The sequence below is a fragment of the Cricetulus griseus genome, chromosome 8, assembly GCF_003668045.3.
Source record: "Cricetulus griseus strain 17A/GY chromosome 8, alternate assembly CriGri-PICRH-1.0, whole genome shotgun sequence".
Lineage (NCBI taxonomy): Eukaryota > Metazoa > Chordata > Mammalia > Rodentia > Cricetidae > Cricetulus > Cricetulus griseus.
Genome location: NC_048601.1, coordinates 86,397,658 through 86,541,836, shown reverse-complemented (window position 1 = coordinate 86,541,836; position 144,179 = coordinate 86,397,658). Strand labels below are relative to the sequence as shown.

At 41.5% G+C, this 144,179-nt stretch overlaps 1 protein-coding gene across 1 annotated transcript; it reads left to right on the top strand.

Moving 5' to 3' along the window:
* The first annotated feature begins 43,213 nt into the window (after positions 1–43,213).
* On the top strand, positions 43,214–116,093 carry Znrf2 (zinc and ring finger 2). The gene is given in 7 exon segments (XM_027429672.2): positions 43,214–43,758; positions 43,761–43,921; positions 43,923–44,152; positions 84,737–84,832; positions 98,494–98,599; positions 106,709–106,788; positions 110,101–116,093. Coding segments are annotated over 6 exon segments (954 nt in total). The 5' UTR covers positions 43,214–43,455; the 3' UTR covers positions 106,767–106,788; positions 110,101–116,093.
* Positions 116,094–144,179: the final 28,086 nt, after the last annotated feature.

The window sequence follows — 144,179 nt, the reverse complement described above, 5'->3', positions numbered from 1 at the left end:
TTAAGGTTCTGAGTTGGAACCCAGAAACAAAGCAAATTAGTCTTGTGATGGGGCCACCTTGCTCCTTGTTCTTTTGAGGAGAGTTTCCCTTCATGACAATCTGTCCCCTACTGACCATTTTCTGAATTCCTGGTATGAGTTGTCTAAGTAGTCAAAAGAGAGAAGTATTGACGGCTGGACCTAGACTCTAGACAAGATCTCATTTTCTCAGGAGTGTCCCAGGCAGGAAGCAGATCTTCCATGCTCCCATTGCTCTTGGCCTTGGGGGAGGCTGGCCCAGGCCATCCCACCTGGTGTGACAGGGTCCTCTCAGCAGTCCTACTCCACCCTCCCACTGAGTGACGTCCTCCAATATCACCTTTATCCCTAATAAAAGATGTTTTGGGAACCATCTGCTGGATCTCCCAACTTATTTCTCATTAAGTTTGAAACTTATTTAGGACAGAGGAAATTTGTTCTTTGGTCCCCTAGGGAACTGAAGACTTAGGCGTCGTATACCACAAGATGGACTACAGTTCCTTAGACAAGACCTGGTGGCTGCCAATACCCATCCGTCCTCTGACAACTCAGTAGCTTCTCCAGCACTGATTCAGTGAACAAATCAGTGATTCTTCTGCAGAGTGGCTGCTGGGTGGGTCATCGGAACCAGGAAACACTACAGGAGAGGGGAAGCATTTTATTCCGGCTTGGAAAACTGAGACAGAGTCTGACCCTGCTTTCTTACCTGTAAAACATGAAGTTATCTTTGCCTCCCTTACAGGGTCCTTGGGAGTATTACACCACACGTGCAGTGCAGAGACAACTTAAAAACTATAAACGGCTCTACAAATTATTATATAATGCTCAGTTTCCAGCACGTAACTATCATTAGCAGAGGAGGTGTGATAGTTAGAATGTAATTGGCCCCTATAATCTTGTAGAGAGTGGCACTATTAAGAGGCGTGGCTTTGTTGGAGTGGGTATGGCCTTGTTGGAGGAAGTGTGTCACTGTGAGGGGTGGGTTTTGAGGTTTACCATGCTCAGGGTACCACCCAATGTTTCAGTTGACTTCCTGTTGCCTGCAAGATGTAGGACTCTCAGCTACCCTTCCAACACCCTATCTCTCTCCATGTTGCCATGCTCCCTGTCATGATGATAACGGACTAAACCTTTGAAACTATAAGTCACCACTTCAGTTAAATGTTTTCCCGTATAAAAGTCGCCATGGTCATGGTGTGTCTTCACAGCAATAGCAACCATAACTAAGACAAGAGGTGAAAGCATTTTGAAGTTGATGAATTATTTTAGCCTTTTTTGATATAAAGTGGAACTCCCCCATCATTAATGCTCACTGCCCTCAATTCAGAAACGATTACCATTAATGTCCAAAGTCCCCAATTCATCCACCATGTCATTTGTCTCTTCTTGAAACATGAACAACATGGAAAACTGCTTCTCTTTGTGCTCCTCTTAAAAGTTGTATTTCAGAAAGAATTATAGGAAAACAGACCTCATTGCCTGTGTGACATTCCTTGTTAGAGTTTTCCAGGCTGCCAATATCTACATGCAAACATCATATTTAGGAAGCAAATAGATTATGGTGTCTTGTAAATGTCTTTCTTCTCCCCATTTGGAGGGGGAGAGGGAAGTAGGAAACGTAGTGGCAATCAGATTTCTATTGTAACAAGACAATGAAGAACTTTGGATGGGTGTGTGTGTTTAAATAATCACTAAGGCAGCAGCTGGCTTCTTTCTCTCTTGGTCTAATTAGGAGCTGTTTTCTCTGCAAAGAATATTCAAATCATACCTCAATCCTACGTGTGTCAAAAGCCTGTCTGGAAGACGGCTTCTCTTTGTCCAAGAAGAAACGGCACACTTGTTTTTCTGCCTGTAGATGACACTGCTTCAGAAAAAGGCTGCTGGCTTTGAGTGGCAATCTTACTTTATCCCTAGCATGTGGGTGAATGCTGTATCTTCTAAGGACTGGAGAGAACTGTGCCAGGTGAGGCAAGAACCAGTATGGGCAGATGCGGTCAGCAAACAAAGGGTTGATGAGAAAGGAGAGAAAACATACATTAAGGCTACAGAGTTGAACTCCAGCAGTTGGGAGAAGACAGGGGCCCAGGAAATAAGACACTGATAGATAGTTTAATGATTTCAAAATGGCAATTGCCGCTGTGTGGAAGTCAGCCAACAGGGCAGGCTGTAAACTACATATACAGTCATTTGTTTGTGTTTCCACTGCAGGCAAAGTTTCAGGTGGAAAGGTGGGCTTTGGAGCAGAGCCAGAGATCTCAGCCCAGGATCCAGACTCTTGGGGACCATGGGAAAGGACCATGGCTCAGAGGGGACCCAGCTGTTCAGTTGAGCTGGTATAATTTCTTTTTCTGGAGGTGAGACTTCCCAGTACAATCAGTAAGTTGTGTTCAGCATGGTGCTGGGTATTTCAGGAATCACATCCCCAGCCCCTAACACCTGGAGGATGGATGGTATGCTTATTCACGTATAGTATTGTAAATGTTTGGCCCCCGACAATCCCAAGGACTTAAAAAAAAAGCAGAAATCATTTGTTTGAGAAAAAGTAAAATTTCATAATAACAGCAACTATGCAGGTTAAGGGTGGTGGCTCACAGCTTTGATCCCAGAATTCTGGAGACTCGGGCAAGACGATCAGGAGTTCAGGGACAGTTTGTTTATACAGTGAGTTCAAGGACTGTGCAGACCACATAGTAAGACTTTATCAGTGATTGATGGGGGAGATTGTGGGTGGTGACATCCCTGGGCATGTCACCCATGCCCAGGACATCGTGGGTTCTATAAGAAAGCAGGCTGAGTGTCATGAAGAGAAAGCCAGTAAGCAGCACCCTCCATGGCCTCTGCATCAGCTCCTGCCTCCAGGATCCTGCTCTGTTTTAGTTTTTGTCCTGACTTCCATAAGTAATCAACAGCAATATGGAAGTGTAAGCCAAATAAGCCCTCTCCTCCCCATGTTGCTTTGGTCGTGGTGTTTCATTGCAGCAATACTAACCCTAAGTAGCATAGTATCTCAAAATTAGAAACAAAGCAAACCTCCTCAAAACAAAATAACAATAATGCCTCAAATTCAATTCATTTACCAGACTTAATATCCAAATGTTGATTTTTATTTTCATAACCAACTATCTGAGAGGTACTCATAGTCTCCAATTTGCAGATGAGAAACAGGCTCAGAGAGGGCGAGTCGGTGGCCTAGATCACACCAGGAGAGCTGATGGATCCAAAGCTCCAAATCAGCTGACACTACATAGCTAGCCTGTAGCTCTCCATGTAACACAGCCTGGGTCTCTTCTGCTTAATATCTCCTCCTCTGGATGCCCCAGGGAAAGACATTCATCAAGTATTAAGGATTAAGCCAGGGAGAGCTGTAGACCCAGAGAAAGCGTTCCTTGACTCAGTGAGAATGCCATTATTTTTGGGGTAGCCCATTTGCAGAGTACTGCTCCGTCACTGGGTGAAGGGACACTAGCCCACCTGAGCTTGTGGCTCTGGCAGGCCTTGCTGTTCCACCTATTCCCTCTGCCTTGCAAAAACCGTTAGATTACATTCCTAAAGCTAGCCACCAAGGCCCATGCCCTTATTGACCAATTCCTCCTGAGACTGCTACCAAAGTCCAACAATCAAACATTAACATACCCAATTAAAATTAAACACCTCATCCTAACACGGGGCTCCCCCTTTACCTTTATCAACTGCCATTTGCCTATGTGCCAAGTCTGTCTCCTCTCTATCCAGAGTCACTCTGGAACAAATATGTCTCCCTGCCTCTTTCCCTTGTCCCCTTCCCCTTCCCCTTCCCCTCTCCCCTCATCCCTATCTCCTTTATCACAGCATCCTAACCCATTCTGACACAGACCTCCCCTTTTCCCCTCTTAAGAATGACACCTGCAAGGTCACTTGCTGCAGTTTTCTGCCTGAGTCAGAAAGCAGCCACGTTAATTTTTCTTCCCTACTTAATAAAGGATCTGTCTGTGAAGGTGCTTGGGTGTGGTTTGTGTCTAATCTGGGGTCCAGAAGGAAGCCTGTGCTGTTATGCTGTGTGTGTAGGGGGTGGGTGGGTAGAGGATCTTCTTCACTGGGGGTAAACCCATGAGCAATAAAGCCTTCTGGAGCCTGTGCCCACTGGAGCAGGCGGATGAGAAACACAGTTTAGGATATAGCGTGATATGTTATAAAGTGACAAACTCAAGGCAGAAAAGAAAACTCAGAGAATTCTAAAGGGCATGTTGTGTGACAAAAGTCTTCCTGGGGAGACACAACAAATACATCTACTCATGCCAGATAGGGAACCCATGATGGACCCAAGTACGGATAACACCAAAGTCCAACTTGGTGAAACAATGAGTTTTATTGGAGTTACTTACAGCTATATGGGTAAGGAGCTACTTACAGGAGCCAAAAGAATTCAAAGACAGCTGCATTGCCAACACCACTCCAGCATGGCTGACAACTCAAACAGCCTGCAGGCAGCTCAGCAGGTTGGAGAGTGGCCTTGCCAGGTGCCTCGGTGGTCTAATCCTCTTCTAGACAGCTCAGCTGGTCCTATCTGAGAGTCTTCTTTGCAGCTTGGCTCTGTTCTTCTGAGAGAGATCTCAGCTTTTATTGCTTACTCTTGCAGGGAGGGACCTAGTGAATCAGGTCAGCTTCAGGGACTTCCTGAAGCTGTTTTGTCTGCCTTCTGCTTAAGAAGCTTCCTGCAGGATGGCGTGTGTCAATCTAGGAGGAAACTGTTGTACTGCAGGGCATCAGCACAGTCAGGGGATACCATGTAGATATGCCACCATGCAGTGCCAGAGCCTGAACCCAGGGCTTCCTGTATGCTAGGCAAGCTCTCTACTACTAGGATACACACCGAGCCTCCAATTTGCACTTTTAAGTAGGGTGGGAAGAGAGTTTTCTGAGAAGGTGGCATCCGATACTAAAGACGAAAGGAAGGAGGGAAGTAATGATACCAACATACAGGAGGAGTGTTGCAAGTAGAGGAAACAGGCATGTCCAAATAAGGGCAAGGAAGCTGGGCATGGTGGCACATGTCGGTAATCCCAGCACTTTGGAGGCTGAAGCAGGACCTGAGTTCGAGGTTAGCTTGGGCTACATAGATAGTGCCTATCTTGGAAAACAAAGGGAAAGAAAGTAAACAAGGAAAGATGAAAGGCAGGAAGGAGGGGAGGGGAGGAAGGAGGAAGGGAGGGAGGGAGGGAGGGAGGGAGAGAGGAAGAACAGATTGAAGGAAGAAAAAGCGTTGTCACCGTCATGCTGGTGAATGAAGCTGACAGAATCAGCAGATGGTGGCAGGTCCTAGTGGCTTCCTGGACCGCTCTGAAAATTTGCCTTTAGTTAGTTGAGGTGGTGAACACTGGCAGGGGCTGTGAACCCAACAGCCCTGTTCTGATGCCTGGGGCTAGAATGATTCTGGCTGCTGTTTTGCAAAATGGACACTGAACAAACAGCCAGTGAAATGGCTCAGCAGGCTAAGGTGCTTGTGGCACAAGCCTGGTGACCTGAGTTTGAAGATTAGAATCTTTGAAAAGGCAGAAGGGGAGAAATGAACAGAAAAATATCCGCTCAGGACACCCAAGGTCAAGTTCTCAGGACAAAGGAGTTGTATTTGCCCTAGAGGGACAGAGGGCAGGGAATAAGAGACAAACCAGGAGACAGAGGATGAGGGAGAAGGGAAAGGGAGCAAGGGAGAGGGAGCAGCTATATTTGTGGTGGAGAGCCACAAATCCTGCCTCTGGGTAGAGGGGAGACAGATGTGGCCCGTAGGCAAATGGCAGTTTATAAAGTTAAAATGGGAAATCTCATAGTAGGAGGAAGTATTTAATTTTAATTGAGCCAAAGGGAGCTTTTGATTTCTGGACTTCAGAACTTTGATAGCTGGACTTTGGTAGTCAGCCTCAGGAGGAGGAAGTGGCCTTGGGAGAGTAGACCTTGATGGCTAGCTTTAGGGAGAGGGAATGGGGGAGAAAGGCAAGGCCTGCCAGAGCCTTGCTCACCATGCTTGAGCTAGCCAGAGTCCCCTTAAGAACAGATGGCACAAATTGTCCCCTGACCTGCACACACACACACATATACACACACACATACACACACACACACACACACACACATACACACACACGTGTGTGTGTGTGTGTGTGTGTGTGTGTGTGTGTATTATTTATTATCTATTAATCATATATAGTATTTCGGTGGTTTGAAAGAAAATGGCCCCCAAAGGGAGTGGCACTAATGGGATTGCGGCCTTGTTGGAGGTGTAAACTCGTTGGAGGAAGTGTGTCACTGTGGAGGGTTTCTCATATATGCTCAAGCCAGGCCCACTGAGTCAGTCTACTTCCTGTTGCCTGCATATCAAAACGTAGCAGCTCCTTCTCCAGCACCATGTCTGCCTACATATCTCCATGTCCCATCATGAAGATAATGGACTAACCCTCTGAAATTATAAGCTTCCTCCCCCATTTACATATTTTCCTTTACAAGAGTTGCCGTGGTCACGGTGTCTCTTCACAGCAATAGAAACCCTAACTAAGACAACTATATATATTAAGTTTTTAAAGAACACTAAAGAGAGAAGGATGGCGACCCGGAAGTGACTCATGTGATAGGTATTGCTGCCTGGCTGGGCATGGCAGTGTGTGTGTGGAGGAGCGGTCAGGCTCTGTGTGTATTTTGGTTACTGAGTCACACTGGACACTGACATGGTTGTTAAACCTACAAAGCCTGGTAGAAGGAAAGCTATTGTCTTCATACAGGAATGGATCCTAGGAATTTGTGAATAGTGATGTAAGATATTGACAAGAGCTGAGAGCTTACAAAGAGTCACCTTTAGACCCAATGCAACACATGGTAGAAAACAGCGCAGTTCTCAGTTTGGGGTTTGTCTTTTGCTTTAACATTATATCTGTATGCCATCTGTCTTCAGAATTTTCTTAGAAGATGAAAAGCATAAAAATAAAAGAGAGATGCAATATGAATAGTCGACTGTGTAAAAATGCACAGAAACGGATTACCACAGTATCTCAGTAGCATTACTAACAAGAAGAAAATTTATCTGGAAGTAACTTTGACCAGGAATTCTAACAAGAATTTAAAATCTCTCATAAGTTATTAGATGCTAATTCAATTGATTGTGATATTTTAAGTTTTGCATAAAGCATAGATACTAATTACAGGGATTTGGTCATAGGGTAATGTTCTGTTGGAAGTAATTTCCCCTCTCAGGGGCCCCTTCTGGTTTTCTGGCACCTTCCCTCTTTCACTTTCACATATTCAAAACCGGAAGACCCACCCTGGTAAGGGCTGCACCTTCCTGTGGCAGCTGAGGATGGAGGTGGAAGAAGAAAGGGTTTTAATCCCATCTTTTTGTTTCTTGCCTCATTGATGAACTCTGCCCAGCAACTGCCTTGCTGTTACTGCTGTATTCCTTTTGTTCAATGTTACAAACTTACTTTGAGCTTTAGTGTGGACTGAAGACCAGTGGCTTCCCAGGAAATTTCTAGGCCTTCAGCTGCTGAGACACTGAGCCCTGTGGGCTGAACAGCTATGGGATTCTGGCCCTCTCCATTGCGAGACAGTCGTTGTTAGACCACCTAGACCAACCATATTGTGTAAGCTGATCTAATAACTTCTCTCTCAGTGGATATTCTTTCTATCAGTTCTGCTCCTCTAGAGAAGCCGGACTAGTACAGATTGCATCTCTAGATACTAATTCAATAAACAAAGCGACTGAGTGGATTGGATTCTCATTCTTCTCTCACAAGAGAAAGATGAGGTGTCTAGTATGAAGAAAGCTGTCTTTGCCTTGGTGTTTTGCTGCTAACATTGATTGGCTCCTTATTTGATATTGTATCACCTGCTTGTGGGTGAGAGATAAGCATCACCCACATTTACTGCCTCCTATGCGCAAGCTCTCTGCTGTTTGCTTCCTTCACTTTTGTCTGTACAGCCTTTTAATTAAGCCCAATATTGTTCTTTCTAAAAGTGGCAACATTGTTAGTGCTGAATGGTGATGACCTTGCTCTCTGCTCAGTAGCAGCCTAAAGGTCTCACAGCAAGGGCATGCTCCTCTCCGCCAGGCTGACTATTCAAAGAGGACTCTGATACTGGATAGTGGTCTTTTTAATTTTTTTTTAAGATTTATTTATTTATTTATTATGTATACAGTGCATGCCAGAAGAGGGCACCAGATCACATTACAGATGGTTGTGAGCCACCATGTGGTTGCTGGGAATTGAACTCAGAACCTCTGGAAGAACAGTCAGTGCTCTTAACCCCTGAGCCATCTCTCCAGCCCCTTAATTTTTTTTTTTAACATTGGTCTATGTAGCCCAGACTGACTTTGAATTTTCAGTCATCTTACCTTTGCCTGTGGAATGTTGTGCCACCACCCCTGGATTGGTGCTGAATTATTTTTGCAAGGAATATGGGTTTACTTACATTTGTATCCTCTTGATTGCCTGAGTCTCTCTCTCTCTCTCTCTCTCTCTCTCTCTCTCTCTCTCTCTCTCTCTCTCTCTCTCTCTCTCTGGGTTTCTCTGTGTGTAGCCCCAGCTGTCCTGGAACTCTCCATGTGTAGACCAGGCTGGCCTCTAACTCAGAGCTCTGCCTCTGCCTCACTAGTGCTGAGACTAAAGGGGTACAACACCACACCCTGATGATTTTCTGGTTTTAAATTGTGCAGCCTACATTGGATTTCCAGTTAAGAAGGCAGATGACAAGAGCTTCCTATGAGAAAACCACCATAGACAGCTGTCAAGTGTGTTCCTTTCAAAGTATACATAGACAGTGGAGGCATGCTAATTAAATAGAATCCCTATTTCTGGACATTCTAGAAGCTAAGAGGCAAAAAAAAAAGGAAGAAAAAATAAATACCCAAAATTGTAATTATTTGCAAGAATTAAAACAAGGAGTGGAATTTCTGAGAGTCCATAGTCAGCTTTGACCACATAGACCAAACCTCCAAAGTAATAATAATAATAACTGTATTATTTTTAAAGAATTATTAGAAACAATACAGAGCCACCAGTAGAAATCATTTTCTGTGATCCCCAGTGGGCAGAACCTCAGGATTTAACTTGCTCACTAACAGCCAAACTTTGTGACACCCCACAATGAGATCAGAAGAAAAGGAAATGTTTGGGAGGCCCATGTCCAAGATTAAAACTGGCGACCTAAAACCTCTGCTTTTTTTGTTTGTTTTTTGTTTTTCTAGACAGTGTTTCTCTGTATTGCTTTGGAGCCTGTCCTGGAACTTGCTCTGTAGATCAGGCTGGCTTCGAACTTACAGACATCTGCCTGCCTCTGCTTCCTGAGTGCTGGGATTAAAGGTGTGTGCCACCAAAACCAGGCAACCTCTGCATCTTTATCCTTCTGCCACCCCAAAAAGAAGTCAGACGATATAAACCAAAGACCCAATACTGCAAGAACCTTGGGTATCTGGTCAAATTTTTCACATTTAAAGAAATTCAGGTCCGGGCGGTGGTGGCGCATGCCTTTAATCCCAGCACTCGGAAGGCAGAGGCAGGCAGATCTCTGTGAGTTCGAGACCAGCCTGGTCTACAAGAGCTAGTTCCAGGACAGCCTCCAAAGCCACAGAGAAACCCTGTCTTGAAAAAAAAAAGAAGAAGAAGAAGAAGAAGAAGAAGAAGAAGAAGAAGAGGAGGAGGAGGAGGAGGAGGAGGAGGAGGAGGAGGAGGAGGAGGAGGAGGAGGAGGAGGAAGAAGAAGAAGAAATTATATAGGGTCACATAAGACCATTTTCACCCAATTGTATAATATACTTTGATCATATCCCCCTATAGCCCATTTCTCTCTCTCTCTCTCTCTCTCTCTCTCTCTCTCTCTCTCTCTCTCTCTGTGTGTGTGTGTGTGTGTGTGTGTGTGTGTGTCTGCACTTGTGTGCATGAATGGGTATGGGTGAGTGTGCACATGGATGTATAGGTCAGAGGTCAGTTTTAGGCATCTTCTTCAATTGCTTCTTTACTTTTTTTTTTTTTTTTTGAGATAAGGTATCACTGAGCTTGAAACTCACCAATTTGGCTAAAATGGCTAGCCAGCAACTTCTGGGGATCCTGTCTCCACTTTCATAGTGCTGGGATCACACACACACACACACACACACACACACACACACACCCACCACACACCACACCACACACACACCACACACCACACACACACACACACACACACACACACACACACACACACAGAGTTTATGCTATGGAACATTTATTTAATGATGGCTAAGATGTGTTGCATTCTTTTATGTTGCATTTGTTTAACTCTGTGAAGCTGTGTCGCTTTGCCTGTCCAAAACACCTGATTGGTCTAATAAAGAGCTGAAGGGCCAATAGCGAAGCAGGAGAGAGGAAATAGACAGGCCTGCCAGGCAGAAAGAATCAACAGGAGGAGAAACCTAGGCTTGAGAGAGAAAGAGCGAGTGATGAGAAAAGGAGAAGAGGAGGACACCAGGGGTCAAACACCCAGCCACACAGCCAGCCATGGAGTAAAGAAAGACATATAGAATAACGAAAGGTAAAAAGCCCAGAGGTAAAATGTAAAGAAAGATTAGATAATTTAAATTAGAGAATCTGGCTAGAAACACGCCAAACTAAGGCCAGGCATTCATAGTAAGAATGAGTCTCTATGTATTTATTTGGGAGCTGGATGGCAGGCCCTCAAAGAGTTAAAAAAAAAATCAACTACAGCACACACCTCACATGTCATTTTTACCCTGGTTGTGGGAATTGAACATAAGTTGTCATCTTGCACAGCAACCACTTTACCCATCAGCCTCCTTTCTAGAGTCCTCATGGGTTCTCTGTCTTCCCCTGCATTACTGGTACTACTGCAACTCACACAGATTAGTGACAACATTTTCATAAGAAAACAGCCTAAGAGTTTTTCGGGGAGAGCTATGATAATAAAGGTCCTCAAAGCTTTGAGAAGCCCTTAGGGACCAGTGGATGACTGAGGTTGTGGAAGGCTGGGTTAGCAGCAGTGATGCTATGTGAGAAAATGTGCCCAAAGCATTTGAGGTCCATGACAGGTCCAATGTGGGAGTGTGGCTGAAAGAGGCAGGGATGATTGCTTCAGTTCATCCCAGAGAAAACGAGAATAATTTTTCCTTTGAATTCAAAATATCTCCCTCACAGCTTTCAGTACATGGATCTTCATAAGCATGTCTAAATGTAACAAGATTGCTTCATAGTGAGTCCCCTCTACATTGCCATGGAAACAGCACAGTGCTCATATGACAGGTGTGAGCATGTACACGCACACACAGCATGCTAATATATTCTCATGTCTTCCATGCTGTCTCCTTCTGATGGCTCTTTATACTTCTAAAAATTATACACAGGAAATAAAAAATTGCTAATTCCTATTGTACAATTGTTGTCTATAATCTCTCTTTTATTTTGACTTCACAAGTTATTGACTGTGGACTTTTCTTCAGCATAGTCATTCTGGATGCCAAATCATCTGTTGTCACTCCCTTGGGTGATTCCAATTTTTCTCCTATCCTTTAATGAACAGAGTCTCAATACCTATAGCTCAATTTTTAAAAGATTATTTATTTATTATTTATACAGTGTTCTGTCTGCATGCATGTAGGCTGCAATGTGATGATTACTGGGAATTGAACTCAGGTCTTTGGGAAGAATAAATAACCAGTGCCCCCAACCCCTGAACCATTTCTCAATTTTAAAAGGAACCAGAGGCTAGGGGTTTTAGCACAGAGGTACGGCATTTGCCAGCATGCACAAGGCCTTGGAGTCTATATCCAGCACTGCCAAAGTAAATAAATAAATTCCATTTTAGATTCCATTTTATTTCTTTGGTAAGCATAACAACATAGCTTGTATTCTTCACGTCCTTAAATATTTTTAATTTGAAATACTGTTTAAAGTGAAAAGATGTCAGTTTCTTGGGAGAGTGTTGAGACATCACAGGCTCATGAGTCTATGTAAACTTGAGAAGAGACTAAAGGAAACTCTCGAAGAGAAATCACAGATTTCAACAAATAATTCTCGGGCACCTACTATTTAACCATTGCCCTTTAGAACTGAGCTTTCCCTCCGCTGAAACTGGAGTGTAGGCTCGAACCTGTAACATATGAGCAACTTGGACCAGATGGTCTCCCTGGTCCCTTCAGCCCCAAGATGGCTGCACTCCTGCTTCATCACCAGGTTCAGCTGAAATGGATAGTGGGATTAGGTAGCCTTAGTTAAGTACCACCATCTGGGAAGTGACTCAGCCTCTTCTAAGTGTGGTTTGACAGCCCAGCAGAATCCTCACCCCTGTGTTGGCACTCAAGGTCCCTACCAAGTCCACATCTGCCTTCCTTACATTTGTCCTTGGCCACTCCTAGGCTGAGAGCAGCCAACTTGATATGTTCCTTGATTCCAAACTACCCAGGGACTGCATCTGCCAAACTCAAGACTGTTTTCTACTTAGCTCAGGGTAAGCTTCCCCACTAGTAGGTGTGTACCAACATACTCAGCTTTCAAGGTAACATTCTTGAATTGTTACATTTTTGGAGCTACCAGCCCGCCTACCTGTTTCCTACCACTCCCCTCCCTGCACTTTGTCTCTGCCTCCAGGGCAGTTCCTGGAACTCACCTGCTCAGGACAGGCTCCATCTGAGCCGATGACTTAAGATACTGCTGCTGCCAGGCAGATCTTCCCCTTATCTCAGACCTTCACCTGACCGAGTCCTCTGCTACTTGCTGTCTTTCATATCTTACCAGAAAGCATCTTGTGATTGTCTGCTGTTCATCTCCCCCAGGAGTTCATAAATCCCACAAGGACATCATACCCCAGAACATGCAGTGCCCAGCATGCAACAGAGGCTCAAGGAATTACTATTAAACTAATGAAGAGAAGCACTAAGAATGCAGACACAATATAACCAAACTTATGGGACATTTCGAAAGCAGTGCTAAGAGGAAAGTTCATAGTACTAAGTGCCCACATGAAGAAACTGGAGAAAATTCACACTAGAGAATTAACAGCACAACTGAAAGCTCTAGAACACAAAGAAGCCAAAGCACCCTGGAAGAGTAGACACCAGGAAATAATCAAATTGAGGGCTGAAATCAATAAAGTAAAAACTAGGAAAACAATGCAAAGAATCAATGTAACAAAGAGTTGGTTCTTGGAGAAAATTAACAAGATAGACAAACCTTTATTCAAACTTACCAAATGGCAGAGAGTGAACAAGAAAATTAATAAACTCAGAAATGAAAAGGAGGACATTACAACAGACACTGAGGAAATCCAGAGAATCATCAGGTCATACTTTGAAAACCTGTATTCCTCAAAATTTGAAAATCTAAAGGAAGTGGACAATTTTCTGGATAGATTTCACTTACCAAAATTAAATCAAGAACAGATAAGCAATTTAAATAGACCTATAACTCCTAATGAAATAGAAGCAGTCATCAAAAGTCTCCCAACCAAAAAAAAAAAAAACCCAGGGCCAGATGGCTTCAGTGCAGAATTCTACCAGAAATTCAAAGAAGAGCTAATACCAATTCTCCTCAAAGTATTCCACACAATAGAAGCAGAAGGGTCATCGCCAAACTTTTTACGAAGCTTCAATAACCTTGGTACCCAAAGCCTCACAAAGACACAACTAAGAAAGAGAACTACAGAACAATATCCCTCATGAACATTGGTGCAAAAATACTTAATAAAATACTGGCAAATCGAATCCAAGAACACATCAGAGAAATCATCCACCATGATCAAGTAGGTTTCATTCCAGGGATGCAAGGATGGTTCAATATATGAAAATCCATCAATGTAACCCACCATATAAACAGACGGAGGAAAAAAACCCACATGATCATCTCACAAATGCTGAAAAAGCTTTTGACAAAATCCAACACCCCTTTATAATAAAGGTCTTGGAGAAATCAGGGATAACAGGAATATACCTCAACATAATAAAAGCAATATACAGCAAGCCAACAGCCAACATCAAACTAAATGGACAGAAACTCAAAGCGATTCCTCTAAAATCAGGGACAAGACAAGGCTGTCCACTCTCTCCATACCTCTTCAATATTGTCCTTGAAGTTCTAGCTAGAGCAACAAAAGGAGTTCAAGGGGATACAATTTGGAAAGGAAGAAGTCAAACTCTCACTATTTGAAGATGATATGATAGTCTACATAAGTGACCCAAAAAACTCTACCAGGGAACTCCTACAGCTGATAAACACTTCAGCAAAGTGGCAGGATACAAGATTAACTAAAAAAAAATCAGTAGCCCTACTATATACAGATGATAAATGCACTGAGAAAGAAGTCAGAGAAGCATCACCCTTTACAATTACAAACAACATAAAATACCTTGGGGTAATGCTAACCAAAAAAAAAAAAAAGTGAAAGACCTGTATCATAAGAATTTTGAGTATTTAAAGAAAGAAATTAAAGAAGATACCAGAAAATGGAAGGATCTCCCATGCTTTTGGATAGGTAGGATCAACATGGTAAAAATGGCAATCTTGCCAAAAGCAGTCTCCAGATTCAATGCAATCCCCATCAAAATCCCACTATAATTCTTCACAGACAGTGAAAGAACAATTCTCAACTTTATATGGAAAAACAAAAGACTCAGGATGGCCAAAACAACCCTGTACAATAAAGGAACTTCCAGAGGCATCACCATCCCTGTCTTCAAGCTCTATTATAGAGCTATTGTCCTGAAAACAGCTTGGTAATGGCACAAAAATAGACAGGTAAACCAATGGAATCAAATTGAAAACCCTGATATTAACCCACATACCTACAAACGTCTGATTTTTGACAAAGAAGCTAAAATTGTACAATGGAAAAAAGAAAGCATCTTCAACAAATGGTGCTGGCATAACTGGATACTGGCGTATAGAAGACTGCAGATGGATCCATATGGACCTATAGTCCAAATGGATCAAAGACCTCATCATAAATCTAGCCACACTGAACCTCTTAGAAGAGAAGGTAGGTGGTACCCTCGAACGAATTGGTATAGGAGACCGTTTCCTGAACATAACAGTAACACAGACACTGAGATCAACAATTAGTAAATGGGACCTCCTGAAACTGAAGCTTCTGTAAGGCAAAGGACACAGTCAACAAGACAAAACGGCAGCCCACAGAATGGGAAAAGATATTCACCAACCCACATTTAACAGAGGGCTGATTTCCAAAATATACAAAGAACTGAAGAAACTAGTCTCCAAAACACCAACTAATCCAATTTAAAAGTGGGGTACAAAACCAAATAGACAATTCTAAATAGAGGAATCTAAAATGGCTGAAAGACACATAAGAAAGTGCTCAACATCCTTAGCCATCAGTGAAATGCAAATCAAAACAACCCTGAGATACCATCTTACTCCGGTCAGAATGGCTAAAATCAAAAACACCAAAGACAGTTTATGCTGGAGAGGATGTGGAGAAAGGGGATCACTCCCTTGCTGGTGGAAGTGCCAACTCGTACAGCCACTTTGGAAATCAGTATGGCAACTCCTCAGGAAAATGGGAATCAGTATACCACATCCAGCAATTCCATACTCTTAGGCATATACCCAAAAGATGCACATTCATAAGAACATTCATATTTCATTGATTCATAAGAACATCGCACCATTATTTATAATAGCCAGAACCTGGAAGCAACCTAGATGCCCCTCAACCGAAAAAATAGATAAAGAAAATATGGTACATTTACACAATGGAGTACTACTCATCAGAAAAAAACAATGTAATCTTGAAATTTGCAGGCAACTGGATGGAACTAGAAGAAACCATCCTGAGGGAGGCAACCCAGTCACAAAAAGACAAAAATGGTCTGTACTAACTCATATATGAATTTTAGATCTAGAGCAAACAAGTAGCAGCCTACAATCCACACCACCAGAAAAGCTAGGAAGCAAGGAAGACCCTAAGTGAGACGTACATGGTCCTCTGGAGAAGGGGAAAGGGACAAGATCTCCTAAGCTAATGGGGAGCATGGGGGGAGGGGAGAGGGAGTTAGAAGAAAGGAAAGGGGAGAAGAGGAGGGGAGAGGAGGACATGAGAGAGCAGGAAGATCTAGTCAGGGGAAGAATAGAGGAGAGCAAGAAAAGATACCATCATAGAGGGAGCCATTATAGGTTTAAAGAGAAATCTGATACTAGGGAAATGTCCAGAGATCTACAATGTTGACCCCAACTAACAATCTAAGCAATAGTTGAGAGGCTACCTTAAATGCCCTTCTCTGACAATGAGATTGATGACTACCTTATATGCCATCCTAGAGCCCTCATCCAGTAGCTGATGGAAGCAGAAGCAGACACCCACAGCTAAACACTGAGCTGAACTCTGGAATCCAGTTGCAGAGATGGAGGAATGATGAGAAAAGGGGTCAAGACCAGGCTGGAGAAAACCACAGAAACAGCTGAACTGAACAAGGGGGAGCTCATGGACCCCAGACTGATAGCTGGGAAAACAGCATAGAACAGATCCAGACCCCATGAACGAGGATGTCAGTTTGGAGGTCTAGGCAATCTATGGGGCCTCTGGCAGTGCATCGTATTTATCCCTAGTGTACGAATGGACTTTGGGAGCCCATTCCTCAGAGAGGAATACTCTCTCAGCCTAGACACATTGGGGAGGGTCTAGGCCCTGCTCCGAATGATATGACAGACTTTGAAGATCCCCCATGGAAGGCCTCACTCTCCCTGGGGCGTGGAAAGGGTTTGGAATGGGGGATGGAGGGGCAGGAGAGGAGGGGAGGAGAGGGAGAGGGAACTGAGATTGATATGTAAAACAAGCTTGTTTCTAATAATAATAACATATATATACATATACATATATATATATGTCCCACAATTAATTAATGGAACCATAATCTCTTGTTCTTGTGATTTTTTTTTAGCTTTTAAAATTGGTTATATTCTCTAATTTCATATTTATAGCTTTAAAAAATCACTCCAATGTGAGCTTTTACAAAAAATCGTTGGCTTAGAGATGACATATTTGGGGAAACAAAATAAAGGTGTTAAGCACTTTTGCCATCTGGATTGATGTTGGGAGGTGCTGAGTGTCCCTGCTTGTTCTGTTTGTCTTCCCTTGTGGGTAGACAGCATCTGAGCAGGTTACCCTCAAGTGTTTGAACATTGGACCCAGTTTTAAAATACACTTTCTATCCTGACTTCACCACCATGCCAAAGTATTACCATAGCTTTATCTATTGTGATAAGGAAACTGTACTGGGCTCTATGTGTCTTGAGGAATTTGGCAAAGGATGTTGAAACTCGTGACTGTCAGCATGTAAGTTCACACCCTGCCTGACCTCTGCTCACCAGAGCTTTGTGACAACCACCTTGTGGCACCCCAGAAAGGTGTCTAGAGCAAGGCACTAACTTGTGTTCTGTGCCAGAGTTGGTGTTACCTTCTGGAGCTGCCAAAGGACCAAGTCCACACTGCCCTATTATGCAGCTGATGAAGAGAATCCAGAAGAATGTGTCAAGCATGTCTCTGTGTGAACCTGCATATTACTGTTAGCTTCTTTCTTAGTATTATCTTTGGTGTTAAATTTTTAACATCTGTACAATGTGTTCATAAATAAAATTCTAAGTTCTGCTTGGAAACAGTGAGCTGAAGGACAATCCTGTGTTTTCCAGGTCTTCTGTGACCTGCTTTTGTCAGTTAATGATTAGCTTACTTTGGTTAGCAGAGATAATGCAAAACTTTGGAAATTTACCCGGCTTTTGGCAGTAGGACTCCAGCCTTGATCTAGGGCATCCATCCTGTGTGCCTACGTAAATAGATGGGGCTTCCATATCCATGGCTGCATTAAGCCCTCTTGGGAGCTGTATGATACTGGAAACATTGTGGTTATTTAACATAGCAAAAGTCAGTTGTTTAGAGAGTAAAAGTCACTGGATCAGGATCCCTAGAGGTCAACCAGCCAAGTTTGGGTTTGAATTAAGCCCCAAGCTCATGGTCCTTTAACTGTATTAGACTGGTTTTCAAACTGCAACACATGAATTTCAATGAACACTTTCTGTTGTCAGGAGAAAGCCATTTGGGGTGGCATTTTAATACTTGTTTTTAAGATAGGGCCTTGCTGTGTAGTTCAGGTTAGATTTGAATTTGTGATCCTCCTGTCTCAACCTCCTGAGTACGAGGGTTGTGGGCTTGTGTCACCATGCCCAGAGGGAGCTGGCTACTCCTAATGCTAGCAAAGAAACCCCGAGGTTTCAGAGCATGAGGTTACCCTAGTAGAGTTCTAGGTTGGGTGGGGCTTGGACCCAGACCACCTGTTCAGTTTGCAGAGTCCTAAGGGATGCTAGGGACCAAGCTGTGAGTCACATCATGTGCCCAAGTTCCTGGGTGTCACCATGGATTCTTTTGCCATGTATAGGTGTCACCCATACTGACAGGACAGGACAGACAGAACAAAAGAATCATTTGTCCCGCAGGTTATACCTAGCAAGTGACATGGTGTACAGGGATGTGTGGGGCTAGTGTTTATTTCTGTATGTCATATCTTCTTTCTGATACTAAATTCTCCTGTGAAGGTGACTAGGAAAGGTCAATGCCAGAATGTTCAAGACTTCACTAGTAGGACACAAGGGGCTGGAGAAATGGTCCAGGAGCTATCACTTACTGTTCTTGCAGAGCTGGGTTCAGAAGTCCACGTGATGGCTCACAAGCATCCATAGCTACGGTTTCAGGGGATCCCGTGGTTTCATGGACACCAAGCATGCACTTGGTGCACATTCAAACCTGCAGGCAAACCCCTCCTCTACATACAATAAATAAAGAAGTCTTTAAAAAAGCAATCCGTTCAAGAGAAGACCATGCATTTGAGCAGAATAATGAAAAAATACTGTTTGCAGATTTAAGTCAATACTAACAAATCAATAAACACTGTAGAAGGCTGGGTCAGACGTTCTGAAGTCGGGGTTATAACAAATCATCAGAGAGATTTGTACAGGCAAAAAGACCCATAACCTGCACACTGGAAAAATGTCCGCATGTAAAGTCCACATTACACGTAACAACTCCTTGCCAGATGGAAGCTTTCCCTTTATTATTTTTCTTTCCAGCCAAAAGAGGTAAGATCGTTTTTTTGAACCTGTATGCTAACAGGAAACTACACAAGCCACCAAATAGCCATTCCTTTTCATGGATGTGTTAATATAAAATGGGACAGAGAGAAAAATCCTCAGCCATGTCAGGTTTTGGACAGATCCAAGGGAAGGGGTAATAATCAAAGAATTCTAAGAGCCCCCTCTCCTGCCCTGATGCCCTTTCGAATGCTCTCTAAGGGCAAGGAGTGTGCTGCACCTTGTCAGTGTGCAAGTCATGAACCTAGACACAGCAGTCTCCAGATGCTTCTGTTTCTATCAACTGTACAAGTCAGCAGATCTTCCAAACGCTACCTGAAAAGGCCTCCCTTCCGGCTGACTGTCACGCTTCTCTAAGGGAAGGCACACCACGCGTGGGCAGAGCTGTCTATGGCTGCCTACAGACAGGAACATATTCTGGCTGAGCACCCATTGCTAAACACACTGAACATCATTCCTGATGTAACCAGAGTTGCCCCGGTGAGCTTGCCATGGAGAAACATGAAAAGCAATGGGTATGAGGGTGCTTTGGGAATGGAGAAGTGGAGCTGAGGTAGAGTGGCAGAGGGAAGAAGAGGTGCTACAGCTAAAAATGTTTACTGTGTTGTCTCCAATGGATTGGGAGAAATCCAACTAGTGTTGGTCAAGTCTCTGCCGGAGAATCACATCTGAAGGATGGTCTGTGGCCCCAGCACCCTGAGCTGGAACAGTGACGTTATCTTGGCAATGATCATGCTGTGGTTGATTACTGATGTCTGCCAACTGCTTAGGAATGGGTGTATGCGGCATGTGTGTCAGTCCTGCTCTTGTTGGTATGAGACTGTGTTTTAAATCGTGAACGTTTACTGATCTTTCCTTTTAAAAAGACAACCAACCTTTGCATTCTTCTTTTAAATGCATCCAGGTATCTGCCTGCTGCTCAGGTAAGAGACGTACCATGGTTTAAGCAGAGTCTTTCCAAGATATCTGATCTAATGAGCAGTAAATTCCACTTAGCATATGTCTCCAAACTCTATAAATAGAAATCCCTATGAATTGGCTTTCTCTTTTCCTTTGCAACAGATGTTCAACACATCAGGCCCTCCCATGCCTTAGCACCAACTGCTACTCTCAGATCCCCCAGAGCTGATCTTGGCCAGGGCAGCATCCATGACATCTGCCATGTGGCCTCTCACAGAAGGCACAGTAGGTGAATATGAATTATGACTGTGTAGGCACCAACACTTTTTGTCACAACCGTTGCCAGCTGGGTATACACAGTACAGGTAGGCCATTCACCCACTCCTTTATTGTTCCACTGCCTGGCTCTTTGTCGGTTTTATAAAATTAACATTTTCCTTAAATACTGAAAAGTTTTGTGTTCAGAGACCTTCCCTCTTAGTGTACTTCGGCTGCTCTGATGAAGTGCCCTAGATGAAGTGACTTCTCACAGTTCTGGAAGCCAAGGCAAGCTCACGGTTCCTGCTGGCCTGTTCTGGCAGGGGCTGGATTCCTAGTCTGAAGACAGTCACGGTGCTGTGTCCTCATGGTGGAGGAGATACTGCTCTTTCCTCACCTTAACAAAGATACTAGTCCCATCAAGAGCCCTACTCCGTGACCTCATCTAAACTGACCAGCTGCCCAGAGACCCACCCTCAGATAGCCTCACATTGGGGTTATAGCATCAGTAAACACATTCCTTAGCATACCCATATCTGTAAGGGGCACTTTTGAGACACTGTATTACCACATACCTCAAGCTGCCTTAAACTCAAGATCCTCCTGTCTCAGCCACCCAAGATCTGGGATTTTAGGTCTAAGACTTTGTTTGCAAACAAACTCTCTAACACTGAAGAGTTCTGATATGCCTTTTTTTTTTTTTTTCTGAGACAGGGTTTCTCTGTGTAGCTTTGGAACCTATCCTGGCACTCCCTCTAGAGACCAGGCTGGCTTCGAACTCACAGAGATCCTCCTGCCTCTGCCTCCCGAGTGCTGGGATTAAAGGCGTGCACCACCAACGGCCGGCCTGATATGCCTTTTGATCTGAGTTTGTGCTTCGAGGAGGCTACTGGTGGTACAGGGAGAACAGAACTGTAAAAACCGTGAGATGTAAAAAGGATATGGCACACATACCAGTACTCTCAGCAGTTAGGAGGCAGAGGGAGGAGGACCTTAGTTTGAGGCCAGTCTGTGCTACATAGTGAGAGCATCTCAAAAATATTTTTAAGATTTAGAAAGACAATGTTCCTTTTTTCAGGTTTGAAGAGAGCAGTGGGTGACTGAGTCACTATTACTAATGGCAGAAAAATGCCCCAGTGAACTGTGTGGGTGAACACAGGATCCAGCAGTGGGGTGGGGGTTGGACTGTTTAGGCTGTTTCCTGAGAAGTGAATTGACAATTCTGCTTGTTGAGTTGTTGATGTCATGCTGAAGCAGTAGCACCATGGCTTTGAACTAGTTATTCAGTCTTTCTAAGCCTCAGTTGTGTCTCTTCTAAAGAATGACTAATAATCATTTGCCCTGGAATAGAATATTTGTTTAATTATGTAAAGATGTATTACATCTGTTTATGTTGCAGAATAATTGTTTAACTATGTAAAGATGTGTTGCTATTTCACCTTGCCTGCCTAAGGCACTTGGTTGGTCTAACAAAGAGCTGGATGGTCAATAGCTAGGCAGGGGAGGAATAGGCAGGGTTGATGGGTAGAGAGAAAAGGGGCCAGCCAGCCAAGGGACAGACAGACGGACATGGAGGAAGCTGGATTAAGAGTCGGTAGATGAGTTAACGAGCCTCAGGGCAGCACATAGATGAATAGAAATGGATTAATTTAAGTTTTCAAAAAAAGCTAGCTTGAAACAAGCCTAAGCTATGACCCAACATGCATAATTAATAAGTCTCAATGTCATGGTTTAGGGGCTGGTGGTATAAGAGAAAGCCTGCTACAATCATTCCTTCTTTATGACGCTCACTGAGCAAGACAGCTCGTGAGAATGATTCTGTCAAGATCATGCTAAGTGCTCATGGCTTATTAATAGCATGGGACAAGGGTATAGTGCTAAGAAACAGAGTCCTCCCTCTTTGCTGAAGTCAGTTAACAATTACAGCAATCAACACTTTACTATACCAGGCCCTTGATGTGAATAAAGTTGCATCCTCCTGTGGGGTAGTACCATGGACAGCAGCAGCAGGAGCATCAACCCTAAGTTATAACTGAGGAAACAGTCACACAAAGATGAAGTAACTTGTCCAGAATCACAAAGCAAATGACCAACAGGACCAGCAGATAAACATCTGCAGTGCAGTGCATATCTTCAGAGCCAATGTGCTGAAGTTATCATAATGTTGGGCTGCATGGTTAAGACCTTGGGTGGAAGCAATGGATGGTCTCAGTAATTGACTAGGATCCCCCATGTCTGAGCTCCTTTGAATGCCCTTGATTTGAAGTTTATAGCTCTGTTGCATATTAAAAACACAGTACTACAGGACATATGGGTGTATTCAGGGACCAGAACTCAGTGGATGCACATTTGAGGCCAACTTGGGCTACACAGAGAGACTCTCCACCCCCCACCCCCCAAAATCAAAAGCCTGCAGTTACTTTCATACATTTACTCAATGCTCAAATGGTACAAGAGTCAAAAATGAAAGGTAATATTATCTCAAGTCTCTTCTTGCTCCATCATTCAACCATCCAGTTCACTCCTAGCTCTGTACAAGTAGACACTGAAGACTCGGGTAGAATTGTCAACTGCATGGCTTAGTGTTACAAATGGCCTCTGCGTGAAGACTGAAGACACTGGTTCCTGGTATGTCTAATAGTCACATGGCTACTAAGCTAGCTAAGCAGAGACTCCAGTGGCCAAACAAGAATACATGCTTTACAGAATATTTTTTTACAGGGCAGGAAATTAATAGGCAACAAATAGCAGTAATAACAAACCTGGGCAAAGTGATCACTTAATTTCCATAGTTACCACTTTATAGTCAGCTTGCTGTATCCATGGATTTTGCATATATGCGTCAGCTACATGTAGATAAAAATATTTTTATTAAGTAGAGGTAAGGTTAGAGAGCATGTATGAGACAGTAAAGTAGTGGAGGTCAGAGGTCAATCTGCAGGGGTTGGTTCTCCCTTTTCACCATGTAGGTCCCAGGAATGAAACTCAGGCCTTCAGCCTTAGTGATGAGCTCCTTTTACCCACTAAGCTACCTTTTGTCTGGGCCAGTCCCCAGACATGTTTGCTTGTTTTGCTTTTTTTTTTTAATTGTATCCATGTTGAATATGCACAGATTTTTTTTTCTTGTCAGTGTCCCCTAGACAATACAGTTTAACAATGGTTTACACAGCATTTGCATTGTACTAGGAATCATAAATAATCCAGATCTGGTTTAAAGCATCAGCGGAGATTAGAGTTGTAGCTCAGGGGTGGAGAGCCTTTTCTGCATATGTGAGGTCTTGAGTTCAATGTCTAGCAGTACAAAGAATACACATATAAAATCAAAATAAATATGAACAAGCAGAGTAGGCTCTATCCAAAGACTGGGCAATTTGTTACTGTATTTATATGTCCTTAAAGTAACCAAAAATTGGGGGGATGTGCATTGTTTGAAGGAATCAAGTTTGAGTCAAAGGTGGCCCTGATGAATATAGATAGGCTACTTAGGGGGGTTCATGGCACACAGGATTTTATAGGAAAACAATGAGATTGATTGAAAAGCTTAGTGATGGGCAGGCCCTCATCATGGGGAGTGTTTCTTTTCCTTTTCAGTGGCTGCATTACTGAAATGGACTTTGACCTCCTGCAGCTGGTTAACTAAAACCTGATAGAGGACTTCTCCACACCAAAATGGGTTAGGGATGACTGGTGGCAAAGGGCAGAGGAAGCAAAGGACAGTTCAAAAGTTCCCCAACAATAATTTTATATAAGGCAACTTCACATGGACTTTGGAATCTGAAAGCAATCCCAGAACCAACTCCCCAAGGGACAACTTGATATAATTTTAGATGTCCATGTTTCAGCCAAAAATCATAGGGCATTAAAAAAAAAAAAAGACAGGGTTGGGAAAATGGCTTAGCCCATAAAGAGCTTGCCATACAAGCAATTTCGGTGGACCTTAGTTTGTTTGAAGCCCCAGATCCACAAAAATTAAACAAACAAAGACCACCGAAATTGAGTTTAACAGTGCATATGTGATCACAGAGCTGGGAAGGTAGAGAGCATTTAGCAGCCAGTCTAGCCAATCCACAAGCTGCTGGTTCAGTAAGAGTCTCTGTCTCAAAACACAAGGTGGAGAGCAATTGAGGAAGATACCTAGTATAGACTCTTCTAGCCTCCACAAATTCATACAGAGAGAGAGACAGAGACAGAGACAGAGACAGAGACAGAGAGACAGAGAGAAGGGGAATGCTATGACAGACAGAGGAGATGGCAATTAATGAAAAATAATTGTGAGGAAGTCAAGAACTTAGGGTGGTCTTCATATACACCAATAATATGTGACTAAATAAATGGCCATTCTATGGTTCAGTCAGACTGATATACACCTTAAAAAATATTCAGTGGGCCTGGCAATGCAGGACCATAGTCCTAGCCACTCAAGAAACTGAAGCAGGAGAATCACAAGATCAAGACTGGCCTGGGCTACAGAGAAAGTTGAAGATAAGCCTTGGTAACTTAAGTGAAATTCTCTCAAAAGAGGGCTGCTGGTGCTGAGTCTAGTGGGAGAGCACTTGCCTAGCTAGGCTTGCTCAGCGCTTCAGGGTTAGGTTACCCTCAAAGGGTCCCTTATGATTCTCTGTCTTTCCTTGGTGTTTGTTGTAATGTCTCCCTTTTTATCATCATTTATCTTATTAATTTGGGTCTTCTCTTCCTGTATTTTCGTTAATTTGGATGAGGGTTTGCTTGTCTATCTTGTTAATATTCTCAAAGAAACAACTCTTTGTTTCATTGACTCTTTTGTTTGTTTGTCTCTATTTTGTTTATTTGCGTCCTGAGTTTGATTATTTCTTGTTGCTTGCTCTTTTGGTGTGGTATTTTTTTTTCTTGTTGTTCTAGAGCTTTCAGGTGTGCCTTTAAATTGCAAATATAGCCAGGTGGTGGTTGTAGAAGTACTGAGGCACACACCTTTAATCCCAGCACTAGAGAGGCAGAGGCAGAGGCAGATGGATCTCTGAGTTCAAGGCCTACAGAATTAGTTCTAGGAAAGGCTCCAAAACCACATAGAGAAACCCTGTCTTTAAAAACAAAGCAAGACAAGCAAGCAAACAAATATGATCTCTCCTGTGTGTCCTTATGTATGCATACCTGTATGTGTATATGCACGTATATGTATATATACTTGTATACGGATATGCACTTAGTACTATGAACTTGCCTCTTAGAACTGCCTTCACTGGCCCCACAGAGTTGTGTTTTCATTTTCATTCAATTCTAAAATGAAATTTAAATTTCCTTCTTGATTTCTATCTTAACCCACTTTTCATTCAGTAGTAAGTTGTTCAGTTTCCTCAAGTCTGTAAAGTTTCTTTTGTTTCTGCTGTTGTTGATAACCAGCTTTAATCCATGGTCCCAGACAGGATGCAGGGAGTTATCTAAGTTTTCTTATATCTGTTTAGACTTTCTTTGTGACTGAGTATATGGCCAATTTTGGAGAAAGTTTTATGAGCTGCTGAGAAGAAAGTATATCCTTTTTTTTTCACGTTTAGGTGAAACATTCAGATAATACTAGGTCCACTTGATTTATGATGTCATTTAACTTTAGCATTTCTCTGTTTAGCTTTGTCTGTATGGCCTGTCTATTTGGGAGACTGGGGTACTGTAGTCACCTACTGTATTGATCAGGGTTCTCTAGATAAGTTACATATTCCAGGGCCTCCATTGAGAAGTCAGATGTTGTTCTAATAAGACTACTTTTATATGTTACTTGGTATTTTCTACTTGAAGCTTTTAATATTCTTTTCTCTGTACATTTAGTGTCCTGATTATTATATGCAATGGGGAATTCCTTTTCTAGTCCTGTCTATTTGTTCTGTATGCTTTTTGTACCTTGAAAGGCACCTCCTTTTTAGGTTAGGGAAATTTTCTTCTATGGTTTTGTTAAAAATATTTCCTGTTTCTTCTCCTTCCTCTAGCCCTATTCTTCGTAGATTTAGTCTTTTCATGGTGTCCAAGATTTCCTGGATGTTTTGTGCCTTTTTTTTTTTTTTTTTAGATTAAACATTTTCTTTGACAGGTATCTGTTTCTTCTACTTTGTCTTCAACACCTGAGATTCTCTCTTTGTGTCTTTTTGATTTGTTGGTGAGGCTTGCCACTGAGGTTTTTGTTTGACATCCTAAATTTTTTACTTTCATTTTAATTTCACTTTGGGTTTTCATTTTAATTTCAGTTAGTGATTTTATGTTTTGCTAAACTCTACTTTCATTTCTTGAATTGTTTCATTATTTCATTCTATTTCTTTATGTTTTCAGTCTTTGATGGGGAATGTTCTTCTGTGTATATGTTTGTCTTATTGGTTGATGAATAAAACACCGATTGGCCAGGCTGGATGATAGGTAGGACTAGGAGATGAGGAGGATTCTGGGAAGTATAGGTAGAGAGGAGGCATCATGTGATCCCAGGAATTGATGTAGCTGGGCAGAAACTGCTACGAGCTAACCACAGAGGTCTGGAGGTCTGTAAAGATGGCAGAAGTGACATAGCTGGGCAGAATCAGAATACAAGCAGGGACTAACAGGAAATTGTTCTCTTGTCTATGGAGATGTAGCAGGCAAAGGAGTTGCAGATCCAGCATTCCTGGTAAGCCAAGACCATGTGGAAATACTTAGATTGATAGAACTGAGTTAATAATTAAGTCAGAGCTAGCCGATAAGAAACCATAGCTAATGACCAACAGCTTTATAACTAATATAGCATGCGTGTGTTTCTTTGGGGCAGAGAAGGGTGGCGGGGCATGCTGGGCCAGAAAACTCACATTACAAGTCTTGATTAAGAAATTTACTCGGCCGGGCATCGGTGGCACACACCTTTAATCCCAGCACTGGGGAGGCAGAGGCAGGCGGATCTCTGTGAGTTCGAGGCCAGCCTGGTCTCTAGAGTGAGTGCCAGGATAGGCTCCAAAGCTACACAGAGAAACCCTGTCTCAAAAAAACAAAAAAAGAAAGAAAGAAAGAAAGAAATTTACTCATGCCGGACGGTGGTGGCACACACCTTTGGTCCCAGCACTTGGGAGGCAGAGGCAGGCAGAACTCAGTGAATTCAAGACCAGCCTGGTCTACAAAGTGAGTTCCAGAACAGCCAGGACTGTTACACAGAGAAACCCCTGTCTTGAAAACAAAAACAACGCCCCCCCCAAAAAAAATTGATATCCTTTTTCAGGTCCTTAAATATATTCATAGGTGCTATTTTGAAGTCCTTGTCTTGTGCTTTGAAAAATGCAAAAAATATTGCATTTTTCAGGGCCTGCTGTAGTAGGGTTACTGGGCTCTGGTGGAGGCAATTTTGGCTGTTCATGTTTGTGTTTGGGTCTAGGCATCTGGAGTTATGATGACTGGGTGTTCTTGGGGGTTGATATCTGGTCTTGCCTTTGCTGGGTGGGTGTTCCATTCTTTGGTTGCCTTCTCTCTCTCAGGATCTTAGGCAAGTGTGATAACTGTGGGGTTCCTGGAAGGGTACTTCTGCAGGTTGATGGGTGGCAGTTAGGAACAGAGATGGGCTAGTGAGTAAAGGGTGTGAGGGGCCCTGAGAAAGAGCAAGGGGGATGTAGGCCACACTGAGAGGCAGGGTCCCCAGGCAGTGGAGACATGGTTGTAGAAGGGGCTCCTGAAGCAGGCTGCGGTAGGATAAAAAATATTTCTGGAGAGACAGAGATGGCAGGGCTGGGGTATCAAGGAGGAGTCTCCAGTGAGTGGAGTTGGGGTGGAGGAAAGGTACCTGCAAGCAGGCAAGACTGGAAGGGTTGTTGTAATGAAGGATGGGGAAAAGAGTGAAGATCGCCTACCTGAGTCCCAGTGTGGCCACTGGGCTTTCCTGGCAAAAAGTGTTTCTGATTATTGCCACCAGCTGATACAAAGGAATGGAGATGGGCTACAATGGAGGTCTGAGAGGTCCATGGAAAAGAGCTCAGCTGGGTTGGCAGCGTCCCCAGGATGTAAAATTTTTTTCTTTTCTTTCTTTTTTTAAAAACTTTTTCAAAAAAATTATTGATTTATTTATTCTTATTTGTATCTGCATGAGGGTGTTGGATATTCTGGAGTTACAGACAGTTGTGAGCTGCTATGTGGGTGCTAGGAATGGAACCCAGGTCCTCTGGAAGAGCAGCCAGAGCTCTTAACCACTGGACCATCTCTCCAGCCCCCTATTTCTTTTCTTTTCTTTTCTTTTCCTTTCTTTTCTTTTCCTTTCTTTTCTTTTCCTTTCTTTCTTTCTTTCTTTCTTTCTTCCTTCCTTCCTTCCTTCCTTCCTTCCTTCCTTCCTTCCTTTCTTTTTTTTTCATGGCAGGGTTTCCACCACATAGTCCTAGCTTTCTTAGAACTCACTTTGTAGACCAGACTAGCCTCAAACTCACAGAGGCCTACCTGTCTCTGCCTCCTGAGTGTTGGAATTAAAGGTGTGTGCCACTATGCCTGGCTGTGTAAACTTCTTTTAATTGATCTTTTAGAACATATAATAGCTACAAGAGACACAGCTTCCAACATTAATGTTCAAAAAGCATTATGTATTTGTGGTAGTTTGAATGAGTTTAGCCCCCATAGGCTCATATATTTGAATACTTAGTTCCCAGCTGGTGGGACTATTTAGGAAGGATTAGGAGGTGTGACCCTGTTTCAAAAGGTATGAATGTCACTGTGGGCCAGCTTGCTTTGAGGTTTTAAAAGCCTCATGCTGCTTCTAGCTAGTTCTCTCTGCTTCCTGTTTGTTGATCAAGATGTAGGCTCTCATCTGTTGCTTAGTGTCATGCCTTTCTTCTTGCCGCCATGCTCCCTAATATGACAATAATGGACTCCTATCCTTCTGGAACTGAAAGTCACAAATAAACTCTACCTTCTACAAATATGGTGTTTTGTCATAGCAACAGAAAAGCAATGAGTGCAAGATTCAAGTGTCTTGATTGGATACTGTTGGGTTGTGTGTGAAAGCAAATGAAGACATCCGAATTGAGGGCTTGAAAACACTCAGTATACTTGCTTCACACTGGCCCAGTAATCATGACTCTGAAAAGTGCTTCAGGTTGAGCCCTCAGAACTGTAAAAGTGAGACCTGGGGGACTTGGGGCAGATTCTACTGCCTTTAATTTTCTGACTGCATGTTTATACAGGACAAAAGTAGACAGCACACGCAAAATGGAGTAGGGAAACCGTGCATTACCATTGAGCTTTGGAGACTCCCTCCCTGTCTATTGCTGTGGCCCCCTGAAAAGATGGCCTTAATTGCCATCTCTCACGCATGCCCATGCTGCGGGCTATCTTACCTCTGCCACCTGGGGAAGGAGTGACAGATGGTCTCCTCTGCCTGGCTTTGCTGCTTGTCAGCATTTGTCATTCTGTACCCTTTGGATACTTTTGACAGAGTTGAATGAATGAACTGGTCTGCATTCCTAAAATGTCCTTCTGCTGCTGCCTTCTGGGAATGCTCCCTCGAAGCTGATCTCCTATAATGCTGACGATACCTAGTTCTTCCCTTGGTCCTCACACCAGCTACTTGCCACTTTTGGAAGTCGTCCTATACTTCTGAATGTTCTCCCTTCTCCAGGAGTGATTTCTGCACCATCTACCCAGCAGCAGCTGGCCTAATCTGTGTCTCCGATCTCCACTGGTGAGCTGCATGCCCCTAGTTCTGACACCCCCTGCCCCCAGTTCTGAGTTTCATGCTTGTGGTTATACCTGCCTACTGTTACCAGCATGGATATTTAGTAGTATCTCTAATCAAACCTGCCCCAAATTGTATAAACTGTTTCCCACAACAGTTGTTTCTCCTCTTTTCTTTTCATGTCTCCATGTCACCCTCAGCCTGGAGATACTGAGTTATCATTAGTTATCTGTGGTGGTTTGAATCATAATGGCGCCACAGGCTCATATATTTGAATACTTGGTCTCCACTTGGTGAAACTGTTTGGGAAGGATTAAGAGATGCGGCCTTGTTGGAGGAAGTGTGTCATTGAATGTGCGCTTTGATGTCTCATAGGCCCACACTATCCCCCGTTACACACAGGCTCTCTGCCTCATGCTTATGGATCAGATACAAGCTCTCAGCTACTGCTCCAGTGCCATGTTTCCCACCCCTGCCAGGCTCCTCACCATGGTGGTCATGGACTCACCCTCCAGAATTTTAAGAGCCTTTCCCTAATAAACTCTTTCTTATACAGGTTACATTGGGCATGGTGTCTCTTCACAGCAATAGAAAAGTAGTTCCATTCTACCTCCATGTTCACTCAATCCTACTGCTGACAGAGCCATTTCTGTACTTTTTCCCCCTCCATTACCTGACTTCTTTGCTACTTCTGGGACTGTGGACATCCCTACCCCCTTTATAACTGGAAATGGTAGGAGAATCCCTTCTATAATACATAGATCTGTTCAGGGCCTGCTATTGGAAGTCTCCAAAACCCACAGTCCCTTCTGGCCTTAGATGTATTTTTTTGCTAGATACTTTATTCTGGCAGGCATGCCCATTCACTCTCCATAGTGGCCTGTGTAAATGATGGATTTTGTGGCTGTGCTGATTGCTTTCATCAAAGTGACACAAACCTAGACCTATTGGGGAAGAGGAGCAACTGTTGTGGGAGGGTCAAGTTCACTGTGGGTAGTGCTACCCCTGAGCAGATGGCCCTGTGCAAGCAACATAAGAAATCAGGCCAAGCAAGCCACGAGGAGCAAACCAGTAAGCAGCCTTTCTCCATGGCTTCTGCTTCACTTCCTTCTTCCTGCCTGTTCTTGCCTTCACTTCTCTCAGAGGTGGAGTGTGACCTGAATGTTGCAAGCCAAAATAGATTTTTCTTTCTTCCCCAAGCGGCTTTTGGTTATAGTCTTTATCACAACAATAGAAACCTAGGATGTTGGGTACATGAGCCAGTCAAAGATGGCGCTGAAGGAAAATCAAGAGGACGAGTCCTGAGTTGTTTACAAAAAAAGTGATTGGTTGCCTCGATCCAACCAGATGAGTCACTGCATGAACAACTCGTGTTCACTAGGTAAAGCATAGGGCACCTAGGCATGTGATAGGCTGACCTTTAAAACCATTGGCTGGCTGTTTCGCTGCCCTGCAGTTTTTTGCTTTAAAAGATGCTTGCGGTGTGGTGATAAATGAGTTCCTGCTTGACTAGACTCCCTGCTGACTCTGATTGTCTCTGGGATTCCGGGAGGCTTGGGAAATGGGTGAGCAGAGCACTTATCCTTCCTCAGACCCAGCTCAGCCCTCGTGGTTGGGCTAAGAGCCTACACTAGGACAGTGGTTATCCTCTCCTGGCTGGCAGGGTAAAATTCCAAAGATGTCCTTGTCAAGTTGACTCTAGCTCCATCTGCCACCTGCCCTCCCCATCCCCTCACTAACCACGTTGTTCTCTCACCCTCAAGGCCTTCTGACATTTCCCACTTGTCAAAGCCTAACAGTGCCTCTTTTGTGGAACAGCATATCCTATCTGCTGCCCCTCTGCATCTGTAAGGAGGCTCGAGCCCCTCTCCCCACTGGTCCAGACCTCTGTCACTTCTCCCAGTGTGAATCTGGTACTGTTAGACCCCCGAAAACTCAAGTATCCTGGGTCTCAGGCCAGGTTCGCGGTCACCCCAATCACCAGGCGGATTCGAGAGCTTGCTGCAAACTGCACGAGGCTTTATTGTAATTTAACGAGCTAACCCCATGTTAGCTCGGGTCTTTCACCCACCCGCCATGGCGGATAGCTAGAAAAGACGGCTCCAACGGGCTCCCAAAAGATCTTATAGGGCAGCGTAAGGGGAGTGTCTAGGGGTACGCACAGGCTCACGATTGGTGTGCCTCCAGGCTTGGAGGGCTTGCCCTGTGTTGGTCAACTGGTTGTTATGGCCCATAGGCCCTCCCAGGGTGGTTGCTATGCTCTCTACGTCATTGTCGTGCGCTTGTCCGTAAAGCACACCCAGGGCCGTAAAGCATAGCGCCACCAGCTAACTTCTGATTGGTTCCTTGTCACAAGACAGGCATCTGACCTTTTAGTGACTAAGGTTCCTTGTCACGAGACAGGCATCTGACCTCTAAGTGACCAAGGCAGGTTTATGGCAAGCATGTGTTCGGCTGTTATGGCTGCCAAAAGGGAAGCCGGTTCCTTCAGTACAACTCCTGGCACACTGCAAGTCCTCAAAGTGTTTTGAAAGAGGGGCTTTAAGGAAGCAGGAAGTCAAGAGTATGTTCACTTGGCTCTGATTAGAATTAAAAGCTTTTGTCTTCCATGTGGGATTTGCTCGAGAAAATCTAACATGTCAAAGCCAAATCTATTTCTTCTTCATCTGTGAGCTAATAAAGAGAATAATTGCTGCTGCCCAAACATGCCCACGTGAACTCAATGGAGTAATAAAACCAAACCCTGCTGTTGAAATAGAGCATGTGGAAATAAGAGTGAGATACATGTTCCATCCCCTGTCTTCTGTCTTCACAGCCCAGGGCCTGTGTGGAGTGAAGGAAACAGAAGATTCTGGGATATGACAGATGGCTAAATACAGCTGTTGTTTGCTTGCTTCCTTCCCTTGTTCCTCTCAAATGTGTCAACTGCATGTTGTATAAGTACCACTGCCTGGGTTATGGACAAACAATGGCTATATCCTAAGTACCAAGTGCAGCAATGTCTCAAACTGGGGATCCAAGAGGCAGCCTGTCACCCAGTCTGCTTGAGGAATCAAGGCAGATTGTTTGGAGGACAACAGGCTGGATGGTGTTAAAGGACAAAGAGGCACTCTTAAGTTTGTCCAGGGGGATATTGAGCTATTGGGCTAAAGAAAGAGTTCTATGTTCGTTAAGTAGGTTTGTTAGAGTCATGGTGGCACAAAGCATGCCGGAGGTTGATGCAGGAGGGTGCCAGACTATAGACTAGCTTGAGCTACAAAGTGAGATCCGTGATGAGAAGTCAGAGTTTTGAGCTGTAAGGCATTCAACTTATGATTCAGGAGGAATCTCAGGGGCAAAACATTTGCCTAACAAAACCTTCTGTAAATCCCAACAAACCCTTGAACTCACAACTGTCATGAACTGGATGATTTTCAAACATTTGCAGACTCTAACTCACATTAGGAGAAATATTCTATGTCTCAGAATATATATAGTTTATGGAACAATATCCTCACCAAATATCCTATCCTCATAGCACTTTGTTTTTTCTTATTTTGGTTTTTCAAGACAGGTTTTCTCTGTGTAGCTTTGTAGACCAGGTTGGCCTTGAACTCACAGAGATTTGCCTGCCTCTGCCTCCTGAATGCTAGGATTAAAGGCATGTGCCACCACTGTCTGGCCTCACAGCACTTTTAATACTGTCTAGTGTTTCAAAACTATTCTTTTTCCTTAATACAGAGAGAAAGAGAGATCATATATATATATATATATATATATATATATATGTGTGTGTGTGTGTGTGTGTGTGTGTGTGTGTGTGTGTGTGTGTGTCATTGGTCATGCACACACATAGAGAAAGAGAGAGTGCATCATATTATTTATATATATATATATGTCATGCACACACATATTTATATATATATGTATAAAGAGAGCACCATATAATATATATATATATATATATATATATATATATATATATAGGTCATGCTTGACCTAATGTTTTTCCTAATTCACTAATGGGATATAACCTTTAGTTTGAAAGAATTTGACCTCTCTCCTTTGATTTTTTTTTCCTTCCAGAAGCAGTGACCCAGGATAATGAGACAACTAGGCCTAGAAGAGCAAAGAGACATTTAAATTGTAGTTTGAGGGATTGGTATTAGAAATAAAGAGTCCTTATGCTATGTCTGATGGTTTATACATATGATCCCAACACTTGGGAAACTGAGGCAGGAGGAATGGCAGGAGAATGAAACCCTCTAGGGCTACATAGCAAGATTCTGTCTCAATATACAGACTCTTTGATCACTGGGTAATTTTGGACTTGCCTTACCCAAAGTCCCTCTGTTTAGGAAGGTACAGCACAGTACTGGAGGGAGGGCAAGATGGTGAATTAATAAAAGAGGGATCCATGGCTTTTCTAGCTCCATTAAGACACACTGGATGCTTGGATACTTCTGAGTGAGAATTCTTAGCTTAGCTTGGATATGGGTGATGCTGCCTGTGGGGAGGAAAGGGCCTGCTAGAACTGTATGGCTTTGATCTGACAGGGATAACTCCCAGCCATGCTGCTAAGCTACTCTCCTTTTGGGAGCCACTGTTGCAGCTGAGAAGTTTCCTGGGGCTCTCTGGATGATGGGGTGCAGCCTAATACTGCAGCGTTTTACAGCAAAGGAAACCAAGAGCAGGGAATATCAGCCTCTTGAGTAACATCTTCCTACTGGATTTCATAAGTCAGTACAAATTAGAAAATGGTTAGAAATCAATATTGGATTGTCAATGATTCTTTGTCCCAAGTAAGGAAATACTTGAAAAGGGAGGAGGAGAAAAAAGTGGTGGTAGGGTGGGGAGATCACCAACACCCCCACCCAATCTATTGCCAGCCATGAAAATAGAAAAGATGTCCCCATTTCTCTGTAAACACACTTCATTACAGATGTGCTGGTGTGTAAAACCAGACCCTGGAATTACTGTTCAGATAGATATAAACTTCTTCCTGAGGCTATTCACCCTCAAATGAGAAAATCTGGATGCTTTATGCTTTGCTTGACATGAAGGGTAATTATTTAAGTCATAAAAAATAAAACATTAAGTGGTTTGGAAAATCACACACAAGCCATTAGCCAGATTATTCTAAATATGAAAACCAAGACAGTTCCTATTATCTAGTTTATTAGAATTGGTCACTGAAGGCAGTAGATACTTACTTCCGTTTTCTCTTCTGTAGGACGACACTGGAGGCAGTGGCCTGGCTTTCCCCAAACCCTTTATTTCTCCGAAGACCCTATGTATGAAGCTACAGTCATTGTATGCATGGTAGGGCTTTGTGTTTTTATTCAGTTAGTTTTGAGTTGGGGGTGTGTCACTCTGTTGTCAGCATTGGCCTTGAGTTCCTGCAATCAAGCAGCCCTTTTGTCTCAGCCCTGTCAGTAGCTGGGATCGCAGGTGCAAGTTATCACTTCCAGCTTATATTTGATTTTGCTAGGTGTATAGCCTAAGTTTCTCTGTGAGCTCCAAAAGGACACTCGTGCCACTGAAATGTATGAGTTATTATCAGAAAAGAATACACTTGCATTTAATACAGTATAAAATGGAATCCTAATTGTAGCTGTCATTCTCATAACCAATCATTATAATCTGGGGGTGGGGGGGTGGGAGGGGGTGCTTAAAGAAACAGGAAGATGTGTTGGTCTGCATCTGCTACAATATACTTGAGAAACTGGATAGATGCACATCTAAACATTTTTTTTTTGAAAATGATGCCTCCTTGGAATTTCAGGGCATCACCGTTACAATTTTTTGCCAACTATAAGAAATCAAAGTCACCATTTTGAAACCTTCCCACCTACTGTTTGCACAGGTCAAGTCTGATGATGCTTTGTAAATGGCATTCGGGTTTGTCCTTTTCTCAAGCTTTACAGAAGCAACCATATTCTGCAAGTGTTTGTACTTCTCCCCTACATTTCTGACAGTCAAAACTGATTCAGACTGTCTGAGGAGCTGCCATACTGGTTAAGCCTTTGCCTCAGCAAGTGTGAGGTTCAAAGGTCCATGTAACTGTTGGGTGGGCCTACTGGACCCAATTTAATTCCAGCCTGTAAGGCTGAGACAGAGCCTCCTAAGAACCACACAGGAAGCTGCCTGTGAGTTCAGCCACATTAGTGAACTCTGGGATTGACAGAGAGACCTCACCTCACTGAGGTGAAAGAATAATGGTGGAATGGTGGAAGAATAATCAAGAATGATTCCTGACACCAGTCTTTGACACCAATCTTGTGCCTCTGAATGTATGAATACACATGTACCCACATAAGTGTTCCCACACATATGCAAACACACACACACACACACACACACACACACACACACACAGGTGGTTTTTTTTTTTTTTTAGAAGTAAAATCTTTCGATTTAAAATATGCAGAAAAAAAGTGATGGCTATGTAAGTCCAGTCAATGACCCTAAACCCATGCAACACTGACAGCCCTAAGTGTGTTCGGTGAGTTTAAAAACTACACACATTAAGTTGGGAGGGAATGGGAAGAGTTGGAAGGGAGAGAGTTGGGCGTGAAGTTGATCAAAACTCATATTCATGTATGAGACTGGCAAACAAATTTTTAAGTTTTACATTTTAAGAGATAAGACTTTCATACAGCCAATCCTTGCACAGAAGCACACTAAGACAGGAAGGTGATTTCTGCCTCAGCCAAAGCAGGAGGAGGCTTGGTCAACACTGAGACCACATCCACAGCGTATCTTTGGTCCCACAGGAGGTGCCAAGAGGGAGGGATACATAGATGCCAGCAGTTTCTCCTGAAGCCCTTGGCAGTGCAACTCTGTATCACTAGATGTCAGTGTGGACTTTTCCAGCCACCACATTGTCACCTTTGCATGTAGGAGCTGGCAGCACCTAGGACCTTTCCTCAACCCAGGGCTGGCTTCAGAACCTACATTTCACCAAGTATTTTGTCTAAGAGTCATTTTCAGCATCTTTGAAAATTCAGACACTCTGAATTAAAGGTTGCTCTTTTAAACACCACAACTTTCTATTTCCAATGCTTGCATTAGGAAGGCAGCCTGTAAGGACTCCCCAAGGCAGGCAATGGAAAGTTCCACTCAGGGTCTTAAAAGCAGCAAGTCAGAAAGTGTAGGCCCAGCCTCAGGAAGCCACAGCATCCTACCCTGACACCATTGTTCACAAAGGAGGGTGGGGGGTGGGCAGGAAGCTGTGGCAAAGTGTTTATGATCAACCAACCACAGGAGTTATAGTGGCCTCGTTTACCAGTTTGGGGGTTTTAGCTGTCCTTTGTTTTTTTCTGAGACAGTTTGTAAACAGGAGATTTCTGTATCCTAGAAGAAAAGTCACTGAACTAGTTTGCTATCCCTGACATAGACCTCTCAGGAACTGGGTGGCTTAGATCAGAACAAACTCACAGCTTCTGAAGGTCCCTGAGTTCAAACCTAGGTGCAGGCAGAGAGCGGTTTGCTACAGGAGGCTCCTTAAGATGCATCTCCATGCCTTTTTGACACTTTTTAGGAGCCACTGCATTCCTTGGCTTGCCCACCCCCCTCTTCTGTCTCCAAAGCCAACAATAACCCAGTCACCCTTCCCACTGGGGGAGGGAGTAGAACCAAGGACTTCATATGAGCTAGGTAAGTACTCTTACTTCTAAGCTACACGCCCAACCTTAAGACAAAACAAAACAAAACTCCACAACTTTCTAGTTTGAAGCACCAGCTCACTGACTGGCCCAGGCCCGCTTTGAACTTGTCTCAGCCTCTGTAGCAGCTAGGATTACAGAACTGGGCTAGCAAGCTTGGCTGTGTCTTGTTTTTCTTGACATCACTCTCCTCTGCCTCTCCTGTCTGCCTCTTTTGCTTATGCAGAAAGTGAGCCAACCCAGGTCATTCAGGATAATCTTCCTATCTCAAGACCCTTCTATCTGCAAATGCCATCTTGCCATATAAGGTTACAGATCCACAGATTACAGGAATGAATATACGGAGAATCATCTTGGGCTGGTGGCGGTGGTGGGAGTGTGTGTGTGTGTGGGGGGGCATATATATATAGCATAGTAATTAATTTAAAAACAACATAGGATGCAATTCCCAGTTCCACTGAGCAGTGCTTTTTTATATATGGCAGACTGTACCACAAAATTATAAGGCCTGAAGAGGCTTAGCTCATCGAATATCAACAATGAAAAAAATACATTTGTTATACCCCCTATTAATATTCAGCCTGACTGCACTAACTATACTGGCTCTGGTGACCCCTGCTTCCAGGATGACTGCATGAGTACATGCATCCACAGCACTGAGAAAAGTGAGATCTGGTGCTGGGGAGACAAACTCAGGCAGGTCTCTCCATCCCATCCACAGTCAACAAAGGGCTGGATGTCACTCAGTAGGAGACTGCTGGTGTACAGTGTTCCAGTTTCAGCCTTACAGCAGAGCAAACAAAAACATCAACACCCAGCTCGAAACCATGCCCTGCTGCAAAGTCTGCTTCCTTTTGCCCATGTATAGCTGAGCTCAGTTTCTCTTCCCAAGTGGTCTTCCCCTCCATATTCACACCCTGCACTAGAAACACTGGCCAGAAAGCTCTCACACCATCTCTTCCTCCTCTTCTTTCCACCTGTCACCAGCTTTCAGAGCCCCCTACTCTAGTTTCTCCTCATGTCTGTGTGCCGACATCAACTCCTAAAGGAGGTACTTTCTTGTCTCCCATCACTCCATTCTTCAAAATGCTGCCCTAGACAACCTATCCTTTCAAACATCTAAATACGACCAGCTACACTGCCTAGGAGAGCAGTTCTCTTTTGCCTTTTGGATCCTTGCCCAGCAGGCCAAGCCAGCTGGACTCTGTCCCAGCCCACTCTTCCAGCTGGTTCTCAGACTTCCTTGTCTCCTCTTCTTCATTCCAGCAAGTGAAATGCTTGTAGTTCTTTGGATACTCAAACCTCTCCTTTGCTTCATCCAGGCTCCTGCAGTCTAGGATATCTACAAATACATAAGGCAACTGTCTCAAGATTTGGGATTGAATCTTTGTTCTTTGCCCAACTTCCGTCCCCTTGGCTCCAGTGTGCCATTACTCCATTCTTGAACCCTCTCTTTCTGTCAAGGTCTGGTGGCTGCAGGCCATACAGTTTTGAGGGCAGGGTTCTTGGTTAACTTTGTGTCTCTAGTGCTAACATGACACATGTGGAGCCAATGTTGGTTTAAGAATAAAGACATCTTCCACAGGGGTCTGGATGTATCCCACAGTTTCTGTGTACCATGGATGACCCTGCTTAGGGCTGTGTTCCAAAACCTGTTGGTTCAGACTTGGATCTCTAGAGTTCAGCCAAAGAGCATCTGGCTTCTGGGAGGCTGAAGTTGTGGTAGGTTGATCAGTAGCTCTCACCACCCAGTTTGCCTTCTTAATGCCCAGCAAGAGGTAATCCTGCATGTCTGACCTTACTCTTTCCCACCTGCCCTAACTTGGGACCAAGATCATTCAGATGTCACCCTGAGGGAATTGACCACTTATAGACTTCTTTGGCAGTAAAACATAGACGGTAACACACTTGGCATGGTAGTAACAGCTAGCTGAGTCAGGGGTAATCTAGGGCGTCCATTGATTACTGCAGCCTGCCGTTAAGATCCACATCAGGCTCTGAAAGCCTCCTAGCTGTCTCAGAGCTCTGGAGAAGCATTCATTGTGGGGGGTTAAAGATACAGTAAGCTAGAGCCCCGGTGCTTGGGAGATAATCCAGGCCTAAAATATAGGGCTTGCCTTACTGGGGCTTTTGGCTACCTTTGAGGGAGGTGGTGGTACAGGGCAGTGTCTTATGCTACTTTTTAATCATTCATGTATTACCACAGGGATTTGTGAGAGTGGCAGGAGACTGGTTGGTGCATAGGCATTGGAGGAGAGAACACATGCATTATGTAGCAGAGAGCTATTTTTTCCCTCCAAGCTCCTTTTCACTTCTGTAAGCTGGGAAATCCTCTTGGTGCTGAGCCCATGATATTCTTTCCACTAAGTTTTATATCTTTGCAACAGTATGGCCCCAGTAAAGCTTTTTACAACACTATGGAATCTAAGAGGCTTCCTTAGAATGCAGGAAAAACATAGGTTAGGCTTGTTTTGTGCTAAGGAGTTTGAAATAAAGGGTGTGTATATGTTTGCGTGTATGCATGCGTGTGGACGTAAGTACGTTCATTTATGTGTGCACATGTCAGTGCATACATGTGGAGACCAGAGATCAGAGATCAATCTTGGCTGTCATTCCTCAGGAGCCCTCCACATTATTTATTTATTTATGGCCAGGGGTCTCTTCACTGAGTCCTGGAGCTCCCAGACTAGGGTAGGATGACTCAGTGAGTCTCAGGAATCCTATGTCTATCTCCTTGGATCTAGGATTACAAATCACACTAACTTTTTACACAGTACTGGAGACTGTAGAGACTGAACTCTGGTTTGTGTGGCAAACGGTTATAGACTAAGCTATCACCTCAGTCCCAAGATGTTTGTTTTCTGTTTTTAATTAAAAGACTGTTTGCAAGCCAAAGTGAATTGAAAGTAGAATGTAATACATATATTTAATCTCTTATTAATGACTTTGTACTAGTTTGATAAGTAAAAATCAAGTTATTTTTATGAGCAGGTGCTGACATTGTGTCTCAGTTGTTTTCAGGAAAGAGATTCTAAAATCTATGTTAAATATAATGAAGGTTTCTACTAGCCAGCTCATTAACATGAAGCATTTTTGTGATATATTGAAGCCTATTTAGGACACCAAAGACTGTTCAAAGTGTTATCTACCCTATGAAATAAAGAAAAGTTTATTAAAAAAAACCTTTAAATATTAAATGTTTCAAATAACCTCTGGTCCTTCTATATATGCTTATCCAGTCAAGCCATTATGGTGATGTATATACAGTAATGACTACTAATCAATTATTAATATTTAAGTGTTAACAATGTAGTTCAGTTGTGCACAATAGTGAAATCAAGTCCACCAAGTTTTAGCATATTCTAAACTGTACAAGTGTCACAATCTGCTACAGACAATACACATAATATTATTTCATGATAGGTAGAATAACAAATTTCAAAGTACTTTGAAGTAGATATTGGGTCTTTTGAGACTCCCAGCTACTCTGAGACTGGCACTACGATCATGGACACTTCATACATTTTACAGGAAACAGGTTTAGCTAGAGCAAGTGGCTTGGCTTGCCCCAAATCCCAAAGCCGGCATGAAATAGAAGCAAGGCCTAACCTTGGTTTGAATTTACCTACTCTGTAGTGTGTGTTCATAATCCTGTCCTGATTGGCTCCTGTCCATTGCTTCTCATTAAAGAACCAATGGAAGCACACAGAAGGAAGAACATGTTTACTAAAGAAATGTGAAGCTACAAATCTTAAGTGAAGTTACAGTTGCTTGGCAATAAAACACAGTCATGAGGATTTTTATTTGGAGGGATATGAGAAGGCTGAAGAGAGAGAGAAGAGGACCATGGAAAGAACAGAGAAGAGCCCCTTCACACTGGTGCCGTCAAAGAGTAATAATGTAAGTTCATGAGTCAAGAATCATTTTAGGACCAGCAAGTAAAGGCACTAAATCCCCCAGAACCCACATTTGGTGGATGGAAGGAACTAACTCCAGCAAGTTGTTCTCTGTTACACAAGTATGTCACACAATGTCATGGTATGATTGTACCCACATACATTTGTATACACAAATAAATGTACATTTTTTTTAAAAAAATAATCATTTTTATCATGGTTGGAAAATATGATTACACTCATTTTCTGAAAAGCTACTGTGCTGACATAGACTGACGAATGTCTAATGAAAAGTTTAATACCATGATCAGAATATGAAGGGATTATTATACAGCATTGTCTTCAGTCCTAGTAATGGGGTGACTGGTAACATGTGTAGGGAAAAGACATTTAACCAAATGATGATATAACACAGGATATTTTATATAAAAGCTCAGAATAGCTATATATGTATATTATATGCAATGCATATATATATATGTATATATATATATATATATATATATATATATGTTTCGTTCTCCTCTTCCTCCTCCCTCTTTCCCCTTCGTATTGAGAATGCTTTTTCTTTCTTTTTTTTTTTTTTGGCTGTTTCTCAGGCTGACCTTGAATTGTAAGGCTCATTTCTCTTAAAAAAAAGAAAAAAAAAAAAAAAAAAAAACAATTTGAGGCTGAAGTGATAGCTCAGCGGTTAAGAACCTGGCTGCTTTTGCAGAGGAACTGGGTTTGATTCCCAGCTTACTACATGGCAGCTAACTAACCATAATATTTCAGTTCTAAGGGACTTGATGCCCTCTTCCAGTCTCCACGATGGGCACCGGGCACACCTGTGGCAAACATACATGCAGTCAAAACATTTACACACACACACACACACACACACACACACACACACACACACACACACACAGAGGCACGTGGTGTGTGCTCTCTCTCAATTCCCATACCTTTTAAAAGAATGACTAAAATCACTACATGAACGACTCACTGCAAATAAAAAAGGGGAAAAGACGTGACAACGCACTCGTTTTTGGAGTTTGTACAAACACACTTGCTGTTTTCCATGCAGACAGTGCTTCGGGGCATCCTCCAAATGGGAGGAGAGTCAGTACCGCCCGGCCCAAGCAGCATGCACAGGAAGGCACTGAGGATTCTGTTAAATTCCATTTAGAGGAACCACAAGATTTTAAAGCTGCTATTGCCCTGGAGATTTAATTCAAACATTACGGGCAAGGAAGCTAAAAATCCAAAAAGGTAAAACGATTAACAGTTTGCATAAACTGGCTCAGCGTTGGGCCTGAAGGCCGGGTTTCAGGGAGAAGACAGTCCCTGCACCTCAGCTTTTGCTCAACCCTTGAAGGTCAGGCTGGATTATCACTGGTTCTTCCAATTTTGTGCTCCCCACCCCAGGATAATTCAGAACAAGTTGGCTTCAGCCTGCTCCTGTTGTTTGTCTCTGTCCTTCGCCCCCGTACTGTTTTTTTTTTTTTTTTGTCTGCTTTAAATCGTCCTCATTGCTGAGGCTGAATTGTTTGCTTTTTTAATCAGTGTACACAACACCCACGAAGGTCACAGCCACCCATCCAAACGCTCCAGACACAGGGCACCGCCGCAAACGCCCCAGCCAGGAAAAAGGTGCACTTGCTCTTCTCCAGCGTCCACAGGCCACGTGCGGGAGGAGGGGCCGTCTTGTGATTGGTGCCCCGAGCTTGGCCCGGTGGGCGGGGCCACCTGTCTGTCCATCACCACATGCTGGGCGGGGCAAGGGCGGGGCAAGGGCGGGCGAGCCTGGCTGTGGGGCAGAGAGCGGCCGGCGGGACCCGATCTCCACGCTGCGCCGCACTCAGCTGGGCCGCGGCTTGTCCTGTGCGGGCCGCAAGGCGACGGTTGCCGGGGCGCGCGCCGCCCGTTCCTCTTTCCCGTTGCGAGCGGCTGGCGCGCAGGGAGGCGGCCCCCAGTCCAGCCGGGCGCCTCCCACTCTCCGAGCCGCCGGGGAGCCGGAGGATGGCGGCGGTGGCGGCGGCCGCCCGGAGGAGGCGGTGCGGAGGCCGCGGTGCGCGGCAGCGAGCGGTAGCGGCCCGTCGCGGCGGCCCGGCAGCGACCGCGTCCGCACGGCCACCTGAGCCGCAGCCGCGAGCTGCGTCCCGCCCCCTGCCCGCCCGCCTCGCTCGCACGCTCGCTCGCTCGCTCGCGGCCCGGGGCGGCGCGGACATGGGCGCCAAGCAGAGCGGCCCCGCCGCCAACGGCCGCACCCGCGCCTACTCGGGCTCGGACCTGCCCTCCGGCAGCGGCGGCGGCGGCGGCGGCGGGCGGACGGCGCTCGGGCGGCCCGGTTCGCTGCCCCGGTGCCCGGCGCGCAGCAGTCCAGCGCCTCGGCCGGCGGGGCGGCGGCAGCGGCAGCAGCCTCGGCCCCGACAGCGCCCCGCAGCCGCTCGCTCGGAGGGGCGGTGGGTAGCGCGGCGAGCGGGCGCGGCGCAGTCGGCCTTCAGCATCCCCGGTGGCGGCGGCGGCGGCGGCGGCGGCGGCGGCAGTGGCCCCTACGGCTCGCAGGACTCGGTGCACAGTAGCCCGGAGGACGGCGGCGGTGGCGGCGGCGGCGGCGGCGCTAGGGACCGGGACCGGCCAGCGGGCGGGGGCCCTGGCGGGCCGCGCCTGGTGATCGGCTCGCTACCGGCCCACCTTTCCCCGCACTTGTTTGGAGGTACGGTCCCCTCTGCCCCGGCAGCAGCTCCCCAGCTGGGGGAGCGTCCGTCAGTCCGTCCGTCCCGTATCCCCCTCCCCCCGGCCACCCCTCCCGCCGCCACGAGGTGAATGGAACGAGAATTGTTCTAAAACAAACTGACGAAACAGCCTCGTGGTGTGTAGTTTTTAAAAAGCACCAGGAAGTTAGGGGTGATGGGTGGTTGAGTGTAGTTTTCTGCTCGGGAGCTGAAGGGCGAGCAGTTTTTAAAGGCCCAAAGCCAGAAGGGACTCACGTGGATGTTGGTTTGAAAGGGGGAAAAAAAAAAAAAAAGGGAAGTTAATCTCTCTCTCCTTTGGATCGACTCCCTAACAAAGGTGCAGTCTTTGAGCGTCTGTAAATAGCTCTACATGCTTACTGGGTACATGTTACTTGGGAGTAGGTGTTAACGCAAAGTGTTACATTACACCCCCCCCCCCCTCCGAAACTGCTACTTTACTTGTAGCTAATGTCAATACTGCTCAGTTTGAAGCTGATTGTGGAAACGTTCAAAAAGTTACTTAAGGTAACCTTCACAATACAACTCTGCCTACAGAGGCAGTGAAATTGGTCAGGGTCTTTCGAAGAGTTGACTAGAATTAAGGGAAAATTTAGAGGTCACAGATAACGCTTTTATGTTGTTTGAAACAGGAGAAAGGTTGCACCTGACTGTGAAAATGTGAACTCAGAGGGCACATTCCCACCTCCTGGCGTTATGTGTCCGGCATTATACATTCATATTTGAGCACGGAATGATGCAAACTCCATCCCTTGTGTTTTAAAGACCTTTATATTATACATCTGTTTATAAATTAAGAATAAGAAATTCGGTTAAGTGGAGTGTTTACTGATCTGTGTTCTAAAGCAATTAGACTCGTGTTAGTAAGAATGTCATGTTTTGTCTCCACCATCTTAATGATATTATGCCGGTTTGATTTGAAAGCACTTAGCTTTTAGCTATTACTACTACTACCACTGCCACTGTTGTTACTATTTTGTTTTTGTTTTTTTCAAGACAGGGTTTCTCTGTGTCACAGTCCTGGCTGTCCTAGAACCTACTTTGTAGACCAGGCTGGTTGGTCTCGAACTCACTGAGATCCACCTGCCTCCACCTCCCAAGTGCTGGGATTAAAGGCGCTTTATTATTTTTTTAAGTGGTTTTTGTTTGTGAGGTTCTGGGACTCTAACCTAAGTTACTGAGCTTGTTAGGAAAACTCTTTACCACTGAGCTAAACACCTGGCCTGCCACTTCAGTAACTTGCTTTATGGTTAAGTATTGCAATGCCAAAAATCAATTATAGCAAAGTTTCCTAAAATTGAGGCATCTTAAGCAAATCTTGGTTTTGGAGATCATGTCCTTACTGTGATTTGAGGTACTGTGCTTTCCTGAGAATTGGAGAGTGACGCTACACATCTTTTTAAAATGAAGTTTTCATTAAGCAGTTTGGTCATCAAGAATAGGAAATAGGAAAAGTCTCCTTAAGTTAATGTTTAATGTCCTGATTACCACTTTGATCCAGCTTCTCTCAGGCTGATGATTGTCGTTGACAAGAGCCAGTATATATCTTTATTTTGTTAAAATAACTAACTGTTCAGAGCTTGGCAGATAGCTGGTCTTCCTGTTATTAATTCCCAATAAATTGGCAACACCTATTTACCAAGAGTTGGAATGCAAGCTTTTTTTTTTTTTTTTTTTTTAAACTTAATTCTTAAATTTGTGTACCTAGTATTTAGTTCTTTAGTAGTCCTGTTGAGTTAGCAAGACTGCAGTTTGGTAGCAAGACAGTGATACTGAGGAACCTGGGGTAAATTTTCACATCCCGATCTCTGATAAGGTTGAGTGCTAGGAAGTCCTAAGCCATCAATTGTGTGGAATGATTTTAGCTTTTTTGTCCGGTTCATTATGAACCATTAGAGATATGTATCATTCTTGAGACATTTGAGAAAAATAGTCACTCATTTCTCTGTTTCCTGATTCATGTGAGAAACTTTAAGGCCTAAGGGGATCAGAAGTGACCTGTTCTTATGTGAAAAGGAATGAAAAGTTCAGTGACTTTAAAAATCCTTGCTGAGAGAGAAACAGTGAAGTTTGTCCCTAGTGGCTTTGCCTAATGAGACTTGTACCTATATGTCAGTGAGTGGGCTCATGAGAAAAACTAACAAGTCATTCTGAGATGGAGGGAGCTAGATGTGGAGTCATAAATAATTAGACTTGGTTGGTTACATTGACTTCATTTTTATTGTGTTTTCTACCAATGTGTTTATTCAGTTACAGTTGTTAAAGGTTGGGCATATGCAATGATTCAATTTTGAATTATTAGGGGTACACAGTGGACTCCATCTGAAAATTAAGAAAAAGCATTTCTAAATTAATGGAAAGTACTTATTGTAACTTATTATAAAGCATTGATGTTAGTATGTTTCCTAATCAGAAAATAGGGATCTAAAAATACTCAGATAACATTCCTTTGTAGACTTTCAATGTTAAGTATTGAAAAAGAAAACCTAAACTATTTCTCTTTAAATTGCTTTACTCTTAGGAGTGTGGCAAGTAGATTTGTAAGCTGCTCTATTGCAATGAGTTGCCAAATTGAATGAGGTTTTCTCTGCTGACTTTTGAGTTTTCTTTCTTTGGGATGTATATTTTGACTGCACACATTTTTTTTTAAATTTATTATTTTTTAGTTAAGACAGTGCTTCTCTGTGTAGCTCTGGCTGCCCTGGAACTCACCCTGTAGACCAGGCTGGACTGCATACATTCTTATTTCTCTCTAGAGAATTAAATAACTAGAGGGAAGTGAATAACCCAGATATTTCAGTTTTTAGGCATTGAGTTTTCAAGGAGATCATGATATGGTTAGAATCTCAATGGAGGTTTTCAGAGGAAGGTAGGGCTTGTTTGTTTTTCTTTACTCTGTAGATTGGTGAATTGACTGCTGTCTATATAGTGAACAGAAGTCCTGTCTTGATTACTGATAATCTGGTCCCATTTGTTTTAAAACTGGTCTCCAAGGGCATCATCTAACATTTGAAAGCCGTGGTATCTTAAAGAGGATTTGTTTGACTTTATTTTATGCCTGCATTTTCCCACTAAGTTGCTGATGGTCATAAAAGCTGTCAATAGGAGTGGTGAAATAGCCATCCCTGATGCAGCTGTCAAAAGAGGTGAATTAGACTCTTAAAATAGCCCCTATGAGTGAAGATTATTTCTTGAGAAATCCTGTGGACTTCAGTAATGTATCTGTGTGTGTGGTAGTGAGATAGTGAAGTGAATTAACTTAAGGCATTGAACCAACAGTTCTTTGCTGCTTTTGGCTGCTTAATTGTCTTGAGCTTGTTTGGGTGTGGCTTGCCTGTGAGTAAGTACTTCAGTAGCCTGTAATTCAGGTGTCTCCTGTTACTTACACTGAAAAGGCCTGGGCCGTCATTTAAAATTGAGTATACTAATTAAGTTTTGTATTCCTAAGAAGGTTTATTTAAATTAATTTTCACCCCAGATGTGAGGTTTTGTGGAGTTGTTCTCAGTTATCACTTATAATAGGTGCTAAAATGTTTGAATTTGGGAAATTGTAGTTAATGTGTTCTACATTCTTAAAATTTTTTTCCTATGGTTGATGATTTTCTTGGTGAGGGGCAGAAGAGACACTTGCCCCTGTGTAAGGGAAATGATACTTGTAACTACCACTCCTGCCATCCCTTCCAGGGGAATTGGATGTTTAATGTTTCTCGCTTGTAGTCTCATCTATCTTGAAAGACCACAGGCGATGCCTTATGTTGCGTCTGAAGTCCAGCCTCTGTCCTGGACTGTCCTGCTTTGGGAAGTGTTTGGAATTAACCTTGGGGTTGGAGGAGGAGTGGGCTGAGTTACACAGATTGGCCCTTTGAGAGCTGCATAACTTGTCTGGTGGAAGAGCTCTCTGTTGGCTGCTAGCACGAGCAAGCCTTCCTGACTGCCTTCTGCTTGGTTGCTTTGCCTGTTGACCAGTAAGTAGGTTCTTATTGCTGGCTGTCCACCTGTCTCCTACTCATCTTGTGTGTAATTAATTATATGGAGAATTGCCTTAATGTTCTACTTACCAGATTCACTGTCTATACATGTAATCCAGGATATTAGCAAATGGGCTAAGAGAAAAGTGCAGGAACTGTTTTAGTAACAAAGTACTTTCTAAGATTTACTTTCCTATGTAAATATTCCTAAACTGCCGGTTTAAATTTTTGTAGGTTCTGAACTGTTTGACATTAATGTGTTTAGAAGTTAGAGAAACCATGGAACTTTGTATGAACAAAAGGTTCAGAAAAAAACCTTGTATGTTGTAGTATTTGTTTTCTGTGCGGCTCCTTAGTAGCAGATTACAAATATAGCTGTGTGATGTAGCACCATTTGTCAGTATTGTGGGCCAAGAGTCTGGCACAGTCTAGTGGGCTAGGGTTGTTGGGGGCATTGCCACTGATGCTTGCTCTCACCTGAGGAGGATCTGCGTATAAACTCCCTCAGGTGGATTGGCATAATTCATTTCCTGGTGGTTGTTAGGCTCACACACAGTAACTTAGTGTGGAGTCAATGTACTGAATAAATGGGTTTTGTTGTGATATTTTCTTTCTTTTCCCTTTTTTTTTTTTTTTTTTCTTTCCCCATTGTTGCTTGTTTTTTTTTGTGACAGGGTTTCTCTGTGTAGCCTTGGCTGTCCTGGAACTTGACCAGGTTGGCCTTGAACTCACAGAGATCGGCCTGCCTCTGCCTCCCAAGTGCTGGGATTACAGGCATGCACCAGCACTGCCCAGCTTGTGACATTTTCATACATTTATGTTGTGTACTTTGGTCATATTCACTCCAAAGTTAACTCTCTTCATTCCCATCTCCTTCCTCTTCCCAAATAGTTTCCCTTTTATTTTCATTCTCTTTTAAAACCTAGATTTCAAAAACATGAAGTATTTGTGTTTGAGTCTGACTTATTTCACTTAACAATACTTTCTATTTTTGTCCATCTTTTGCAAATGACATGTCATTTTAAAAGATGTTATTTTATGTGTGTGTTTTTATTGCACATATGTGCTTGTGCTTGCTGCATAAGGAATTGAAAAGAGGATGTCAGATCCCCTGAAACTCAAAAGTTGTGAGCCAGATGTTGTAAGCTACGAAACCATGTAGATGTTGGGAACTGAACCTCCATCTGCAAGAGGAACAAGTGCTCTTAACCACGGACCCATCTCTCCAGTTCCTTAATTTCATTCTTTATGGCTGAATTGAACCCCACTGTTCGTGCATATTCCACATTTTATCCATGTATGGAGGGAGACCTAGACCAATTTTATAACTTAGTAATTTTGAACAGTGTCATAGTGAACATGGATGTTCAGGTATCTCTAATATACTGACTTAGATTTGTATATTTGGTATATTCCCAAGAGTAGTGCTACTGGCTCATTGGTAGTTCTATTTTTAGTTTTCTGAAGAAGTGTCCTGCTGATTTCCATAGTGGCTTGTTAGCTTCAGTGCCATCTAGTGCACAGTTATATGGAGCCCACATCTGTTCCATAGAGCCTTTACCTCTTTTCATTGGTTGGATGCTTATAGGCCTGGTCTGCACTCAAGGGGAGGGAAAGGTTTAAAGTGGGAGTCAAAAGTGCTTACCCTAAAGTTTATTTACCATATTGAGTATAGGATTAGGTTGATTAGGTTAACATATAACTTTTATTTAAATAGACCTCTTTATTGACTTCCTAAAAGTTGTGGTTACTTATGTGGCAAGTATAATATTAGTGGCCTTGACTCTTAGTTCCTTTAAGAGGCTGTGCATGTAGTGTCAAGGCTACAAACATGAGACTGCTCTTAGATATTCTTCCTAGACTTGGAGACGAATGGCTGGTGGTTATTGTGGTGTTCACAACAAGTTCCATAATAGGACTTTCAGCACAATGCTTAGTTAAGTGTATGTTGTGGGCGAGGGGAAAATGCTGGACAAAGGAAGTAATGTATGAACTGTTTTTGACGGATAAAGAAATTTGGGTTAGGGGAGGCACTATTGGCTATGTGAAACCCTGCAGAAGCGTGAAGTCTGGTAGTGTCTGTCTGTCTGGGTTGTGGAGTTGGAGGAATGAATGATGAACATAGTGAGCTGAGAGTAGAGCACTGGGCTGGATGTTGAGGTGTGGGGAGGAGAGGCCTGTCTGTGGTTTCTCTTTCAAAGAGGGCTTTAGAGATGTCCTGGTGACATGAGCAAGCCCAGAGACTGGGACAGAGCACATCAAAGGCCCTGAAGTGTGGCTGTTCCCTGTGTCCTGGTAACCCAGGTCATTGGAGTCCTGAAGGCTGTAGAAGATGAGAGCAAAGTGTGGGTTGGGTGAGCATGAAAGTGGAAATATCTTGTGACATTGTCCTAGATTCTTGGCTTCGCTCTAAAGAGGGTGCAGAGGTCTAGAATGGTTTTGAACAGAGAACTGATGGAACCTGGTGGGGTTTAAAAGATGACTGTGGCCCCTATGTGGGAGTAGGCAGAGATCCAAGTTAAAGGTTACTATAGACTAGGTGTAGCATCATGGGTAGTCAGAGGGGGCATGATTTTGATGTTTTTAAAAGTAGAGCTAAGGTAATGTTGAGGTGAGAAAGAATCAAGGATTTCTTTTTTTAAAGATTTACTTATTTATTTTAGAAGAGGGTGCCAGATCTCATTACAGATAGTTGTGAGCCACCATGTGGTTGCTGGGAATTGAACTCAGGACCTCTGGAAGAGCAGTCAGTGCTCTTAACCGCTGAGCCATTTCTCCAGCCCGAATTTTTTTTTTTTTTTTAAACAGCTAAGTGCTTAAGTTTGTAGCTTGTGCATATTATTGTTAACATCCTGCCATACCAAATTTCACATTTCTCCTGTTGTTGGAAATTCATTAGAGACATGGGATTATTAGAACTCAAGATCTGTATTTGGTCAAGGTATATATAAATGCAGAATAGCAAACACATCTTGTATATTTTTCAAAATAATAAAGTTATGAAATATATGTGAAGCTAAGTGTAATAATTCAAGTTCTGACTGTAATCAATCTTTACTGTAACTTGAATAATTATGATTACCCTTAACAGTATATTAATTTATCCTATTTACATACATGTGGGGCATAAATACTATACATATATATATATATATGTATATATATATATATATATACACACACACACACACACACACACACACAACACACATATTGGGTTACTACATGTGATTTATTCCTTAATGTCTGTTCTTGGTTTGAATAGTACATTTTGTTTTTATTGATTTTTGTTTCACTAGCTTTATTCTTGTCTTTATTACTTTCTTCCTCATTTTAGAGTTAAATTTGTTTTTGTGGCTGCTTTATTTTTCATGTATTTTCTAATGCTAAAAACATAATTAGTCTTTAATTACCTCTCAGTACCCCTCCCATAGCTTTTGAATGCTTCCTAGTTTCTTTGTCACACACTCATTGTTTTAAAAACAACTCTTGAATAGTTTTGTTAGCTACATATTTGGCACTTTGCATATGGGAGTTATTTTAAAGTGTTGCTTTAACATTTGCAGGTGGCAGATTTATCATTGCTTTGCTACCTTGTTAACAGAAGTAACACTGTAAAGTGTTACCTAGAATTGGGTTGCATTGTGGTCAGAAAATCTTAAGAACCTGTAAATGGTAGAAATGCAGCTCAAAATAGCAATAACTAGAAAAAAGTTAATCTGTTTAGGGTGTGTCACAGTCCGCCTTCTAATCTAACATCTTGTGCCTCAATAGTTTTCTTTTTTTATTTTTTTTTTCATTACTATTTGTTTGTGTAGGGGGCATGTGCATGCAGTGTGTTGTTGGATGACACTTTCAGTTGCTTTTCCACCATATTGTGGGGCAGGGCGGGTGGGAGGGGGGGAGTATGCCTGCATACCAGGGTGGGTGGGTACAATGCGTGTGTATGCGAATATGTGGAAGCCAGAGATTGACGTTGCTGTCTTTCTCTGTCTCTGTCCGCCTTTATTTGAACGTGGAGCTTTCTGTTTCTGTTTGACTAACTGGTCAGCACTCCAGAATCTGCCTGCTCCTCCCTGTAAGCACAGGGTGACAGAAGTGCATCTGACTGCTCTGTGCTAGAGATCTGAGCTCACACTGTCCTCCCACCTCAGTGTTAGAGACAGTTGCTCCCCGGTTGTCTAGACTGGCTGCCAGCCAGTTCCAGGGATGCTGGGGATCCAAGTAGACTCAAGTGTTCTGTTTGTGCAACAGCCATTCTATTGACTGATCTAACTCTCTAGTCCCTACTTTTTTTTTTTTTTTAAAAGATTTTATTTGTTATGTATACAACATTCTGCTTCCATGTATATCTGCACACCAGAAGAGGGCACCAGATCTCATAACGGTTGGTTGTGAGCCACCATGGGGTTGCTGGGAATTGAACTCAGGACCTCTGGAAGAGCAGTCAGTGCTCTTAACCTCTGAGCCATCTCTCCAGCCCTAGTCCCTACTTTTTATATGTTGCTAATTTCTTCAAAATTCTCTTCAAACTATTGAATTATGCTTCAAAGCATGCGTACTGTGCCAGGCTTGTGGTAAAAACTTTCTAAATATTGATTGAGTCCTAAAATGTACTTGAAGGCTACATTATTATATTTTAAACAAATTATTGGTCACCAAAACTGTTGTCATATTTAAAGCTACAAAAATGGATTGCTCTAGAAAAAGGAAGTATGTTGTTTGTGTAAATATATGTTACCTTGACTTTTTGAATAATGAAAGTAGATAATATTTGAGCTCTACAAATGAGACAGTTGTAGAGTTGCCTTAGAAGGAAAGTAAAATACATTGTGCCTACAGCTTGTCTTTTGTTTTCTAACTGTTTTAATTTGTCACTGAATATTCTGAGACCATCTGGACATGTGAGTGTTTTGAGACTGGTAAGGAGATAAGGCTCGCCAGTCTTCTAAGTGTATTGTGTGGTTGTATAGCACAGTACCTGAAAGACTGAGTTTGATCTTGCTGTGATGGAGTTTGAACCTTAGGCTGCACACATGGGCTCCACCGCTGAGTACTTCCTGGCCCAAGCATAACATCTTGTGAGGTAGGACACCTCAGGCAGCTGCAGCAGCCTGACATTCAGTAATGCAACTCAGTTGTGTGCCGTTGTCAGCCTAGGTCTGGGAGGTCTTGATTTCCAGTTCTTCTGATTATCTATTGTAGCACAAAACCATGTCAGGGTATGATGGTGCACAACATTGATCCCGTCACTCACGAGCAGAGGCAGGTGGCTTCTCTTGAGTTTGAGGCTGGCCTGGGGTATGTGGTACGTCCAGGACAGCTAGGGCTACACAGTGAATGAAACTGTCTCAAAAAGGGCCAGGATCCCCCTCTCCCCCATCCTGAAGGCCAGTTCTTTAACTGCTGTCTGCACACTCATTTCCATCTCAGTGCACAGCAGTTTCTAGAGGCTTCCATCTAGTTTCTTAAGACACCCTGGACTCAGAAAAGCTAAAATCAAGATGTGATGGACCACTTGGTTTTAAAATAGTGAGGTAATGCCATAATTTTATTATAATAATTTGTGTATTAGGAAAGTGTTCATAAGAACGACCTCAACTTAGTTGGAAATAGGCATGACAGATCTTTTCTTCATTTATTTGGGGGCGAGACTTGGAGAGGCTGTCTGCAGCTGCAGCATTTTAGATCTTATTGATTATCTCCACTGTTCAGCTCACAAAACCTTTGTCTCGGGAATCAAAGCCTGCTTAGGGTGGCCACTTTTCCTTTTCCTCACAGCTTCCACTTTCCCTTGTGTTTTTAGTTTTTCTAAAAGCTTGTTCAATTCTGTAAGTCTTCTCTGAGTTGATATACGTTAGCCACTGAATTTCATCTTTGAAAATAGTTCTCCATATGTATTTTTGTTTTTAGCTTTCTTTTTATTTTTGTTTTTCTTTTCAAATGATTATGTAGCCCAGGGTAGCTTTGAACTCTTTAGCTATGTAGTCCAGGATGACTGGACTTCTGATCCTCCTGTCTCCACTTCTGTGGAGGGTTACAAGCATGGCCCCCAAACCCTAACATTCATCTTGTTTAAGTCTGTCTGGCTTGGCCCAGTCCGAGTCAGTCATACCATGTGAGACCTTTGTTCGTCACCACCCAGAAGATTGTCTCTCTTTCGTGTTTCATCTCCACATTTCCTGATCTATCATTGTCGTCTTTCTTGATATTCTTCATTGTTTGGGGTGGAGCACAGTTTCCTATGTCCTGTTGAGAAAAAAAAAATATGTGTAGAGTAAAACTTTGAGGACTCAGTGTTACGAGAACAGTACTTTGACCTGATATAGAATTCAGGCCTCCAAACTTTAAAAGTATCCTTAACCTTTGGTTTCTGTGTAGCTCTGGAGTGCACAGATGTGAACTCTTGCCTCTTAAGACTCTTCTCCCCAGAGTTACAGGTTTTCATTGTTACTAACACATTTGATGAATTGTTTTTTTATTCATTGTATAGCATATGTGGTAGACTGTCTCAGCCCATTGATTCTTTTGGTTTTGGTTTCTCTGTGTAGCTTTGGAGGCTGTCCTGGAACTAACGCTGTAGACTAGGCTGGCCTCAAACTCACAGAGATCCGCCTGCCTCTGCCTCCCAAGTGCTGGGATTAAAGGCGTGTGCCACCGCCATCTATCCTGTCTGTTGATTCTTAAAAATGTATATATATTGTGTGTTCATGTTTGTGTGTGCATGTGTGTTTGCACATGCTAGTGTACTCTGTGCCTAGAGTGTGAAGGTCAGAGGACAACTTGGTAGTGTCTCTGTCCTTTCACCAATGGAGCCCAGGGATTAAACTCAGGTTGTCAAAGTTGGTGGCAGGGTTTACATGCTGAGCCGTCTCTACCCATATCCCTCCCTGCTTTTAGCTCTCTTGGGGGGAGAGGCTCTGAAAAAAATGTAACTTGTGTTTTGACTTTTATTACTTTAATTTTTAATTGATTTTAATTTATTGTGAGATACAGTTATCTTTTTTCCTTTGAGACTCCCGATAATGTACTTACATTGTGTTTATATGTGTATTTATGCACTATATATATATATATATATATATATATATATATATGATGCTTGTGTTTATATATGTATTTATGTACATTTTATATATGTGTGTGATGCAGGTGTGTATGCCTTCTCCCTTCATGATTATTTAGTTTCTAGTTTTTTCTCTGTTTAGCTCTTTTAGTCTTTTGGGGTGTTTTCCTCAAATGTTTGGTGGTTTTGACTGGTCATGTAAACACTAAATTGGGGCACTTGTAAACTAACTGGAAGCTTTCTGCACTTGCAGTCGTCTTTCTGAGCCCTAAGGAAAGCGAAATTGTTTTCTCTTGGGCTTGGTCATGTTTTCCAGAAATGGCTTTTCTTACATATAAGTTCATCATCAGCATCTCCCCTTGTAAAGACAGCATCCAAACTGGCTTCAAACTTGTAATTAATACTCTTGCCTGAGCCTCCTGAGTGCTGGAATGACAAGTGTGTGCTGCCATGCCTGGCTTTGAAGACATTTTTTTTAAAGATAGGTTTATTTTATGTGTATGTATGTTTGTGTCAGGGTGACTGTATATGCAAGTGGGTGGTGGGTGTGTAGGTGTGTGAAGCCCCTCAGAACTGTGTTGCCTGCTTGTTACATGGGTGCTGGGATCCAGGCTGTGCTCCTCATGATTTGAGCAGGTGCTCTTAACCACAGAGCTCTCTCTAGCTGTGGAAGACATGTTTTTTTTTTTTTTTTTTTTTTTTTTTTTAAGATTTACTTTTAATTTTATGTGTATGACTGGCTTGCCTGCATGTATGAAAGTGCACTGCATGCATGCCTGGTGCCTGCTGAGGCCAAAGGAGGGTGTCTGGTCCCTTGGAACTGGAGTTGGGAGGAGGCTGTAGATTGCCTTTTGGGTTTGGTAATCAAACCCAAGGTCCTCTGCAAGAGCTGTAAGCCATATCTCATATCTCTAGCTTCAAGACATAACTTTTTTATCCCAGTGTTACAGGAGTTAAGTGAGAAAGATTTAGAGTCTTAAAAAAAAAAAGTGTTACTTTTGTTCAGATTCAGTATCAGTGAGTTATCTCTGTTTTTGGCTATTCAGTTGTTTCATGTCCAGAAAGGAATCTCTAAACACAAAACCTCTAATAGGATTGGGGTTTCCTAGCCATTCAAAGACAGGGAACACAGCTGGGGCAGCTAACAGCTTTTTGCCTAGTCTGGCAGGCACTGTTGCCCTTTGGGCCTGCCTTCACTCCAGCAGGGCCAAGTCTGCTGTAACTCAGGATGGGCTTCTGTTTTCCTAATTTCATATGAAAATTACCCCTCATTTATATGCTTTCCAAAGACTGGGCACTATTTTTTCCATTGTGTCATTACATTAATTTTGTAATTAATTTAATGTATTTTATTTCTTGGGCTGGTGAGATGGATCATAGATAAGAGCACTGGCTGCCAAGCCTGACACTGGAGTTTGGTTCCCAGAGCCCACAAGGTACAAGGAGAGAACAGTCAGAGCTCACTCTCTGTCCCCCACCCCCCCCAAAATGTAAGCAAGGCCACAATTAAATGCTTTCCTTTATGAGTTGTCTTGCTCATGGTGTCTCTTCACAGCAATACAGTGTTTAATTGGCAAGAGTGCTGTCATACTGTTTGAAAAGCTGCTTTTCTGTTTGAAGTGTTTAGAGGATTTTCCTGTGAGAGAACATATAAACCAAGCTCTTGTTTTTAGCTAGTGTGTGTTTATATTTCCATACTAATGCACTGTAGTTCTTAAGCCTTTCCTATTACTGGGCATTAGTTCCCATTTTTGTGGTGTTACAGATTGGATAGGACCTTGCTTAAACTGGTCAAGAGCTCTACTGCTGAACTCCTGGCTCTTTCCAGTTTTGTAGTAAGTACCACTGAATGTCTTTATACTTGCACAAACTTTCTAGTATGGATACTATTTTGACAGCAGTAGGTATAATATAGTGTGGTACTAATCACTTAAGATTATTGTTAGACTCAGATATAAGAGCAACATCTCAAGAAAGCTGCAGGAATATGCAAGCTGTGCTTCAGGACTTCCCAGAACATCTGCATGGCCTTCCATCTGAATACAGACTTTGGGAAGAAGGCCATGACTTCTCAGGGGTTTTTTTTGGTCATTTTCTGGTATTGGCATTGAATCCAAGGCTTCCTGCATGCTAGGCAAGTGCTCCACCACTGGGCTGTAGCCCCAGCTCTCCTTACTGTTTGTGATAAGAGCTTACTAAGTTGTCTGGGTAGGCCTCAGACTTGTGATCCCTCCAGTTCCAGCTTCTAGAGCAGCCCATGCCACCGCACCAAACTTCTTGGGTTTGGTAAGTCACCACTGTGACTTACTTAGCCAGAAACTCAGGAGAACACTCCAGTTATCATTGCAGCTTTATTATAAAGGTCAGAGCAAAATGGAGCCCTCCATGGAGCAAGATCCCTCAGAGCTAGAAACAAATTTGGCCTCCCTTCCCTGTGGGATTGGGCTGCCTTGGGATCAGGCTGTGGCTCCAGCGTTGCTCATGCTCTGTGTTCATGAACCAGAGAGTTCTTCCTAGTCTTGTAGCCATATTGCTTATTTAGATTTCATTATGTCAACCTGATTAATTGGGAATTTGCCAGTTTACAGGCTGACTCTAAGCTGCGTGCAGCCTCCCTGGAGCTTGGGGTTGACTGAGTGCTCCATCCTCCAATCATAAGGAATTCTTTCTAGCTCCCATTCTGAATGTCTCTTCAGCATAAAGCCATGTGTGATCCAATCAATTGGAAAACAAATAAAATTTGGAAGTTCTGCAAGAATTTTGGGAGGGAGGGAGGAGGGAGGGGAGGGAGAGAGAGAGAGAGAGAGAGAGAGAGAGAGAGAGAGAGAGAGAGAGAGAGAGAGAGAGAGAGAGCGCAAACAATTCTGGTAACAACAGTTACCCAGAAATAAAGTTCTCTAGTTGAACAGAATGCACATTTTAATTTTCAGTAGCCATTGATCCTCCCCCTAAAGGCATACTAATTTAAGCTAGTACAGTTTCTGCTAACTTGGCTGCTATATGTTTGTTTTCTTTTTAGGTAACTTCTACTTTTCCTCTGTCTTGCTGATAACTTTTCACCTGTAGTTTCTGACTGCAAGTAAAAGTGAGCATTTTTCATGTGCTTTGTCAGGTGTATGTAATAAATCGGACCTCCCCCATCACGTGTATATGGTTTTGATTTGCTTGTTCACTAGCGTTGCCCATTGTTTTTAAAAAGATTTTATTTATATATTACATATACAACATTCTGCTTCCATGTATATCTGTACACCAGAAGAGGGTATCAGATCTCATAAGGGATGGTTGTGAGCTACTATGTGATTGCTGGGAATTGAACTCAGGACCTCTGGAAGAGCAGTCAGTGTTCTTAACCTCTGAGCCATCTGTCCAGCCCCAGATTTCCCCATTTTTTAGCAGACATGTTTATATTGCTTTGTGATTCATCGTATAATGCAAATATATAGTATTTTTCATGTGCACATGTTTTCAACTATTTCTTCTCATACCCCATTGGTTTATAAAATAGGGTTTTATGAATGAGGGTCATTGCATTGGTCTTTAATGATACAGGATTATAAATTTAAATTAAATTGACATTTGTAAATCTGTTCCTATAACTGAAGAAGAAAATATCTTTACTTTTTTTCTCCCCTTTCCCCTTTTCTTTTTCTTAGACAGGATCTCACTGAATAGCAAGTAGCCTTAGCTGGCCTGGAACTTGACATGTAGACCAGCTTGGCTTTATGGTACAGAGGTTGGTTTGTATGGCTGTTTTGGGGAGGGTTTTTATTTTTTGTTTTGTTTTGTTCTTTACAACTTTGAATGTATAATGTTGAATTTCATAGAAACTTAAATTATATGGAGCTAGTATGTCTCATTTTTTGGACATTTGTGTTGGACATTTGCTTTTCAACTCTACCTCTTACTAGGTAGAGTTGAAAAGCAAGAAGAGTGAGACTTTGTGGTAGTGTATGAGAAGTCAAAGGTAATAACTACCATAATCTATGGCTAGTATTTCTATAAATAGCTGTGTAGTATAGTGTATTTTGTATAGAAATATATGTTAGAAGAGTGAATTCTTACCAATAAAATTGATACTTGAGGGCTGGAGAGATGGTTGAGAGGTTAAGAGGGGTTGCTGTTGGTGCTCATGGCTGTGTACAGATCCCAGCACCTACATCCGGGGGCTTACAACTGCCTGTAACTCCAGCCAAGGGCTGCTGAGACCTCTGGCCTCCACAGGCAGTTGTACTCACCTGCACATACCCCCCCACACACACATACACAGTTAATAAAAATATAAAATCTATCAATTTCTAATGGATTTTCTACAAATTAAAAGACTGGAGTATTTTGGCATAAAACTGAGAAATATGTAGTTAGAAAGAACCTCAATAACCCTAGCATTCTAATGTGTCCTTATGGGCATTGTTTATACCTATAGATACTTCAGTTATCAAAGCATATGAGTATACTCATACTTATGTCTCCAAGTAACACTTTGCAAAAAGAAAGTGATGTAATCTCTCATCTTATAAATCAGAAACTAAGGCTCTGCAATATTAATGACTGAGTCAATCCAATGTTGTTTTTCCATTTCGCTGAATGTTAGTTTCCTATTGATGCTCTAACAAATTGCCACAAATGTAGTAGCTTAAAACCACACAAATCTGTGATCTTATGGTGCCAGTGGGCAGAAGTAACTTTCTCTCCGTGGGCTCAAATCAAGGTATTAGCAGACTGCTGCTGGAGAACTCCAGGGTAGTCTTTTCTTGCTTTCTCTAACTTCTAGGGGCTGTTTGAATTTTTTTGCTTATGGCCTGCTTCCTATTCATCACAGCCAAGATCATTAGGTCAATTCACACTGCCATTTCTCCATTTAAGATTCTTCCACCAGACTCTTCTACATTTTAAGGACCTCTGTAATTGCACTGATTATGCCCAGATAATCTAGTGTAATCTTTTTTAGATCAGCTAATTAAGCAGGCTAATTCTATCTTGCAGTCTTAATTCCTCTTTGCCGTGTAATCTAACATATTTCCAAGATTTAGGATATATAGACCTTGTCAGGAGGCCATTCTGCCCACTTCAGTATAACTCTTGAATGTCCTTACTGTGTAAGTATGCTTTTGACCTACCAGAGAGAAAGAAAAGTGATTTGAGATTAAAGGCGGGTGGGTTTTTTGTTTTTGTTCTTGTTTTTTTTCTTTTTAGAGTAATTTGAGTAAATTTTATGTCTACCTCTATTACATCTAAAGGCCCTTTATATAAAATTTAAGATAGATAAATGAGTATTATTATTTTTTTTTTTAGATTTTTATCTGAAACAACATTGTTATATTAACTTTGGCACAGTGGCTGGTGCCTTAATTTACTACTATTTCAGCCAGAAATTGCGATTCTGCAGTTTCTGGCTTTTTGCCTCCCAGGCCACAGCATGGTAGGAATTTCGCTCCTATAGGCACCAGCTCTGTTGCTGCTGCTGCTGCTATAAAAATAGCTTTAACTAAATTTCTGCTAGCTCATAGAGCCTGGGTCACAACTAGCTAACCTTCTCTCTCCTTGCTGGTGTCTCCCAAAGAGAAAGTGTCCTCCTACTCCCTGAAACAAAAAAAGCTGTCACATCCCTCCCTACTACTTGTGGTGTCTCTACCTCTCCCCATGCTCTCTGGTGCTCTATGGTTACTTTCTGTCAACTAGCTGCTATCACAGCCTCCTGACCCAATGTTAATTTTATTTAATCCAAATTCAAACTTGGGGTTTATAGTGTGATTGAATATCCCCCAACACAGCATGAATGAATGGATTTTGTAACATTGGGACAAAAATGTATATTTTGATTTCAACCTGAACAATCCAAAGCAGAATTGTCATCTTAAGTTTTATTCATATTAAGTAAAATGCTCAATTTGTATCTCATTATTAAAAAGTTTTCTTAGGATATAGTGACTATGTAGAACGTCATGTTTAAATAGCCGATAGTTTATGAAATGTGATATACAATATTTTGTGTTTTACATTGACTTTTAATAGAATAGGTAGTTTTTATCAGATTTTAAAAGGGAATCTATGGCCCTAACTTGATTCACAACATTAATCTAAGATTCATTTTGTTGCTAATTGTTATTTTTTTAAACTTTGGCTTTGAGTGTGCAAGAGTCCAGAAACACCTGTACAGTGGAGGGCAGAAGACAGATGTTAGTTGGATGTTGGTCCTTGCCTCCACTTTGTTTGCCTCAAGATCTCGTTTGCTGCTGCATACAGCAGGCTGGCTGGCACAGAGATTCAGAGAATTCTCATACCCTCCTGCCAGTGTACTGTAGGAACACTGAGACTCGGGCTCTGGAGCTCTGAACCCACCCAGATCCTCAGCTGTGCAGCAAGCCTATACCTGTTGAGCCATCTCTTTAGTCCTTGTCATATTCTGTGTTTTTATGTGCTTTTATATTTGAAGATTTATTAAGTTTCTAAGTGCTAGATGGTAGTAGCAGAAAAATCTATGTTTATAGGGCTTCATGATTGTCAATTTTTTCTTGTAAACTTTATTTTAGAACTTTCTAAATGCTTTCTTCCTGAACATTTTCTACTTTTATTGAGTCTGCCGAACTCTGTAAGAAGTAAGCAGCTGGAGCTTTTGTTTTTCAAGGGAGGGTTCGTGCTCGTACAAAGGTCCTAAGTGTAGGATTTGAAGATTTTGACCCATACATACACTATATTATGAATGCATCATTCCAAGTGGAGTCCTTTTACTGCCCTTCTGAGAAGCCGGTTATGCTTCGTGTTTTTGTTACCATAAACTAGTTTTGTTGTTGAACTTAATGTAAATGAAGTCATACAACGTGTACTTACTGATTTTGGCTAAACGGGAAGTAGAACGGTTAGATTTGAGTCATTGGAAAGGGGCCTGAGCCCCTCCCCTGCACTGGAACCTTGTACTGTGATTTGTGGACCCAAGTGAGAATTCTCAGGGTGTTTAACTGATGATAGACACTTAGACTGAAGTCTGTGGATATCTGTTGTAAGAGAGCAATCAAGTTTCACATTTAATTGTTCCTATTTCATCCATTCTTTAGTTTCCAGTTTTTGGTTAAATTTTAGGTTTTCATCAAGTTTTTAGATAATTCATTGCAACATTGGGATATAGTGGTTGGCTCACTTTCAGATTGTAGATCACAAATGCAAGGTTAGGGAACTTTACTTTTAGTATTACTGTTTCAAAGTATATGAGAAATTCCACTTGTTCAAGGAATATAGAAGCAACATAGAGAACAAAGATTTTCATGTTAGGCATTTATGGTTGTAGTTTGTTCTCTTCTTAAAAATGAGGTATAGGGTTTGGTTGTTTTGTGTTTTTTGTTTTGTAGTCTTTTGTATTTGTATAGGAGCCCGTGAAGTATAAATGAATCAGATACACTGTTTTGCATTCGATTTAGCTGGCTTGAAACAACAGCTGGAGCTAAAGGCGACTTCAGCCTTATATGAGAAGAACCAAAAAAGGCAGCTCTTAGAGCCTGTGAGGGTGGGAGCAGTGGCGGGGTGTGTGTGTGGGGGTGCTCTGCAAAGGCTCACGAGGGACTTGGCCACAGGGAATTGTGACAGGATCTTGCTATGTAGCTCTGCCTGGCCTAGAACTCACCAGGCCAGCCTCAGACTTGGCATTCCTGCTTCTGTCTGCCTCCTAAAAGGGCCACCACATGCTACTTATATTCATTTTTTCCATACTACTTTTTAAATATAAGGAGGCATCATTCTACTTTGAAGTCAGTTCAGTTCTCAATTTTATAAGTTTCTGTATCCTATCTGGCTGTTTTTAAAGTCCATGCCCATGTTTTGTTGTAATGACCCAGTGCAGTCAAAATTCTACTGGAGCAGTTCCACAAAGGTGGTGGGATGCAGTGTGTGCCTGCTGGAAAAGTGTTCCCGTGGGCAGTGTGCCAGAAGGACACTTGTACAAATTGGCCTCTGCTACTTGGCAGGAAGGGGAGAGTTTCACCTCCTTCTTCTTTAGAGCAAAGCTAGTTCTGTGGGAGAAAAGGAGTTTTCCTTGCTTAGAGTTGGAAGCCCTCGAGCATTGATTCTCAATCTGTAAGTTGTGACAGGGGTCACATATCAGATACCCTGAATATCAGTATTTGTATTATGATTCACAGCAGTAGCATAATTACTGTTACAAAGTAGCAACCAAAGTAATTTATGGTTGGAGGTCACCACAACATGAGGAACTGTATTTTTTTCTTTTTCTTTTAAATGATTTATTTAACTTTTGTTTTATGTGTATTGTTGTGAAAGTGTCAGATCCCTTGGGACTGGAGTTACAGACAGTTGTGAGCTGCCATGTGGGTGCTGGGAAATGAACCCAGGACCTCCAGAAGAGCAGCTAGTGCTCTTAACCACTGAGCCATCTCTTTAGCCCTGAGGAACTATATTAAAGGTTGAGAACCACTGATCTAAAGAAATTGAGAGAACTGACAGGTCCTCCACTGAAGGCTGAGCTCTGTTGTCTACCCTGTTTCCTTGCTGTATCTATATGTCTACATTTGTGTCTTAGACTTATTACATTATGTGTAAGAAGGAGAGAAAAATGTGTACAATAGACTTTTATAAGCAAAACCGCACAGGACTTAGCTGATCTTTGTGTTTTAGCTCACTTAAATTGAGCATGGAGGAAATGTTGTAATTACCATACTTAATTTGTATCACATTTTTATTGCTGTGTGTAAAGCAATAAAAAAGAGTGCAGTGCCTACTGCAATAAGTTGCGTAGGTTTTGGCATTAGGATATAAAGATGAAGGAAGATCATTGTCCTTAGGAAATATATGCTGACTAGATAAGCCTTGGAAAGACATTGTTCCAATATAAAAAAGTGGTGTTTTATTTATTTCAACAACTTTATTATTATTGTGTTTGTGTGTGTGAGAGAGAGAGAGAGAGGAGAGAGAGAGAGAGAGAGAAAGAAAAGATAAAAGGTAATATTTATTGCTAATGCTTCTAGAACTGTTCAAACTCATGTCTGTTGTATCTGATTCCATCTCTGTGCCCTGAACACAATGGCACCACTGAAAACATAGTTTGTGAAAGACTGGTCTCCTAAAATTTTCTGGAAAATGAAATCTGTAGCCACACACATCTGTAGTTTACAAAAGTTCTTCAGGAAAGAAATCTAGTTATTTTAAGCCATTATTTCCCAAATTAATTCTGTAGTTTTTATTTATTTATTCATTTAATTCTGTGACTCTCAAACTTTCATGGTGGTGGAGAGTCAGGTCTGGGCCCCATTCCCAGTTTCTGTTTGAGTAGATTTGGGGTGCACTGGGAATTTGCATTTCTGACAAGTTTGCTTTTACCTCATGTTCCCTTGAGATATAAGTTCCTAGAACTGTGGTAGACCATCATCTTACTATTTCCCTGCTAAAAGAAGGTACCTGTGGTGATGTGAAAAAGAATGGCTCCCTGTAAGCTCTTGTAGTTGAACACTTGGTCCCCTGTTTGGGAAGGTAGAACTGTTTGGGAAGGATTAGGAGGTGTGGTCTTGTTGGAGGAGGTGTGTCATTGGGGGTGGACTTGTAGATTTCCCGGGTGTTCTCTCTGATTCCTGGTTGTTTGAACATGTTAATCTGTCAGCTCCAGCTCCAGTACCATAGCTGCCTACTGCCATGGCCCGCACCAGGCTGGTCACGGACTCCAAGCCTCTGGAACTGTGAGCTCCAAATGAAACGCTTTCTTTTATAACTTGCATTGGCCATGGTGTTCTGTCACAGCAATTGAAAAGTAACTAACCATGTAAGAAGAAAGCCTACATAAGATGCATGGTTTTAATTGATAGCCTGAAGCTTTATGTCCTCCCAGCTGTAATATGCCCCTTTACATTATGGGATTAATTTATCAATTTACAATGCTGTTAGCAGTGAATAAGCTATTCAGCCATTCATTCCATACTTTCATTGTATTTTTGCTTTTGTCAAATTTTCTAATCTTTTAGTGGTATTCTAATGTGCTTTCTGTTACTGTGATACAATATTAACTGAAAGCAACTTGGGCAGAAAGGGGTTTGTTTAGATTTTACTTCGAGGTTACAGTCCATCCTTGAAGTCAGGGCAAGAACTCAAGGCAGGAGCTTGAAGAAGAACCACAGAGGGGTGCAGCCTGAATAGACAATCCAGGATCACTTGCCCAGGGGTGGCACCATCCATAGTGGGTTTGGCTTGCCTACATCAATTCACAGTCAAGACAGTGCTCCACAGACATGCTTATAGCCCAGTCTGATCGAGGCAATACCCCAGTTGAAATTCCCTTATATAATGCTGGACAGTGGCAGATTGACAGCTGAAGCTAATTAGGAGCAGTGGAAAGATATGCTATTTCATGTTAATATTTGTTCTTTTATTTTTCTTCTTCTTTGTTTCTCTCTCTCTCAACAGTAAATCATTATGTGGCCCAAACTGGCTGTGAACCTATGATCCTCCTGTCTGAGCTTCTTGAGTCCTGTTTGTAGATGCTTAACATCATGGCTGCTTGACTTATAGTTTCTTTTCCCATGATTCCATGTTCTTCTTTTCAAAGGCCCATGTCATGCTTACTTTTCTGCTAGATTGTTATTATTTTACTTAGTGTTTCACAGGTTTCTGAATGTAGTCTGTGTTCTTTTTTGTTATATAAGTTCCAACTATCTCTTGAGTTTAATGCTTGTTTTTCAAAGGAAAAATAGACACAAAGGCGAAGAAAAACAGGATCACAAAAACCCCTATCACACACATTTAACATTCATGAATATGTTACCTGTTCCAACCCCCCGCCTCACCCCCAAGCAAGTCCCAGACATGTCATTTCCAGTATGGACATAGTCATTTATTTAATGTTAGTTTGCTCTTTAGACGTCTGACTTCTCAGTCTGAAAGGGGCTCTTAGTGACTAAAATGAAAGTATGGCAGTTTTGCCTTTTATGTTCCGACTTTACTGCTGCTGGGATTGCATTTTGTATAAGATGCAAGGTAGAGTTCAATCCTTTTAAAACCTTGTCTGCATTTGGTCTTGTTGTTTTTAGAGACAGGGTTCTCTGTGTAACAATCCTGGCTGTCCTAGAACTTGCTTTGTAGACCAGGCTAGCCTTGAACTCACTGAGATCTTCCTGCCTCTGCCTCCCGAGTGCTGGGATTAAAGTTAAGCACCATCACCGCCTGGCCTTTGTCTGCATCTGTATACCTATTTGTCCCAGCACCATTTGTCAATCATCTGTAGTGCCTTCTTTTCATAAAATGTCTTCTTTTTCTGAAGCTCAGGGCAATTGGAGCACTTGACTTCAGTGTTTCTGGCAGAGTGTGACCTAAAGACCAGCAGTGTCAGCATCGCCTGGCTGTTAATGCAGATTATTGTGCCCACACACTAAAAAAACAGTAGAGCAGGACAGTGTCAGCATCACCTAGGGTTGTGGTAACAATGAAGGCAAATGAGTGCAAAGCAGAAAGACTGCTGCTTTCTCTGTCTCTGTGTGAGTTTCCATCTTGTTTTCTGGTCCAGGAATGTGTAACGCACTTGCCAGCTCATTTGATGTACTTGACTTGTTTATTTATTTTAATTTTGGATATTGAATTAGTTTCTATCTGAAGAATGGGTACAGGTCCCTATTCCACTATATTTCTGGGATAGCTTTCTCTGTTAAATTTAGTAGATTTACTAGCTTTCTGTTTAAGAAAATGCAAACTGAGGTGCTAATATGACAACGTCAACATTTGTGCTGTGTTATTGGGAACATTCATATTAAACTTAGGTGAAATCTTTTTAAGAGACTGATGACAATTAGGACTTCCTTTCTTTTTTGATTTTTCAAGAAAAGGTTTCTCTGTGGCTTTGGAGGCTGTTCTGGAACTAGCTCTTGTAGACCAGATCTGCCTTCCTCTGCCTTCCGAGTGCTGAGATTAAAGGCGTGGGGCACCACCACCTGGCTACGACTTCCTTTCTTGCAAACTCAAAAAGTATAGGAAGATGAGGGAAATAAGCAAAAGGCATCCATTGTTAATGTTCCCAGAGCTCTGCATTACAGGTGAGCCAGCACACTTGTACAGCTTTTTATGTGGGTGCTGGGGATCCAGACTCCTAGCTTCATGCCTTATCCACTGAACAGCCAGCCTAGCCTTCAGTCTTTGGTCCCTCAGCTTCTACGTACCCAAGTGTTGGGATTACTGGTGTGCACACAACCCTGACCGGCTCTCATTTCAAACAAATAAATAAATAAAACACATAACCTGAATGTAATTTTGTACAGCCATTTTAGCTTATTACATTTTGACTATGACCTGACATGAGGTCCAGTGTGAATTTTTTTTTTTTTTTTACTTTAAAACTTCAGGATTTTAGATTACTTTGGTTTTGTTTTAAGAAGCAAGTATTACAATCCAGTTGCAATATAACAGAGGCTAGCCTTGAACTCCTAATCCCCCTGCTTCTGTTTGCTGAATGCCAAATTGCAGGCATGTACCATGGCAGGTGACACACTTGGGATTTTGGAGAAGGGGTGCTCAGTTTGTATCTGTCCTTGTGGCATTTTCACTGTGGGTGTGGTGGGGACACTGTGAGAGAATATGCTACTCTACACCTGTCTCCTCAAGGCTGTACAGCGACTGTTTGGCTGGCAGCTCTTACTCAGATGCATCAGAGCAGCTGGTCAGTATCTACCAGAATATGCTTTGTATAACACCTTGCTTTTTAGATACCATTTATCTACCATCCCAGCAAATGTGCTTAGGCAATTCCACAATAATATGGAACTTTTCATTTTCCTCAGATATTTCAAAAGATACTTTAAAACTAGAGGGGATACGACTTGTTTGATTTTTGCTAATTTGTTCTAGTCTTTTGTACTGTGAATGGAGCCTAGGGCTTTGAGCATGATGGCAAGTGCTTAACCGTTGAGCTCTATGTGTCTCTAGCCCTTGGTCTTTTGAGACAGTGTCTCATTCTGTGCCTAGGCTCACTTTGAAATTAAAATGTTGCTGCCACCATCTCCCAAATGCTGGAATTACGAGTGTGTACTACTACAATACCCAGTTTATTTTATTTTATTTTGGTCATGCTGGGGGTTGAACTCATTGCCTGCTAATAACACAACATGCTAGTTAAGTCTTCTACTCTGTCCACATCTCCTTAGTCTTTAAAACAGTTGTTATTTAAAGGAATCTTTGAAAAAATGTTTCTTTACAACAAATAACCACTCACAATTTACCTTTTTTTTTTTTATAAATCATTAGAGTTCATTTTAATAAGAAGGAATATACTTTTCAAAAATATGAACATATTGTATGTGTGCTTTAAATCATTTGAACTTTGTAAGCCTCTGTCATCTCAATAATGATAATAATAGTAAAGTTAGATGAAATAGAGTAGCATTTAGCAAAATGTTTGGCTCGAAGTGAAATAACTAACATCCTCATTATCAAATGTGTAATTCTCTGTCAACAGTTTGCCTACCATGTGTGAAAGGTAGCAAGGAGTTAGCAGCTCGATGTAATAAGCGTTCCTGGAGCAGGAGCAGTCTTGTGCAGCACGAGACACAGGCGAATGAGTGGATTGAGAATTGTGACCTTTCACTTGATTTTTCAGGATAGTGGTTGGTTATCAACCAGCCAGTAAATAATAAAGCTATTTGTTTTGCTCAGTGAAATGTTGAACAGCCTTTCCAGCTGTGTGAATGCATTGTGGATAGCACCGACTTTCCTGAAATACAGGACAAAGAAGTGAGGCAACAAGATGCTGCTCGGTTCCTTTGATTAGCATGGTTGCACAAACCTTGTTAGGCAACCACCGGCCTTCCTTTCTTGCCTTCCCAAATCTGCTGTCTGGGATAACTAAGCTGTATTTCCAAACAAGTAAAGTTAGGGCTGAGAAGCAAAGAAGGGCATTGCTGCTACTCAGTCTTACAGAAATCAGGCTGTCTGCCTCATAGTCTGTTTATTTTCTGTGTTGTTTTGGGTGCCTAAATTTGATGTTACTCAGCTGCCACTTTTTATCATTAGTATTGATTGGGTTTTCCCTCTTTTTTTTTTCTACTCTGCTACCCCTAGTCTTCTGGAACCAGTAGTGTAATGGTAAGTATTTAAATAAGACTTACAAAGTTTTTGGCCTAGTGAGGATTTTTTTACCCTCACACGTCTTGGTGAAAACTTTGTAGACTCCAGCAGGCTCCTTGTTGCCTTGTCTGTGTGTAGGCTGAGCGGACTTGTTTAAGGTCCCTGTCTTTGCATGCTTTGTCAAATGGCATCCGTTGTTTGTGGGCCATAGTATGTTTTTCTTGGAGCTTGCATTACCTCCCCCTTTTCTTTTTTGTTTTTGTTTTGGGGGGTCAGTCAGGGAAGGCTGTGAAAGGCTGTACTGGCATCCTGGCTATTTTTGCTGCAGTCTAGTTCTCTGTTGAGTGGGTGACATAAAGCACAATAGCCAGTGTTTTTGGACTTTAGATTCAGTGTAAGTCTGATAACCATACTTTTGTTTTGTTCTGGTTTTGTTTGTTTGTTTGTTTGTTTGTTTGTTTCTTGAGACAGGGTTTCCCTGTGTAGTCCTGGCTGTTTTGGAACTGGCTCTGTAGACCAGGGTGTCCTCTAACTCAGTTACACCTGACTCAGAGTGCTGGGATTAGAGGCATGTGCCACCTCTCCTAGTGACAAATGATACTTCTTAAACGTCATTGACTGGTATTTTCTCTGTCAAATTCTATGTTGTGCTGTAACTCACTCAAATGTCAAGATGTCAGTCAGATGCTGTTCAGTGTACACTTACGTGTTTAGGACTTAGACAGTAGTGTGCAGCTTGTTACCCAGTTAACTCAGAACTCTGATGTAATAAAAATTGACATTACAACCAGGTCAAATGTTTTATTCTCTAATGACATATAATTGGAAAGAAATTAAGAGCACCAGGCTGGACTAGAGTACTGAACTTCCAGTAGTAAACTTTGTAGAATCAAACCAAATGTCTAATTTTGGTGAAATATACTTAAGCAAAATTAGTAAAAGAATACAGTTACACACCAAATACCCAGCTGTCACTGTGTACAGACGGAGAATATCTGTACCTAGACATGGTCACCTGTGCCATCTGATGATACAAAGCTCTTTTTTTTCTTAGAGTTACTGTAAGCCTTGCTTCATGGTCATCATTTCTTTGCCTTTTGTTTCATTATTTGTGCATTTCTAAGTAATGCTGGCTAACCTGCTGTAAATGCAATTATACTTCTGTTTTGGATTTTGCTTCTTTCCCCCAATATTACATTTATAAGACTTGTTTATAAGACTCATTTATATTGAATATAGCTGTTATAGAGTCTATACTGTTTCCTTTTATGAATATACCAGAATTTATTTTCTTGGAAAAAAAAGAAAAACATTAATGAATACTAAGAAAACAAACATGGCCCAGTGAAATATGAGACAAGAATGCCTGTCATGAGATGCTATTTTACATTTATGGTTTCTTCCCATGGTTGTTTTTCATTGTTTTTAAACAACCACTCTGGTCATTGGAATTAATCTGACAGTGTTGTAGGATGATAAAAATACCGGATTTTATCTGATCATTTATTAATTGGGCATTTGTTTCATTTTCTATTAGGAAAACTATTTGTGGTTTTCTATTTTATTAGCATGTGTTGTGGTGCGTGCATGCACATACTTCTTTAGGACAGTATTGCTCAAAGTATTGTGAACATTTTAGAAATGCAGATTCATCCCCCCCCCCCAATTCAGTCTGAGTCTCTGGGGATAGGTCCAGGAAACTAAAGTAGGCTCTCAGGATGAATCTCCACATAGTAAAACTTGGGAAACTGCCGCCCTGGGATACCTACCTAGAATTGGATCTCTGAGCCACAGCTGTGTGCCCTTAAAGCTTGCTATTACTGCAGATGGGAAATTTAATTTTCCATGGAGGTTGTATCAAATTTTAGTTAGCATTGGGGGTGGTTGGGCCTCTGTACCTCTGCAGCCTGTAATGAAAACTAATTTTAAACTTGGAATTTTGTAAATAAGATTTGAATGGTTTCTTCTGAGTTCATTTTTAACTACAGTTGAATTTTGATTTTTCAGATTTGCTGAAAGAACTCACTTAAATTTACTGAAGCTTTTCTAGAAGTATTATTAGAAAAGTTCCCAAACATGCTGAAGTATAAGGAGCATACTTCAAGTCACGCACACCCTGAGGTTCATTGTATTGCCTTACATTTGCTTCATTGCCTATCTTTGAGTTCTTTCAAGCCAGTTTTCTGGTATGATGTCATTTCACCCCTGCAAGCTCAAACATGAATATCTAAAACAATTAGCCATTTTCATGATGTAAAGATGATGTCTTATATACTAAGGGGGAATTTTTCCTTGAGTTAGCATAAGAACATTCTAACATGTTTAAAAATTCCAAAATAATGATACAGTTTCTATTGTTTGGATACTTAGAGCTGGAGGTTTTGTCTTAAAATTATTCTTTCAAAAATTTTTGCCTCTAATAAATTCAGTTAGTCGTATAGTCAAACTGAATGTTGTCTGTTTCATCAACAATGAGAATTCTAGGCTTCTTGAAATAATTGCTTAAATAAGGTAATTAACTTTGCAACCTTGTTATAAAGGAACTATAGTCTTATTTAGGGCCACCCTATGATTCTTTTAAGAACAAGAAAGTGTTTCAGAGCTTATGTAGTTTATTAGGTCCTTCCTACAACTCAACATGTGATTTTTTTTTTTTCTTTTGTCATTAAGTACAGTAGAGAATGAAATGGTACCCAGTTCTGAGAAGCAGCTCCTGGAAAGCCCAGATGGATGCTTCTCAAACCTGCTGCTGGCTTGCTTTTCAAGTGTTCATAATGTCAGTGTTTAGAGAATCCAAGCAGTGTGTATTTAGGGGTTTGTTTTTGTCCACCATGCTGGTCATTGAGAGAGGGATGAAGGGAGGGACGGAAGGAGAGAGAGGGAGAGAGAGATGGGGAGAAGAAAGAGAGGGAGACTTATAATAGGGAGTCAAAAATTAAGTGATACTGTGTTATTAAGCAGTCCAGATTGATACTTAGTAATTTTCTTGAAATTACAGTAATTGAATTAAAGACTAAATCATATTGGTTACAAAATTGGCTATCATAGTATGTATGTTTAAAATGTAAATGTGTTGGGCTGGAGAGATGGCTCAGCAGTTAGGAGCACTGGTTGCTCTTCCAAAGGACCTGCGTTCAGTTCTCAGCAACCACACACAGTTCACAACTATCTGTGCCTTCAGTTCCAGGCTCTGAGACCCTCACACAGACATTCAGGTACGCAAAACACCAATATACATAAAATAAAAATAAAATCATTTAAAAATACATAAATGTGGATATGGGTGAAGGATCGCAGACACCTATAGTGGTAGTCCAGCGGATAATTATGGCTGAATTTTGAAATCCTCTGTTTGAGTTTGGGGACCCAAGAGGCAAAACCATATACAAACAAGGAGCCACCAGCCAGCACAGCAGTGGTGGCTGTCAAGAGAAGTGGTTAAGTTTGAGGTACTTAGGAGGTCAAATCTCTTATGATGAAGAGGTGCTTGAGCATGGGCAGAGGCCATGGAAAGAAAGCATGTGTCACAGGCCTGTTACACTCCCTTGCCCTCAACTCTGCCTGAGACTGGGGAACCTTCTGGTCACATTCACTGATAACTTCCAGTCATATCACAAGCCAGCCTCCTTGGAAGAGATTTTCCTGGCTCCCCACTGGAAACGGATCCTCTGAGCAGCTAATGATTTCTACGAGGAGGATATAGACTTGCAAGAGAGTGCTACAGAGCAAGTGTTTTAGGCTATCTCCTTTCTTTGTGATAAGCAAGGCATAAAAATAAATAAATGAAAGAGTAAAACCACCAGTATGTATTGAAGTGGGGATTCCTATAGTTTTAATGTGTCACATTATTCTGTTGTTTTTACATTTTATTCAGCCATTTACAAATGTAAAGGTTGTCCTTGAGTTGTTACCCCAAGTGCATTTCCCTTACAAGCAACTTTGAGGTAGAAAGAGTAAGAGACTGAGATGCCGATTCCCTTCATCCCTAAAGGTCACATGTCCTTACGGTTATTATAATGCTATATTTTATTCCTCTGTTTGAGTTTGGGGACCCAAGAGGCAAAACCATATACAAACAAGGAGCCACCAGCCAGCACAGCAGGGTGAAGTCCCAGAAGAGCAGTGTCTCTAGGAAGATAATTAACATATTACTAACTAGTAGTTGCTTCCAGAGGTCAGGTCCCCTGGGAGAGAAGCTAACAGGTTTTGTCAGACTTAAGTACTAAAGTTAGGAAGTGAGTTGGGGTCTCTGATAGTAGTGATAAACTCTATAAGAATATATGTAAAGGTATCCTGTGTTGTTCTCATTTTGATAAAGACAGCTATATTTTTTATTATGAGTTGGGGAGGATTCATACTGCAAACATTTATCAGAAGAATGTTTGCCTCATTAAGACCTCGCATTCCTGTAGGTGAGTGGAACATGAAATCATTTAGTACATGGCTTACCAGTAAACCTCAGTGGAAGCCATCAGCTACTGGCCACCAAATAACTAGTTAACATTTGCATTAAGAAAGTGTAAAGTGCCTGGCGTTGGTGGCGCTCGCCTTTAATCCCAGTACTCGGGAGGCAGAGGCAGGCAGATCTCTGTGAGTTCGAGGCCAGCCTGGACTGAGTTCCAGGAGAGCCTCCAAAGCAATACAGAGAAACCCTGTCTCACCCCCACCCCCCCAAAAGAAAAAAAGTATAAAGCTTAGAATTTCTCTGTGCAATCCTGTAGTGTCTACTCTCCTGCCTTCCTCCTACTTGCTAGAAATGTACATTGTATGTATTTTGCTTTTGATTCAGGTTGTGTCTTGATTGTGGACAGCATGTTAAAATGCATGATGAACAGTGCATGGCATTTAAGACATCAATTAGCTGTCCAGAGCTGCTTTTTAAATGTGAGCACTACATTGTCGTTGGGTCTGGGCAAGATGGCAGGGTATTCTGGAGAGAGGGCCTGGCCCCTTTCTTCATTCAGTAATACTGAACCCTTTGCTATGGTGTAACTTTATGAAGGAAATGGGTATTTTGCTGTGAAACACAAGATATGCTTTTAAATCATTGTCTTCTTAATTAGAATTAATATTTTATATTTGAAGTCTTTTTAGTTTTCTAGACAGGGTTTCTTTGTGTAGCTTTGTAGACCAGACTAGTCTCGAACTCACAGAGATCCACCTGCCTCTGCCTCTGAAGTGCTGGGATTAAAGGTGTGTGCCACCAGCACCTGGCTTTATATTTGAAGTCTTAAGGACATTTGGTTGTCCTGTAATTGCACCTGTGGTTCTTGATAAATTTTAAGTCTACTGAATTTATTAGCTGCTTACAGTATGTTAAAAGCAATAGAGTTTTTATGATTTGGGATACTTTCAGCAGATTCTTCAGCAGAGTGTTTTGGAATAGCCAAAAAAGATGGCAAGACAACAAATATTTGATAGGGATACGATAGTTGTGGGAGTTTCAGACAGACACTAAAATAAAACCGATGAGAATATTTATAGACCAGTGCTGTGTACTCAGGTTGATATCTGAGTCTGCACTTTCTATTAGTCTGTGGTCATATATTTTCTGAAACTGAAAGGAATTGGCAATATTTGTATCTAGAAGCAAATTATTCTGAGACATTGAGCTTAAAAAATGGAGAGTTTTAGCTGGTACAAATTTAGAGTGTGTTTCAAGCCAAAGAGAATTATGATGATAGTGGTTAGTATTCTGTGTAAATTACATAAATCCCATACGCGCTCTGACTTCTGTCTTGTCATGTGACCTCTTTTGCACAAATTCCTGTTGTCTTAGTCCTCTAACTGAAACATGTGACTGAGGACATTATAAAGAAAAGGAAAGTTTTGTTTAGCCTGAAGTTTGGAGGAATGAAAATACAAGACAATGCAGCTCCATCTGTTTGACCTTGTTGAAGGTCTCATGATTGTGCCACAGTGGGAGGAACCTCTCTAGAAGACATCCCAAGGCAAGGCAGGAACCCAGCAGTATACAAGGACTAAGTAATACATTTGCTCTCTCGGGAACTGATGAGAGTTACACACACACACACACACACACACACACACACAGAGTTTGGGGGAACATGAATATGAACTTCTCAATAATGAAAAAGCCAAGGAACAGACTCAGTGACTATTTAGAAGTAAGGTTGAGGAAAGTGAAAGACTTTTATGTTAAAATAATATGAATTGTAAATAAGCAAAGGGCAGATGTCTTCACAGTCTTACCAAAGATTGTAACTGTGCCAGATGTAAGGTTTGAAGCATGTTTTGTGCTTGTACTTTATGACTTAAACAATGGCTGTAAAATGTTGGCATTTTACAGGAGGAATTGCTGATGTTCAGATACTTAATCTTCCTCGTTCCTCAATAGTTTCTCAAATACATGAAGTACATTTGTGAAAATGTCTAGAATTTGATCCCACTATGACTTTTTTTTTAACTTGTGTACTTACTTCCTGCTCTTTTTTTTTTTTTTTTTAAGATTTTATTTATTATGTATACAACATTCTGCTTCCATGTATATCTGCACACCAGAAGAGGGCACCAGATCTCATAACGGATGGTTGTGAGCCACCATGTGGTTGCTGGGAATTGAACTCAGGACCTCTGGAAGAGCAGTCAGTGCTCTTAACCTCTGAGCCATCTCTCCAGCCCACTTCCTACTTCCTCAGCCATTTTTGGGTTTTTATTTGTTTTGTTTTGTTTTTTTAGTTGTTTTTAGTTTTACCACTCGACAAGAAATATCACCTCTTCTTGAAAATAGTTGTAAAATAGACCCCTGTAATGGTAGGATGCTTCTATATAAAGTTTTGTAAATTATTGATTGAGTTTGTTAACTGATGCCAGAGGTCTAGAAGAGATAAGTGAGCTGGAAAGTATAATAGCTTCCTATTTGTCTTAGGGTTGCCATTGCTGCGATGAAACAGCATGGTCAAAGGGTTTATTTCACTCATAGCCCCCTATAACAGTTTATCATCAAAATCAGTGAGAGCAGGACCTCAGGAAGGGCATGAGCTGATGCAGATGGGCTTGCTCAGCTTGCTTTGTTGTAGAACCCAGAACCACAAGCCCAGGGATAGCACTGAGCTCAATGGGCTAATCCCGACCCATCAATTACCAATTAAGACGATTCCCTACAGGCTTTCCTACAGCCAGATTTTATCGAGGCATTTTCTTAATTGTAGAGTTCCCCCTTCAGATGGCCTTAGCTGTGTTAAGTTGACATAAAACTATGCAGCACACTGGTTCTGACCCTAGTGTTGACTAGTTTTCTGACTTGGTTAGAATTCTTACCTCACTGTCTTCTTATCTATGAAGGAGATTAGAGCAGAGCCTCTGGGGGACCCATTTGCATTCTCAGAACCTCAAGTCATGAAGTGGTAGTGATTGTGGGACAGCATGAGGAGAGCAGTGTAAAGCCTGAGAATGTCCTGTCACTGCTTTGTTCTCAGGAAGGACTTCTGTGTTTTGATTTTTGTTTTCAAGCTGTGCACAAAACTGTGGAAGACTTGTTTTTCAAGAAGTGATTGTAAGACACTTAGTGATTCCTTTCAGTATCCTCAAATGTAAACCACCGGCAGTTCTTGGGATGACCTTCCACTCATATAGTTGAATGCTTACTGTGTGTCAGATAGTAACATTAATGACGTTTGGACTATGCAAAATAGGTCACCTAAACTTTGCTTTATTCATTTCCTGTTTCCAATATCCTCAGCGGTAATGGTTTATAAAAACTGCCTGGGAAAGGATGAACAAAGAATTGTTACACATAGACAGACAATAGAAAACATTGACTTTCTTTAATGGACTTAAAACTTGGACCCACATGAAGTAAGTTTTCTAAGAATCCTTGTGATGCAGTCTTATCCATTGACATGGGTTATGTATGCTCCTCCAGGGCTGCTTTGGATGATTCATTAGAGAATCGATCTGAATAACGTTAAAATGTAACAAGTAACCTGGTTTTTTGCAATGTATTTTGCTTATGGTGGCTTTGGTTTTCACCGGACTGCCATTTTCATTTTGTTAGAGTATTTTGCCCCTTACAGAAGTAGCCGTCAGTTTTCAGATCTGGGGATTTCATTTGCTGTTTTCTCCTTTAGCCTCTTGAGCATCCTTTCCCTGGTAGCTTATGCTATACCTGTTAGAAAACCGTGGTAGTTTATTTAGAAAGAAGATAGGTGATCTGCATCTTGTCCTGGCTTTGTAAATTCTTTATTAGCATATATTTTTCGGAGAATTTTTCCTTAGCAGATAATCCTTACACATGCCTACCACTGAAAAAGTCTTGCTGGCAGCAGAAACAGCTATCATCTCAAGATAGACTTCAAAGCTTTGGCTGTACATCATGTACTACTCATCGTGAAACTTGATTGCTTACAGGAATTGATTCATTTTTCTTATTGGTATGTTTGAAACAATTTTTCCTTTTAAATAATTTGGAAAAATCACAGGTGTGAGGCTTGACTCCTTGCAGTTATGATTAGTAGTAATTAGAGTTTGTTTGGCCTTCAGTTGTGCTGCTCTTCTTACCTTTGTAGAACGCAAGCCAACTTGATTTAGGATCTAGATGGAAGAGGAAGTAGGGAAAGTGTGTGTGTGTGTGTGTGTGTGTGTGTGTGTAACTTCCCCCTCACCGATGGTGTCAGACTTGAGAGATAAGATCTACATAGAAGTAGTGATAACATATAGAATGAATATATAGCCCAGTGGACGACATTTGCACTTTCAGCTCTTGAGAGATTACATGTAAAATTTGATCTGAACTTGAAATGATGGAAACAGGTTTTTAACAAATACAAGAAAACAAAGCGTATTTACTTGAGCAAAACCACAGAGGTGTCATAGTGTTTTCTTGGAGGAAAAGATGGAAAATTGTTTCACTGAACTTGCATTAAGATAATAATGGGAAATAGTATGAAAAGCCGCGTATAGAGACAGATGATTTGTGTGCCGTAATTGTTGTGCATGCCAGGAGCCGTGATGCAGCAAGCCAGAAGCAGAGCCGACCGAGTTCTGCCACTTTGGGTTTCTTTTTAGTTGGACCTATATTCTCTTTAAGTGAGCAATTGAACTAGGCAAGTTTCTGAGCTCCTATTTCTAGCCCCATTATTGAAGAGGGGAGCAGACAACTGCCATATTTGGAGATCTGGTATAGCAAATGGAGATTACTTTGTTAAAAATCTTGTAAACACATTTGTCTATCATTAATTTGTTCCACTGTTTTTTATATTCAGTTCATACACACTTGGATAAGCTTAAGCCTATATCTATCAGTTTCTTCTAGAAACTATTAGCCAATTAAAGTATTATAAAGGTTAAAATACAAGAACTTGCAAGTCTGCATCAGTGCCACCCACACAGCCGGCCTGGCGTTGGACCTGGCTGCCTTTCTTTCCCTGCTGTCTGGACTCTGGGGTGGGGAGGAAAGCTTCTCCTCCATTGTCATGGTGAGCAGGACTTCCTACAGTTAATCAAGTTGAACATAAATAATTTACTGCAGTTGTAGAATAATGCATTGATGAGTAAATCTTACAGGTTTACTAGAGACTAGGGCTTTCCATTACTGATAAAGGGTGGGCTTGCCTTCTTTTGCTGGAGGCCCTGGAGTTGATTTCTGACAGCACAAGTAGTAAGAACAGGACTTTCTCTGTCATTTTGCAATAGGTTCTGACTGACGGTAAGGGTGATTTTTGCATTATTTTTGTTTTGGGGAAGGGGAAATCTCACAGTTACTTGTCCTGCTGATACCATATTCAGGCTAAGGTTGATCATCCGTTCTGTTTTACCTATGATTGGTTGGTTTCTAGGAGAAAAATAGTGTACACATCCTGATTAAAAGTGTGGTTAGGCTTTGAGAAAAGAATGAATCTTTTTCTTAGTCATAAACCATGGACAAATACTAGGTACCTGTATGATGGTCACAGTTTTATTGTATACACAGTTTAATCGATACAGCAGACATGTCACATTTATTCTTCATAGGAGTGTGGATTTTATATTTAGGGAATGCCTTGAATATTGAGTATTGAACAGAACAGCCACTGCTTGCGGAATACTTTACTGTGCTTTAGGTACCTTTTATAGTCTCTTGAATCTAATGTGTACCCAGCATTATCAACATTTCCATCATCGTAGCTTGTAAGAACAACCAGTATTTGTACCCAGGTAAAAATACTTTTGGGCTTTAAAATTGTTTTATTATACAACTAAGCTAATAAGTTAAATATGTAATGGAAACATGCTTCTTGCTCTGCTGTGATAGTGAAGTTATTGTTGAAGTCTGGGAAAAGTACAAAGAGAGGCATGCTTGAATTTGCTGTGGAGAAGGAATATTTTAAGAAAGATTACTGTAGAAAGACAACACCTTATTAAGTGTTTGGTGACACTCTTAATTTAGAGTTGGTTTTGGTAGAAGATGGGGATGACATCTGGAAGTGGAGTTACTTATGTATTTAACACCACTTGCTTGATCATTCTTGGATGTTTGTGCCTTCATTTCTTGGGTTCACAGTTTTTTTTGAATATTTGAAGATACATATTTACCGAATCTCATTTTTTTCTTTCTAAGAGTTCTGAAATTACTACCACACTATCTCAATTAATAACTATATTAGTCTGAATGGCTTCTAGACCTCCTTATTTTCACTTAGCATTTCCAGCCTCATAGCTTCTTCTAGGCAACATGATTTTCATCAGACTTCCCTTCACTTTTCATGGGTGTTCTTCACTCCCTTTGTGTCATAGAGTGCATGCTTTGGAAACTTGTTGAAAATAGTCACAGGAGGTAAAGATTTTGATGCCTTGCCATCTGAAACAAAAGCTATGTGTTCAACCCCATGGAAGCATGGAGGACTTTAGATGGGTCTTCAGTGAAGCGCCCTTTACAACCTTGGGGTTACTGTTTGACCTATCTCTCTCCAAAAAAGAAAAAGGGGCCTGGTTTTAGTATTTTACTTTGACTGCCTTTTTCTTCTTGAACATTTTAAGTTTTTAAAAGTCTCTTGCTTTTCATTTTCACAGTAATAACCTTTTATTTCTGTTGTCATTTATTTCTGCATTTCTTCATTCTGAATACTGACTAATGTTTGGGAATATATGTTGCATTTGCTCTTATTGAATAATAAAGCACCTGAACAGATTTTATTATCTACCTTCCTTGAGATTTGGTCCTACTTCCTGGTAGCCTGAAAAGGCTGTGTAGAGTTGTGGTGAAGGACTCTGGAGCAGAAAGGCTGTTGCAATCCTCTTGTGGCCAATTCCTAGCTATAGCTGTGTTCTTGGCCCATCTGCTTTTATCTTTAAGATATATTCAAAGTAGCTAATTTTTTCATACATAGTAAATGTTAATTATTTAGTAATAATAGTATAGTAATAGTATTGCCTTAAGTAAGAGCCCATCTTTCTACATGAAATTTTAGTTTCTGTGTTTTTTTAAACTGTGTGTGTGTGTGTGTGTGTGTGTGTGTGTGTGTGTGTGTGGTGTGTGTGTGTGTGTGTGTGTGTGTGTGTGTGTGTGTTGTGTTGTGTGTGTGTGTGTGTTGTGTGTGTGATATATTGGAGTCACATTATGCAATGGTGTGTGTGTAGAGGTCCGAGGACAGCTCCGTGGAGTCTGTTCTCTCCTTAGACGTTTTGGCCATAACCTGCTGAGTCATGTGGCCGATCCTAGTGCCCTTCTTCATTTCCCTCTCACTGTTTTCTAGCCTCTCATTCTTATTTCATGGATGCAGTGTCATTTTGAATCATAACTGGATAATTGAGAAGAGTTGGGGGAAAGACTTAAACATGTAAGGTAGAAATCAAAGCAAGTAACTAGTAACAACCCACATGAATCAAAATCTTAAAAGTAGTTAGGGCAGGGGTCAGGATTTGAACTGTTCAAGTTTCCTTCTGTTTTCTGGACTGACATTTGTATTATTTTGAAGTCTCTTGCATGTTAAAAACTATTTCTAAATTCCTCATAATTATATTCAAATCATATTTGACAGGTGTATATATAAGTATATCTTGTCCTCTGTATATCACACCAAGGAGTGCTTGGTGCTGTTTAGAAATTTTGCCCATTTTAAAAATTGTAGTATTTGACTTTACTTATTGATTTTTTTAAAAAAAGATTTATTTATTTATTATGTACACAGTGTTCTGCCTACATGTATGTCTGCAGGCCAGAAGAGGGCACCAGATTTCACTACAGATGGTTGTGAGCCACCATGTGGTTGCTGGGAATTGAACTCAGGACTTTTGGAAGAGCGGGCAGTGAATCACTGAGCCATCTCTCCAGCCCTTGTTTTGTTTTTTTGATAGATAATACAAATATTGTTTGTTTGCTGTCTTTTGGATTTGCTTCTGGTATATTTCTCTATGATAAGTTGGTAAGTTGTCCTTTCTTTCTTTCTTTCTTTCTTTCTTTCTTTTCTTTTCTTTTTATTGCACTGTGGCTGATAGAAAGGTCTCTTAAAAACCCTGACTGAATGTTTTATGTGTAAGATAGGGCTAACAATAGATAAGAACCCCTCATGTTTGGTTTTTCTTAGTAGGTATATATAGGTAGAGACTGTGAAGAGGGTTCTTTTTCAGTGTGAAATTTTTCTTTATTCCTATTCTCTTCTTTTTTCACTGTCCTAGTTTGGTCTTTAGTGCTGTGACAAACACTGTGACCAAAAGCAACTTGGGGAGGAAAGGGCTTATTTCAGCTCACAAGTTACAGTCCATCATTGAAGGAAGCCAAGGCCGAAACTCAAAAGCAGGGGCTTGAAGTAGAACCCTCAGAGGAAGCTGCTTTGGGCTGGCTCAGCTACCTTTCTTAGACCTGTCAGTGATGACACCACCCTCAGTGGGCTGGACCTTTCTGCATCAATTAGCAGTTAAGAAAATGTGTCACAGACATGCAACAGGCCAGTCTGATCTGGGCAATTCTTCATTTGAGGTTCCCTCTTAACTCTAGGTGACTCTAGGTTGACAGGTGAGGCTAACTATGACTCCCACTGCCTAGTAGAAATTCCGAATTTCTCCACCACCATCCCCCTACTACCTACACCCCCTACCCCCCATCCCTGTTCTGGTATCAGTTGCTAAGCACTTTCAAAATGTGGAACAGACAATATCCTGGGCTCTCTGGCTACCCTCCCTACCTAAATGTGAAGCTCTGTTTCTCCAAGGAGCTCTTTCTGGTGTAGAAGTGACTTAAGTGACTCATAGAAACCTCAGGTTTTCAAATGTTATTTGGTGCTGTATGCCAAAAGTTAGAACTTGAAGGTTTGTATTTAGTTCTTGCAGCAATAAATTTTAGCCTTGTGTATTACTGTTAGGAAAGTCATGGAGGGTCCTTGTCATCCATCTTGGCCTTTGAGAATTATGAAGTGAGGCTTCACTACTTTAATAGCACTTAAGACATTGTTTTAGCAGTCCTGTCAACGCCTTCATGTATTTTCTGACTCTTGCTGTTGACTTATATCAAGTTCTTTATTTCTCCTTTTTGAAATTTTGTTTACTCAGTTTAGTGAATTTTGAGAAGTGGAAAGAAACAGTACAAAGTGCTCTTAACTGTTGAGCCATCTCTTCAGCCCCAATAAATTAAAAAAATTTTTTTTAAGTTCAGACTGTTGCACTTAGGGTAACAGAATTCCTGAATGAATAGCATGGGAACTCTTTTCCCCGGGCTTTATATTAGTTCTGTCTGAGCTATGATGCTAGTCTAACTCATCAGGCCTGTGACTTTGATCTCATAGTTGAGAGAAGATAATTCCTGTGAGAACCTGCACATCCTAGAAGTGGGTGTAGAATGTCTCTTCCATCACTGGTTCCTCACCTTCTGTCTGCACATCTGCTCCGGGGCCTTCTGGAGGCTTCCTTTCCTGTGCTTGCCTTGGTTTCTGTCTTATCAATTCAGCTTACATCTGAGCCCCCATGAACATCCCTGACTGTACCTTTGTAAGTGAGGTAGGTAACATTCTCCCATTTAGTATGCTAGTTTGATTTTAGGAGAGCACTTCAGGCAAATATTAGTCCACATTGAATACTGCATGAACAAATCTAGCATTTAAGTATCAGAATCGGCTGTGAGTGCTTCTTGGTTTGTTGCTATTTTTACTTTGCATTAGGTCTTAGTGTGGTGTGGCAGAAAGGCCACTTATTAGTCAGTTCATCATTACTACAGTAATTACATTACAATGAAGTACCCAACCATGGCCGATTTTATAAGGCTGCTTTAGTTCACATTTCTGGAGGCTCATGGATTGGCACTGGCATTAATTTGGCACTGATAAAGGCCTCATGGTGATTGGTACCACAGTGGCAGGATATGGAGGTGAGCTATTACTTTGCCAGACAAGCCAGAGAGCCATTAAAGGCTCAGGCTGTGATTTGCATAACAACTTAGTGTTGGGAAAATTTCTCTAGAGTTGATAAGAACCACTTTAATTTTTTTGGAGCACATGTCCTCAGTGACCTAACAACTACATACTAGAACCCAATTTAAAAGATTGCATTTGAAACAAGTTGGTGATGAAGCTTTGAGCATAGGAACTTTGAAGTGCAAGTGCAAACCATCTCCAAGTATAGCAACAATAATGTAAACCTCAGGAGTCTTAGATGATAGACCTGCTTTGCTGTTCTCAAAGCTTTTGTGTTCTTTATCAGTGTGTGCTTAAAATATTGGATTGAGTGGAATAGTGCAAAGGGATTGTCATAGTTACTTTTCTAACTATGACATGAAGAGACACCATGATGAAGGCAACATATAGGAGAGTTTGTTGGGGCTTACAGTTTCAGAGGGTGAATCCATTGACCATGGTGGGGAGCATGCCAGCAGTAGGCAGGCATGGCGCTAGAGCAGAAGCCAAGATCTTACAAGCTGAGGCTACAACCTCAAGGCAGAGAGCTTGCTAGGAATGGCATGGGCTTTGACACCTTAGAGCCTCCCCCCTCCCCATTGACACACCTTCTCCAACAAGGCTAATCCACTAATCCTTCCCAAACAGTTCCACCAACTAGGAACCATGCATTCAAACATTAGCTTGTGGGAAACATTCTCATTCAAACCACCACTGGTTCTGTAGCTATAAAGAATGTGACTGCTGGTGTTATCAGAGTGGGAAAGTTAATTTTTACAAAGATGATCAGTAATAGAAAGCTATTTTAACATGAAATCATCTCTCTAGAGAGAGTGTGTTGTGTATTGTAAAAAATCAGAAATGAGGATAACCCATGTAGTTGAATAGATAAGGGAATTTATGATGGAGTTCATTCTTCTCATTTAACTTGATTATTAAGATAATGGGACGACCTTCATACACAGATTTAAGTCATATTGACTTTTAGTCACAACCCCCCTCCAATTGAGTTTACATTAAGTCCTATAGTGTATTATTTAAGCCTAATATTGAAGTTTAAAGTGCTTTTGTTTGGTCTTTCATGACTTTCACAAACTATAATTTGATATTCAGAATAGTTAAATAACCTGGGTTTCCTTTATGTTTTAGGATTTAAGTGCCCCGTATGCTCAAAATTTGTACCCTCAGATGAAATGGATTTGCATCTGGTGATGTGTTTAACAAAGCCAAGAATAACCTATAATGGTAAGTTTGGTGCCTTAAAAATCACATTGTAATTTAATATTACCATAAATGATGTGAATTTCATGTTTGAAGCGAAATTTAGTTGCCAGGGAAGGACTCAAATTCTCATCTTAAGATACCTTTATATGTGTTAAAAATCTGTTAATTAGGGCCGAGCGCTGTTGTCTCACGCCTTTAATCCCAGCACTTGGGAGGCAGAGGCAGGTGAATCTCTGTGAGTTTGAGGCCAGCCTGGTCTACAGAGCGAGTGCCAGGATAGGCTCCAAAATTACACAGAGAAACCCTGTCTTGAAACCCCCCCCCAAAAAAAAAATCTGTTAATTAGGTTATATCTATTAATAAGTGAAAATAAATTCATTTTCCAAGAGAGTTAATGGTAAGAGTGGTATTATCTTATTTTTCGTTTAGCTCCTAATATCTGACTTAATGACAAATAAATGTCTTTTCTATAGTTAGTTTTTTCTTTTTGGTTTTTGTTGTTGTTGTTGTTTTGGTAATAGGACACATTAGATGCCCTGGAAAATTCCACTGGAACACAGGAGAGATTGGGAATGAAAAAGGCAAATGATGTTAGCATAAAAATAGTCTTGGCTTTGTTCAATGAAAAGGATGGCCAAGACTCCCTCACCTCTCTCCCTACTCAAGAAGATTTTTGGATTACACTTGAAAACTCCTATGCCTGAATAAAATCTTTTTTAAGTTAGTCCTAAAGAAAAAGTAATTTGTTCAGAAAAACAGTTGTGCTTAAGAATATATAAGAAGTGAAGAACCAGAGAGATTTTTTTCTGTGGCTAAGAACACTTGTTGCTCTTACAGAGGTCCTGGGTTCAATTCCCAGCACCCACATGGGAGCTTACAACTCTGTAACTCCAGTTTCAAGGGCCCTAACACCCCCTTCTGGCCCCTGTGGGCACTGCACACATGTGGTGCACAGATACACATGTAGGCAAAGCACCTATACACATAAAAATAATTAACTCTTAAACAAATCTATAATAAATGATACATTGTTAACAGTGGAAATAAAGTTTATTCATAAATCTAGTAGATAGACAACTAATGGGAGAAAATAAATGTAGGAAGTAGAGACTGAAACTTTACTGTTACCATTATCTGTCTCTGAACCCACAGATAAATTTCATTTTTGTGCTAACTGCTTTAGGTCTGGTATGTTGGGCCAGGGTATTCTCTCCTGACCCTAGTAATAGAGTCTTTGGTATCATCAAAGAACAAGTAGAATAATTTCGGGAATTAAAAATCAAATAATTCCTCCTGGCTTCAGGGATTTTGTGGTGTCTGCCTGTAAATAACTTTAGCATAGCCAAGACTGAAGCCACCCTGGGCTATTTATGTATTGAGACCTTGTCTCTGGATGAAAAGAAATAAGTAAATAGAGGAGCTTAGTGCAGACCTAAATGCCATTAAGGAAAGAAAACAAAACAAAAGGAGAAAAGACATCGGAGGCTTAGACATAAAGTGAATAGTATTAGTAGGAACACTGATAATTGGAAAATTCTGGTGAAAGACTCAGTTTCGCAATGACATTTTGGGCACTTACAGGTTAAGACACTGTGCTAAGTGCTTTAATCCAGTAAATAAGACAGGTAGAGCTTACGGTCTCTCAAGAATCAATGAGATGAATATATGTTTGGATAACTTTGCCATGTGATTTAGGATGGTAGTCTCTCTAGCCTCAACATCACAGCGGTGAAAAGTATTTCTTTCCATTCATTTACCAGTGTATAAATGGAAATAGCTTCTGGCAATTACTTTGAATAGCAAATGTATTGGTTATGTCCTAACCTTTTTACCTGATGGAATTGTCTTCTTTACGTAAGATGGTTGAAGTTCATTTACTTAAAATTCTCATTTAAGTTCAGAATTTGAGACTAAAAGTGGATAGTTTTGTTTCTGTACTTGCTCAATTGTTCTGCCATTACACTTCATAATTATGATATATATATATATATATATATATATATATATATATATATATAACTTGTCCTTTAATGTTAACCCTGGCTTTTAAAAAATTGCAGCTACATTTCATTGAATTAAAAAGCATAATGTATTTGCACATAACCATAATATTTTGTGATTTAATTTTTTTATATCTAGAACACTACGAAAATGTTCTGATATCTGACAGCTTTTCATTTCCTGATTTAACTGTTTTAAGTTATTAAACTTGTGTACTAGGTTGTCTCAAAATATAACTAAATACAGTGGGCTCTTGTCTTGGTGAGTGCTAAGCCAGTGAATACAACCTAAAGACAAAGAATGGAGAGAGGCCTATGGTTTGCAGCAAGTAAGGAGAGCACTGGGATTATTACCAAAGCAGTGTCCTCTTGTGGTGTGGGGGTCTTCAGGGCAGCCTATTTAGTACTATAAAGGAACAAGTTTACTCTAGGTTGCCTGTGCGAATGAGTCAGAGTGACTGTGGCCTTGGCGAGTCCTCTAAATTTTCCTGTGATTTTTAACTGAAAAACAAAACAAAGTCACTTAAAAGGCATATTAGCAGTCTTTTTATAAAAACAGCAACCTTCTCCTCAGGTGTTAAGAGTTTGCCTCTAACGCCCCCTATGTAGCATGAATTCTAACTGGCTAATAATAAAAACTTGGTGTCAGGTGGTGGAAGCTGAAAGATCAGAGAAGCAAAGCTGCCAGCCACTAGAGAGTTCTTACCTCTGCCAATGCTTAGACCAAAGGCGCCATCCTGTCCTCAGACTGCAGACTGCACCTCCTTAATGCTGGGATTAAAAGCTGTCACTGCAAGTGATGGAATCACCTTTGTGTGAGTTCTGTTTCTCTTTTAGACAGGATTAATTTTGTGTAGCCCAGGGTGGCCTCTGTCTCCTGAGTGCTGGGCTTAACTAGGGTGTCTAGCTCTGCGCTCTGATCCTCAGGCAAACTTTGTTAGATCATAAAATATCACCACATTCCTGTACTACTTAGTAGTTATTGATAACCCCCTTCTCTGTCTCTCCCTCTCTTCCTCTCTCTTCCTCTCTCTCTCTCTCCCTCTCTCCCTCCCTCCCTCCCTCCCTCCCCCCCTCTCTCTCCCTCCCTTCCTCCCCCTCCCTCTCCCTCCCTCCCTCCCTCTCCCCCTCCCTCCCTCCCTCCCTCCCTAGGTCTGTCTATAAACATTTACAGCAAGAAGCAAAAAATCCATAAATCTTACGTAGCCTTTGATTGTAAAACTAGCCTCTGGACTGTGATGACACACAGGTGAATGAAGAAGGGTGTCTTTGGCTGTTCATCGGGTGGCACATTGGCAGAGTTCCTCTCTGTCTTGGGTGTGGGGATTCTGTGTTAAGCCCTGCCCCAGAATACCATGTGTCACATTGGTGGTGAGTCTGATTGGAAATGGTCTTTTTAATGCCTAAGTAAAGCATCTGTTATGTTACCATGAAGTTTAGAGCAAGCGAGTCAGAGACTCTGAGGCTGCATCTTTTTGTTCCCAAGACTATAGTTCTGTTTTTGAATTCCTAAGTGTTGTCAACAACTCAACTGGATTGGGCCTCTAAATCCTGTTAATGCATAAACAAGTATGATACACTTAGTAAGTTGTGCAGACTTCCAGAGGTAGCTAGATCTGAAAAATTTAAATTTATTTGTGAAGTATATATTACCTATCTACAAAAATTCACAATTTGAATAGTCAGGCTTATTTTCACACAGCTGTATTTATAGAGGAACCTCTGAGAGAGGGCGAGTTCCAGACATTTGATTGTAAACTGATGACTCAGCTTGAGATTCATCCAGCAGAGACACTGTACATGCTTCTGTCAGGGAACCTGTCTGTCTACATTTGTTTAGGTGCAGAGAACCTATGTCCTTGGTGTCTGGATTTATTCCTGTGTTGGGGTTAAGAATGGCAGTTCTCCATGCTAACTGTTACTGGTTTTGTTAGTCAGCTTTTCAATGATTGTGACAAAAATATCCAAGCAGCCACCTTAAAATTTGGAGGTTGATTTGACCCCTGCTTTAGGTATGATTCTTTGGCTCCAGTAGCACCGCAGCTTGGGGACCAAGCACTGGCATACAGCTGATGGACATTTCAGAACCAGATCTAGTGCTGTCTTCAGTGGGTCTGGATTTTGTGGGCATGTGTCATCTGAAAGTGAATTGTTACCAAGCTCTCTGTGTGCTTATCCTTGTCCTTCTGAATCACTTGTAACTGTAGGGCATGCCATTTTTTCTAACTTAGTGATAATCAGCTGAGTGGGTGCTTGCTTTGAACTTGAGTAATGTGTGTGTCATTTTCTTTTAAAACAAAAAGCTGCTTAATTTATTAAATTTATTTAAATTTATTTTTGAAACAATCTGTAGCCTAGGCTGGCTTTAAACTTACTAACTTCTTGCCTTGGCCTCTGCAAGTGTTAAGATTCTGGGCTTCTTTTTTGTTTGTTATTAAGATTGTGTTGATAGATTTTTTTTTCTAATGGTCTAATAAGTTGTGTTGATAGATTTTTTTTTTCTAATGGTCTAATTAAGTTGTGTTGATTTCTTTATTGCTGGATTTTTACATTTGATCACGGAATATTTAAAAACCACTGCTATTGAGGTTACATACAAGCAAAGATAATTCACCAGAGACTTCTTTTGCTCTGAAGTCTGTAATTCAGGAAGTTCTGCTGTTTCATTAGCTTCAACACCACGGTAGAAACCACCCATTCCTGAAGACTACTGACAGGTTCATCAGTCCAGTCATATTTACTACTTCCTCAAAGCATTTGGGAATTTTGTTTGAAAATAACCCTTTTCTATACCTAAGTGCAGTGGAGCAAGTTAGGTAATGACAGCACCCTGGAGATGGGGGCAGGGGAAGCAGGATTGCAGGCCAGCCTGGGCTACATGAGACCCTTCTTCAACTACCCAAAAGTATAAGCAATAATATTTTCCTCTAAACTTTATATTTCATCAGTATAGCATTTCCTATACCATTTTCTCACATTTTTTACCCTTTAAAATATCTTTGCTTATATTTTTATTTTTATTGTAATACATGTTTTTGTACTTTAAGCAAGCTAAAATATTTAATTGATAGTTTCAAAGAAGATAATAGTTTAAATAAAGCTAAATTTATTAATGCTAAGTATGGAAGAGCATTTTTATTCTCTATATTTTAATAATAAACATTTTAAAAATAAAATTTTAATATCTTTACCAACTTAATATACTTTATTCCTTTTGCTAATTTTAAAGGTAATTTTGGTAGATATAGTGGGAAGTGATTTTGATTTTGATATTAGAGTGCTGTCCATACCACTCTGTTTTTTAAATTTATTGATTACTTGTGGTTAAGTAGATCATTGCTTTCTGTAAATTATTATTATTAATAAGCTGTCATATTCGTGTCAGTTGTTAACCTGACACAAGCCTAGAGTCACCCGGGAAGAGGGAACCTCACTGAAGAGTTGCCTTGATGAGGTTGATCTACAGCCTTGTCTCTGGGGCATGTTCTTTATGTTAATAGATAAAGTGGGCTGAGCCATCAACCTGTGTTGAATTAAAAGTAGCTGAGGAACTAGCTATTAACCCTTAACTGCTTTGTTTCCCAGCATCCACATGGCAGCTCATAACTCTCTGTAACTCCAGTTCCAGGGGGATCTGAGGTCCTCTCCTGACCTTTTTGGGCACCAGGCACACACATGGTGCACAGACATATATGCAGGCAAAACATTCATGTACATAAAAACAGATTTTTCAAAAAGTAGCTAAATGTGAACCCTTGAACAAGACAGTGAGCCTCATTTCTCCTTGGTCTGTACTTTATTTCCTACTTGATTTTGAGTTCCTTCCTTAACTTGTCTCAGAGATAGATTGTGACCTGAAAGTATAATCCAAATAAATACTTTTACCCCTGAGTTTCTCTCAAAGTGTGTCACAGCAACAGAAGCAGCTAGAACATAAGTGAAGTGTGTTTTCTATGGAGTGAAAAAGATCTTCTGCGATGTTGTTGTTGTTTGTTTCAGATAGACTCTCACTGGGTATCCCTGACTGGCTTGTTACTTGCTATGCAGACCATGTAGTGCTCAGACTCAGATGTGCCTGCCTGTGTTACCTGCCTGTCATACCTGGCTTCTTCAGCAGCTTATTAATACATAAATTGAATATTGGTTGTATTACGGAAATATTCTGTATTGCTCTGGAAATTTTATATATTTTGTATATGTGTACATGTTCATATATGTGCAGGTGTTTTTACACATGTATGCATGCATATAGAGGCCAAAGTTATGTTCTCTTCTATTATTTGATGTCCGTTCTTACCTTTTGAGATGGGGTCTTAATGTAACTCATCAATTTAGACTAGCTGACCAGAGATCTCCAGGGATCAGCTGTCTCTAACTGACTGACTCTGGGGTTACAGATACATGCCACCAGGCCCTGCTTGTACATGGGTGTTAAAACCCAAATCAAGCCATTATGCTTGTACACTGAGCTCTTTGCCCACTGAACCACCTCTTAGCCTTTGGCTCGGTATATTTCATAGGTATGTTATTTGCATAAATATTATGCAGTTTATTTGAGCATTTCTTTTTGTATTATAACTTTTTAAAGACAGGTCTCATGTAGCTGAAGCAGGACTTGAATTCACTGTGTAGCTAGATCTGTACTTGAACACACCCCCCAGCCCCTCCCCAATCCACTCTTGAACTGTCGAGATTGCCAGTTACACACAGTTGTGTTTGGATCTTTTATGCTATATTTTTGGTTTATTGTGTATGAGTGTTTGCCTGCATATTTATGTGTACCACATGCATGTCTGGTGCCCACAGAGCTCAGAAGATGGCACTGTAGTCTATGGAACTGGAATTGTCAATGGTATGTGCTGGGATCTGCATCCAGGTCGTCTTCAAGAGCAAGTGCTCTCAACTGCTGAGCCATCTTTCTAGTCTCTAGTGCTGTATATTTTCACTCTGTCTCATATAACGCTTTAGCCATGTTCTGTTTTAATGTCATCATTTGACGGTGATGATGATTTTGCAGTACTATGGATCACAACCCAGTTTGTTCATAACAAGCAAGTGCTCTACCCCAGTCATCTGATACTATTTTGGTTTATGCTTTTCAACCTATTAATGCTTTGTTTACCTCCTTTACTTTGCCATAACCAGTTAACCTGCTACAGTTGTGTGAACTCTGGTAGAACATGTAAACCTCTGATTTGGGCTCAGAATCAAAGGATTCTGTTACTCATGAAGTAACAGCAGCCAGAAAAGCCTTTCATCTGTCCTTAAGCCTTGAGTCCCTGTCAGTAGCTGGTGAGAGTCAGTGAGCTGCGGTGATGAGGAGGCACTCAAGGCAGCTGGGCCTTGCTTGAGGCCCAGCTCCCCTTAGCTCCGGAGCCGACACTTTCTCTCTGCTGTACCTTTGCTCTTGAAGAGGTGCCCCAAGGGCACAGAAATACCAGTTTAGAACCCAGGGAGAATGGCCTTTTGCCTGCTGTCTTTGTTCTTACTCCTTTTTAAAATTAACTTTTCTTTTTGAATGGGTATGTTTGCATGATTACAATGCAGAGACAGAGAATATCCAGTGAAAAGTCTCCTCTCACCTTAGCAAGCCCCAGTCCTCTCCAGAGGTGGCTTGAATTTCTTAGGCTCCTTCCAGCCAAGAGAGATAATTTGTTGTTTTTGTTTTTGCAGTGAGTGTAAAACTCAGGGAATGCTCTCTACTGCTATCTGTGTCCCCATTCAAGTTTATACAAACACACGTTCTTTCTACATATACTTTACAGGACCATTCTGTACATAATTCTGAACTTTTATACCTTATGTGTCTTGTAGTCCTAGAGGGATTAGAGTTCTTTTCTGCATTTGTTTTCTCTTCTATTGCTGCATTTCTACAAGTATAGGTACACACATACACTCAGTTTTTAAAAAATTACATTAAACAATACCTTTTCTAAATATATGGTCCTCTTCAGCTTGAGAATTTCATACACTTAAGGTTGTCTAAAATGGCTTTTGGTGTGTGTGTGTGTGTGTGTGTGTGTGTGTGTGTGTGTGTTTTGTGTGTGTGTGTTTTGTGTGTGTGTGTGAGTGTCTCTGTGTGTGTACTGTTAATAATGATATAGACCATTAATTATCTTGGCATAACCTGCCCCATGCCATGTTGAGTACTTGTCAAGTATTAGTCGTGTCTCGATACTGCTTTATGAGGTAGCTGCCACCCCCAAATGTTACTAAATAAACTGGAAGTTTAGAATCTAACCGGAAGCTATCTAAGCTTTACACACAAGGCATGTTTTCTTATGGGATTGGGATTGGTTTTTTGTTTGTTTCTGTATTCAAATTTATTACCATTTTGAGCCCACCCGCATTATAACTTCATTATTTTAAAAGTACATAGTAATAAATTAAGCTTGAAAATCATGTAGATTATAGGTTTTGTGTTTTCAGTAACTGGTCCCCCCACCCCTTTAGTGATTCAAAACAAATGGCCCTAAATCTTAGTTAAAAGCAGTTTGTTCTACTTTTATTTCACATATTCAACATTCCACCCCCCCTTTTTTTTATGAGTAGAGAGTGCCATTTAGGACAACAGCAAATAATTGTGATTTTTGTTTGTTTTCTTTATGTGTGAAAGAAAAGGGGCATAGACTGAAACTTTGGGAGATTAGGAAGTAATTCCACAGTATGCTAATTCCTTAGGTGGCTTGTGGGGCTATTGGCAGCCTATTAGGAATTTACCTTTATTCAGTACTTTGTTTTGAGCTTACATTTAGGTCACTGTGGGAGTGGAAATGTGATTTGAAAATCGTCTTTTCATCCGTTCTGTCCCAGTTTTCCCATTCCAGGCCCAAGTGCATTTTCTTTTGGTCACATTTTCTTGGAGGAGATGTGAAGTTTGAATTTCCAAAATATTTCCAACCATATAATTTTTAAATTATTAAAATTTTGGCTTTTAAGTAGTATTTTGTTGGCTTTTGAGACATATGGACTACATTACTATGGAGTCCAAGCTGGCCTCTAATCCTGTGTGCGAGGGATTTTAGACCAGAGCCACCACTTGAAGCTAAGGAGTTGATGTTACTTTCAGAATGTTTGTAACAGTACAGTTGAAGAGTAGCTGCATGGTTAATAGAATCAATTCCTAGTTATATTTACACAAAAGAAAACATACACATGCTGACTTTGGTGGTGTGGAGGCAGAGAAGCTAGTAAAGCCTAGGTGGTCCAAGAATAGGGTTCTGAAAGGGATAAGAACCAACACACACCAGGGATTTCCAGTGTGAGGCACACTAAGAAAGGCTGATACTTTTATTGATATATTTAACTTAAAAATCAGCATCACTTTGTTAAATATTTATAAGCTGTGTTACAGTATTTGAGTTAAACCACAGCTTGTGGATCTGAAATGTCAAATATTAGCATTAACTCCTTTTAAACTAATTAAGAGTTAATATCTGAAAATATTAATAAGAGAGCCCCCACTTTTCATTATTTGAGTAATTGCTTTTTACTAATATTGTGACTTTTTTTTAATTCTTGATTTTTCTAGGGACTATTTCACATTTCAGCTGCTTTTGTTTTCTTCTGCTATCATTGAGGGTTCAAGGAAGCGTAACCCTTCAGGTAAAACTCCTGACCCGTGATAGCGCTCGGCATCGTGCTGCCTGGAAAGATGAACTCCTGTTTGGATGCTTGTCTGGAAGGGACTGTGCTGATTTAGACTTGTGCATGGAGTCCTGGCTGCCTGACACTCGGCCTTGGTTTTGTTTTGGCTTTTGGAGATTTATGGCTGTCTGCTTTTCTTCATGTTGTCTTGATCCACAATAACTATATGGATATGTGCTTGGACCTGCTAAATATTTAATTTTGCATAGTTGGCTGCTTGAATTGTAAGTAATCTCTTTGGACAATGCAAACTTAAAGAGCTTGAGAAGCTGTAAGTGAAATACCAATTTACAGAAGCTTATGGTTAGCTTTGAAATGTATGTTTATTAGCTATTATATATTTTGAGGTTTGATATTTTACCACAAGCAAAGCTGAAAATTCAAGAGCTGGTGCCATTCTGTATGTGGCCACTGTAGATAGCACAGATAATACTGCTTCTTTTATAATAAAACCTGTTGTTGGCCAGAATTGCTTTAAGCTGTTGCAGCAGTGGAGTGTGAGCGTTTTGAACTACCGCCTTTACAATGTATGAGTAACTCCTGACGGTGAAGTGGGAACAGGGGCTGGGGAGAGATGGTAGTTACAGGTGTCCTGCTCTTACAGAAGACCCCGGGTCAATTCCTAGCACCTATATCAGGCAGCTCACAACTGCTTGTGCCTCCAACTCTGGGGATCCAACACCTCTGACCTGAGGGCACTAGCAGGCACAGAGTTCTAAAAGAAGCTAAAAAAGAAAGAAAGAATACTTTCTCTAAATATGTGGTCCTCTCTAGCTTGAGTATTTCATACACTTACGTTTGTTCTAAAATTGTTCATTTGTTTCAATATTTATGCTACTTTAATTTGAAGGTTTTTTTAAAATGAAGTGAAATTATTCCTTAGAGCAAAATTCATGCAATAAGTAAAAACGTACTAAATTAGCTAACCTAAATCCAAGTTTGGTCCTAGAACACAAGTGCTTCTGTTAAGTTACTTAACTTCCTCAAGCTTTTTTGCTCATGTGTAAATGTAGATAACAATCTATTCTGTATAAGATTAACATAAAATACAAGTAAGTCCAAAAGAATGTAATAAAGTGCCAGTTTGTATTGCCTTCTGTGCGTGAAACCACGGTATATGCCATATTGGGCACAGTCATTTGCGTGGTGTTCTATTCTGGCTATTGGAATGGGTGTATAAAGAAGGCTAGGTCAGGAGTATCTCAGGTGATCCTGGTCAACATAGATTTCTCTGAACAACTGGTGTATCAGGATGAGGAGGAAAAAGAATAGGATGCTAATTTGGCTTTGTTTTTTGAAGAAGTCCATAAAGTATTCCCTACTAATAAAACAGATTTCATGTAGTGTTTTGTAACTTACATAGTACAATTTTAAGATTTTTTTTTCTTTCTTATTATGGTAGCTCTTTCTTTCTTTTTTTTTCATTGTTTTTATTTTTTTCATTTTTTTATTTGAATTACAAACAAGATTGAATTACATGACAATCCCAGTTCCCTTCTCCCTCCATTCCTCCCCTACCACCCCCCCAACTAAAACCCTACCTGTCACACACCCTTTCTTCTAATCTACACCTGACTCAACCTTTCTGCTCCCTCATGACCTCTGCATCCTTCCTCTTCTTCCCAGTGTTTTGAGTACATTTCCTATGTTAATACTAAAGACAAGTAATAGGGATGTTTCAGAGGTTGACTTAGTCAAATTACTAGCAAAATGGAAATCTGTATTAAGTTTTCAGTTTTCAACATTTTAATTTAGTTTTGTTTTTTGTTTTTGAGACAGGACCTCACTTATATGTAGTCCAGACTATCCTCAAACTCACCATTGTAGACCAGGTTCGCCTCGAACTCATGGAAGATACTCTTGCCTCTGCCTCCCAAGTGCTGTGAGTAGAGGCATGTGCCACCGTGCCCAACCCATAAACTTTTTCTGGGTGGTCTCACCCCCTCCCCCATTTCTCACGGTGTACCATAGTTGTCCTTGAATAACTCCTCCCGTCTTGGCCTATTGAGTGTGGTTATAGGACTGTCACCATGCCCAGCTGGACTTCAGATCCCATGCACTTCCTATTTTGACCTGCTGTTCCTGCCCCATCCCTTCTTTAATGACCTAATGACCGATCAGTCCCCTTTCTGAAGCAGGTGTATATTCCAAAACGCAGAGAAGCTCATGTGTCTGTTTCTGTGTTTAGAATGTACCCCTCAAGGGACTCTGGCATCCCATTATATATTACATATTACATATTATATATTATTAGGAACCAGAAATGTAGAATGGTATACAGTGTACCAGTTCCTCTCTTAACTGCTCCAGATGTGCTAGGTCAGTGATGGACACTTTGAAAAATGCAGCTCAATTTTCACATTGCATGTGATTTGTTTTTAACTGTAAAAATGTTTTATGGGGGGGGACTTCAGATTTTGAAAATCTGAGCATTTTTTCCTTGAGACAGTGATTATGAGGTTTTATTTTAAGAATGAACATATTCTAACTTAGTTGCTTACCAGATTACATTTGAGCATTGAGTAGCTGGAGTGTTAACATTGGCTTTGAATTGTCTGATAGAGTTTTACAGGAAGCTAGCTGTTCCCAGCAGAGATTGACCTTTGACTGTAAGTTTCTGTCTGGGGTGTTTGTGTGGGTACGCCTGTCTTGATACTGCAAGTACAGTTGCCATTGTACTGGAGCTGAATAGAATTAAAGATCACAATAACTGGCTTTAATACAGCATTCAGAATTAAGGTAGACAGTATCTGAGCATTCAGACTTGTACCCGTCAAGTTAAAAGAGCATTATAGAGAATCCTTAAAATGTAATTCTTATTCTTAACTCTTAGAGTCTTAAAATATAATTTTATAGATTGGATTTGCCATTATTATATGAGTTTTATAGGTAGAATAAAATACTATTTATAAATAAAAATGTTAGTTAGATGTTTTAGCTTTAATAAATACTAAAATTATCATGGCAGAGTATTTTTAAAATACTTATTATAATAAAGAAATGAGACTTGGTTATAGGTTGGCCTAGAAATGTTAGAAGTCAGTTGTTTTTCTTTGAACCATATATTCAGAGCATGTTAAAGTTCTACATATTTCTATTTCATGTTGAAGCTGTTATGTGGAGTTACAGGAAAATGGTTTTCAAATGCTCATCTCATTTGTCTTATTTTGTGATGAGACTTGGGAGTTATTTCCTACAGAAGTCTGGGTGCATTGTCAGTCATCTAGGAGAGACTGATGTTTTAAGATCAACATGTGCTGCAGTTTTGCTTGCTTTTAATTGTTTCTTTTTGAGACAGCGTCTGTGTATGACCCAGGCTAACCTTCAACTTGCAGTCCTCCTGCCTAAGCTTTCTGTGTGCTAGGATTGTGTGTCATCACTTATTTTTCTTACTTGTGTTATATAAAACCAATCTTATAATTATTTATGGGTTGCATAAGAAGTAGTGCTTCAGTTTCAAAGCTTACTAGAAAATTCATTTGCAGTTTTCAAATTGATTTGTCTTTGTGGATAAAATCTACATGGTAGGAATATACTATTTTTTTTAAAAAAATTGCAAACTTTTACAAAGTGTTTCTTCTCTGTTTTGCAATGTTGGGGAAGAAACCCATCATCTTTTGCTCTCCCTGCTGCCTTATTTGTTTAGTGCTTTAACTGTAAATTGGGTCCTTAAAAGATAGGCTAGACACAAAGACTTCACTGGAGATAAAGAAAAGGGGCAAGGAGGAGTCAGAAAGGAACGCCGCTCTAATTTCGGGAGAAAACACAAAGGGAAAGGCTTGGGTCCAGCAAGGGTTGACTTTTTTTGGATTAGAATCTTGTGTAAGTTGAGAACTTGTATCGTCTGTCCTTGCTTCCTCTTACGCCTCAGTGAAATGGGAATGTGAGGCGTCTTGATTTGATGAGCGGCACTCAGTGTGAGCAGCACTTTGAGCACAGGTGCTGAGTTTGATATAGTAGTACCGTGTGGTAAGTCATTCTCTGGTGGCTTTGGTGTTGAGCTCGTCTTGTACTGAAGTCATTTTTTCTTCACAGAGGATGTGCTGAGTAAAGATGCTGGGGAATGTGCAATATGCCTCGAAGAGCTGCAGCAGGGAGACACCATAGCGCGACTGCCTTGCCTGTGTGTATATCATAAAGGGTGAGTTAGTGCTGCTTTAACTAAGCTAGTGATTATTCTCTGTTTCAAACATTGTAGTTAAGGCTAAAAGGTTTCTTCATTCAAACTCTTCTGCTCAATTTAGAATCCCAATTACATCCCTCCGACCTCCCCTTCTCCCCTTTGCTCAGAACAGACATCTATAGTATCTAAAAGACTGCCATTTTTAAAGCACTCAGTGTGGTGCAGATGTTTTCAGCTAGGTCAGCAGGTGGTCTGTGTAAGCCTAGCAGCCACTTGACTTTACAGCTGGGAAATGAGACATTAAGGAGTTTCTTTCTCCAGGCCTCTATTTCTAGCAAATGGCAAGCCGAGATTTCAACAGACGGAATTCCAGGAGATTGACTCCAAAGCCCATCTGGTCTTTTGTATGTTCTTTTTGCTTTCAGAATAATACAGAACAATTTTTAGTTTACAAAGCAAAGCTAGACATGGTAGGGCACTTCTTTAATCACAGCTTTCGAGGCAGAGGCAGGTGGGTCTCTGAATTACTGGCCAGCCTGGTCTATAGAGAGAGACCCTGTTGCAAAAACAGCCACAACTTAAGGTAGCAGCCACATAAAGAATAGAAAGCTGGAGACTGGAGAGTCGGCTCAGGTGTTAGGAGCACATCCTGGTCAGCTCAGTTCCCAGCACCTGTGTCAAGCAGTTCATAGCCACCTGTAACTCCAGCTTTGGGGGAGGGTATAGGCAGTGGGGTCCAACACCTCTGGCCTCAGAGGGCACCAGCACTCAAATGCACATGTCTACACATATACACACAAGAGAAATAATGAAATGCATTTAAATTATAATTACTTAAGAATGGAGGGAGATAGCAAAAACATAGAGAAATCAGAGTAAATAATTTTAAATAAGGAGACAAAAATGAATCCAAACATACCAGTAATTGTATGTATAAGAATAAATTGAAAGTAGGTGAAATATTAGAATATGGTATTGATAAGCAACATGCTTTAAAGGTACAGACAAATACGGAATTAAAAGGATAAAGAACTATATCCAGGCACTAACAACTAAACTAGCAATATGTACCAACATCACACAAAGTAAACCATCAAAGGAAGCATTACGTAGAATAGAGTTGCTGAAAATTCTTCTTGATGATCTGTGTTAACATATAAATTGTTAGAAAAAACTGATAGCTATGTTATCATAATGGAAAATTCTTAAATTTTCCTGACTAAATAAGTAAAATAAACAAGTCACGATACAGAAAAATCGAGCCATTTCAGCTCGCCAAGTTTTGATTTTGTTTGGTTTTTGTACATAGTCTGTAACTTCATGGCCCAGGATAGCTTCAAAGTTCCCATGTAGCTTGGGCTGTCCTCACACTTGTCCCTCCCTCAGCCTCCTGGGAGCAGGTGGTTTCGATGTACTCCTGTGCCCGGCTGCCAGCTTTCCAGTCTCTTCTCATTTCTTGGTACTGGAGATAGAATTCGGGGCCTTGCAAGAACTAAGCCATTCTTTACCACTAAGCTGCATCCCCAGTCCTGTGGTTCATCTGATGAGTGCATACATTGCCCTGTCAAGGACACAAAGAATGTTCTAGAAATCACTTGTGTTTTAATCCATAAAACATCTCTGCAGACTCTTACAACTGACACCATGCAGAACTCTGACAGGCATTGGACATCAGGAATGACAACAGAACTCATTCTTAGATATCCTTTTAAATAACATATAAATCATAAGGGAACTTGGGAAATCACTGTAACTGGACAGTGATGAACAGTCTGGACATGGGCCAAGAGTGAGTAATTGGAAGATTTCAGAGTAGACTGTGGGAGTCATCAGAGCAGCAGCAGACAGAGAAGATGCTGGATAAAAAGGATGTCCTAAAGTTGAAAATAATTCTTCAGAAAAACTATAACAGAATGTCTCCAGAAGGAGAAAATAGAAAAGGGCATAATTTGCTACAAATTAAGAATAAGTGGAAAACTCACTACTAATATTCTTGGATTTAGAATTTTAACAAATGGACAATTTTCTTAAACATTTAATTTTATAAATAATGATTAAAAACTTTGAAACCTCAACTACTGACTGCTGTAAGAAGTTAAGACTAACCCTGAAAAATGGCAAACATTGATTGGAGAAAAGCAAACAAGCCCTAAAGCAGACCTTCAGAGATGGTTTGACAGTGAGTTCTGCTGTGCAGAGATTTGACACCAGACAGAGACCATGAGCAAAGGAACCTTAAGTGCAAAAACCCAAATTTAACAATGCCTGTCTAAAATCGTGTGTCGTGCTAAGGATAAGCTCAGTGGAGAAGCACTTGCTTTAGGTTCTGAAGCCAACTACCAATAATAACACACTCATACACAGAATAAACAAACAAAGGAGCGAATGAAATTCTACCTCAAAACCAAATTGGATTTATGCTAGGGATGAACAGATCTATAAGATGAGACCATTAACCAGTAAATGAGGAAGCTCTAAGGAAAAGGCTGTGTGTGTTCATGACCTTTAAAACAAAATTCTCAGGCTACAGAATAGGTGACTTATTAGAACTGGGCCAGTGAAGTGGATCAACAGGTAAAGGCAATGGCTGCCAGGCTTGACAAGTCACGCTTGCTCCTCCAGACCCACATGGCAGAGAGAGAGAACCAGCATGATAACCATGTGCTGTCTTCTGCCTCTACATGCACACCAGGGTACCTGCATACATACACACATGCACATACATGGATGGGTAGACAGACGGGCTGACTCACAGACAGACGGATAGGGAATAAAAATTATTAAAATCAATGAGAGTTTATTGGGTTGCCAGATAGGTGATGTACATATGGAAATTGATGCCTTCATGTCCCATAAAGAAAAATAATGAAATAGAATTTTCTTTTAATAGTAAGTAACATTAAAAATAACAGCAAAGGCTACAAAAGCAATAATGTTTTAGGAATAATTTCTAGAAAATACGTATGAGACTTTCGTTTAAAATATTTAAAACTGGGGCTGGAGAGATGGCTCAGAGGTTAAGAGCACTGACTGCTCTTTCAGAGGTCCTGAGTTCAGTTCCCAGCAACCACATAGTAGCTCACAACCATCCGTTATGAGATCTGGTGCCCTCTTCTGGTGTGCACATATACATGGAGGCAGAATGTTGTATACATAATAAATAAATAAAAATCTTTAAAAAAAATATTTAAAACTAAGCTGGGCGTTGGTGGCTCACGCCTTTAATCTCAGCACTCGGGTGGCAGAGGCAGGTGGATCTCTGTAAGGCCAGCCTGGTCTACAGAGCAAGTTCCAGGGCAGCCTCCAAAGCAATACAGAAAAACCCTGTCTCGAAAAAGCAAAACAAAACAAAACTTTAAAGCTATTGAAACATAAGGTATCTAAGATTAATATACGTGTAAATAATATTGTGTATACAAAAACTCAGTATTACAAAAAATAATATTTATACCCTAATTAGCCTGTTTAGTTAATGCGACCCCTATCAAATCTAGTTTCTTGTAACTGAATACAGTGTTTGTAAAACACATGGACCAACAAGTGAAGGGCCAAAGAGCAGTGACCATACTTTTGAAGACTAACCCTGTTAGGATATATGCCCTAAGAGATGCAGAAGTTAAACAGTACAGATAGTCCATAAACACATGATCCTGACTGGGGAGACCACAACAGGGCCATAAGGACATGGATGGAGGCTGCAGCCAGCTCTTCCACTAATTAATTTACTATGTGATTTTAGATGGGTTTTAATTTTCTTGTCTCTGAATGTTTAAGGTAAGGGCAACAGTACAAACTTCATGTAGTTGTGAGGATTTAAATGTGTTAAATTTTGGAAAATGCTGGCACTAAATTAAGTGAAAAAATGCTTTGATTCTAGGCAGTGTTACAGTGTCATAGACAGTATTCTGTTGATGAGTGGTGTTGGGATCAATTGGTTATTGATATGGAAAACCAGTTGAATCAGTTTTAAAGTTTGAAATAAAAATTGTAGGTTGTTTGAACAATACCTGTGAAATTCAAAAGTCTAAAGAAGTAGGGAAAAAATAGGAATTGTTTTTGACCTTCTGGTAAGAAATTTCCTTTTGCTTAAGATAATCCCCTTCTTAATAGAAGAAAGGGTATGTGATAGGGTTTTAGTTTGGGGGGGGTGGTAGGGAGGGAGAAGGGAACTGGGATTGTCATATAAATCATTCTTGTTTCTAATTCAAATAACAAAATGATTTAAAAAAAAAAATAAAAGACATCCCCTCCTTCCCTCCATGTCCCCAAAATAAGCTTAAGGATGCTCAAAGGTGGCTGAGCAGCTATAAAAGTACTTGTCTGTTCTTGTCAGTGTTCACATGGTGGCTCAAGTGTCCTGTAACTCCACTTCCAGAGGATCTGACTCCCTCTTCTGACTTCCAAGGGCTCCTGCACACACATGGTGCCCTACATACATACAGACACATACATACAGACACATATATACAGACACATACATACACATAGACAAATTTAAAAGACAAACTTAGCAGATTGCTAGCACTGACTGTTAAAAATTGTAGCATATTTGCATTTGAGATACAAACTAAACTTTGTTGTTGAAATGGCTCTTAACATGAATACAAAAGTTTTGTGTTTGAAATGCACACAGCTCTTTGGTTAGTTGCTGTCGCAGATACTGCTTGCAGTTGGCAGATAGAAGCATGATAGTATGACAACATGGTAATACTCTGGTCCATGTGGTACCTTTTGTAGCACCATAAGTGCTGTTTGTACGGCTGCAGGCGAGAGCACACTTGAGTACAAGCCATGCAGTAATGAAGCGTCGAAGGGCAATTAACCCCCATGGCCCTGCTTGGATCCCATCAGGCTGTGTGTTTCAAAAGAGCCCAGGTCATAGTTTTCAGTTTTATGTGCATTGGCTTTTGTCTTCATGGCCCATCAGTCTGGATTCTTCTTTAATTTACATGATGATAAACTCATTACATTCCAAAAGTACAATATTTATTAGAAATGAACATGTCTTTGTTTTGGTAACAGATTATGTTGTGCAGTCTGCCTTTAATCTGATTTTTCCAATCAAACCTTGTTACTTTGAGTTTATGGTTTTTGTAGAAAGATTTATTCAAAATCACTATACTGTGCCAGGCATGATAGTATCTACCTGTAATCCCAGTATTTGGGAGGCTGAAGTAGAAAGATCTCCAATTTGTGATCAGCATAGCAAGACCATGTTTCAGACCCCTGTCCCCACCCCAAATATATATTGTAACTGAGATAACCTGACTAATAGTAGCTTCTTGAAAATCTGTAAGAAAAAAAAAACCCTATAGAACATTAAAAAATAAAAAGAAGAAGAAATTGTGGCTAGTGAGATAGTTCAATGGGTAAAAGTGCTCATCCCCAAGCCTGACAACCTGATTTTGATGCCCAGGACCCTCAGGTGGAAGGAAAGAGCTCACTCCCGATTGCTTTGGACACCACACAGTCACTAGAGCACACACACATACATGCCCATAAATGAATAAATTGCAATAAAAGATTTTTGAAAAAGAAAAATTGCTAGTAATTAATTCAGTAAAGAGGCATATACTACAATTAGAGTGTATATACCATCAGTCAGCCATTCTACTCTCAAGTCTGCTGCAGAAAAAGTCTAGAGAGAGCAGCTACTGCCCAAAATTTAACACGAAGAGGAAAGAAGGCATCTAAACCAGGATGTGACCCAGCACTGAGAAAGCCTTGCTGTGGCTTTCTAAAAGACCAATTCAAACTATTTAGTGACAAGGTTAATTTATAATTTTCGTGACCTTTCAGAGACGCCATAGATAATTGTGAATGTTTATAGTAAAAGAATAGATAAGTAAATTGTGATATACTTTGTCATTATTTGTTTTGAAATAAGATCTCATCAAGTCTTCTAGGCTGGCCTTAAACCTAAAATGTTGCTGCCTCAGCAACCCAAACAGCTTGTATTATAGGCTTATGCCATCAAATCCATGTGCTATACTTATATAATGGAATACAAATATAAACCACTTTTGAAGAAGGCAAATAAAGCATAATACTTATACTAGCACTAATTTAGGTTTTGAACCATGGGGCAATACTGTATGTTTTTAGAATACATTCCTTTAAGTTATGTGGTAAGACAATGCCTGAGAATATAAAGTACTAAATTCAGAATACTGATTTCCTGTTGGGACTGCTAGGAGAAAGGGGTTTCAGAATCTAATATGGGAGAGTTATTTACTGCCTCTCCCCCCTCCCCCCAGACAGGGTTTCTCTGAGCAATAGCCCTGGCTGTCCTGGAACTCACTTTGTAGACCAGACTGGCCTTGAACTCCTAAGAGATCTGCCTGCCTCTGCCTCACAAGTGCTGGGATTAAAGGCATACTTGCAACATCACTGCCCAGTGCATTTTGCTTTAAGATGTGTTTTTGTAGATGGGAGAGTTTTTTTAGGGTGTAGTGGTATAGACCAGACTAAAAACATGTGGTAACCAAACTGGGGTATGATATTTAGAGTAAATCTAGTCATATCAGGAGTTGCTTTAGTCACTTGGAAGACATGACTATTGAGGTAGTTTACCTTTTTTCTATTACTTTAACCTATAGAGCCACCTTGTCAAGGTATAAGAATAGCATATCTTCATTTACCCCTTCAGCATACTAGCTAACATGGCTTTGTGAACATGTAGATATTAATATGTGCCACCAATGAAAACTCTGAGCAGTTTGAATCCTGCCTTAGTCACTCATATGCTGCTGGCTGAGTTACTTGTCCTTTGTTACCATTTGCCACGGCTCTGTGTAATTGACACATCAGGAGAACAATGTGTACAATTTTTTTTCTTTTTGTACAGTGAGGTAAATGTGTTCTACTGTGCTGACAGTGGACAGCCATTACCTGTCACTACTTGAAATGGGACTGAGAAACTGGATTCTGTTGTTAATTAGACTAATGAATTTAAATAGCTACTGCATTGGACAGTGCAGATCTATATTGGGAATAGTTATGGGCTGTGAAGATAGCTCAGTGAAGTGCTTGCCTTGCAAGAATGAGGACCTGGGTTCAATCTTTGGAACACACACACAAAAGTTAGTGTGGTGCCAAGCACTTAGCATCTAAGTGCTGTGGAGGTGGAGATGGGTGGGTCCCTGGGACTCACTGGACAGCTAGCCTCACTAACCTGATTAGTGAATTCCAGACTAGTGACAGGCCTATTTTTTTGTTTTTTTTTTTTGGGGGGGGGGGAGTAGCATTTAAAAGGTGGGGAGCAGTTGGGGAATGGCCTCCAAGGTGTGTTTCCTTCCCCGTGTATGCACACATACATACACAGGTGTGCACATACATGCACATACACAAACCCAAAGAAAGAGGGTAATTAACATGTTCCCTGTACATAATTTCCAATAAGATCATGAATGTTGTATAAATGGAAATAAATTAGGGTATTTTTGTCTGTGTATATATGGACTGCAGAGCAGGGTGGAATTAAAGGTTCAATAATTACATATAAACATGGGATTTTTTAATGTTATGCAATATTGTCAAGAATTAAAATTTTGAAGCTATTTTTATTACCTTGATAGGCAAGCTGAACAGCCCTGTAACATTTTGAAAAGGAAATGTTTTTGTAACTCTTTTGAATATTAATGAAATGGTAGTTCTTTAAGGAATAGCTACTCATTTATTTATTTATTTGTTTGTTTGTTTGTTTGTTTGTTTGTTTGTTTATTTATTGGGAGGGGTTCGAGACAGGGTTTCTCTGTGTAGCTTTGGAGCCTATCCTGGCACTCGCTCTGGAGACCAGGCTGGCCTCGAACTCACATCGATCCGCCTGCCTCTGCCTCCGCCTCCGTAGTGCTGGGATTAAAGGCGTGTGCCACCAATGCCAGGCCAGTTACTCTTTAAATGTGAAAGTATGTCATAGTATAGTTATTCAAGGATTTCCCCCTTAATAATGTAAAATAACTGAAGTATAATTAACATCTTTTACTGTATTTGTCAGGTGTGATCATTAAAAATACTGTTTTGGTTTTTTTTTCCTTAAAGGCACTAAAGTAGTAGATATTTTTATTTTGACTGTTAAGATACAATTATACATAGGATTTACACTTTTCTGGTTTTGTTCTTTTCTAGCTGCATAGATGAATGGTTTGAAGTAAATAGATCTTGTCCAGAGCACCCTTCAGATTAAGCATCAGATTCCTGTGTTATGGGTAATTGTTTCTTTTTTGTTTTAATTGATTTATAAAATATTATTTTGAATTACTATTTCATGTTCATTTTTTTCAACATTGTGTGTGTGTGTGTGTGTGTGTGTGTGTGCGCGCGCGCGCGCGCGCGCGCGCACACACACACACACACACACACAAACTTTCGAATGTGTGTGAAGGTCAGAGGACAGCCTGCCTGCAGGAATTGGTTCTGTCCCTCTACCATGTGGGTTCCATTAATTGAACTCAGGTTTTGAAGCCATCACCTTTGCTGCTGAGCTCTCTCTCAAGCCCTCATCCATTTTCTCACTGAGGTACATTGCTTGCTTGTTTCAGGTCTGTGTGTTTTCTAGGTATTTTGTAAAACTACTATATAAAAACTCACATTTACAGATACACTAAGGAGGCTAAGAGTTTGCTTGGTGTCAGAATGCGCATAACTGTCATAAGCCCTGGTCTTCTAATTTTCAGCACCAAAAACCACTCCCAAAACAACTGAAAAAAAAAAAAATTAAAGGAACTGTTCTTGACTCTTGTATAGAGTTAGTTATTGAGTAACTAGAATACTCTTGGTACTTAAAAATACATTTGTTTATTTAACTACAGTTTAATACTAGGAGGAAACAAACAGTAAGGCACATGTCATGCCATTTTCCAGGAAGAATTCTTTTGGGTCAGAGAGGTTACCATTCATCAAAGTGTCTGTTGTATACGTACAACTTTTTGCATGTCATTTATATCTGAGTCAGTGATTTAAAGAAAGAGAGCTGAGGACTTGCCGGGAAAGCATGAAGAGCTGAGTTCAGATCCCCAGAACCCATGTGAAAAGCTGGGCAGGTGGTCCACACTGAAATCCTAGTGCTGGGAGCAGAGGTGGGAGGATCCCTGGAGCTTCCTGGCCAGCTAGTCTAGCCTAGTTGGCAACCTCCAGCTTTAGTGAAAGACCCTGTATCAAAAATAAGGTGGAGAGCATTGGAAGAATTTATTGAATCTTAGAATGCTTCAGAGAACTGAGAAAGTCCATGATCAAGGTGGGAACATTATAACTAGCAGTAGACTTGCTGAGCAGCTGTGACTAGACATTGGGAGTGTTGTTCTGGGGTCTTGTTCTCTGCTGTCCTTGCATAATTTCTTGTGCTTTTAGGCTACCTAGGTGCTCATTGTGTGTGTTGGCTAGTTTTATGTCAACTTGACACAAACTAAGGTCAACAGAGAGGAAGGAACCTCAACTAAGAAAATGCCTCCAGAAGATTAGGCTGTAGACAACCCCTTAGGGCAGTTTCTTAATTAGTGATTGATATGAGAGGCCCATCCCATTGTGGTTCTGAGTTTTAGAAGAAAGCAGGCTGAGCAAGCTAGTACCAGCACCCCTCCCTGGCTTCTGCATCAGCTCCTGCTTCCAGGTTCCAGCCCTGTTTGAGTTCATGTCCTGAATTCCTTTGATGATGAACAGTGATGTGGAGGTGTAAGTCAAATAATCTTTCTTCCCCAACTTGCTTTTGATCATGGTGTTTCATCACAGCAATGATAACCATAACCAGAACAGTGGGTAAAAGTGCCTGTCACCAAGCCTGATAACCTGGATTCCATACCTGGGACCCACCTAGTAGGAGAGAACCAATTCCCACATGTTGTTCTTGGACCTCTACCCATGTGCCTGCCTCCACATACAATAAATGATGTAATCAGTATCTCTTGCTCTTTAGCTTGGAAGCCTAGGCATTGAGGTGATACACTCAGGAAACTTGGTTGCCTCATTGGTGAGGATAACTTAATAGATTCTGAAGTGAGAACTGCAGCTGGGTACATGTGAAAGACCATCACCTGGGCACTTAGTAGGACCCTAAATATAAATGGGCTAGTGAGATTTTCTGGCGCAGAGCAGTGGAAAGTAGTGAGGTTGTCCCCGGGCATGTGTGCATCTGTGTTTTTATTTCACTATTTAAAAGGCAAAGATTTTATTGTTTTTGTTTTATGGTGTTGGGAATCAAACCCACGGTCTTGTGTGTGCCAGCAGTTTACACTGAGGTACATCCACAGCCCCCCAAAAGTTTCCTTTTGTCATTGTTGTTGTTTCAGAGCTTAAACTTAAGTTCTGTTCTGGCTGGCTAGGTGATACCCTGCCACTGAGCTGTATCCCTGACCTGAAAACATTTTCTGGATGGCGAGGATTCTTTGAAATACTGTCAAGTGTTGCCCTGTGTCTGCGCCAGCATAGTTAGGGAAATTACTGAAGCATTTTAAAAGTAATACTAAAAATAAGTGCTAATAAAATAAAGTTTTGCTGGGCATGGTGGCAGAAGTTCTGATCAACCTGAGCTACAGACAAAGAGAGGTATTTTTTTAATTTAGTGTTTAACATGTTAAAGTGTATCCCTGAATCTTTAATCTGCAGATACACACGCCCCTTTTAGTCTGCACTGGTGTGGTCAGGGTAAGCTAACAAAGTGCCTGAGGTGGCTGATGAGGAACAAAATCTTTGCTCTGAGTGTCTTTGATGATCATTCTTCAGGTGTCCTTGAATGGCAGAAGAGTGGTCATTGCCCTCAAAGGCTGTGTTGCTGCTGGGTGGAGATTGGAAACACTAAGACCACAGCAGACCTAGTTTTTTCCTTCATGGTCTCATCACTAAACTTTATTTGTTGATGTCACACACAGTGAGCTCATGGGATTTGGAACACATTCCATCTCATAGTCACCAGCATCTCTCTCAACCTCAGACAATATTTGTTTTCTTAACATCTTAGTCCTTTATTTTTAGGGGTGTTTCTACACATGTCACCTGAGCTTTGAGATGAACTTACATAGGATAGGTCGATCTTTCTACACAGCTACCTGCAGAAATCCGAACCAACAGAGTCTGTTTCTAAAAGCTTTAAAGGAGTCTTTTTCTTTTTTAAGTAGCAAGGCCCTCCATTATATCTACAACATGAGAATTTAATAATTACTAACCTAAAATAGAGACATGAATATGCACACTCTTGATTAATTATGAAGTTGCTTCCTGCTTTTGGGGAGGAGACGATTTTAAGTTTGAGAAGGTGTGTGTGTATGTGTTCATGTGTGTGCTGAAGCACCTAGTGTGGAAAAGGAATGACTTAAGTTTTGCTGATTTCTTAATACTATGCTAAGCTTTAATTGATCATTCTGTTTCTTGATTTGTTGTACAGAATAATTTTATAAATTTCTGATGTAGTAAAATGGGTGGTATGACAGGCTAGAGCAATAAAGCACTCTTCATGGGGAATTGGGTGTTGTATTTCTGTTTGTATTACTATTATTGACCATGACTTAGAATAATTTATTTTTATGCAGGTTTCTTGTCTTTTCAAGATGCTTAAGAAGTCTAGAAGATTGGAAGATCTGTCTCTGGAAAACAGAAATGAAAACTGCAGGCTTGCTCAGCCAGGATCTGAGTTCTGTGACACTCAGTAGTCCAGAGATGGTCAGGAACCACAGAACTCACCAAACTTGCATATAAGGGACACACAGGGATTTTTGAAAATGCTGCACATCCTGTACTAGTCACTGCGTAGATAATACTGGTAAACATTTTGTATTCAGACGCCAAAGTTAACTAATTTCAAAGTTGATTTACTTTTTATTAAGTTCTGTAGAGCTGCTGTTTTATTGTATTTGTTTTGTTTGTTTGTTTTTAGTTTGGGGACTTTTTTTATTTTCCCCAACATAATGTCTCTGCATTCACCTATTCTTAACTTGAAAACCACCCAATTTAGTTCTTACAAACTCTTCAATGTGAAACCAAGAAATGTAATCAAAGCAGTTATAATATTCTGTGAATGGAGAGAGTATAATCTCAAGTTCTTCCATTTTTTCCCCCCATGTGTGAAAAGTAGGTTTCTGGGTAGAAGAGCTAAAATATGTTAGTAGTTTGAATTAAAGGTTTAATATAAAAAAATGCCATCCAAAGAGTAAATCAAGTTACATAATTACATTTTAGTTAATTAAATGTAGAACTGTCTACTGAATTGCAGTTTCTGAAATACATTGTTTCTTCTGAAATAAAACTGCGCAATAGCTTGTTAGCAGTGACCATCCTGCAGCTATGCAACTTTGAAAAGTCCAGATTTGCAGGTCTTCGTGCTGGGGCCGCAGTGACTGTCCTAACAGGGATCTTTCCTTCTTTTCATGTAACTACTTCATTGTGCTTTGCATTTCCAGGCAGTTTTCCCATGTTTGGTTAAATGTTTAGCAAGCTGTAAACTTAATACCTTATGAAAAGGGTGAAATAAACACGTCTGCAGTGGGACTTGTAGTAATTTGAGGGACATTTTATATACTTTTAAAAATCAGAATTTAATTGGGATGCCAGATTTCTAGCAACTTGCATCTTTAGTTTTCCAGATAGTCTGGAAGTTAGCATTTGATAAATGATTTTTAAGCAAATATAAAGATTTTGTTAATTTATAATTTATTAATGTGTTGTTACTGTAATTGAAAATGTTGTGGATACTTTTAAATTCAGTCTTTGTAGAAAGAACTGTATTAAGCAAAATTATGTGAATAAATATTCCCCCAAATGCATCTGATGGTTAAGAATACTGGAAGAGAGCTATCAGGGCTACAGCAGTGAATGTCTTTTTAAATCATTATCAAAATATCAATAAGTAGGCTTCACGTTTGGTTTCCTCAGGAGAATGCTGCTTCCCCGGTCTAGTCACACCGCACAGTCGTGCTTCTCTGCTGAGCTGTCCTGGCCGGTTGAAGTGTGTGCTGCTCTGATGCTGCTACTCTTGCCCTCTCATTTGTTCCCCAGCCCTGTTGCTTCTGTTTCCTGTTTTCCAAAAGGATGAGGGCCCGGGGGGGGGGGGGGCAGGACATAATGGAAAGAACTTGCCTTGCTTTCCTATGGTTGGAGGCTAGATAGTACATAGCTTCCTGCAGTCACACACCATAGGCTAGCCGAGCAGAACCTAAGTGTGAGGGCTGCCAGCAAAGCTCTGCAGCTGCTTTTTCCCCATCCAGTTGTAGGAAGTTACTCTTCCCTCAAGGGAAATTTTCTTTCCTTAAAGTTTTCCTGTTAATATAAAATCTGAATCTGAATACATTTTACTTCATCTTGGAGTTTGTATGCTTGCTTTCCTCTTCCCCTGATTTCCCCCAGGGAAGAGCTCTTAGGACGTGAATAATCACTTGGCATTCTACTGCTGCTGTATTGTTGTGGTAAGAATTGCTTCTGCTGTCTGCTCTTCTTGGAGAGCAACTATGGTAATGATGAATGTTTAGGGGCCCCTGGAAGGTGACCTGCTTTGTGCCAAGCTCAACCTCTTGGACGCCTCTGCCGAAGTTGGCTGCCCTTCCTTCACACTGTCTCCGGCAGTCTTCATCACTTCTGTCTGCGCCCGCTGCCTCCAAGCTCCTGTGGTGTTAGACTCAGTGCAGCCATGCCGAGGACACTGATGGTCTGCGCTTGTCTGGACAGCCCTTATCTTCCCCTCAGATTTTATAAAGTTGGCATTTTTACTTTATATTCTGTCTGCAATGATTTCCTATAAAGGATAATTTAGAAATAAAAGAATGGAGAGGAGCTCAGATGTTCCAGTTTCTGCTCAAAGTTACTACCCTGGGAATGTTGTGTAAGTGATACTTTTCTATAACATTGCTTATAATATTTATCAGTCTGTGTGCAGACACTGAGTAGCATCAGTCATAAAATTATACTAGCTATTTGAATATTTATCTGAAACTACTGACAGTAAATACTATGAAGATGGAATAAAAATTGGGATCCTCACGTATCCAGCCAGTCCTCACCTTCTAGAATCTTTGTAAATGCTCTTCAAATAAGGTCACACGTGTGTGGAGAAGTAGGTTTTCTCTAGTGCCACTCTTGTTCAAGGTAAATTTATTGCAAATTTTTATTCTACTTTAATCTGGCTTTTTATTTCCTCTTTGCCAGGAAGTGTAAGAGAAGCACTGTTCCCTTTAGAAAACAGTCCTCTTTCTTTGGCTCCTCTCTAGAGAAAAAGACATAATGATTTCCAAACCTAGTTACAAAGCAGACTGTAAGGTTGTTTTAAGAAATTAAAATAAGTGGTGGTCTCTAACTGACATTCCTGTGTATGGTAGGGTCATGTTGACTGTGAGAGTGTATACTGTATTCTTAAATGTTACCCAATTACTCTGGTTTTCACCGGTTTAGATACTAGGATGAGCCTGAGCATAGCTGCAGTACGCAGGGCAAGGTTGTTTCCATCCTAGCGCATTGTCAGAAATGGTAGACCTTTCCAGACCTGACTTGACACTGTGGCTCTGAGTCTCGCTATGGCAAGCTTTCAGAGCACTCATGTCCCACTGGACATAGTGGCTCATGCCACACTTAGGAAACTGAGGTAGGAGGATTGCCACAAGGTCCAGGCTGGCCTGGGCTGCAGAGTGAGTTCTAGCCTAGCCTGTCTTAAAAAAAAAAAAAAAAAAAAAAAAAAAAAAAGCAATCACTTTAATATGTTACAGCAATATACAGACATATTTCTTTCAGGGAAAGGAATCATGAATTCAGTGTAAATAGTACCTGCTTTTGTGTGCTGACTTGAGTGAAATAAGGAATTTTCCCCAGCAGTAAGCTAACAGTGAGCAGAGCATGAAACTCTTCAAAATCGAGGACAGCTGTGTTTGTAATCTGACTGCTAGCAGCACTGTGTATTTGACCATAGGATTGGGATAGCCTATGCTTCACACAGGAGAGTCCATCTAAACCAAATCAGGAGCATACAGAGTAACTTAGAGGCAGATGGTACTGTTGTCAGCCATGCCATTTGCTGCTCATGGGTGCTCTGGAACATTCGGCCATTTTTCTGTGGGTTTGGTTTGCCCTGGTGTAAACTCACTGACAGTGAGAGAGAATTGTCCTTTTTTACTCACTGTATGGATATTTTAATTTGACTTTAAAAATTCTAGCATGTCAGTACTTTGGAGCTCATTCTCCTATTTTTCCTAACATATGTGACTTCTAATATTTTCTTAGCTGTGTGATATGACAATAGTTACTGTTTCGCTGTCTACTTTCTCCTTCCCACATCTCCTACTGAGTCTGAGTGGCTTCTGCTTGGTGTACTCCTGGTAGTGACTCACATTCTGAAGTCACTGATGAAACATTTTTGGCCATAATGTACCCAACTAATACTTTATACCATATTCTGTAAATGTTGTGCTTAAGCTAGGAAATAGATGTTTTTTAAATCAGTCTCCTAAGTCTGTTGACTTTCCGTGAGAAAGGCCTTGAGATGTTAATATTTAGTTCCAGTTTATTATGCACTGTCACTGTCCTCACAGGGTTATTAGCAGATGTTCAAACTATTAAGTTTTCTATCAGTGGCTGATAATAAGGTAGTAGTAGTTGTTGTTTTATTTTGGTCTCTTTGTTTATGGAGAAGCAAAGAGCAGTTGGCATGAACCAACATCCCCACAAAAAATGAAGAATGTGATATTGTAGCATTTATTAATATTGTGTGTTTCTTAGCTCTGGCCCTGGGCCATGAGTATCTCAAGATTGGACATGAAAAGTAACATTCTCCTGTCACTGGGGAGACATTTCTGATTTAGTAAGTTGGAGTTGACATGGACCGATCATTTATTGAGAAATTTCACAACTGCCTGCCTTTTGCCAGCAGTACCTGTGGCACCAGAAATGTTTCCTTCCTTAGCCAAGCAAGTGTGCATCTGGTGTCTGAGCACCCGAGGGGCAGAGGCGAGGATCTCAGGTTTGAGGCCAGCTTGGGCTACACAGTGAGTTTGAGACCAGCCTGAACTACAAAATGAGAGCTTGTCTTGAAGTTTGATTGTAGTGTGTTTGGGTGTCTTTAGTACAGTTAGGAGACTGGTCTAGGAAGAAACAACAGAATCATTGGACTTGGTGGCACTGATAACAGTTGGTTGCATTTCTCTGCAGATGACTTGATTGAAAATCACAGTATTTACCTCTATTGATTTGTTCCTGGTTTCCGAAACTCTTCTATAATACCTCTTCATTTCCTCCATTAGAAAGCATTTAATTGTTCTTGTTTAAATAAGATCCTGGGAGCACTGATCACAAGTAGATAAAATGGATTAGGAACAGCTTGTATTAGTGTGATCTAAACAGAAAGGGAACAATTCATCATCAATATTTTAATAAATAAATTTTCCAAATGATCTTGTTAAACTCTCTTAGAAGTAGAAGACAAGAATGCTCTCAAAGGAAGTTGTCATGTTCTACCTTATGTCTTTAAGTTGAACAGTGTATTGCAATAAAACAAATATTTGAATGCTAAAAAGTTGCCATGCTTTAATTGATGTTATGGCCTCTTTGTTTTGTTCATTTATTTATATATTTATTGCCCATAATAACAATGCTAAATCCAAAATTTTGAAAATTTCTCATTAGCTTATGGTAATGGACAAAGATTCGTTTCTGTATTTCAGTGACTGTAAGTATGTATAAATATGTACTTTGAAGTACCTGATGTAAACCTTTTAATGTTACCAGTGAAATGCAGCTGGAGCACTCTTGGGACAGATACTCTATGGGTGTGCAATCTCTCTTTGTAGTCTTCATTTGTTTCATAGCTTGCCTTTGATTTTGGAAGCAGTTTTTAAGACATAAACACCATTGGGTTCTGTAATGAGGTGATTAAGAAACTAGGCTTTGGGCTGGCTCTCCTAGTCTCAGGCATTTCTGGCCATGTTTTTTATTCTCTGTGCCTTGCCTTGATCTTCTGGTATCAGTGCTCTTGTATTAAGTAGAGGGTATGTATATTCAAAGTTAGATATATATTTATATGATTTTTGTGAATATGTTTATCATGAAGTGTGGTAACATCTGAGATCTTAACCATAACTGAGCATCGTGGGTTCTAATCTCCATTCTCACCATTTAGTGAAAGTGGTATTTGAGCAGCTTGATATTAAGCAGCTTTTGATTTCATGCTGTCTTGGAACTAGGAACATAGTAATGAAAGACAGCTGGCGTCTAGGAGCCTAACTTAAGTTACTATGGCACGCTAGAGAGTAATAAGCCGTAGCGACATTACTATGTAGTGTGACTCAGACATAGACACAGGAGATGAGAGCATGATTAAGCTCTGGAGCGTGTGAGTAAAAGGGATATATATACAGTAGACAGAAAGTGAGAAACTCGGCCTTCACTCTTGTCTAGGGAAGCAGGCAAGCAACAGTCTGTGCAGTGTGTGTATGTCTTAACTGAGGCTAGAGGACTAAGCAGGAAAAAAAAAATGATGCTAACATTTCAGATTGGGGAAAGTGAGACTGAAGGTCGAAAGGCCTGCTGTAGTAACTCCGAGATGAGTGAAGTAAAGAGAAGGTGAGGGCAGGAAGACCTGGAAACTTAGGAAGGAAAATCGATTTCACCTCAGCAGTCATCTGTGTAGAAAGGGATAGAGAGCTACCGAGACAACTCATTGTACTTTTTTTGTGTATCTTGAAAGTTTGACCCTACCTGGGAAAATCTCATTATGCCAGAAATAAGGAACTTCTGTTTGAAAATGAAGTAGGGGACAGAGTAGAGGGTTGAGAACAAAGCCAGACACCAATACATGGCAGTTTCTTCAGGGTCACAGTGCCATAGGGCTGCAAACATTGCCAGCACTAACTGCTATTTAGAGAGTGAGGAGCACAGTTACTTAATACTCTAGCTTGGTCATGTTGGACATCTCTGGAAGCCCCATTGCCTTAGATCCTGTTGGTTTGGCCCCTGCTTAGTGAGTGCCAACCTGCACCCTGAAACATTCTTGAGAGTTTTGTGTTGGGTTCATTTTCCATGCCCTTTCCATTGTGCCTGACTTCAAATCTTGACAACAAAAAGTAAAGGTACTAGTTGGTTTGAGTCCTTGTACATACACATCCATGTGAGCCTGTGGTCCTGGTGATGACTGCTCTTAAGGATAGGTTGAGTTCTGCTCTGTAGAAGGACCAGAAGGCTACGGGTTGCTGCCATGGTCTTTGCTGTTGAACAAAGGACAAAAGGAACTGGTAAAGGCTTTCTTGGAGGAGCAGCAACTTCAGGGTAGCTGCATGGGTCAAGGAGGCAGCCTACTGATGATTAGTTTAACAGCACATCCGTGGCAACACCACAACAGAGTGCTCTAGAATGACTTGGGTTTTCTTCAGAGGACAGGAACTCACAGACCTGTGAAGACAGAAACTTATGCCTAAGATATATCCCAAGATGACAAAAGCCCCTAAGTTTATATAGTTCACATAAAATGCTTTTTAAAAAAAAAATGTCTGTGTTACTTAATGCTAATATAAAATTTAAAATTTTGTCAAATAGTGCTTTACTCCTCTAGCAATACTTTCTGTGAGCTCTTGAATTCACTATATTATGGGATTCAGATAGAATATAGCCAAAAACTAACTTCACAATAAAATAAGTTTTGAGTTTTCAATATTTCTGATTTACTTGGTCCTTTAGGAGCTGAGTGACTAGGATATTAACTGAACAGTGACTGCATGGTGTTGGCCATAGTGTCAAGTAACTTCAGGAAAATATCAAAGCCTTTGGTAGCTCATTAATACCTCACGTGTTTAGTGTTAGGTCAGGTGTGGTTGCTCACATCTGTCTCAGCACTGAAGAAGCAGAGGCAAAAAGATCTCTGAGTTTGAGACCAGCCTGGTGTATATAGCCAATTCCAGGTCAGCCAGGGATACATAATGAAACTGTCTCCACACACACACACAAAAAAAAAAAAAAAAAAAAAAGTCTAAGATTATTCACCCAGATATTCAGGTACTGTACATCAAGGACAGCAAATGTCATATAGTTCATCTGTTGTTAGAACACAAACCATAGACTGTTCAGATATGCAAATCCATCTTACCATGTAATCAGACAAAAAGTCACCAACTGATCTATAACCAGGTTTGGGGGTTTTTGTTTTTCCATTTTGGGGGTCTATTTGGAACCAGCCCTGTTTTCAGTGCTCAGCAGTTAAGTGACTAGTGGCTATTATCCTAGAAAGCACAGGTTCAGACAACTCTACCTTGGGAATGTTTCTGACTTTTTGTACCTGGATAATTCTGAAGGCCTGTTAAGACCCTGACATCATTTGGAGTTGGTTTGGTTTTTAGAACTGCACATGAGCAGCTTTTGCTATTGGGACTAGATGGAAATAGTGTCAACTTTTTCGGCACAAAGAATTGGATAAACCTTTGCAAAGTTAGTGTCTGTGTGTGCACTCACAGATAACTCTGGCCTTCATTGTGACTGTAGTTTGTGGTGGTTACGTGCATGCTTTGATTTCCTGGTCTTCGCAGGAGCTGAAGGTTTGTGAAGTCTAATCAACTAGAGTTGTTCATAGCCCCTTCAGATCCATCACCTCTCAAGTTCTACCAGGGTATATTACTGACACCCTAATTGTTGTTGAGATTCTACCATGTTTATGCTTAGTGCTTTTACCCTTATCCACAAAATACTCACTTGCAAAATAGACTTCACAATCTAGTGTGGGGAGCAGTCTAGAAGTAGTGAAGCCTAAATATTATTGAAGCCACTACTAACTTTCTGAGGGGTCTTTGTGCCCCAGTGTCATGCTGAATGGAGTTGTGTCAAGTTGAACTGTGCCCTGAGAAAAGGCATGTTAAATGCTTGTGCCTTTTGATTCCTGTGAGTTGATATCATTTCTCAAAACTGGGTCAACAGGGAATGCAGGGGCAGTTCTTTAAATCTATTAAGGCCTAGACCTTGCTCCATGGACTCTGGGCTAATCTTTGCATTGTGGTTCTGTTGGGTATCCACACTCAGGAATGGGTCCAAGAAACCTCAGACCTGTGCAGCCAGGCTCTTGACATCTTTCCTACTGCTCTTCTTGTTAGGTCAAACTTCTCTTGTTGAATGTCGACAAGGCCCCGACATTGATTTTGCACAGCCTAGTTGAGTAGGTTCCTCAAAACCTTTTTTGCCTCCAGAGCTTGGCACTCAGACAAATCAAAAGTCCTTTTCCTTCAGGCTTTTGTCATCTTCTCATTTAATAAACTCAGCTTTGATCCTCAAGACTGACCACTGACACATCTGTCTGTCTGTCTCTCTCTTCCTCTCTTCCTCCCCCTGAAGCAGGGACTCTAGTGAGTCACAGTTCCCAGAAGCACCCAGAACACAAGAAATTACCAGGAATGAGGACCATAGTTGTTAAAAATAGTATCACTAACTGGCCTGGTAGCACACAACTGTAATCCCAGCACTTACGAGTGGAGGCAGGAGGATCACTAGTTTAAGGTCACCCTTTCTCCATAGTCAGAGACTAGCTTGGGCTACACGGGACCCTGTGCCCTAAAAAATGGTGTTGCATTCCAGGGAGACAGGAAAGCTGCCGCATTCTGTTCCACTCAGATAAACTTTGAGCTCTCGTCCTGCAGATTTGTGTGAAGCTGTGCTGATAGGAACAGAGAGGGAGTTGATATTCGCTGTTGGTAACAAAAAGGTTGGAAATAACCGTTTCAACAACCATGAGAATAAGCTGGGTATGGTAGCACATGCCTATAATTCAACACTCAAGAATGGAAGACAGGAGGGTTGCTGTGAATTCGAGGCTAACCTGGGCTCCATAGTAAATACCAGACCAGCTAAAGCTACATTACTAGACTACTACAGAAAGCCAAGAGGTTTGAAACACTGTTCTTGAATAGGTGTGGGTGGGTCATCAGGTCTTGGAAGGAATAAGGGAGGAGAGATTGTTACACAAGACAGTGGTCTCATACATTGTACCAGACCAATATGCTACTAAGAACCAGTGTGAGAACTGCAGATGCCAGGCAGACTTGGTAGCCCAATGGCATGTCCTAATCAAGCTACTTTTCAGAGCAGTGTTACTGAGTTAGTTTACATATAACAGAAACACCTGTGGAAACAACACCTAAGAAATTGGACAGAAATGCACCTGCTTGGCTTTTCTCCACAACCAAAATAGAGAACATTTCCATCATCCTCAGAGTTACCTCGTGTCCCTTGAGTTAGATTCCCATCAATCCACCCTTGGCCCAAGCCCTGACTGTCCACTTTGTGTTGCTGTATATTAGGTGAAATCAGTATGGCTTTTATTTATGTGTGGTTTCACTCAGCGTGGCTCTGTGAAAAACATCCATGTTGTTACTTCAGTCAGTTTCCTTCAGAGTAGCATTCTGTTACTTGAAGATGCTATTAATCTATTGGTGTGGACCTCAGTTGTTTTTAGTTTGGGTTATTATGAATAAAATGGTTATGAGCATTTATATACAATGTGTGTGAACATACTCACTTTTCTTCAATAAATTTTGGTGGTAAAATTGCCGAGTCATGTGGTATTTCTGTCATAAGATGTTGCCAAGTTGTCACAAAGTGACTGTTGTGTTTCACTTCCCACAGTACCACACCTCATCAGCACACGAGTATAACCCAATGTTCAGGAGGTGGAGGCAGGATGGTTAGTAGTTCAGGGCCAGCCTCAGTTACATACCAGGTTTGAGGCCTGTACTACATGAGGTCCTTTCTCAAAAAGAAGAAAAGGTGCTTTGATTATCAGTCATTCACCATCTACTCTTTCCCAGCCAGAGGACACTCTGACCGCCAACCATGCTCACTGTAGATCTGCATTTCTGGTTATCCTAGCCCATGTCAGTGGACTCCAATATGCTCTTGAATTTGATGTCTTTCACCTTAACCTTCAGCCATGCTAGGTGCTTATCAGTCGTTCTTAGTGAATAGGCCGTTCTGAAGAATACTGCTTTGAACATCTACCTTCAAGTCTTTGTATGGACATTTGTTTCCAGTAGATACTGAAGAGTGGAATTGCTGGGTCATGTGCATGGAGTCCTTTCCTCATTCCCCAGACCTCTAGATTCCTGATTGTACTCTTCCCTGTTCCAAGTGAGTCTTTTGTCCCTGGGCTGATGACCACATTGGCTGTCCCTGATTTTGTACCTCCAACATCAACACTGTTCCCAACACTGACCTACACCAAGAGTCTCTCCCACTTTACTCCAGTCCAGTTGGTCCTTCCAGCAAGCTCCATCCTGGTACCTGCTCTATTGTATGCTCTTCATCAGTTTCCAAGTATGTTATTGCTAGGGTGGAGGTGGGGTGGGGGTGTGGCACTTGGTCAACCTTCTGTGTGGTCATTGGGCTGTTCAGGTTTTACTTGGTTCAAATTCCTTACAGAGTTGTAACATTGCTCGAGGTGGGACCGGTTACACAAATCTTATTAGGTGATTTGTAAATGCTAGTCTATGGATAACCTCAGTGAAAAATGTTCTATTTTAATGTCATTTTATTGGTGTGTTCTTTTCCTGTCTTCTTGCCTTTTGTCCTAAGAAATTCTTGCCTAATACATAGTCACAGGTTTTTCTCTATAGCTTTTATATTTAGGTCTATGATAACAGCTGAAATCAATTGTATGCTGGTCACAATAGGGGTTATGGTTTGTGTTTCTCCATATGACTCTCCAGCTTGTTCAGATACTATTTTTTCCTGTGTGGACCCATTTCTGGTCCCCTTTGTTTTTTAGCCCCTGTGGTCTGCTGTCTCCATGCTAATGTGTCACTGTGGTGATTGCTGTTGAGTTATGTTGACTCGAAAACCATCACCTAGGCATGGAATTATGAATTGTGTCTTCTGTTTGCTCTGTTTTCCTCCAGTACTTAGTAGATTCTCACAGCTCTTGTCTTACGGCACCAGGTAAGATGTCACATGCATAAACTTCACTGTTTGCAGTGTGCAGTTTATGTTTTTGGGATGTCTACAAAATTGTGCAGCTGTTTCCATCAGACTCTAGGGAGAATGTCTGTGTTCTTTAACTCAACCCCTGCTTCCCTTGTGCCACAGGAACTTCCAGTGATCTGCTTTCTGTCTCTGCCTGTTGTAGACATTTCATCAATGGCATCAGACAGCATGTGGCCTCTGAGATCTTGTTCCTTTCACTTAGCCATAATGTTGTCCGGGTTCATCTGTGTATTGCCATGAATTCTTTATGTCATTTGTGCAGATTAGCATCTCATCCTATGGATAGCTTTTTCTTGATATCCTCTGGGTTTTCCACTCTGGTGATTCGGAATAATGTTGCCATTCACATTAGTGTGAACAAGGGTTTAATTCATTTGGGTCTATACCTCAGAATTGTAGGGCCATGTGGTAATTCTGTTGAAATGTCTGAAATGGCCAGGCTTTTTGTTGCACCATTTTACAGTTCTACAGTTCATGGCCATCCAGCAGCCATGAGGGTGGGAGTGCTTGGTTTTGATTGGCCTTTCCACAGTGATTATGTTGCATAGCTGTTTGTCTTTTCCTGTGCTTTTTGCCCACTTGTACTTCCAGAGAATTGTTCAGATCCTTTGCTGATTTTAAAGTTAGTTTTCTGTTACTGAGTTCTGCCTACTAGCCAATAGTCAGATACAAAATTTGCAAGAGGTTTCTACCATCCTGAGGGTTGTCTTTCCATTGCTTCTGACCTCAGCAGCCTTGATTTTGATGAAGTACAATTTATCTGTTTTCTTCCCTGGTTACTTGGTCATCTTAGTCTTCAAAGCAAGTTCCAGGACAGACAGGGCTATGAAGAGAAACCCTGACTTAAAAACCAAAATATAAAACAAACAAAAACAACACCATGACTGTGATAGTTTGAATGTAATTGCCCCCCCCCCATAATCTCATAGGGAATGGCACTATTAGGAGGTGTGGCTTTGTTGGAGTAGGTGTGGTCTTGTTGGAGGAAGTGCGGGGACAATCAGGCTTTGAGGTTTCCTATGCTCAGGATACTGCCCAGTGTTTCAGTCAACTTCCTGTTGCCCGCAAGATGTAGGACTCTCAGCTACTACTGCAGCACCACGCCTGCCATCATGCTACCATGCTCCCATCATGACGATAATGGACTAAAAACCTCTGAAACTGTAAGCAAGCCATCCCAATCAAATGTTTTTTTCCTCATAAGAGTTGCAATGGTCACGGTGTCTCTTCACAGCAATAAAAACCCCAACCAAGACAATGACCAAAACTACCTTGTTGAATAAAGGGTTTATTTCATTTTACACTTCCACATCACAGTCCATCATTGAGGGTGTTTTAGAGTTTCTATTGCTATAAAGAGAAACCATGACAACTCTTATAAGGAAAACATTTAATGGGGGCTAGCTTAAATATAGTTCAGAGGTTTAGTCCATTATCATCATGGCAGGAAACGTGGCAGCATGCAGGCAGACATGATGCTGAAGAAGTAGCTAAGAGTTTACATTTTGAAGTATCTGAGATTCAAAGCTGGCCCCCACAGTGACATACTTCCTCCAACAAAGCCACACATACCCCAACAATGCCACACCTCCTAATAGTGCCACTCCCATGAATCAAGCAATCAAACACATGAGTCTGTGGGGGACATTCATATTCAAACCACCACAGAGGACATCCAAGAAAAGAAATGATGGAGACACCATGAAGGAATGCTGCTTACTGGATTGCTCCTCATGGCTTGCTTAGCCTATTTTCTTATACAACTCAGGGCTATCTGCCTAGGGATGGCATCACCAACAGTGAGCTGGCCCCTCCCACATCAAGAAAATGCCCCACAGGCTTTCCCATAGTACAGTCTAGTGGGGGCATTTTCTCAATTGAGGCTCCCTCTTCCCAGATGACTCTGGCTTATGTCACATTGACAAAAGCAAAACAAAACAAAATGAACAATAACAAAAACAAAACAACCAGGACAATGACTTTAATAATTCTTTGTTTCCAAATAAAATTTTTCTTCCTGCATGATAATGGATATTTGTTATAGAGACCTTTGAAAATGCAAGGAAGACTCAAAGAAAAAATATCCATTACATTTCTCCTCTTCTCATCTGTCCAGAGATTTGCTTTCTGTTAATTCCTTGGTGAATACTTTTCCTGACTCTTTTCTGTGCATATATATTCTTGGAATTATATATATATCTTTTAGAATCACTTTCATCCCATTTATCATTTTGGCATAATATTCAATTTCATAATTGTGCTATAATATCAAATATTAATGTTTTTATAATTATATTTAATAACAAATATTTAATAGTGCCATGGTTGAGTAACTCCTCCATGTTTTATAAATGTCTTATATAAAACTGAAATGAACATTGTTATCTAAAGTTGATGGATCAAGCCAAGAAATGCAATGTCAGATCAAGTTATTTCTTCACTGAGTCCAGTCCTGTGGCTCGATCTTACTCAGCACCAAAAAGCCCTTGCCATAACTTAAATACCCCATATCACACATAGACATTCCCCTTCTACTTCCTTCTCTAGCCCTTCCTCCTCCTCTCACTTGCCTGCCCCCCTTGGGTTCTTTCTATGACACTTCCTCCCCAGAATCTTGTTTGCTTTCTTTTGCTTTGGCATGGTTGTCACCCAATAGAGACCCTTCTTTAGCCACACACTGTGAACACCAAACACTGCCTGACACATGGTTGTCATCCAGTAAGCTGAGCAGTAGTGAAACCATAATTGACATTGTGAAAGAGGTGACTATAGTGTAAGAGACACTACTGGTTTGGATGCTGAGGAAACCTTTCATACATTTTTACTCAACTAATCCTTGGTTCAGGATTTTTTTTTTACACCGCCCATATGGGTTGTGATCTGATCTATGGTTTTCTATTGCTGCAGTATTTTGTTTTTCACTCTGGAAAATGGAGGGTTCGTTAGGAGGCTTGGGAACTGATCCCTGGTTTATTTTGTACAGAATAATAGAAGTGTCTTCTGTGTACTGCTTAGCCTGCCTCTCACAGATTGTGACTTGGTTGAAAAGAGGCCATGCTGAGATCAGAAGCAGACCATATTGGGAGTGTGGGTAAGATTTATCCCGGCAGGTATGGGCCAATTTCCTCTCCTGGGAGGTGGTTCCTGGGGGAAGATAGCCAGTGTCTGCAAACCAGGGAGGAGTCTCAGAAGGAAGATGCTCCTTGTAGCAAGAATAGCACTAGTAGCTGCTCCCATGTGTAACACGTTGTGCTATGGTGATTTCAAGGCAGAATTCTGTGACTCTGAGGTTAAGCCCATTCTAGTTTTCTTTCTGTTGCTGTGATAAGATACTCATCACAACGTCTTAGGAAAGAAGGGCTGTAGTTCAACTTACAATTTCAGGTTACAGCCAGTCTCTGTGGGGAAGTCAAGGCAGCAACTTCAGCAGTCAGTTACATCACATCTATGGTCAAGAGCCACCCACCAATGCAGGGGTTCCAGGAATGTGCGCTGTGACCTCATTTTCTATATGGATACTAGGGTTCCAATCCCAGGGTATCTTGCTGTCATAGCAGCCATTCTGTTCACTGAGCTGCCTCCCCAGACTCCTGGTATCTTTGTGTTTCTTTCCTGTTGGACTCACAACAAACAGATAAGTGTTTATCTATATTTGTGATTTCAGGCGTTTTGCACTAAGAAGGTTTGTCTTCTGGTTCCAGATAGGATCTGGTCTACCTTGGCATCTTTTACTTCTCAAGGCCATTTCTCCCTTGCTGAGGAGCCTGGCCTGGATGAAGATCAGAGATCTCTTCTGTCTGTGTGACACTGTGCTAAGTCATAGCCACAGCTCACTGTGGGAGGTGGAAACAGAATTTGGCTATATTCCCAGGAAGAAATGTGAAAAAAATCTAGTAATTCTATAACATGACCACTCTTATTTCTTAATTATTCTGCTTTTACTCCCACACCTTTCTGACTAATCCATATAGTTGATTAGATTTTCTATCTGAAAATATGTTTATTGTATATATGTCATTGTTTACTTAATATATATTATGTTTTTGTAATCTACCGTCTTGCTTCATATAAATATCATTCATCCCTTTTTACTTTTTAAAACAGTTCCATGGTGGCACATTCCTGTAATTCCAATTTTGGAAGCTAAGCAGGAGGATTAAGAGTTGAGGCCTGCCTGGACTACATGGTGTTATATGGAATAATGGTTTTTTGTATACTGTGAATATGTGTCTTTCTGATTGGTTTACTAAAAAGCTGAACAGCCAATAGTGAGGCAGGTTTTTCAGGTACACAGGATGCTGGGAAGAAGAAGGGTGGAGTCACCAGACAGAGAAGGAGCACAACATACAGGTAAATGCCATGAGTCACACGGCAACACATAGATGAATAGAAATGGGTTAATGTATGTTATGAGAGCTAGTGGGACAAGCCGAAGCTATTGTCCAAGCTTTCATAATTAATAATAAGTCTCCATGTGGTGATTTGGGAGTTGGCACAGGAGGGACAGAAAAATCCGACTACAATGTAGTGAGACCCTGTACCCCCACCCCCAAAAAGAACCAAAAACTTACCTACTTTATTCATTCCCATTCAATATATTTTGCTGCCTGGCCCTCTGTGTAGAATCACTATCTTTACTAATGTAACTTTATCTCTAGTCTTATGATTATTTCTGCTGTGTAACAAGCCTAGTGACATCAATGACAGTGCTCATTGTTTTATTACCGCATGGTACTATGGGCTGGACTGTCCAGGACCTACTGCTTATCTTTGCTCCATGCACATTAGTTGGAGCCAGTGATGACACAGGTTCAGGTTGGAGTTGCCTGAAATTTCACTCTTGTCTGCCCGTTGATGTTGGTGGTCGGTCAGTATGGACCTCACTCACTGGATATCTTTGCCAGAACACCCACTGTGAAGATTAGTGTTAACTGTCTACTTGATAGACTGTAGAATCACTTCTGGGCATGCCTCCAGGGAATTAACTTAATTGTGTTAATTGGTGTTTGGACACCCACCCACTGGGGGCAGCACCTAACCCTGGCTGGGTTCCCAGACCACATACACACTACATAGGTGGAGAAAGGCTACTGAGCATCAGCAAGCAATCTGCTCTCTGTTTCTGACTCTACCACTCTGTTTCAAGTCCTGCTGCCTTGACTTCTCGGTCATGATGGACTGTAACCCAGATCTGTCAGTCAAAATAAACCGTTTCTCCTTTAAGGCCCTTTGTTAGGGCCTTTTATTAGTACAGGGGGAAAAGAAATCAAGACACCTATCAGTACAATGTATGAGTGGCAGCTTCATTTCCTAACAGCATGGCATGGGCTCTCAGTGTGGTTTTCCAAGAGAATAAGGCTAAAGTGCTTGTATTTTATGATATCAGTTCACAAGTCACACAGTCACTCCCACTCCACCATGTTCGTAGCCAGGACACAAAGGTCTTCCTAGGTTCAGAGGAAGAAGACAGGCCCACCACATGGAAGGGGTATTATAAAGCATGTGAGGTGGGGAGACCCAGTTGCCCCTCTTTGGAAGAGATAGTTTAGCATACCTCAAAATTGAAAATGAATTAGATACAACAGCTTGATTTAAGTATTAAAATCCTAGCCGAAAGAATTCCTAACTTTCCCGTGTCTTTGGTCTTTTCGTTCTAAACTTATCTCTGTCTTTCCCCTGGCCTTTACTTCCTTCAATGCTGCCAATTCATACAGCAGGTTTCAAACCTTGCACACCTGGAGTGCCACCAAGAGATATGAAGGTTTGCCTTTATAGAAAATATTTCTTATGAGAAAGAAATAATAACTGGCTCTCAGCCCCTGCACTCTCATTCTGTGTGATGGGACAGCAGCTGGAGTGCTAGCCATCTGGTTAGGTACCTTCCATCTGTAATGACCATCCTGAAAGCTTGTTGTCTGCAGCCCAATTAGGTGGGTCTTTCTGTGAACAGTTCTCCCTGGGCTCTGCTGGGTCTGTGGTGCTTAAAAAAAACACTGCCACATAGCTCTGTCCTCTTTGGATGAAGGCCATAAGGAGAGACATGTGTCCCAGCAATCAGTACACTAGAAAGAGGTGAGGTGGGCTCTTCAGCCCTGTCAAGGTCCTGATTTCTATGGATTATGCCACTAGCATGAGACCTTCTTGGGCTGCTTGTATAGACACAAGAGAAACTTCTGCTGTATGTAAGCTGTTTCATCCTTGGGAGTCTTTTCTTTCTGTGGCTATTCATTCTTAATTTGTGTGGACTACTTTAGTTACCCTTTACTAGGCTAACAGAGTACTCTGAAATTTAACTGGCTTCAAACTACAGTCAGTCTTAATTAACCCTGATTATATAGGTCAGAAATTTGGGCTCTTGCATATGCTTGTCTGTGCAGCTACAATCACCAGGCGGACCTCATGGAGTCTAGCTGGGCTGTAGCTCCTTGGAAGATGCTGGCTGCTGGCTGAACCACGTGATTCCAGCACACTTGCCTGAGCTCGTTCATGTGATAGTGGAAGTGTTCCCAGGAGCAAGAGAGGACAAGCCCCAGTCTGCAAATACTTTCTAAGCTGCACTGGCTTGTTGCACACTGCTGCTCCCTAGCCCTGACTCATTACACAGGCTAGAAGGACACAGGATTTATGGGGGCCATTTCCTGCTACAGTCGGCTGTATATGTGACAAGTATGCAAAGTAGGCACTTGGTTCACATTTGTGTAACAGCTTAATTGCATATTTGATAATAAAGTCCAGCTGTGAAGCTGTTTTCATAACTTCCTGAATCAGATGAAAATGTTTTGGTGGGAGGGAGTGGGTAAAGAAGGCATCTCACCGTATAGCCCCAGCCTGGCCTTGAATGTTTGACGCTGCTTCAGCCTCCTGAGTAGCTGGGGTTTGTAGATGGGTAGCTCAGTGTTCCACTTCTGAATCAACTGAATAAGTGTTGGGCATAATAAAATTCCCGTTACTTTTCCATTACTCTTCAGGTCTGGATGTGAGACTAAGCTATTTGCCAATCATCATGGTTGGAATGTGGCTTTTCTCCCAGGGCTCATGTGTGAAAGGTGGTGATGTTGGCAGACAGTGTGGGTTCTTTAAGAGGTGAGGTCACATGGAGGTTCAGAGGTCACTGGAAACACCCTGGAAGGAATTAGGGTAGTTCTCATTGGATCCCTGGGGTATTTCTCAGAAGACGGTCATAAATTGGGTGTGAAGGTGCATGCCTGAGATTCAAAAGTAGAGACCGGAAAATCCAGAGTTCAAGGTCATTCTCATCTGTACAATGAGCTTGAGGCCAGCTTGGGTACCGAGAGCCTATTAACAGACAGGCAAAATGTTGCTATGAAGGAAGCCTGGCCCCTCCCAGCCTCTCTGCCTTTTCCCTCTAGACATCCCCATCTCTTCTTACCATTGTTGTTCCTACCCCAGAAAGCTGAGACCCCCACAGCTCTTTATAAAGTTTCCCAGACTCAGGTGTTGTGTTGATGTAACAATGAAACTGTGTATTCATTCCTCATTGTATAGCTGTAAAAGCCATAGTTACATTGTAAATTTTAATTATTATGCCTAAAAGATTCGTGAAACAAAAATGCCTCTGCTCTGCAAGCCCCTTTCCCAAGGACAGATAGTTCCCGAAATGCTGGAGGCTGTTGTCTATGGGAGATAATAAGCCACGTGTTTTCACTCCCCTAAACAAGTGTGTTTGAACCATCTGCCCCAGATGTGCTTGATCACATGTGGGCAGGGAAGGTTCCCAGGCTGGAGGTACTTTAAGATGTATACTTGCCCCCGGTTGGACCTGATGGGAAATGTATGAATTATGGGTTTTCCTTCTTAAGCCCTTACCATACTTGATTCTGGGTCATTTCCCAGGAACTTGGGTATGGACCTGGCCAGAGCCCATCCACCTGGCCAGTATTTAATTAAAACTCGATTCAAATTTGGCTTTAAACTGTGGTGGTGGTCTTATTCTCAATTGGTAGGATTAGTGTAATGGAAACTGATACTTTAAAAGTATCATTCGGATTCCGCTGCCAACCAACCCAGGAACTAGAGCCCTCACCCAGTGGCTGAAGGAAGCAGAGACAGACATCTACAGATATACACTGAGCCGAAATCGGGAATTTAGTCTTCAAGAGAGGGAGGAATGAAGAACGAAGGGGTCTGTACCAGATTGGAGAAACCCGCAGGAACAGTTGACATGAACAAGGGAGAGCACATCGACCCCAGATGCTGTCAGGGAGGCCAGTACAAGACTGGTCCAGACCCCTGAACATGGATGTCAATAAGGAGGCCTCTGCACTCCAGGGAGCCTCTGGTGGTGGATTAGTATTTTTCCCTGATGCAAGAAGGGACTTTGAGAGCCCATCCCACGTGAAGGGTTACACTCTGGCCCTGAACACATGGGGAAGGGCCCAGGACCAGCATAGAAGACTTGGTGGACTTTGCAGAGCCCCCGTTGAGGGCCCTACCCTGCCTGGGGAGTGGTGGGTGGATGGGGTGGGGGTGGGCTGGGGGTGGGGGAGGAGGGTTGGGGGTGAGGGGAGGGAGAGGGAGAAGGGACTTGAAATAAGCTTGTTCCCTAACTAGAACTAATAAAATAAAATTAAAAAAAAAAAAAAAGACAGTTGTGCCGAGCCTCAGAAGTGATCCATCAGGCTTTTAAATGGTGGCCACAAGAGTTACAGGGACATAATCAGTGTTAATGCTGCCAAGAGAAATAAACAGTGGGGAATTCTAGAAGTAGAAGTTTTAAAGAATGTTTTCCCTTTCTGTGAGCAATTAAAAATTGAAATGGGTATTCTCCCCCCAACATACAGACTCTTTCACATATTATATCCTGCTGTACTGAGTCACACAGAAATTATTTTCTAGTTTTCATTTCACTTGTAAGTAGGCCTCCCATGTTATCAAATAATATCCAGTGCCCTATTTTGCATGCTCAATGTATTATTTGTTATTTAATATTTACAATAAAACAATATTTGCTCCTTAAAAAAAAAGTATCATTTGTCACAAGGAAAGGTGATGCAAGCCTTTAATCCCTGCACTTTGTGGGGTAGAGGCAGGCAAATCTCTGTGAGTTCAAGGCCAGCCTGGTCTACAGAGCAAGTTCCAGGGTAGCCAGGACTACACAGAGAAACCCTGTCTCGAAAAAACAAAAACCAATCAAACAAACAATGAAAACTGGGATAAGACAATGTTTGACTCAGATTCATCATATGTGAATATGAGGAATATCACATTTATTTCTGGAATATACTAGTGACATCCTGCCAACTGAATGTTGGCAAATACCAACTCAGTCATGTTTTAGAAGCCTCTCGTCCCTCAGGCTGGAGTCTGCTGAAGTGGTCTAAGAACCAGATGAGGGGCTGGACTTAACTACCACTCTTACCATCTCCAAAATGCTGTGCTTTGGTCATGTTGAATTTTCTGTTAGAAAATGTAGTGGACATGTGCTCCACTCTGGTGGCTGAGAACCTGGTACCCTTTGCTTCCAGGAGGATCTCTAGGGTCTTCTGGGTGGAAGAGAATGGGACATGTCATCTCTGAATGTCCTGGCAACTGAGGCACTAGACATCACCATTCATGACTGAGTCAGTGGCCCTGGCCACACTGCCACTGCATCTTTTTGCCTAGCCTTTCAGAACTGTCTTAGTTCCTGTATTTTTAATACTTATCATCTCTAGAGGACCCATGTGATACATTTTCCTTTTGCTTAAGATGCCCAGAGAAGGATTCTGCCATTTGCCAACAGAGAGATGAAAAGCACTGGAGATGATGTTCCAGATAGATTCGGAAGGCTCATGTGTTGAAGGCTTGGTCCACAGTACAGCAATGCTCAGAGATGGAAGTGGCTGGATCATAAAGTATCTGGCCTCATTAACTGATTAATCCTTTTCTGGATTCATAATGTGGTAAGCTACTAGAGAGTGCTAGGAACTTAGCAGGAGGGATTGAGTTGAAAGGTATGGGTCTTGGCTACACCTTGTACCCAACCCTTTTCCCCTCCTCTGTCACAGGTGAGCAGCAGCTCCCCTGCTCTTTTCCACTGTCCATGTGCTCAGAAACAGTCAGGCTCTAGGACCATGAATTGCAATTGTGAGCCAAAATAAGCCATTCTTCCTGTTAAGTTATTTATGCTGGTCCTTTGTCACAGCTGTGGAAGGCTAACACAAGAGGACATGAATATTGATTTGACCTGAAGTCTCTGCCCTGACATAACAAATGAGCTTTCTTGAATTATCTGAGGCTGGTACTGTCTTAGTTAGGGTTTCTCTTGCTGTAACAAATCACCATAAGCAAAAAGCAAGTTTCAGAGGAAAGGGATTATTTGGCTTATGCTTCCATATTGCTGATCATCATCAAAAGACATTAGTCACTTTCTCTTATGTCAGATTCAGTATATCTGGCCTTACATTGAGGTCGTAGATCCATTTGGAGTTGATTTTAATGCAGAGAGATAAGCTATTTGCAGTCTTCTACATGTATACATCCAGTCTGACAAGCACCACTTGTTGAAGATGCTACCTTTTTTTTCCCAGTGTGTATTTCTGGTTTCTTTATTTTCTTTAAATCAGGTATCTATGGGTGTGTAGATTTATTTCTTCATCTCCAGTTCTATTCCACTGATCAATGTGTCTGTTTTTGTGCCGATACCATGGTATTTTTGTTGTTGTTGTTACTATAGCTCTGTGGTAAAATTTGGGATCAAGGATAGTGACACCTTTAGCAGTTCTTTTATCACTCTGGAATTTTAATTATCCTGGGTTTTTTGTGTTTCCATTTGAGGCTGGAAATTGTCCTTTCAAGTTTTGTAAAGAATTGTGTTGGAATTTTGATAGGGATTGCATTGAATCTGTAGATTGCTTTGGGTAGTACTGTCATGTTTACCATATTAATCCTACTGATCCATGAACATTGGAGATCTTTCCATCTTCTGATACTTCTTCAATTTCTTTCTTGGAAAACTTGAAGGTTTTATCATACAAGTCTTTCACATGCTTGGTTAGCGTTACCCCAAGGTATTTTTTTGAGGCTATTGTGAAAGGTGTTGTTTCCCTGAGTTGTTTCTCAGTATATTTGTCATTTGTATATAGGAAGACTATTAATTTTTATGTGTTCATTTTGTATTCCAATACTTTGCTAAAAAGTGTTTCTCAGCTATAGGAGTTCCCTAGTAGAATGTTTAGGATCACTTATGTATACTGTCATCTGCAAATAATGATGCTTTGACTTCTCCCCTTCCCATTAGTATCTCCTTGATCTCCTTCAGGTGTCTTATTCTAGCTAAGACTTCAAGTTCTATTGAACAGGTGTGGGGAGAGTAGGTATCTTTGTCTTGTTCCTGATTTTAGTGGAAATGCTTTGAGTTTCTCTCCATTTAAGTTGACGTTGACTATGAGCTTGCTGTAAATTGCCTTTATTTTGTTGAGGTATGTCCCTTGTATCCCTAATTGCTCCAGGACTTTTATCATGAAGTACTATTGCATTTTGTCAAAGGCCTTTCTACATCTAATGAGATGGTCATGTTGTTTTTGTCTTTCAGTCTGCTTATATAATGGATTACATTTATTGATTTCAGTATCTTGAACCATGTTGCATCTCTGGGATGAAGCCTACTTGATCGTGATGACCCATTTTGATTTGTTCTTGTTTGCAAGGATTTTGTTGAGAATCTTTGCATCTATGTTCATGAGAGAAGCTGGTCTATAATTCTGTTTCTTTGTTCAGTCTTCATGTGGTTTAGGTATCTAGCTAACTGTGGCCTTCCAGAAAGAAATAAGCAATGTTCCTTCTGTTTCTATTTTGTGGAATAATTTGAGGAGTATTGGCACTAATTCTTCTTTGAAAGTCTGGTAGAATTCTGTGCTAAAACCATCTGGCCTTGGGCTTTTGTGGGGGGAGAGAAGGGGGACTTTTAATGACTGCTTCTATAAGGGTTATATGTCTTTTAATGCTTATCTGATCTTGATGTAACTTTGGTAAATGGTGTATATAGAGAAAAATATCCATTTTAGATTTTTCAGTTTGGTACACTATAGGCTTTTGAAGTATGCCCTTACAATTCTCTGGGTTTCCTCAGTGTCTGTTGTCATGCCCCCTTTTCATACCTAGTTTTGTTAATTTGAGTATTCTCTTTCTACCTTTTAGTTAAGTTGGCTAAGGGCTTGTCAATCTTACTGATTTTCTCAAAGAACCAATTCTTGTCTCATTCATTCTTTGTACTATTCCTATTTTATTGATTTCAGCCCTGAGTTTGATTATTTCTGGCCATCTACTCATTTTGAGTGTTATTTCTTCTTGTTCTGGGACTTTGAGGTGTGCTGTTAGTTCACTAGCATGGGATCTCGCCAATTCCTTTGTGTAAGCACGCAGTTCTATGAACTTGCCTCTTAGAACTGCCTTCATTGTGTCCCATAAGTTTTGTGTATGCTGTATCTTTATTTTTATTCAGTTCTAGAATTTTTTTATTTCTTTCCTAATTTCTGTCTTGACCCATTTTTTGTTCAGTAGTGACTTGTTCAGTCTCCAGGAGTTTGTAAGCTTTCTGTGGTTGATGCCCAGCTTTAGTTTGTGGGGGTCAGATATGATGCAGAGTGTAAGTTTAGTTTTATTGTATCTGTTGAGACTTGCTTTGCATCCAAATATGTGATCAATTTGGAGAAAGTTCCAATAGCTGCTGAGAAGAAGGTACATTCTTTTGTATTTGGGTAAAATGTTCTGTAAACATATTAGGTCCATTAGGAATGATGTCAGTTAGCTCCAGCATTTTCTGTTTAGTTTTTGTTTGGATGGTCTGTCTGTTGGCAAGTGTCAGTCAGGTAGTGAAGCCACTCACTATCAGTGTGTGAGAGTCATATGTTATTTAAGATATAGTAGTGTTTCTTTTATGAATTTGGGTGCCCTAATGTTTGGTGCATAGATGTTAAGAATTTAAATATCCTCTTGATAGATTTTTTCCTTTAATGAGTATGTTGTGTTCTTTCTTGTCTCTTCTGATTAGTTTAGTTTGAAGTCTACCAGATATATAAATGGCTATAGTGGCTTATGTCTTAGGTCTGTATGCTTGGAATATCTTCTATTGTTTTACCCTGAGGTAATGTCTACCCTTGATGTTAAGGTCTGTTTCCTGGGTGCAACAGAAGGATGGATCCTGTTTTCAAATCCATTGTGTTAGTTTGTGTCTTTTTTACTGGGGAATTGAGACCACTGAGGTTGAGAGTTATCAATGAGTTTTGTCTACTGTTGGCTTATTGTGATGGTATGGGTCCCCCATCCCCTGCTTCTTTTGATTTGTTGATCTGATATTATTTACTTCTTGTGTTTTCTTGGGTGTGCTTATCCTTTTCAGGTTGAAGTATGCCTTGAAGTTGCCGTCAATGGGGCTGGGTTTGTAGATAGATACTGCTTAAATCTTATCATGGGATTTGTTTTCTTTTTTTATCTACTATGATTGAAAGTTTTGCTGGATATAGTAGTCTGGGCTGGCATCTCTGGTCTCTTAGAGTTCGTAGAACATGTGCCCAAGCTCTTCTGGCTTTTAGGGTCTCCATTGTAAAAGCCAGGTGTTATAGGTCTGCCTTTATAAGTTATTTGGTCTTTTTCCCTTGCAGCTTTTAATATTCTCCTTTGTTTTGTATGTTTAATGTTTTGATTATTATGTGCATTGGGGAATTTCTTTTCTGGTCCAGTATATTTGGTGTTCCATATGCTTCTTGTACCTTCCTTCTTTACATTGGGGAAGTTTCTTCTAGGATTTTGATGAAAATATTTTCTGTGCCTTTGACTTGCGTTTCTTCTCTTTCCTCTATTCCTATTATTTATAGATATGGTCTTTTCATAGTGTTCCTCATTTTCTGGATGTTTTGTGCCTGGATTTTTTTTAAAATTTTTTTAGATTTAACATTTTCTTTAAACAGAATTCTTTGGGAATTTCCCATCATGCACGTCAATCCCACTCAGGTCCCACTCTGTCCGTATTTTCCACTCATCCCTGCAGCATCCTCCTCCCAAACCAATTAAAAACAAAACACACACACACACACACACACACACACACAGACACACACATACACACACACATACACACACACACACATACACACACACATACACACACATACACACACACATACGCACACACACATACACACACACATATACACACACACATACACACACACATACACACACACACACATACACACAGACATACACACACACATACATACACACATACACACACATACACACACACATACACACACACACACATACACACACACACACATACACACACACATACACACACATACACACACAGACATACACACATACAGATACACACAGACACACACACACACATACACACACATACACACACACATACGCACACACACATACACACACACATATACACACACATACACACACACATACACACACACACACATACACACAGACATACACACACACATACATACACACATACACACACATACACACACACATATACACACACACACATACACACACACACATACACACACACACAGACACACACACACACACAAATACTCCACTCTTCCGTCTTTCCAACATCTCTTCACTCATTCTAGAGGCACTGAGTACTGCGTGTGTCATGCATACCCTTTTGTCCTATCAGCCCCACTCACAACACTTTACTTGCAATGAGTCATTGGTCTGATTGAAGTCTTCTGGCATGCCGTCATCACTGGACCCTCATCGAAACTCCTCTCAGACATCCTGCTGTTGCCCAAGTCACCGAGATCCTGCAATCATCATTTCACAGGACCAGTCCCTTCACACACTCCAGCAGGTCACAGATGTGGTAATGTTAGGGGGGTCTGGGTAGTAGCTGAACTGGTTAAGTCCAGGCCACTGGGACAGCCCCCTCAGGTGGCCAGCTCTCCTAGGCTCATGCCATAGGGGCCAGCTTTCCTGCACCCATGGTGTGGGACGGGGCCATCTCTCCCAAGTGTGGGGGCCATCTTTCTTATGGTGGGTAGGGCCAGCTCTCCTGCTGCAGTGTCCAACAAGAGGCAAGGCCAGCTATCCCAGGGACAGTGAGGGGCGGGGCCAGCTCAGCATTGCCCTCCCATTTCAACATGGAAGGTTCCTATAGCAACATGGGCCATGGACATCATCACAGACCCCAGCTGCAGAATGACCATGGACCCAGGCATGGCCCTGAGCAGCAGCTCAGACCCTAATGTCACCATGGCCCTGGTGGCAATACAGGTCACCCAGACCAGTATGACCCTGGGAGCAGCAAGGCCCTCAGACACCAATATGGTCTCAGGTGGCTGTCCAGATGCTGGCCATCTCCCCCAACCTCCCCTGAGTGGCAACAGGAGTCATGGACATCAACCCAGATCCTGGCTGTTGCTGGGCCACAAACCCAGACATGGCCCTAGGTAGCAGCGCTGGCCTGGACAACATCATGGCCCCAGGGGGCAGTGCAGGCCATCCAGGTCAACATGGCCACAGTGGCGGCATGGCCCTTGGACACCAACATGGCCACAGGTTGTGGGCTAGACCCCAGGCATTTGTGTGGCCTTTGGTGTCACCATGGGCCACAGATATCAATGCATACCTTGGGTGTGGTATGACTACAGACCCAGACATGGCCCTTGGTAGCAGCCTTGGCACAGATGACACCATGGCCCCAGGGGTCAGCACAAGACATTCAGGTCAGTATGGCCCTGACAACACAGCCCCTGGATGCCAATACAGCGACAGACTCTGGGCATCCATGTGATCTTTGGTGGCACCACAGACCATAGACAAAGTTATTTAACATTTTCTTTGACCAGTGTGTCCATTTCTTCTATCTTGTCACCGATGACTGAGATTCTCACTTCTACCTCTTGTATTCTGTTGGTGACTTTGCCTCTGAGGTTCCTGAATTTTTCATTTCCAGTTTTCCTCAGTTTTGGTTATCTTTGCTGTTTCTGTTTCCACTAGGAAGAATTGAACTGTTTTCTTCATTTTATCCCACTGTTTATGTTTTCATTGATTTCTTCAATAGATTTATCCATTTCCTCTTTAAGGACCTCTTACATATTCAAAAAAACAAAAAAAACCTATGTTGAAGTCCTTGAGTGTTAGCTGTATTGCATTTCTCAGGGCCTGCTGTGGTGGAATTGCTGGACTGTAGTGGAGACAAATTGGGTCGGTAGTTATTGCTTATGGTTTGGGGTACTTGTAACTCTTAATTTCTAGTGTCTGGCCTTGTCTTTGTTGGGTGGGTGTTCCATTCCTTGGTGTCTTTTGCCCCCTCTTGTTTTTAGCAGAGTGTGGTAGCTGTGGGTTGCCTGGTAGGAAACACACTGAGAACCTGTCAGATGTGACCATGGGGTACTCTGGGTAGGTGTTTCTTGGTATTGGGAGCTGACAATAAACTATGGGATTGACTAGAAGAGGGTGTTGAGAGCATCCGTAGAAGGGAGGAAAGCAGGATAAGCCACCAGGATCTGCTTAGTCCCCTGGGTGGGGGCCGAGAGGGCTAAGGAGCTGAGGATGGACTTGGGGCATTGCGTTTGAAGGAGAGGAGGGGAAGTAAGGATCTGAAGATTGCCTACCTGCTTCTCTGGCAGGCACATTCCCAGGGAATGCCTGTGTGGAGTTGGAGGCTGAGACAAAGGCATGGGGCGGTGAGGAGGCCGCAGGAGATCCACGTGACCTGTTGGTGATGGGGGCAGAGAGCACGGCACTTCTGAACCTCCATGTGAAGCCTTGACCCTTAGCCAGCTTAGAGGTGAGGTGGCATGATGTGTGTGGTAAGAAGGCCAACTTGGGTACCCACAGAGGAGGCCCTGGTCTCTGGGAGGGCAGGATTGCAGGAACCCAAGAAAGTATGACCGCACCTCAACACAGGCAAACCTGGCCTCTCATTCTGCCTGTGGGCTGGTTTCACGAGTCAGGGACCATGGAGGAAATGCCGTGGGGCCACTGGCTCATGGGTTTTAGAAGACAGCTGCTCCTATGGCAGTCTCTTCCCCTTCTATAGGGGTGTTAAAAACTAGCAATGGCAAAGCTGTCACGTAGGTCGAGATGGTCTTCAGGACAGGTGAATGAAAAGAAAGTAGACCGTTAGACCTGTGACCATGGTTTGCTGAATGGGAGAGTGCACAGTGTACAGAAATACCCGTAGCAGGGCAGAGGGACTCTGGATGTGACAGAGAGAGAGACCTACCAGGTATTGGGGAACAGAGCTCTGTCACTAGGGCAGCAGCACCAGGAGACAAGAACAGGTGAGACCGAAGAGGTGAGGGAGTAGAAGGAAGCTTAGATGTTTGGGACTTAAATAGAAATGCATTGCATCGAGTAGCTAAATGCTCTGAGGGGAGAGAAAAGAGAAAATGTACAGAAAGTCAGTTTAGGAGGTTGTGGTGACTGTGGGGAACACTGGACTTCTTGCTGGTAGAAGAATTTGTTGGCCTCTAATGAGTCTTGCTGGGAAATTAATTGCAGACAGGAATTCTCTTGGCTGCTTGTGTGGGCAGGTGCCTGTATTCCCAGTACCCAGGAGGCTGAGGCAGGAGCATGGTCTATATAGTGAGATTCGTACACTCCTTCCAAATAAAGAACCAAACACTTCTCAGTGGCAGAAATCAGAGCCCTACAAGTCACCTAGTGAACATCTGATTGGACATCTAAAGGCCACAGTAGGCAGCTGACCCGCCCTATGTTCCTGGGGGCTCAGTGGCTTCTGAACTTGCCAACTACATAAATCTTTTCCGTACCCAGGCTGTTGGGTGGTGACCTCGCATGTGAGGCCAGTGGGACACCTGTGGGGTGGATGGAAGTCTAGGTTCCAGGAATTAGCCATCCATTCCCTCCCGTTTGTTCCTGTCCCCTCTTCCTCCTTTGGGCTCTCATTTCATTGTGTTTTAGGCAGGAGACTGAGTAGCCGTGCTAGTGAGTGGGAGGAAGGGGAGCTAGAAACAGAACCATTCACTGATAGAAGGAACCTGCAGCCATAGAGACTAGTGTGGAAAGCCACTTGTCTGTCTGAGCCATGCCCCGTTCACCTGGATACAAGGCTGCTTTACAAAATAAAGAAGGCTGTTGCAGATACGGTTCCAGGTTTTCTCATCTCAGCATTCAGCATTGCACATGGCCTCATGTGTCTGGTCTAAAAGCCTCAACTTGGCTGGCCATTTGAAAGGGTGATGATGTCTTCTTGCCTAGTCTAATTCCTAATTCCACTGAAGCAGGGCCAGGGGAAACAGCCTGATGAGGTAATGGGAGTCACTGTTTCTGCCTGCCCCCCACTGTGAGCAGATGTTGGGTAGGAGCTTTATATTAATTTATTTAACCCGCTTGGTCAGATAACCCTGCAAGAGGAGGACTTTTTGATGGACCCCACTTAGAGTTGGGAAACTTGACAACAGAAAAGCCAAGTCACTTGTCCAAGGTCACACACAGCTGCAAGTGGCACTGGGATTTGAACCCAGACCCTCAGCACCACAGTGATTCACCAAATACTCTTTACATGTGTCCTTAGCCAGTTCTCTTCATGTGCTGCTTGCTGTCTTTGACCTGATGAAGAAGTGGAATTAAGATAAAGGTTCTTTTATTTAGCAGATGTTTTGAGTTGAATTTCATGGCTCTGTAGGTAAAAGTGCTTGCTAGCAAGTCCGAGGACCCGAGTGTGATGCCTGGAAACCATATAAAAAGCCAGATGCAGTTTTGCTCATCTGAAGTCCCAGCACCCTAAAGTGAGATGTGAAGCAGAGATAGGAGAATCATCTAGAAGCTTGTCAGTCAGCTGGCCTGAAGAGGGCAGCACAGCAGTAGAAACAAAAGAAGGATGGAGACAGCTGAGTCTGAAGTCCCTATGTAAGCTGTGTCATGTGCACACCCACACAGGAAAGTGCAAATGTGAGCATGGGCACACACACACAGGAAAGTGCAAATGTGAGCATGGGCACACACACACACACAGGAAAGTGCAAATGTGAGCATGGGCACACACACACACACACACACACACACACACACACACACCAAGTAAATAAATAACTTAAAATTTCATTTAAAAAAGAAAAGAGAGAGTGGAATAATGTGACAGCCACCAGGGTCCCTATACAGATGGGCTCTTTTGGGTCCCTCTGTGATGAAAGTTACCCCCCCCCCATGTGAACTGCAGCTCTGGAGTGCACTTGCTGATTTCCTTCAGTCCAGTCTCCTGGCTGGAGGATGGGGATGCAGTTGTTTGCTCTAGGAGTTTTCCTGCCCCCGACAACATAACTATGTGGAGCAAATGTTTTATTAAAAGAAGTGCAGACACAGGGTGTGGTTCCACACACCTTTAATCCCAGCACTTGGGAGGCAGAAGCAGGCTGATCTCTATGAGTTCAAGGCTAACCTGGTCTACAGAGTGAGTTGCAGGATATCCAGAGTTGTACACACATACACACACACAAAAAAACAAAACAAAACAAAAAACAAAACAAAACTGCAGACATGTACCATGATTGGAAAAGTGAAGAAGGGGTTCAGAGGTCAAGTGAGATGATTCAATGGGTAAACACACCTACCAACTAGCCTGGTGACTTGAGTTCAATTCTTGGTGCCCACATAGTAGAAGGGGATAGCCAACACACTAACGCCCAAAGTTATTTTCTGATCTCCATATATATGCTGTGGCATACATATATAACACACACACACACACACACACACACACACACACACACACTCCTTTAAAAATTAAAGATATGCATCCAAGTACAGAAGATCATTGTAAAAACTGAAGTAGCTGTCTGACTATCTGGTCTGGTATGAAGGATAGCCCCAAAGGCTCAAGTGTTGAAGACTTAGTTCCCAGTCAGCAGATCTTCTGAGAGGTGACTGGCTGATGAGAGTTTCGGTGGACTTGTAGTTGGGAAATGGTAAACACTGCCGGACACGATGTGTAAGTGCCTCATCCCTAACCTCTGGGTCATTCTGCTCCATGGCTCTGAGGTAAACAACCTCCTCTGTCACACATGCCTGCCATTGGAAGCCTAAAGGCACCTAGGCACCTATCCAGCCAACCTTGGTCTGAAACCTCCAAAACCATGAGCCCAAATCTTTCCTTTAAGTTTTATTTCTCAGGTATATGGTCAAAGCAACAGAAAAAGAGCACAATTACATTCGGTATTTTAAAATGTTTGACATTATAGGGTCAGTTTTACAGCAAAAGCAAGTGTGCTGTGTGTGAAGGGATCTGGCCAGCCTGCGCATGCAGACATGGCTCTGGCAGGCCTTGCCCGGCTTCTCTCATTACTACATTAGATTACATTCCTGAAGCTAGCCACCAAGATCCACTTCCTCCTCCTGAGGCTGACTACCAAGGTTCACCTCTCAAAGTATTGAAGTCCAGCAATCAAAGCCCCCTCTGGTTCACCTAATTAACATACCCAATTAAAATTCAACACCTCATCCTAATAGGGGATTTCCCATTTTACCTTTATTTACTGCCATTTGCCTATGTGAGCCACATCTGCCCCCCCTATCCCTAGGCAAGCCTTTGTCATCCCACCCCCCCCACACACACACACACTGGGACAAATACCCCTGCCCTTGTTCCCTTCACCTTTCCCTCTCCCTCTATCTCCTGTCTTTGTCTCTTATCGCTGCCCTCTGTCCCCCTTTGGGGCAAATAAATCTCCTTTGTGCTGAGAACTTGGTATTGGGGTGTCCTGAGCTGACTCCGGGGTTCCCTAACAGGGAGAAAGAGAGCAAACAATCAAGGGGAAAGCATAAGGCATTTTGAAACTTACTGACTCAAGAAGTAGCCAAGTAATTAAGGGAACCACAAGTTTGTCATTTTCTCACCCACAGCTTCTTTCTGTGTAGTCTAAATTATCATAGGGAACCTTCATTCGGTGCCTCTAGAGATCTTAGCCTGGTTGTGGGAGAGGTTCCTTCCCTGTCAGTTGATGGGAACAGTACCGGGATGCCCCCCCAACCCCCGCCGCCGCCGCCTTTTTACCCATCTGTGTGATTGTGACATCTTGGCCTCCTCTAGAGCTAATCACATGCTATTGAAATTCTCTGTGGAGCTGGATAATAGCCGAGGTTTTAGCTCTTAGCACCACAGCAAGGCTTTGTTTGTTTTTGTAAACTAGGTAATTAGTCACCAGAAACAGACATGTGCCACATCTGGAAATGAGCTAAAAATTGAATGTTCCCTCCTGGTTCAGTAGTGTTAGCTTCCCATCTCTGTCACAAACTACTAGAAAGCACATAACTTAGAGAAGAAATGTTTAACTTGTTTCACTGTTTGAACTCATGGTCCCTCGGCTCTGTCCGTGGGCCTGGGAGAGGCAGAAGGGTGCCTCTCCCATCAAGGCAGAAGGGTGGGGTGGAGTAAAGCTGCTCTCTCCAGGGTGGCCCAGACGCAGTGAGAATAAGGAAGCCAGTGGGTGACAGGCTGCAGCTAGGGAACAAGAAACACCCTCTCAAGGGCATGCCTCCATTCACCTAAACAACTGACCCCAACTAAGCTTTATACCTTCTTCCAATAACTTGTCGATAGATTAACCCTTTGATGAGGTCAGAGCACCAGCCTTGGGACTTTGCTATATTGAGGATCAAATCTTCAACACATGAACACTGGGGGGAATATTTCAAAATGAAGCTACAGCAGAACCTGAAAGGAAATTTGAACAGTGTTGTGGAAAACTATTTTAAGGTGTGTTATTTTTGTTTATGCTGCCTTTGTTTAACTCTGTGAAGCTGTGATTCTTTATCTGTCTAATAAAGAGCTGAACGACCAATAATGAGGCAGAAGTAAGGACAGGCAGGGCAGGCAGTCAGAAAGAATAGACAGAAGGAGAAATCTGGGAGAGAAGAGGGGAACTCGAGATCAAGGAAGGGGTGAGAAACACGGAATAAGAAGGAAAGAAAAGAGATACAGAAATAAAGAAAGGTAAAAGCTTGCAAGAAACAAGCCAAGTTAAGGCTGGCCATTCATAAGTAATAATAAGCCTCCCTGTGTGACTTATTTGGGAGCTGGGCGGTGGGCCCCCCAAAAGGGAAAAGAGTAAAAGAGTAAATGTAGTAATATATTATTTATGATTTATCAAAACTTGCTTGAGGATTCAGAAAGCAAAGTCATCCTCAAGCCATAGAAGCCAGGCACATACCTTTAATCCCAGCAGCCAGAAGCTAGGAGGTAGTGGTATACACCTTTAGTTCTAGGACTAAGGAATGAGAGGTAGATGGATCTCTGTGAGTCCAAGGCCACCCAGATCTACACAAGAGTGAATCAGTCTAAAAGAAAATTATAGCTCACACCTTTAATCCCAACATTAGGGAAGTATATAAGACAGAAGCAAGGTCTCAGAGAGGCATACATTCTCCAGCCACGCTAAGGAGGGGTTATAGTCTGAGGCTTTGTGAAAGCTTGTGGAGACACGATCAGCCCATTCAGCCTGAGGTAGAGGTAAGAAGCTACTGGCTGGCTGCTTTGCTTTTCTGATCTTCAACTTGAAGCTTGAACCCCAATATCAGTCTCTGGGTCATTTATTAACTCTGGGGGTCAAACTCAGGTTAAAGGTGTGTACTTTGATGACTGAGTTGTCCTGTCCCTCCCCACTCCCCTACCCCCGCCACTGCCACCACCCTGGACCGTGCTTTTAAAAGCCATGTAAAATCGCTATGGGCCTGAGTAGAATTAAGT